Source organism: Dromiciops gliroides, chromosome 4 (assembly GCF_019393635.1).
Source record: "Dromiciops gliroides isolate mDroGli1 chromosome 4, mDroGli1.pri, whole genome shotgun sequence".
Lineage (NCBI taxonomy): Eukaryota > Metazoa > Chordata > Mammalia > Microbiotheria > Microbiotheriidae > Dromiciops > Dromiciops gliroides.
Window position 1 is genome coordinate 281,057,617 of NC_057864.1, and position 132,558 is coordinate 281,190,174.

A 132,558-nucleotide genomic window follows, 5' to 3' on the forward strand; every position below is an offset into this window, starting at 1 on the left:
TATGATTTAAATCTAGACTAGTAGAAGGTAATATTAAGGTGTCAAGACAAAAAATGTTAGGTTGGGAGTGATGGTGTGCTGGATAGAGATGGTTTACATGGGATTGTGAGAGATTATTAAATTTTTCATATGAGAATTTACACTTTGAAAATCAGAAAACACTACAAATCAGGACTTGATATATTGCTTTGTTGGGTGTCTAGAATTAAGAAAGTGGTGGAGAAAATAATGCAGATTAAACTTAAAACTGTGCCCCACCTACATATTTCTTTAGAGAGATGATTATTCAACATTTATCAGCACACCACTATTTGGGAGTTACCTATCCAGTTAAGTCCCAGTTTTGTCTGCCAATATCTGTTGTGTTACCATGAAGAAATCATTTGCATTCTATGAGGGCCAAAAGGAAGAAAGGAAGGAAGGAAAGAAGGAAGGAAGGAAGGAAGGAAGGAAGGAAGGAAGGAAGGAAGGAAGGAAGGAAGGAAGGAAGGAAGGAAGGAAGGGAGGGAGGGAGGGAGGGAGGGAGGGAGGGAGGGAGGGAGGGAGGAAGGAAGGGAGGAAGGAAGGAAGGAAGGAAGGAAGGAAGGAAGGAAGGAAGGAAGGAAGGAAGGAAGGAAGGAAGGAAGGAAGGAAGGAAGGAAGGAAGGAAGGAAGGAAGGAAGGAAGGAAGGAAGGGAGGGAGGGAGGAAGGGAGGAAGGAAGGGAGGAAGGGAGGGAGGGAGGGAGGAAGGGAGGAAGGAAGGGAGGAAGGAAGGAAGGAAGGAAGGACGGCCGGAGGAACGAAGGAACGAAGGAAGGAAGGCCGGAAGGAAGGAAGGAAGGAAGGAAGGAAGGAAGGAAGGAAGGAAGGAAGGAAGGAAGGAAGGAAGGAAGGAAGGAAGGAAGGAAGGAAGGGAGGAAGGAAGGAAGGAAGGGAGGGAGGGAGGAAGGAAGGAAGGAAGGAAGGGAGGGAGGGAGGGAGGGAGGGAGGGAGGAAGGAAGGAAGGAAGGAAGGGAGGGAGGGAGGGAGGGAGGAAGGGAGAAAGAAAGGAAGGAAGGAAGGGAGAAAGGACTTATTAACCACCTACTAAGCACCAGATATTGTGCTATTCAGTTCAGTCATGTCTGAATCTTCATGACCCTATTTGGTATTTTCCTGGTAAAGATGCTTTGACAGCAGCTTGCTGCCCCCATGATGATCTTTAAAGTTCCTTTAAACTCTAAAGTGAGGAATGAAGGAACACTAAAGAAAAGCACATTATTTCAATAGAATTTTGTCCAGAAACTCATTTTCTCATCTCCTTTATAATCTATTCCTGATATTCACATCCATAACTTAAGGCATTGCCAAACATTCCTTTCATTCCAATTGTCCCATCGCTATTCTTTCTGATTCTCGCTATCTTGACCCACACCTACCACTCTGCTCTCTAGACACTTTCATACTCCAGCCTCCACCTCTGATTGTACTCCAGCTTCCACTGTGGAACCTTGGGATCCTGATTTCTGAGAGTTCTTGTGTGTTTAATGGTAGCCATCTCTAGGGCAAGGATGGGAGAAGAGGTGGGAAAAGGGAGAAAAAAAATTTACTTCATAACTTTGTTGTAGGTTTGAAGGGAATAACAAGTTGCAAATGGCAAATTTGCAGTTTCATGTGCAATCATCTTTTTTATTGTACCGTTATAGAAATTCTTGTTTTGTTCCATGAATTGAGAATATTTTTTTAAATGAAGGTCCGCCCAGACCAAATGCATTATTCCCTGACCAATGCATGTCATGCCACCACATTTTCCCTCTCCTCTTTCAACCTCTAGCTCTGGGAACAGTTATCAAACCAGCCCTACCTTTCCTAGAAAGGACATAACAATAAATTGACATGTAGTTCCATTCACTAGTCCTATGACATCCTTCATCAATATATTCCCCCCCTGGCCATCACTATCCTACAGGTGTCATGTTTGCTTATTAGAATGTAAGCTTCTTTAGGACAGGGACAGTCAGTCGTGCTTTTTTTTTTTTTTTTAATCTGTATCTACAGCACTCAGCACTGTGGCTGCCACTTAATAAATGGCTTTAATTCATTCAATCCTATCCTCACCTGATGCTGACAGATTTCTCCTTTTAGCTATCCATCCTCTTAATATTGAATTACCCAACTTTGCCTTTGCTCCATACTCCATCATAAATCGCTAACCTCATCTAAAAAAATAAAACCCAGCAGCAAATTCTAATCTCTTTATCATTAGTGAAGAGGAAAAAAGTATTTTTTCAGCAACACTGTACTGTGCTGAGATGCTGGGATGTATACAATACCTAATGACAACACATTGTCCAAGGACGATTCCGGGAAGGGAAGTTTGACTCTTTTAAGTCACATAACTCCATTTTTTTCTCCTTTTGAAGAACCTATAATGCTTAGTCATGAGCTACTCAATAGTTAGATTTAGTTGAAACTAAAGGTGACAAGAAGGAATATATTTGTTTGACCAGCATGGCATACTTTACTAGCTTTCATGACTGTTCAAAGTTTCCCTAATGTCATTTACAATAGTGGCAATATTGCTTTGGAAATGAAGGAAGATGTTTGATGGACCACATGTTAAAATAGATGATTTACTGTGCAATTCATAAGTGCTAAAGGGGGAATCTTATTGTAGATCTCCATTGATTTAGGATACAGAACAGTAAAGCTTACCATGTAATTCTGTCATAAAACTCTATTGATTTACTGTACAATATTCAGAAGCTTATAGGGGTAGCCTGGTTCCAAAGGTTTGTCATGCCCGGGTGGGAGTGGGGATAAGCTCCCACTCTCTATAAAATGCTCCAATAGCATGTGTCTCAAATAGCCTCTGACAACTGAAGCCCAACTCCAGGCCTTCTTGGGGTGAAACTGTTTCCACTAACAGGAGAAGGGGCAAAGGCGAGTCACTGGCGCCTTAAAACCAGTCACTTCAGGCAGGTGGGGCTTGTGAGCCTTGGCAGGCAACTCACCTAGGGGAAGGAAACCCTGATTTTAAACCTCCGCTGCCTTGTGGCTGTACCCATATATGGGAAAGGCTTTGGGAGTTAAATGCAAGGAAAAATCAGGAGTCGAGTCACTTAGGCAGTTGGATGTTGGACATCACATCTCTCTGGCAACTCCTGCGGCGGCACTGGTGCCAAACTGTATTGGCTCTGCCTCTCCTTTGGATCCACCAATGTCATTGAGAGGGAAAACCTCTGCTGCGTGGGCAACAGCTTGTTTCCATATTGATCAGCCCAGGCTAGCTGGGCTGGAGAGGACACTCCAGCTACTCCTCATGGTGTAGATACAACACGGGATGCAGCAGTTACCGGCTATAAGTCACTCAGGAGCTATGGCTCCCATATCGGACTGCACAGCCACACCGTGGCCTGTGGCTCTTCAAGGCACTGATCCATGGTCATCCGCAACTGGTGGAGGCCTACTACTACTACTACTATGAAGGTAGCCTGATTGTGAGATTCTTATTCACTGTGTAATGCCATGAAGCCAACTGTGTAACTTTATAGTGAGATAGTCTGACTTAGTGGAGAACCCAGAGGATTTCATTGTGTCATTGCATGGAGCAATGCTTTAATTTACTACAAAGTACTCAGCAGAGAGTCTACTGCGGTCCAAGACTGGACTTTAACAAGCCATAGATGAGGGGCAGCTGGGTGGCACAGTGGATAGAGCACCGGCCCTGGAGTCAGGAGTACCTGAGTTCAAATCCGGCCTCAGATACTTAACACTTACTAGCTGTGTGACCCTGGGCAAGTCCCTTAACCCCAATTGCCTCACTAAAAAAACAAAACAAAAAAAACAAACCATAGATGATAACAAGCATATTTCTTGCTACCTGGAAGCCATGACAAAAAAAAACCTCAAGATGACACACCAATTGGGCTTAAGCCTCATTAGTTACTAATCCTTTTCATAACAAGGAAATGAAGAAGAGAGGTCATCTCTTCAAAAAGAATTAATATTTGAATCCAACTTCTAGAAAATTCAAGAACTTTGGCTGTTATTGAATTTTCCTAATCTTGAGATGCACTTCATGTAACTTGGAGAGGCAGGGTCTAGACTTGTGACTTCAACTAACTAGAGGATTCCCCATGTGAAAATTCCCTCCACTGATTGAGATCAGCAACTCATTCAATTACATTTAATACACATTAATCTAGAACTTCAACTCTAAGGGCGACATCTCTTGAATTGCCTAAGCCCATTCAAGCCTCAGCTCAAATGCCAACTTATACATGAAGAGTTTACAGATCTCCAAATTATTGGCATTTTCTTCTGAAGTTACTTTGGTATCTACCATGTTTATATTTTGTACTTATTTATCCATGAACATATTATTCCCCACTTCCAGTGGAATGGAATCTCCTTGAGAACTATTTGCATTTTTAGCATCCTCTGGGCTTGTCAGAGTTCCAGGCTTATAGTTTAAAAGATGTTTATTGAACTGAATTGAAGAGACTTTCTTGGAAGACTTTCCTGAGAGGCTAATTCATGTGTCCTTTATCACTCTATAATGTGGGTCAGACACAGGACTTGAACCCAGATCTTCTTAACTCCAAGGCCAGCCCTGTAACCACTATGTCATATTGCCTCTCAGATATAGATGTAGGTGTACATCCAATTTGTTGCCAAAGCCTGTCACTTTTACCTTCATAAAATCTCTCATATACCTCCCTTCTCTTCTCTGACTCTGGACACACTGGTCCAGGCTTTCATCACTTCATACAAATATACCTATTCTATATGATTGTTAACATTACAATAGGTTTTATTTTTTTATTTTAAAAAGTCCATTGCTCCTAATTCATTTTGTGTTACAATTTGAGACCTACTCAGGTATTATATTTTTTAAAAAGTTGTAATTTGGTACTGGCTAAGAAAAATTTGGACTGGCTAAGAAATAGAGTGGTGTGGGGCAGCTAGGTGGTGCAGTGGATAAAGCACTGGCCCTGCATTCAGGAGGACTTGAGTTCAAATCCGGCCTCAGACACTTGACACTTACTAGCTGTGTAACCCTGGGCAAGTCACTTAACCCTCATTGTCCCCCCCAAAAAAAGAAAAAAAATAGTGTGGTGGATCAATGGAATAGGTTAGGCACAGGAGACACAGTATTAAATTATTACAGTAATATACTGTTTGATAAACCCAAAGACTCCAGCTTCTGGGATAGGAACTCAATATTTGACAAAAACTGCTGGGAAAGGGGGCAGCTAGGAGGGGCAGTGGATAAAGTACTGGCCTTGGATTCAGGAAGACCTGAGTTCAAATCCAGTCTCAGACACTTGACACTTACTAGCTGTGTGACCCTGGATGAGTCACTTAACCCTCATTGCCCCACAAAACAACAACAACAACAACAACAACCCTGCTGGGAAAACTGAAAGATAGTATGGCAGAAACTAGGCACAGACCAACATCTTACACCTTATACTAAAATAAAGTCAAAATGGGTACATGATTTAGACGATACCATATATAAATTAGGAGAGGAAGGAAGAGTCTACCTTTCAGATCTTTGGAAAAGAGAACAGTTTATGACCAAACAAGAGATAGAGAATATTATGAAATGCAAAATGAATGATTTTGATTACATTAAATTTAAAAGTTTTTGTACAAACTGAAGCAATGCAGCCAAAATTAGAAGGAGGCAGAAATCTGGGAAACAATTTTTATAGCCAGTATTTCTGATAAAGGCGTCATTTCTAAAATATATAGGGAACTAAATAAAATTTATAAAACTGCAAGTCATTCCCCAATTTAGAAATGGTCAAAGGATATGAACAAGTGTTTTCAGATGAAGAAATCAAAGCTATCTACTGCCATATGAAAAAAATGCTCTAAATCACTATTGATTAGAGAAAGGCAAATTAAAACAATTCTGAGGTACCACCTGACACCTATCAGATTGGCTAATATGACAAAAAAGGAAAATAATAAATGTTGGAGAAGCTATGGAAAAATTGGAACACTAATGCATTGTTGGTGAAGCTGTGAACTGATCCAACCATTCTGGAAAGCAATTTGGAACTATACCCAAAGGGCTATAAAACTGTACATAACCTTTGACCCAGCAATACCACTATTAGGTCTTTTCCCCAAAGAGATCATAAAAAAGTGTAAAGGACCCACATGTACAAAATATTTATAGTTGCTGTTTTGTGGGTGTTAAGGTATTGGAAATTGAAGGGATGCCCATCAAATGGGGAATGGCTGAACAAGTTGTGGTATATAAATGTAATGGAATATTATTGTGCTCTAAGAAACAATGAGCAGGCGAATTTCAGAGTAACCTCGAAGGACTTATATAAACTGATGCTGAGTGAGATGAACAGAACCAGGAGAACATTGTACACAGTATCAACAACATTGTTTGTTGATCAACTGTGATAGACTTGACTCTACTCAGCAATGCAATGCTCCAAGATTGTTCCAAAGGTCTCATGATGGAAAATGCTCTCCAAATCCAGAAAAAAGAACTGTGGAATCTAGATGTAGATTAAACCATACTGTTTCAATTTATCTCTACATGTAACTAGAAAATAATAAAATACTTTTATGATAAAAAAAGTTATATGAAAAAGTTTTACCTGAGCACAATGTGAGCTCAGGTAGCTCTGCTACTGACTACATGGGTGATTTGGGGCAAGGCCCTTAATCTCTCTGGGATTCAGTTTCCTTGTTTGTAATATAATGTTTGGGTTGACCTAAGTGACCCATAAGGTCTCTTTCATCTCTGAATGATCCTAACTTTCATGAAGATCTTAAAATCTGAAGAATGTATAGAAGAAATTATCAAATGTTTGAAGTAATTAAGTTTCCTTGACTCAAATATATATTAAAAACTTTTTATTAACTTAAAATATTTCCTTTAAAATTAATTATCACTGTCCCTCAGTGGAAAAAGAATTATGATAGAAAGGATTAAATAATGAACTGAAAGCAGCTCTTGAGAATAAACATACTTTTTTGTTGAAACCTGAAAATGAACCATTCTCAGTAGAAATCTATGTCAAACATCTTCATCTCTTCTTGCACATACTAGACTTTTGTCTTTTAAGCCAACATTCAAATTTGTCTCCACTTTACATTCCTTTTTCTCATCATAGAAAAAGGTTGGTTTAATTTTTTAATAATAAATTGAATTAACCAGCTGACATTTAAGTCACTTGTGATTGTCTTAAGTTGTCCTCCCCTGAAAAGATCATTTGAGCTGTACAAGTTGGTACAAAAAAATAAATTAATTAAAAAGCATTTATTGAGCATTTACTGTATGCCAAGCACTGGGCTAAGTACTGGAATGAGAAATACAAGAGCAAGAAAGTCACTGCTGTCAAGAAGAAACAACATAAAAGGCAGGGTAGGTCTACAGGAAGGATAGAAAGGACGGGTTTTAGGATGCAGCAGCAAAGTGGATGGTAAGGCCCTGAAATCCTTAGTCTTTAAAAGTAAAAACCTATATTATGTGACAGCTTCATCCAGCAGTATGGCTTTTAAATTTATGTATTTGGGGCTTATAGTAAAAATAAAAAATAATAATAATAAACATTTTTTATATAATTGTAAGTACTTTACATTGATTTGATTTTATCAAATATGCCTACTATGAAGATGTGTAGGAAATTTGGTTCAAACTCTTGGCCCTCTATCTTTTCCCTCAAGTCAGTAGAGGAAAAACAAGTACTCCATTTGGTTTCTGAAACAAGTGGCTCTTAAAAAGTCACTCATGGGGGCAGCTAGGTAGTGCTATGGATAAAGCACTGGCCCTGAATTCAGGAAGACCTGAGTTCAAATCCAGCCTCATACACTTGACACTTACTAGCTGTGTGGACCCTGGGCAAGTCACTTAAACCCTCATTGCCCCACCCCACCCCCCAAAACGTCACTCATGCTCATAAAAGTGTGTAAGATAGCATGGTAGAATTAACACCAGACTTAGCTCCAAAAGACATGAATTCAAATCCTGGCTCTAATACTTTATAACAATCTGATCATGAATAAGATGCATGAGCTCTCCCAGATTCAGATTCAATTTCAACACCAAATGATGTTATTATTAGCTTTAACCCCTTGATGGGGTTGTTAAGCTTTCTCCAGTAGTTAGTGTTTACCCCCAACAAATTGCTTTGTCAATATTTTGTATTTATATGTGTATTGTTTCTTCCTCATTAGAATATAAATTCCTGAGAAAAGAACAATTTTAATTTTTTGTTGACCTGGCAGTTGGTATATATTAGGTGTTTAATAAATGTTTATTGAATAAATGAGTGGATTACATGAGGATTAAGTACAGGTCATCTAACTGTAAAGGCATTATAAAATTATACATTTTATGATAATCATTCATTCATTTATTCATTCATTTTAATCTCTACTATAGCACCATCTCCTTTTTTTTTTTGGCAGGTCAATGGGGGTTAAGTGACTTTTCCAGGGTCACACAGCTAGTAAGTGTCAAGTGTCTGAGGCCAGATTTGAACTCAAGTACTCCTGAATCCAGGACCGGTGCTTTATCCACTATGCCACTTAGCCATCCCCACCCTCTTCTTATCAAAAGGCTTGGGAATGGGAGAAAGGATTTAAATGTCAGAATACTTCTTACTAGTCCCTAAGAATATGTCACAATAGCCCTGGTGGTTGGCGGAAAGGGTTCTTTCTAACATTTAAAGGTCTGTCTTGGAAGTTGAAGAGATTTTCTAAATTTAGGAACAGCTTTTCTTCCCTTGCACAGCTTAATTTAACCAATGTGAATCACTAAGAGCCAAGGAACCAGAAGTTGAAAAGTAGCATAGGAAGAAGACATATCTCCTAATCTTTACCCAGCTGCCAAGGTCAGCAATACAAAAATCTAGAAAAGCCTGGGAAGGCTTTATCTTTAAAAGGCTTTTTGTCCAGATGGTACATAGTTGGAACATTTTTATTTAAAAGATGAAAAATTAAGCTTGCTACTTCTTAAAGCCACCTCCTCCATCATGTAAGACACTTGACGTAATTCTAAATGTTCCAAGAATATGTAGCTCCAGTGGCATGGGGAAAGTCCTCTTAAAAATGGGGAAACCAAGTGACTTGTTCTATTTTAAATTTTCAAGAAGTTCAAACTGGTAAATGGTCATGAAGACACCTGTTCTAGTACTTTCCAGCCTATTCCACTATGTCTTCTCTACTTATACAATCATATTCAGCTCCTCCAGAGTAGTTTCCTCTTAGAATGTAACCCCTTTAGGGCAAGGATGCTTGATTGCATGTATTTGTATTGTAAGAATTTATGATGTGGGGGCGGGTTAATTGATCAAATTGATCATGAGGCATCTCAAAGACTCAGTGACTCAGTTTCCCAAGTTTATTGAAAGACTGTTGACCACAGGGAAAGCACCATGGAGACAGGTGTCTCAATAGGGGGAAGAAGAATAGTTATATTTATAGTGAGAAAAAGTAGGTTATATCCTCATTATCATAATCTCCTCCTTGTGAAGGTTCATGGGAGGTCTTATCCTAATTTGGACTTCCTGGGGTCCTAAGACAACCTCCAAGATGGGTATCTTTTTTCCTTGGAGGTGTGTTTTGGGGGTTACATGTCATAAGGTGAACTTAAGGACACATTAGGCCTTCTCTGAGCATGTTCCTAAGACTTGTTTAAACTTATCAAACCCAGAGGTTCTCTGTGTTTATGATATCTCTTTACTTAAGATCTGGTTTCTAGTGTCCTGTCATCTAGGAATATTAATGGCTATTAATGGGTAATGGTCCCTAGTTACTGTCTCTGTTGATAGTAAGGGTTGATAGGGACTCAAACCTTCTTGGTTACTATAACACAAACCTTAGTTTCTCTGTTAATTCTTTTAGGTACTATTGATAGCTACTATTGATAGGTTATCTATTAACCCCTTTTAGCCTCCTCCATCACTTAATAACATGTCTAGTATATAGTTAGCACTCAATAAATGTTTTCATCTATTGCCTATTATCTATCATTGAACTACTATCTATTGATCTACTTCTAACATTAGGTGATAGAATTTAGTAGTGTTTTCTAATGGTGGGTTCTCAGTAAATATTGGCTAACAGTCATCTGTCTCTCATCATAATGAAGCAGCAATTAACAGAGGATTGCCCCAATTTGCTTTAAAATCAGCATTATTTGTGAGAAATCCAATTTGAGTTACCATTTTAAAATACATTGACAGGTTGTATCTTTTTCCATCTATATACTAAAATCATAGGATCATAGATGGATTTCAAGCTAGAAGGTCATCTAGTCCAGCCCCTTTAATTTGTAGGAAAAAAAGCCAGCCCAGAGAGATTAAATGACTTGCTTAGGGTCATTCAGGATGTGGCCTTTTAAACTTTGAGAGACATAATTTCTCAGTGATTTAATCATTTATTAATAATGCCAGCATTTTAAATAAAAAATCAGTGACACTCTCAAATGACAAAGACTATCATGGATCCTGGTGACAGGCTGACAGTTTATATGCCCTTGGAAGAGGGATGTTGCCTGAGGGTGGCAATCAAGTCGATTGACTAACAATGAGAGAATGAATACATATTACAATGTGGGCCTGGACCTGTTCTAATGACCTTGGATTATGCCATTTATTTCTAAATTATCCCACTCCAATTTGGCCAATCTATTCAAAGAATTTCTCCCTACCCAAACCTTAGTACAGAACTATGGAATCACCGAGTGGGGGTCCTGAACAAGATTGTTAAAAAAAGAAAAAACTTGATCTGGTTTCAATACCAGCAATGTCCTCCGGAGACTGAACTTTGAATGAGGACTTTAGAAAAAGGGGGGTGGGGGGGAAGGAGATTCTGGATTTCTCCAAATCATTGGTATTAATAATTATGTCTCTCAGGTATGTGTAAAAGAATTAAGATTTCAACCCAGGTTCTCTATCTGAAAATGTTCATTCCACAATACCTTGCTTTCTCTTTTAATCATTTAGCTATTACAGCTTGCATTATATTTCCTCTGTTTATATAACAATAAGAATAATCATATATATAGCAAGAATAAGAATGATAACACATCTTAAGTCATATTCTAGGATATAGTATTGACTTACTTATAATGTGGATATAAAGCCTAGAACAAAATGTCTTCAAATTTTTCTTTAACTTAAAAGGAAGTTACTATGTAGATTATATTTTAAATGTAAATTAAATCAATTCATGATCATTATATATTATCTTACAATAAAGCAAAATGCATCCCTCCCCCAAAAAATATCACCCATGAAATTATGTAGGCATTCAATGAAAGCACCAGCCATGTTTTGATCATATGTGTTTAGGTCTTTATTGAATTTCTGAATCGAAATTGATTCATTCTAACTCTAAAATTTTTACAACTAATAACTTTAATCCTTCAGTGGTCCCATACATTTCATCAGAATAAGTATTTTGATATGGATCAGAGCCTATTCTATACCTTCCTATTCTTTGTGATTCTTGATCATAACTTTCCACAAATTTTCCATAAAGGATCTATTCAAATCATTGGCATCCTGCCTCCAGAACTTAGGGACAGCATCTTGTAGGGACTTAATAAATATCTCTTTATTCAATTGAGTCAGATAATATATTCCTGACCTAGCACTCAGGTTATCCAATTGTTATTCCTTATCCTTGCAGGAAAAAAAATTGTCCTACCTCCTTCATACTCATATATTTTATTCCCTTGACTTTTTTCACCTCTTTTCTTATGTAAATCAATACTAGCAATATATTTCACTCTACTTATAACTATTATGTATCTTTCCATTATGTTTTGGATTTTATGATAATATTTTTAGTCTTCTGAGATGATGGAGTTCTATAATTCATATCCATATATTATAATCAGGAGAATATATAAATATGGGCTTTGGTGGCAGGGCTTGGTATCATTAAAAGTGCTATTCAAGGGTCTAAGTGCCATTTGGTCTGCTCTTCTTACTCTTCAGTTCTGGTCCCATTTCACCATCCTTCTACAGTACCTATTCAAGGCATATGTGCTAATATATTAGCTCAAAGGGCTGCTGATCTATGCACCTGCCATAATCAGAGAAAAGCATATTCTTTATCCATTTAAAAGCTTTTATTTTATTAAGCAAATTTCATTTGAGTGACTGTGAATCTCATTGATAATGACCTGTAGAATTCCAGATCTTAATGAAGCTAAAACATTTTCACTTACATACCATATACCTTCTGGGAAAACTCCCTACCTATAGGAAATCTTTCTTTCATTTGATGTCTGTATAGAACATTAACCAATGACACTTAAAAACACCTTTGGTGACTACATGTCAGTCAGTCAGTCAATAAACGTTTATTAAGTCCCTACTATCATTGGCACTATCATGCTGCCAAGCACTATGTGAAGCACTGCAGATACAAATACAAAAAGAAAGATAGTCCTGTAGTTGTGGAGCTTACAATCTAATTGGTGGAACAAGACACACAAAAGGGAAGCTGAAATGGGTAGGGGGACAGTACCCAGAAGGGGAGCATGGGAAGAATCCAAAGAACCATTGAAGTCCCAGGGCCTCTTCCTTAAATGGAGGTTTTGGAGATCATAGCTCAACCCTCTATTCAGAGGGGGAAAGAGGGTATTCATTGGGTATTCGTACAAAGACTGATTGGATCTTGCAAAATGATATTTCTCAATGATAAGGTTACTGAGGGCATGTAGAAAGACCAAAAGAAGTCCAAAAGAATTGAATTTGGGGGAAATGATAACATATCATTTATACCTTTCTATGATAATCAGATTTTTCTATAAGTCATATCTATCCCTGGTTACATTCATCAAGCAATCTTATGTGGTCTTCATGTACACATAAAGCAACATTTTGTTGGAACTTCTAAGCCCGTGTTTTTCTCTCAGCTATTCAACTAGCATTTATTAAGCTATTTATGGGAAAGGCTCCGGGAGTTAACCCCGAGGAAAAATCAGAAATCAGGAGTCGGAGTCCCTTAGACAGTTGGATGTTGGACATCGCATCCTTCTGGCAACTCCTGTGGCAGCACTGGTGCCAAACTGTATTGGCTCTGCCTCTCCTTTGGATCCACCAATGTCGCGGAGAGGGAAAACCTCTGCTGCATGGGCAACAGCTTGTTTTTCATATTGATCAGCCCAGGCCAGAGTCCTAGAGAGGACACTCCAGCCACTCCTCATGGGGTAGATACAACACAGGATGAGGCAGTTACCGGTTATAAGTCACTCAGGAGCTTCAGCTCCTGTATTGGACTGTACAGGCACACTTTGGCCTGTGGTTCTTCAAGGTGCTGATCCATGGTCATTTGTGACTGGTGGAGGCCTACTACTTACTATGTGCTGGGCACTATGGGAAGTGCTGGGAATCCTGGCTATAATAGGAGCTACCAGAGTTTATTAAAGGGGGTGGAGTGACATGGTCAGACAATGTAGGAATACCAATTTGCTAGTTGAATGGAGGGTGGACTGCAGTGGGGAAGACAAAACAGGTAAGCCCACTAGAAAGCTATTAGAATAGCTTAGTAGTCCAGGCATGAGGTGATGGAGCTCTGCACCTGTGTCAGATCAGAGATGGGGGCTTATGTGAGAGATGTTACAAAGACTAAAAATAAAAGGACTTGACAACTAATGGGAGTTGTAAGCCTTTTGGGGGGAGAGTGGGGTTGGAGTCAAACCCATCTCTTCTATTATCAATAAACAAAGAATGCAACAGGACATTGTTTTTCCAACATCTCAGCGCTTCTCAGTTAATTGAGCCATAGTGAAAATGTGGTCTGCTATTTTAAAAAATCATCTAGAAAAGATTGCCTCTTTCCATTCTTATGGTTTTTTGTTTGTTTGTTTTTAAATGTTTATCAAGGATAGCCTCAATGAATGCATAGACCTTTTCTCATAAATTTTATAAAATGAAAGGAAAGGTGTATGAGTTGTCAATTATTAATGTATTCTAGATCTCCTTCTTTTGCACTTATATTCTCCATTATCTTTTCCATCTTGAAAGTGAATCCCTGTGTGCCTTTAAAATTGATACATCTCTAGTACAGATTTCCTAAAAAGATATTTATTTTATAAGGTCCCAAAATTGTTCTCCAGGTTCTATTTTCTTGAGGACTATTTCTACTTCTTCATAATGTTTAGGTAGTAGATTTCAAACTCAGTTTTTTATGACAATTCTGTGTTGCTTAATCATTTAAGGAATAGATCTATTTCATGATAACAGGGATATATTTCATGTGGTTGAATTAAAAATGAACACTAGTACACAAGAAGTCCCTGTTTTTGTACTACAATGCATTCTTAGAAGCTTTATCATAACCAGCTGGTTATGATAAAGCTGGACTGAATGAGAACTATTGAATCTTGAATCAACCTACTTGAAAAAAGAAGGATGAAGGAGGCACCTTCTCCACTTATCTTCTCCAGGTCTGGCTTCCCAGTCCCTATCTGATGTGTTTTACTACTCACATGATTTAGATAAGATGGAAGTTACCAACTCTATTCCTTCCAGGGAGATCACCAGGCCTTACCACCTGCCTTATTTTTGTAAACTAAGGACCCTTTAACCTTGCCATCCATCCCTAGTACATTTGGGATTTGTGGGCCTTGTTACCTGCTCTGAAGGTGAACTTCCTTTTATGTTTTGTCAACCTCATTTAGGGCATGAGATCCTTGAGAGTGGGGTTTCTCTCTTTTTTTCTATTTGCAGCAAAGTGCTTATATAGGAAGCAATTAAGATACGGTGTTCCATTCAATCGACATATTTGGCCAATAGTAGTAGAAATTAGTCAATGAGTGTAATGAAGTTTTAGTGTACACCAGCCAGGACCAAATGAGCAAAAAAGTCAATGTAAACGGTATGTTTGCATGTGCATATATATATGTATGTGTATACATATGTATGTATGTATGCATGTGTATATGTATATGTATTTGCTACTTACACCTTGGGCCAGGATGGGGAGATGTCCAGAACTCTGACTTCATAGACATAGGAACTCTTAAGTAAGGAAAATTCTCTCTACCAATGCAGATTGCAACTTTTCTTAAAATTCAAGTATCTGAGAAATGCTGAGGCATTCAGATTAAGTGACTTGCCCTGGATCACTTAACCAGCATGTGTCACAGATCTGACTTGTATCTAGATCTTCCTAACTTGGAGGCTAGCTCTCTATCTACTACACCATACTGCCTCATACAGAGCAGGTAATTAATAAAATGCTTGGTGAAATGTGGAATATGCAAAACAATATGAATCAAAACAACCCTGAAATCTCACCTCACACTCTGCAAATTAGCAAAGATGACAAAACACAGGAATAGTCGGTGTTTTAGAGCTGGCAGAAAGATGGGCACAATCATGCATTAATGCTAGCATTATGAATTGATCCAATCATCCCAAAAAGCAATTTGGAATTATGTGAAGAATGTGAATAAAATATTCGTATGCATTGATCCAGAAATTCCAGTATGCCCTTGAGGAGGTCAATTGGTGTGGGGGAGGGAAGAAAGGCTTCATATACACAAAAATATTTATAGCATCCTTTTTGTGCTGGCAAAGAACTGGAAACAAAGACATGCTCATTGAATGGAGAAGGGCTAAACAAATCATCTTGCACATAGTGTAATATTACTCAGTTGTAAACAAAATGAATAAAAGAAACAAAGGGAGACATATGAGCCAACACAAAGTAAAGCAAATAGAATAAGGAAACTAATACATACAATGACTACAACAATGTAATGAAAAGAAAAACAACAAAAAATTCAAAAATATTGCAAAATCATAATTATCAATCTTACCTCCTTCTTTGCAAAGGTAGGGGTAATAGGCATAGAACATTGCATATAAGACTTTTTTAATATATTAATTTTGCCAAACATTTTTCTCCTTAAAAAAAAGTTTTTATTAGAAGATACAACTCTCAAAGGTAGAAGGAGGATACAATGGGAAATGACCATATAAAAAGAAATTTTTAAATTCTTTTAAAAAAATAAATGCAAAAGTAGAAATCAAGGTTTAATATATTTATATCCACATACCAAAAGAGCTTACAGTTTATTTATCATGATTTTTAAAAATACTGGATCTTTTATTTCCTTGGTTTAAGGAATGTTCAGTAAAGAAACTCCTTCTATTAAGTAGAGCTGTTTATAATTGTCTGGGAATAGTGAGAGGTTAAGTAACTTGCCTCAGAGTCACACAGACAAAATGTGTGGGAAGCAGGATTTGAACCCAGGTCTTCCTCATTGAGCCACCTTTCATTTCTTTGTGCACGATGGAAGTGTTATTCTTTTAATAGACAATATTTGAAAATTTTTAAAATGGGGTAAAAATTTCATCTTCACTACTCAAAGTCTTTCTCACTGCTTATATTGGTCATCATAACCTCTTCTGTAAGTGTAATTGTCTTACTGATATATGTAAGCTTTTTAAAATTGGTCATCTTATATCTAGTTGCTATTTAAATATATAATCACATAAAACAAAAGCAGTTTTTAAAAAATGTATGGACTTAATGATTCATTAAAATTTGTTCATTTATCTTACTGGGACTTAATGGGGTTTTTTTCTTCATTTAAGAGAAATGAGTGAAATGTGAAGGGTGAGGAAAAGGCTCCTAAAAAAGTCTCCAAAGATTGATAACATCTACACTATTCTTGTCACTGTAAGAGAAATATTAAATGTCACATACAGGGCACTGAGACAGATTCTGTATTAAGCAAGTTAAACAAACAGTCCCCTGTTGCTCTGCAGCATAGAATCAAGATATAGAAAGTATATGAGAGATCTAATCCACCTTCTCCACACCCCTTATTTTTCAGGAAGAAAATGAGACTTAGGTGAATTGCGCAAGGTCACAGAGGCAATAAGCAGCAGAGCAAGCCAGTACTCAAACCTAGAGCCTCTCACTCCATCCATATCCAGAACCCTTTCAACCACACAACTTGCCTCTCTGGTCCCCAAATCTTTTTGTGAACAGGTACTGATAAATTCCCCCAGAAACTTTGCACTGCAGAGGGTAGTTGGATAGTTAAGTCCTTGACCAGGAATAGGAATGTTCTAGTAATCTCAGGCTACTGCCCATTCTCCTCACATGCTGTTTAGTTGCTGAAGGGAATTAGTAAACCATCATAAAACAAGTTGGATCATTCTTGGCCCATTTGAAGGAGATCAGGGACATTGGTTTCTACAGCTCATGAAGAGACAAAGCAGAAGTGCTATATGTTATCTAAGTTTTTAAATACATGTGTTTTAACTTGGCCTACCCTCTGTCATCAGAGTCACTCAGTCTTTCTCCAGCTGTTTTTGCTCTTGGTACATCATAATTTTTTTGCCATAAGAAAACCTGGCACAATGAATATTGCAAATTCACAAACTACCAGAGACATGGGAAATGAACCCATGTATATGTGATTTCAAGTGTAAAATTCCATATAGTTCCCAAATTACTTAGTGAAGTCCTGTCTAGCGAATACCTTTGAGAACTCACTGGCATAATAAAATGAACTGGGTATATGGTCTATTATGGTCAAAACTGGAAATCAATTTCTATAGAACAAATAATATTTCATTCCATGGACAGTTTAAATATGTTATTCATAATTAAATCATTCCTATGGGACCTCAAAACAAAAAGGAATGCTACACTAGCTTTTGATCACCCTTTCTCACAGATTATTCAATAATAAACTTTTCTTTTGGGCCCCATGTGCTTCAGACTGAGTTATTTAAGATTCATTGCAGTAATCCAAAATTCAGAAAATCTGGATAATTTCAGATTACCTCATGAGTAATATTTCTAGTATTCCATATTTCCCAAGGATCTCGAATATCTCCTTTTAAAAATTAGTGGCATTCTTTCCTTCCAAAGCTATTCTCCTTCCCAAACTATTACATTGAGTTTTTCTTAAGTATTTGTTATCCTAAATCACAAGGGAAGCAAGTGATAATATATTCCTGTTTTGACTGGTTTCTATTACCTGCTGCCAAAATTTTGTGAGATTGGGTTGGTTGGGATTGGGGGAAGGGAGGAGGCTATTATTTGGTCCTTTTTAAGAATGATTGTCCTCAGAATAAGTAACTGAGGCTTCGCCAAGATATTAGCAAAAGTTCCTTTTTAATGGTACACTGCTGCCCTCTAGCTTGCTTTGGAAATAGTGTCTACCTCTGTTCTGAGGCATTTAATAGCCACCACTTAAAATAAGAGATGAAACAAAAACCATAATTTATCAATGAAACATTTATCGTTATCTCCTCTATAAGATTCAATTTTGTGTGGTTAATTAGTTACGGGGCTGCTTTTCCTTCCTTAAGAGAGAAATAGATTACGGATTATGATAACTTCACTTATAAAAGTGCCCTCTGAAATTCAGTCAATGTCACTTTCTTTCTATGAAGAAGCTTTTTCTGAACGTCTGTGGTTAGCATCCCATTTTCTGTCAGGTGTTTAGATAAGGTACCAATTTTGCTCTCTCTTACTTTAACCCCTTATCCATATCAGCCAGCTGGGAATTTCAAAAATCAGTGTGTTGCCCTAATGTTACTCATGAAACAAGCAGACAAAGGAAATATTAAATCTTTCCTACCATCATGAATGCTAGCATCTCTCTTCTAAGAATATTTCTGAAACCTCAAAAAAGTAATCTACAAATTCCTTTGTATTGTCCATTCCCCATTCCCCATGCCTGAAATACACACACACACACACACACACACACACACACACACACACACACACACACACTTTACCTCTACCTCATAGAGATGCACCCTCTCTTTCCTTTAAGATGCCACTAAGGCACCATCTTTTTGATTCCCCTCAAGAGCTGGTGCCCTCTCTCTCAAGCTACCTCATATTGAATTACTTCATGTGTATATATGTATATTTATTGACTTAATATTTTAATTTTGATACTGTATGTTTCCTATATATACTTCTTGTCTCCCCCATTATTATGTAACTCTTTGAGGAGCTTTCTTGAGGCAGCTAGGTGGCGTAGTTAGGAATATATGAGTTCAAATTCAGCCTGAGACAATAGGGATGTGATCCTGGTCATTTAACCTCTGTCTACCTCAGTTTCCTCAGCTGTTAAATAGGGGTCATAATACCACCTGCTTCCTCAGATTGCTTTGTGGATCAATGGAGAGAGTATTTATAAAAAGCTTAGCATAGTCCTGGTACATAGTAAGTACTTAATAAATAAATATTTGTTCTTTCCCTCCCCCCTCCTTATATGTAGCAATTATTTCATCCTTTATCCTTGTTTCCACAGCACCTAACAGAGTGCTGAGCATATAATAGTAGCTTAATAAATCCTCATTGATTGATTGATTAAAATGCACCATTAGAAAGCTCCTTAAGATATAAGATATAACCATCCATCAGAGTTTTCCATATTCCCTAAGACATTTAAAACTCATTTAAATTGGAAACTTCTGTTTTAAAATTACTTTATTTTTATTCCAAAGGACCCATGATGAAAAATGCCATCCACGTCCGGAGAGCGATGAGATGAACTCTGAGTTGCAGATTGAAGCATACTTTTTTCACTTTCTTTGTTTCTTGCTTTCTGGTTTGTTTTTGCAACATAGCTAATTTGGAAATAGGTTTTTCAAAACTTCACATGGTATAACTGATATCATATTGCTTGCCTTCTCAATAGGTGGAGGGGGAGGGCGGAGGAAAATTTGGAAACCAAAAAGGTTTTTTCATGAAATGTTAAAAATAAATAAATGAATGAATGAATAAAGAAAAAAAAAGATTCCTTATGTTTGAGGGAAGAAATAAAGAGTGTTCCTACCTCTTTATATTTTGCAAGAAGAATCAGCTTGCTTGAACATTATTGGAATATGAAAACACTATTCACTAACTTAGTAAATGTGTATCAAAGACTACAAGATCAGAAATGAAGGCAAAGATAAGTAAATAACCTGCCCAAGATCACAGAGGCCACATTTCTGGAAATGCCTATGGATTAATTCCTCCTTAAGAAAAAAACATTAAATATTTAAATATATACAATATTCAGATATATCTTTCAGAAATCCAATTTCCATAGTACCAGGCATTTATGTATTGCTTTAAAGTTTGCAGAGAGCTTCACCTATATTATCTCATTCAAACTCCACAACAATCCCATGGTATAGGTCTACAGATATTTTCATTCCAATTTTGCAGAGGAAACTGATGCTCAGAGATGTGTTAACGCTCCTAAATGTCAGAATGGATGTACATCCAGGTCTTCCTAACTTCAATGTCAGCACTCTCTCTATAATACCACTTCCTGTTAGCCCCAATATTTTGACTGGAACCATAACAAAGCCATGAAACAGAGAAATTGAAGTCCACAAGGATGAGTAGAAAGACACTTGAACAAGCCCTGGTGTGCCTTTTCAGTCCATGGTTTGTACCTAGAGGCCTGGAATAGGTTTTGTGAAAGAGATGTAAGGCTTTAATGTAACTGGTGTCATGATTTGCAGTGTTGTGCTGTGGTGATGTGTAACATAGGGATGCATTGCACAGTTAAACAGGAAACTACCTAAAAATGGTTATGTTGATCCTCCCCATATACTTTCAAACTTAATAGAATCAAAACATTAGCACTAGAATACTAGTCCAACACCCTCATTTCACAGGTGACAAAATCAAGATTCCTTAATGCTGTAGTTTGATATGCCAAGGGTGACCTTACAGATTTAAAATTTGAAAACTTAAAGTCAAGCTTAAGCTATTGGTATGTTTTGCAACCAAGAACTTTCAGAATATAAAGATAAATTCTGTCTATAGGACTTGCCTGTGCAGTTCCGGATGATTTTAGTTTGAACCTAATTTGTACGAAAGAGTTCCATAAGCCAAAAAAATTATATATTATTAATATGCCATAAATTAGCTAGCAATTCTTAAGGGCTTGTTATTGCTAAGATTTTTTGAGATGACTACTGATTCTTTTTAATTTTAGAGAAAACTTTAAATATTTTAAATTATATTAAAATATCATAATACCATGTTTGATAACATCCCATTAGCATACTGTTGACATTACAGTGAAATTATTGTTGTTGATATTCAAATATATCTTTAATATTTCCTCTTTCATAAATGTTTACAGAGCTTTGTGGTCAGCTCCTAATGCTTAGATAATAGTAATTAATTGACATATATTTATCAGTATATTGCCTTAAAAATTTTATTTAAAGTTTAATTTACAAATTAAATATTACTTTCATATTTCTTAGTCATACATAAAATCCCCCAATCTCACATATCTTTGACTTTTTTAAATATTTTCAGTCACAATTTTTATCCCAGCTCTGTAATTTACAAGAAGTGTGATCTTGGACAAGTCATTTAACTTTTCTTTGTTTCAATTTTCTCATCTGTAAACCAACCATACTAGATGGCTGCTGAGTTCCTTCCAGCTGAAATTCTAACATAAATATCAGTATCTGGACTCCTGCTTCACAAGTTTCTTTAAAATGCTCAAATGAGATAAATGCATGCAAGCATTTTACAAACAATGAAGTAGGATTAAAAATCAATTTTTATTTGAAAAGGCATTTTGAAGATCCTCCCAAAATCCCGAGGATTTTTCTTACTATTTCTCCTTTAACTTTCTAACTAAACTTTTCTTATTTCTATTATTACCTTCACTTTTGTATAGAACAAGACTGTTATAGACTCACACTGTTTTTGTTATTCCCCAGTCTTCCCAGTAAAAGCCAATCCAAGACTGCTTCTTTGTTTTCTCCTATTAGAATTTTGCCTATCCCATGTCCTATTCCCTTTGCCTTCTAAGGTCACATCTGAGAAATAAATCTATGCAAATGACTCGATATTCTTACTTCTCCCAAATAACACATTTGTTTTTTGACAGGGGTTTTCTGGAGACACAGTGCCTTCAATTTGGAGACTGGCTCTAACTCTGGGGATTTCTGGCTCTGTGGCATGTTGTTTTGGGAAGATGTTTGGGGGCAACATCATTTTTTATAATGATTCTCTTTGTAATACTAATGTTGAATTATATCTCCACCATGTGCATACACATCTTGTATAAATAGAAACACAATTTCCAACTTTTAATAGGCAACCCAAAAGGAAAATGTATTTCCCTCACTTAATAATTCCACACTACATTGTAAACATCTTTGTAAGTCAGTTTCATCAAACAAGTGACTCAAGAGATGTCAGGGGGTGGGCTGTGCTACTGATAAGTGCAGACTTCAAAGTGTGCTTTCAATTGTATTCATATTAAAGTGCTTAAATCTTCATTTCATTCAAATCATCATTTCAAACTTGGCTGTTATTATATAGCAGTTTCAGACACAGTCAAATGAGATTTGGTATAATAAATATGTCTTTGAAAATAGACACCCCTTACTGTGGTACTAATGTTTTAGTTCCTGTTTCAAGTCATCATACTTTTTTAATTTACACATAGTATATATACTCATTTAATAAGCAACTCTAAATTCAGTAATCACATTTCCCCTTAAGCTTGATTAGAACAATTAGAGGAAAGCAAAATAAGAAAGCAATTTCCGAAAAGAGATTCATAAAGATTTATTTTTCCAGCCATAAAACAGTCCTCCAAATAGTTCTCAAAAACCAGCAGCTCGCGAAAATCACCCACAGCAATTAAAATATGCATAGGCCTAGTCTAGACAAGTCACTAGCTGTGGCACCTTGGGTAAGTCACTTTATTTCTCTAGCACTCTTGCCATATCTGTTAAATGTCAGGGTTGGACCAGTTGACTTTTTTGTTTGTTTGTTTGTTTGTTTTTAGTGAGGCAATTTGGGTTAAGTGTATGCCCAGGGCTCACACAGCTAGTAAGTGTTAAGTGTCTGAGGCCGGATTTGAACTCAGGTACTCCTGACTCCAGGGCCGGTGCTTTCTCCACTGTCGCCACCTAGCTGCCCCGGACCAGTTGACTTTTAAGGTGTCTTTATTGTTCTCTGGCTAATGGCTATCTACTCAGCTTTTCCAGAGTTGACACTGAAATTGTTGGCCAAATTAGTAGGGGAAATATCTGAGGTCCCTCCTAACCCCATAAAAATATCTCAAGTGCTAAAAACAAGTATAGTCACCCTCATATACCTGATATCAGATTTCAGGTTACTGGAATCTACTAATGCACAATAGCCAATGTTTACTCTTTTCATTTCTCTTTTACCAAACCTTCTTCTGACCGATGTGCTTGGGAGGTTGGGAGTTGGTGCCACTCCATTAGGATATCTAGGGAAGGGATTTTTCAGCATTTCTGGGTGGGATTGGAGCCAGAGTAGAATGAAACAGGTCCTTAATGACGAAGCATACTATCAGCCTTCAGAGAAAGAACTGATACTGTCTGAATACAGACTAAAGCATGACATTTTTCCCTCCCTCCCTCCCTTCCTTCCTTCCTTCCTTCTTTTCTTTCTTTCTGTCTTTCTTATTCAAATCTTCTCAGACAAAATGACTCATATGGAAATGTTTTACATGATTGTCACGTAGAAACTATATTGGATTGTTTACTGTCTCAGGGAGGAAGGAGGAAAAGCAAAAAGGGATAGAATTTGGAATTCAAAAAATTTTTTTAAAGTTTATAAATTATTGTAACATGTAATTGGGGAAAAAATAAAATAGTATATAAAAAAGAAACAGTTCTTTCATGACACAGGCATGTCTGATATGAGTGACATACATGTTATATGATGGGGAATATTGCCAATTTGGACAATAATAGTAAAGACTCATATTTCTGAGTGCTTTAAAATTTGCAAGTACTTTCCCTACAACAAAGTTATATGGTTAAGAAATGAAAAGATTATCATTTCCATTTTACAAATGAGAAAGCTGAGGCTCAAAGGGAAGAAGTGACCCAGGGACCATTGCTCCTACAGCTGGTGAGTGTTTGGAGAGTTGTAAAGACTTTTATTACAAGTGTTCATTGGAATCCTGTTGAATCAGAAGGAACAAAGCAACTATTTTCTGCCTGAGAAAGTAGTTGTGAAATCTTGAAACCTCTTTTACTTATTTCATCCAACCATCTATCTACTATCTCATCATCTATCTATCTATCCATCTATCTACCTACCTATCTATCTATTAAATTTAGACCTCCAATGCAAAATCTGGTGAAATTAAAAATTGTATCTGATATCAATTCCTCTTTCTTAGCCACTTCTACTATGACATGGAAAAGAGGTTGCTATGTCTCAGCTTTGGCTTGTAACAAGTGGCCCATTAGCAAAAGGATGGGTGTGGTCCTGCAAGAACAGAAAACACATGCATCATTTCTCAGATGCCAATAGAACAGGTTTTTATTTCTCACTAGCAATGCAGGCACTGACAATGAACTGTTACAACTACAGGGTGAGCAGAAAATGAAAATACGGTTTTAGCATAATATGAACATGATATACACAATGTGTTCTGTATTGTTCTCAGTCTGTGTCCATTTATAAAGAAATACACAAGCTCTCTGGTTTTTAGTTTCTTCATCTGTCAGTCGAGGGTTTGACTAGTTTCATCCATTCATTCAGCAGATATTCTTTAAGGGCTGACTATGGACAAAGCACTGGGGATATGAAGTAAAAAATATTATACAGACACACTCCCTTTCCTTGTGGAGCTTGGAGTATAATAAGTCCTTAATAAATGCTTTTTCATTCATTCACCTACCACAAGTAGAGGCAACCTTCCTCATTTGGCCTTCCTCCTTTACCTTCTCTCTTTGCTCTCAGCTGGCCCAGAACAAAATCTTAGGGAAGACCCACTACAAACAGGTGTATCCAGCTCCCTTGACTTCTCACCTCGCCACCTCCCCCAAGGATGCCCAGATATAGTCACTAAATCTATGCCTTCCCATGAAATATAAAATAACCAAGCATTACCATCTGCCTTGTTGCTATATCCTCCAAGCCCAGGTACTGTCATCTGACCTAGTGACTAGCAAAGGACCCTCTGGGCCTTGTCATTGGCCCTACTGATGCATCATTATGACATCAGGCCTCTCCAGCTAGCCTACAACTTCACTTGGTCTTTGGTGTTATTTCCTCAAAGTGTGAGTTCCATGAAAATAAAGGCGGTATCACAATTCCTTTTTGTATCCTCAGTGCTTAGCCAGTGTTTGGCACATAGTAAGAATTTAACAATGCTTTTCATTCATTTCATTATTCATTCCTTCACTGATATCTCCATTCCCCTCAAAGAAGCTTACCCTAATCTCTAAATTATCTTCCACTTTTAAAGATCTGTAATTCTATGAATTAAAAATGTATTCTGCTTCAAAGAGCAAGTGATAAACACGAGATATTTTTTCTCTTGATTCATTGTATTTTAAAATTTTGAAAGTATATGATATTCCAATATAGCTACTACTTGGTAAAATTGGTGGTCCAAAATATCAGGCTCTTCTCGATTTACCTGAACCTTCTGATTCCCATTTCCCTCTCTTCCTCTATACCAAGCAATTTATGTATGCATGTATGTGTGTGTATATATATATGTGTGTGTGTGTGCATGCGTGCGTATGTATATATAGTATATATATGTGTGTATGTATGAATATGTGTAAGTGTATACATAAATACTCATATATCTGTGTATATGTAACATATAACTTTTATATATATAAAATATGATATATTTATGCACTAATTTTTACTTTCCTGTGCATTGTTTATTGAATGTTCTTGTTTTCTCACGTACATGTATACTGTAGACCTTTAAAAGGTCAAGCTATGTATGCCTCTCAGTTAAGTATTTAGTACAGAGTTCAATACACAGGGAACAATCAATAAGTGTTTTTGCCTTTCTGCCAGCACAAGGAAAGTATGCAAACTTATCTCCTAGAATTTAATCCTCTTCCCTTTAACTTTATCTTGTATTTTCAGTATGTGTCTTATTAAAGTAGGGTTTTTTTGCTTCTTTCCTAACCAAACATACCATTCATTTCAGTCTATAAAGTCAAATAATACCATATTTAAGAAGTTACTGATCAGAGAATTATAGACTCCTAGAGCTGAGAGGAACATCAGAGGTCATCTTGTCCAGGTTCTCTCTGATGTGTTAATCCTTTCTACAACACACCTATAGCAACCATAGGTGGGAGAATTTAAAAATATTTGGATGGGGGGGGGCTATTGGTCACCCATTTTGAGCATTGATTTGTAAGAGATTATAGGATGTTATGATCATAGATTTAGAAGTTGAAGAGACTCTCCCTCCCTCATTTTACAGATGAGAAAACTTGCACCCAGGGAGCTTTAGTACCTTATCCAGAGTCCCACAAGGCCTTTTCTGGTCTCTATCCCTTACCTATACTACAAACATTAGTGTTCTCTCCCTCCTGTAATGACCTTATATAACAGTTTTTACTTATTTGCCCACATATTGTACCCTCAAAAGACACCCCCTCCCATTAGGACCTATATTCTTTGAAGATACTGTTTTTGCCTCTGATTACTCCAGACCTAGCATAGGACCCTATAAATATTAGTTGCTTTTAATAAACATTTGCTGAATTGAATTAACAATTCTTCAAGTATTTAAGCAATCATAATGTATTTGGAAGAGGGGAGAAGTTCATTGTCTTCTAAATAAAATACTCTAGGAATTTATTTCTTTCTGACTCAGTTTCTTCATTTTCCAACTCATATTGCTTCATAGCAACAAAGTAATGGATAAAGGTGTCTCCCAGAGCCTCCCTCAAACATTTATCTTCTCCAAGTGCCACTAAAGCATCTTCCAATTTTAGAGGGATTTCTGAAGGCTTCATTTGAACAAGGTTTTCACTGTCATCTGGACCATCCAAGAAACTATTCCCACTTTGGATTCCATCCAAACCAGCAGCAATGGTAGCAGCAAGTACAAGATAAGGGTTTGCTGTGGCTGAACCCAGTTTGTTTTCTATTTGTGTGCCTTTCTCACCATGACACTTGATATTATAAGAACAGCTATTATCATTATACCCCCATGTTGGGGCCACAGATTCCTTTGGCTCTTTACAATCCATAGAATAGCGCTTTCTGCAGCTGACAGCAGGTGCCATTAGGCAGCTGAGAGCAGCAGAGTGCTTTAAGAGCCCTGCTAACCACTTTTTCCCGATGTCTGTGAGCTGCTGTACCCTAAAACCAGTGGAAAACAAGTTTTTTCTCCCACTGGTGTCCCACAGACTGTGAGCCAGAATTCCCGAATTATAAAATCCTGTTTCAGTGAAAAAGCTGGCTAGATAATTATGTTTCTTTGCCACTTCTTTGCTACCTGTCCTGAAGGTGAAGGCATTATCTGCTGAAGTAATGCCAAATTCTGGCCAAAAAGTCACTTCCATCTGACCAGGCCCAATGGAAGAAGAGAAGCTCTCGATATTGACGCCCATGTGATACATTCCATCAACAAGCTCCTGAATGAAGAGCTGATCATGACTGCTTAGCAGCATTCCCATGGGAAAGGATATTGTCTTTGAATCTATAACTTCAGCAACACCATAAATGCAGAATTCATAGGTGAAGGCAGAGTACAGAGAAAAACCACTGTCCCGCAGGTGGTTCAGCTGTCGTTTGGCAATGTGCCTGGGAGAGGTCAATAGAGGGTTCCCCGTTATGGTAAAGGGATCGCATATCACTCTCGCTGTTCTCTCAGTCCACGGTAGAGGTCTAAAGGTTGATAACTCAGGGATCAGGATGATGTCACTATTAAAACTGGCTACACTTAGATGATCCACTTCACTGTCTTTAGGATTCATGGTCAGTTCAAGATAACCTCTGGGCATGGAAATACCATGGATTGCTTTTTCCTAAATAAGAAGGAATGTTATGGAGCAGTTGGAATTAGAAACTTGAAAGCTTGAACAAGAAAAAGTTATGAAAGAAATTTGCTAATGTAATACAAAAGCTAACAGAATTGATCATTACTGCATTCTTCAAAGAGCTAATAGAATTTTTTAAATCTATTACCATGGTTTACACACACATACACACACACACACACACACACACACACACACACACACACACACAAACAAACAAGGGTAAAATGGGTCTTTATGGGAATATGTTATAACACTCAGGCCTTAATCCTTATCCTGGTTCATCTGAATGTTATGAAAGCAATTCTAGAATCAAGAGAACTGGGGTCTAGTCCTGGATCCACCTGTGACCTTGTACAAGTTGGTTCATCTCTCTGAGCATTGGTTTGTTCATCCCTAGAATGATAAAGTTCGATCAGGTAGCCTTGAGGCCTCTTCCAGCTCTGTATCTATGTTCTTATGATTTCTGTCTTTACAAAATCATTGGGATTTGTTTTTTGCATTGACCTCACGTAAATAAGATTTATTTTAAATAATCAATAACATGTCTAGTTAGGAACTATTTCACTTGTCCTTAAGGGCTGGAAAGAAGATTTCAAACTATGAATATTTTACAAGTGCCTTTTAATGGCATGCATGATTTTGTTTATTTTATCTCTCAACATCACAACCAGACTGAAAAAACATTGACATATCCATTGGATTTGAATTACCGCTGATGTTTCACAAAATTTGGTTAGGGTTGATTACCTATTTGTAACTATATCTACATAGATTTTTATCTATGGACTGTCATATATGAAATACTTTTATTGCTCTGTTAGCACCTTTATACTTAGCCCACCTTTGACTCAGCACTTTGTGCAAGTATAGGCTAATTGTACAACAGGGATAAGAATTGGACCTGTGATTTCATAGAAATAATACCTCTTAGATCTTTCTCATTAGTAGCCTTATGCCATCAGTCTAAGTCAGGCTACATTCTTACCCTATATAACTTATTTTATTTTATTTTTTGGTGAGGCAATTGGTTGCCTGGGGTCACACAGCTAGTAAGTGTCAAGTGTCTGAGGCCAGATTTGAACTCAGGTCCTCCTGAATCCAGGGTTGGTGCTCTATCCACTGTACCACCTAGCTGCCCCTATATAACTTATTTAAAAAAAAAAACACAGGAGTTCTCTATTTAAATAAAAGGATAGCTTATGTGTAGGTACTTATTTTTATCAAAGCAGATCATATATAATCACTTTAAATCTTGGTTTTGTTGTTGTTATTGTTCAGTCATTTCAGTCATATCTGACTGCCCAGGACCCCATTTGGGGTTTTCCTGGCCATTTTCTTCTCCAATTCATTTTATAAATTAGGAAACTGAGGCAAACAGGGTTAAGTGACTTGCCCAGGGTAGCAAAGATAGTAAATGCCTGAGGTCAGATTTGAACTGAGGAAGATGAGTCTTTCTGACTCCAGACCTAGTACTATATCTACTGTGTCACCAAATCTTAATATTATTCATGAAATGCTGTGGTTCCCTCCCCTCCCCCCAAAAAAAATCATCCTGCGGCTAACCTTTTGGCAATATACCTCTTCAAACTCAGTGACGCTGGTTCTCAGACAAGAGATTATGCAAAGGTCACAAAACCTTTCTAATTGAGTAGGACCTGCCAGAGCTTATCTTTCACTTCAGCTATAAACAGGGGTTTGATGGAACCAGCTTGTACCAGCTCCAGTAGATGATTTTTAAATTTTCATCTCAGAAGTCAGCAGATACAATAAATGAGGAGTTGATTTATTATGCTGTTTACTGTCTAAATTTAAGAAAGTGATGGAGAAAATATTAATAGTGCAGATTAAATTTAACAGTATATCATGTGAACATTATTTTCAGAGAGGTGGTTGTTAAACATTTACAAACACACCCCTGGAAACACACAGCTATAAGATACTGGGGTAAAGGGGGACAGTTAGGTGGCACAGTAGATAAAGCACAGGCCATGGATTCAGGAGAACCTGAGTTCAAATTTGACCTCAGACACTTGACACTAGCTGTGTGACCCTGGGCAAGTCACTTAACCTAGATAGCCACACCAAAAAAAGGGGGGAAAAGATACTAAGGTGAGGATCATGGTATCAGAGGAGCATAGGTTTAGAGCTGGAAAGTACCTTAGAGATAATCTAGTTCAAACCCTTTAATTTACAAATGAGAAAAGTGAGAACAAAAGAGGGCAAGTGACTTGCTTCAAGGATCACACAAGTATTAAGTGGCAGAACTGGATCTGAATTCTGGTCCTATAACAACACTTCATGCCTTTTCTTTTGCACTAGGTTTTGTTGAAGACTCTTTATCAATAATTAACAGTAACTTTATTATAATCTGTTTTCAATTAGCCCCTTTATCAGACCCTTTATACAAATAACAATTATACATTATAGTGATAAGAAAAAAAGACTAATTTGAACTTCAGAAATATTTAAATCTTATACTTACTCAGATATTACTGTACAATATAATTGAGGGGAGGAAAGGAGGAAGAGGGTTTGCTTTGTTGTCTGATTGACATTGGTACTTCTCCAGCAAAATCAAAAGGACATGGCAGAAATCATATTCCAACTTGATCTCAACACCATTTCTGGGTGAGGGAGAGATCTACAAATATTTGTGTCTTACTATCTAATGTCTCCAGATATGTTTAAAGTCATCCAAAAACTAATATATTTTCTAATTATAATTAATAGCTATGGTATACTTTTATTTATTATTATTTATAATATACTTTTATTTTTATTTCTTTATAATATTTATAATAATATATTATAATTAATTATAGTATTGATTTATTATTTATTTGTTATATTTATTATATTTGTTTTTATTATTTATAATATACTTATTTTTCAAAAAACTGATCTCATCATTCTTATTTCTTTTGATACTCATTCATGGGTCGCCTTTTGTAATTTACTCACATCAAATAAAATATAATCTTCATGATTGTGGTGAGCTAGGAAACATAATTCTGTAGAGAGAAATGATTCAAGGCAAAAGAACTAAAATTCCCATCTTAATTTATGTTGTACTTCTGCCAGGCTGAAGAAGAGGCATTCTAAATTGAAGGGATATATTTAGAACCTGGGAAACGTTTGTGAGCTTGGGGAAAGGCTGAGGAGAGAAATTGAGTGAATGCTTGAATTCAAGCTTGAATTGCTTTAGAGATTCCAAGAAATAGATATAAGCATGATTTACCTACTAATGGTCATAGAATTGCATCAAATTATAACCTTAATATAAAACTTACTGGAAAAAAGCGAGCGGGAATGCTCTTGGACCTGGATACTCCATGAAGGTCTGTTGCTTCAAATCGGACAAAATGTATATTGTCTCTGGCCATCTCCTGTTTAATGTGCTCCACTCTGGAGAACAAGGGAAGTGGTATGTGAAATCTAGGGTTGTTAGTATCATGATCCTTGGTACCACCTATTAAAAGAGAGAGAGAGAGAGAGAGAGAGAGAGAGAGAGAGAGAGAGAGAGAGAGAAATAGTGATAAAAGATTTTGTCTGTGAACAACTTTATTGTGAAGAATGACAGACCTGAGAGCAACATAAATGTAGTCATTAGGACCATTATGTTTTCAGATACCCTGAAGATAGTTATTGAGTGTGGATTCATTATTTCATTTGCCTATAATCAGAGGCCTTCCTTCTTGCCCCCACAGCCCCATACATCTTCCCAACTGTGCCATCTCAGAGCAGCCTAAGAGGTTTTTTTATCACTTTTGCCAAGTTGGGAGTTAACACTATTTGCATAAGTGTATACCATTACCATATGTAGGTGCTTACACAAATGCCCTTGTTTATGTAAATGAGAATAAATTTACATAAATACACAACCTTGACACTTTTCATGTCTCTATTATGATGAATATCTTTTAAAAGATTTTGTTTCCTTCAAAGCCTTAGAAGAGCATGCTAAAAGTTCCTAAGTACTTATTAGTGGAGTTAGATTGGTTTCTACACATATGACAACAAAAGTACTTTAAATAGGAAAAAGATTTCAAGAAGGAAGAGTATTTATTTATTGGATAATACTCAACACTACCAAAAAAAACCCCAAAAACCTCAGAAGAAGGAAATGAATGGCAAATTTAAAGCAGTTAAGGCTGAATTCTTAAGATAAGAGAGAAATACAGCTCCAGGCAAAAGCATCTAGTCACAATATCAGAGAATTCAATTACTTAAAGGTCTGACTCACTTTCTTCAACCCCAGCCCAGTCTATATACCAGGCACAGCCAGTGCAATCAACCTCACCATCTTTTTTTCTCAGATTCCTTGCCCTTGATGGGTCCCTGTTCAGTTCCTTCATAGCAGTGATTCAATTTGAACACCTTCCTATCCCATAAGAAGCAGAAAATATTGATTCTACATAGCCCAATGAAGGAAGGTGAATGTAACCTAGGGAGTGGAGACTAAAGGCATGGTTATTCAAAGCTGACCAGAGGAAGGAGCTTCCATATTCAAGGTAAAGTGGCCTAGAAACCTACCTTTGATTCATTCCTTACCCTTATCTCTTTGGTAGGGAACTAAATACCACCACCACCATCCCCCATCCCCCACCCCCACCCCATCCTTTAAGTCTATAAGACTAAGGAAGGACATAGCTTTGGATATCTGTAAAGAGAAAAATTAGGGGGCAGCTAGGTGGTGCAGTGGATAAAGCACTGGCCCTGGATTCAGGAGGACCTGAGTTCAAATTTTACCTCAGACACTTGACACTTGACAGTTACTAGGTGTGTGACCTGGAGCAAGTCACTTAACCCCCATTGCCCCTTGCAAGAGAGAGAGAGAGAGAGAGAGAGAGAGAGAGAGAGAGAGAGAGAGAGAGAGAGAGAGAGAGAGAGATTGAGGGAAAGGGATCAAAAATTGAAGAGGAATTCAAGAAACAAGATGCTGAGTATAAGAAAAAGACTATAAATTAAAATCCCAAAAGAAAAAAAAAGGCCAAATATAAGCTTAGTATTCAAGCAAATAAACAGTAAGGGTTTTGGGGTTTTTTTTTAAGTAGAAGATGAGTAAAAATTCAAAACAAACTTCAGCACATTGAAAAAGTATAGTACCATGATGGAAAATGAACCAAAAATCCCCCAATGAAAAGAGAAATTCATGAAATTCCAGAATAGTTCAGAAAAGAAATAATACTTTTAAAAGATATTAAGATAGATATTAGAGCAGTAATCTGAAGTCTCAAAATGGAATTAATGAATATAAACAACAAAGTAAGTAATTTATAACACATAATTGCAAAGGTCTCCTAAGTACCAAAGACTCTAAAAAAAGAATTGCATATTTGGATATTGAAAATATTGAAATAGAAGGAAAATCAGCACAAGAGAAGCAAAAGACAGAATTATTAAAAAAATTCTTGTCAGCCAAAACAATTGACCATGAAGATAGAATGCATAGAACTAAAAGAGAAAAACATGATAAATTTTAAAATGTGAATATCATACTATGGCAAATAATACAAGAAAACGACCTAGACCTTTTTAATACAGATGACAAAGTATTAATGAATTGAATCCACAAATTGCTACCAAAGAAAAGCCTCATGGTTGAAACTCCAAGGTATGGAATGATTAAATTTCAAAACTAAAATTTCAAAATAGCAAATTTTTCAAGATCTTAGCCTATAAAGGAATTTCGATTCAAATAGCCCAGGATAACTCCATAACCACAAGAAATTGGAACAAAGAATTCAAAAGAATATTACAAAAAGTAAAGGACCTCAAGATGCATCCACAAAATAGAAAATCCTTAAAATAAAATATTTTTTAAATTTAAAAAAATTGAGTATATCCTGCAAAGTTGAACCTAACAAATCTGAAAAAAATGGACCTTTGAAAAAAGAAAGCCATTTGAGTCAATCATTTGAAAATAAAAAACAAACAAAAAGAACAACAATAAAAAATGAAGATGAGTTTAGCATTTGACTTACAAAACCAAAAGAGACAGAGAAAGAAAGAATCAGAGAGATGATGAGAAAGACAAAGACATATTACAATGTCAATATCCTTTGACCCAGAAATCCTGCTGCTATATCTCTACCCCAAGGACACCAAAGGAAATGTATTCATTGAAGTACTTTTCATGGTAGCAAAAACCTGGAAATAAAGTAGGTGCCCACCTAATTAATGTAATGGGATTTTATCATGATAAGAAACAACAGGCATGAGGAATTTAGAGAAACAAAGTAAGACCATTTACTACCTGAATGACCTTTGGCAAGTTATTTAACCTCTCTATGCCTCAGTTTCCTCATCTATAAAATAAAGAAGTTGAACTAGATGACTCCTATGTTCCCTTCCAGCTTTTAATCTATGATCCTATGGCTTGCAAAAATTAGTGGAGTGAAGTAAACAGAACTAAGAAAATTATATACATGATGATTCCATTACCATTCAGTCATTTTCAGTTGTGTCTGACACTTCATGGCCTCATTTGAGGTTTTCAAGGAAAAGATATTGGAATGGTTTGCCATTTCCTTCTCCAGTTCATTTTACAGATGAAGAAACTAAGGCAAGCAGGGTTAAGTGACTTACCCAGGGTCATACTGCTAGTAAGTATCTAAGGCTGGATTTGAACCAAGGAAGATGAGTCTTCCTGACTTCAGGCCCAGCATTTTATCCATTGTGTCACTTAGTCGACTACAATAAAACAAAACTGAATTCTGTGTGATTAAAATGACCAATCTAGGTCCTGGAAAAGAGATGAGGAAATGAACTTCCCACTTCAATTTTAAAAGTAGGGAATTATGAGTATGAAATTTTGTATTACTTGTCAAATATAGTCATTGTGTTGGCTTTTTTTTTGTGGGGCAATGAGGGTTAAGTGACTTGCCCAGGGTCATACAGCTAGTGTCACGTGTCTGAGGCCGGATTTGAATTCAGGTTCTCCTGAATCCAGGGCCAGTACTTTATCCACTACACCACCTAGCTGCCCCAAGTCTTCTCTTTTCTAAGACAAACATCTCTATTTCCTTCAACTGATCCTTTTGTGGCATAATCTGTGAATGATTATCTTGGTTGGCTTCCTCTAGGTCTATAGGGCTAATCTTATCCAACCACTGATTTTGAAGATAGGAAAACAAAGCCACAATGTTAATATATTGTCCATGAGTCATTAGCTACTAATGTTACAGCCAAATTTACCAGTCCAATAACTCTTTAAAATATATAACATACATTTCTTTGATGCTTCAATGTCTTTATTTTGATATAGAGTGATACTATTAATATTGTAGTCTCTCTAGATATGTAACTGTAACCTGTCCATACCTTCTCAACATGGGTGACTCTTGTCCATGGCCTTTTACAAATCCACCACAGGTGTTCTACCACATTCTGAGTCTTTTCCTCTAGATCTCTTGACATTACCTGAGTACCAATGGTAACATTAAAATTGTCCTTTTTCTTACTACATGAACTGTCTATGCCCTTTTTCCAGTCATACATTTCTTCAATGGTGGAAAGTGAAGGGAACAAGTATTTATTAAGTACCTACTATGTGTCAGGTACTGTACTACCAAACGGTTACAAATATTATCTCCTTTTTTTCCTCACAGTAAACCTGAGACACAAGTGCTATTATTTATCCCCATTTTTTGGTTTGATGAAACTAAGGCAGGCAGAAGTTAAATAACTTGCCCAGGATTATTTGTTGTCGTTGAATTGCGTTCAGTCATATCCTACTCTCTATAACCCCATTTGGGATTTCTTGGCAAAGACACTGGAGTGGTTTTCCATTTCCTTCTCTAGCTCTTTTTATAGATGAGGAACTGAGGCAAACAAGGTAAATTGAACTGCCCATGGCCACATTGCTAGTAAATGTCTGGCAGATTTTAATTCAGATGCTCCTGACCCCAGGGCCAGTGCTCTATTCACTGCACTACCTAGCTGCCAAGAATCATGAATATAGTATCTGAGGGAGGATTTGAACCTCTGTTTATTCTGACTCCTAGCCCAACACTCTAGCCACTGTTCTGCTAGCTAATGGTATATTTACATTTCTTTGTACATGCAATTCATGATTTGTAATGTCCTATAATAGGCAAACTATTTATGCCCATTATTCATTCAATATAGTAAGCACTGATTAAAAAGTCATGATGCAGGTTCTAGGATCTACAGACAAAAACAAAATAGTGTTTGCTCTTGTGGAGCTCTATCCTCCTGGAAAGATAAAATGTGTAACAAGATAAGAAAAGTGCATAGAAAATAATTTCAAAAGGAAGAGAATCCCCTGTAACTGTGGGTTGAGGGGGGGGTACAAATCAAGAAAGTCTTATTTAAGAGGATAGAGCTAAGTTCGCTTTGAAGGAAACTAGGGACAAAAGAAAAACATCACGTATGAAGAGCTAGTTGGCCAGTATGGCTAGCTATAGAGACCAGGGAGGCAATAATGTGTAACTACAGTTATCTCTTCCACATCACATCTTCCCCTTCACAACTTTCCACATTTATGATTCGATATATCATGGGTCGATATAAGAAATTAAATGCAAATTTAAAGCGCAAGTTTGCAAAAAACCACAGACACACACAAAGGCCAACAGACAACACAGAAAAGGTTTAGAAACTCAGAAATGTATAAAATACATGTATAGTATTATATAATATCAACATATTTTATCTTTTAATGACATAATAATTCATACTAATAATTCAGAAGGGAAGGCCAAAAAAAATTTGCACAGATTTCCAGATCATGGAGGTACTGTGCCCCTAACCCCGTGATGTAGAAGGGATAACTATTGGCAAAGTAGGAAGGGGCCAAATTTTGAAAGGTAGTAAATGTCAATTAATAGGAGTCTGTACTTGATTCTTGAATCAGTAGGATTGAATGTAGTTTATTATTGTCAAACCTATGCTTCAGAAAAATCATTTTGTTAGCTATGTAGAGGATGAATTAACAAGGGAGATTTGAAGATAGAATAAATAGGAAGTCCATTGCAATCATTTAGGCAAGAGGTGATAAGTGGCCTGACCTAAGGTGGTGTCTAGTAGAAGTTTAAAGAGGGTAAATATCTGAGAGATGTTCAGGAGATAGAAATTACAAGATTAGATTTATTGAGCTTTGGAAAGTGGGTAACCAGGGTGATTGAATAATGGTACTGTCTTCACCATAAATAGAAAAGTTCAGAGAAGGGTAACATGGGAGTGAGTTAGAAACTGAGTTCTGTTGGGGGTATGTTGAATTAGATATGCCTATAGAACATTCAGTTTGAAATGTCTAAAACTTGATTCATGATATAGGATTGGAGCTTAGAGAGCAAGTATGACTGGATATATAGATTTGGGAGGCAATCTTATAGAGAAGATAATTAAACTCATAGAAGTAAGTGAGATTACCAAGTGACATTGTAGAGGAAAAGAAAATGATAAGAAAGCCCAGGATAGTGCCTTCAGGTACACTCAAAGTTATTGGGCTTAACATGGATGATGAACCAATGAAAAGAAGGATCAGGTAAGCAGAAGGAAATCTAAGAGAGAACATATCATGAAACCCAAGGAGTGATAAATCTCTAGGAGAGTATGGTCAACAACATCAAATGATGCAGAGAGGTAAGAAAGTTGAATCCTGAGAAGAGATCAATAGATTTGGCAACTAAGAGAGCATTGAGAACTTTGGAGAGAGTAGTTTTGATTGGGTAATAAGGTTTGGAAGTCACATTTAATGAGTGTTAAGAAGATGACAGAAGAGAAAATAGACACTAAGCATAAACGGTCTCAAGAGTTAGTCTGAGAAAGGAGAATTATAGTCAGCCGGGGAGGGTGAGATCTAGAGTTTTTATGGATCAGGGAGTCTTGGACATATTTGTAGGAAGCTAGGAATGGAGCCAGTAGATAGGGAGAGATGAAAAATGAGAGGGGGGCAATGGAGGGAAGGAGAGAAAAAGGGATAGAAAGGATGATAGGAGGGGCAATCTATTGAAAAAATATAGGAGGAGAATAGTATCAATTATTCCTGACATCCATAAAACAGTTTTAATGTTTAAATTTCATTTTCAGATAATCATATTCCAAAATATCTTAAACTGTATTAAGCTGTATTTTGTCTTTTTTTTTTCACAAAAGAGGAATAAAGGCATGATGTTACCACAAGCGGTCAGACTTCTATTAGAGATCTGACAATTAGCATAGAGTATACAGTGTATACTATAAAATATAGGCTGTAGTCTAATGTCTAGCCAATGTTCTTTCAGATACACGAATGGGTAATTTTTTTGTCATATATGCAATACAAAGGTAGAAACAGAACAACTTTATTACTTAGAGCCTAGAATCAATGTATTATAAGATAGGTCATCACATAAGAACTAATAAATTCTTGTTGACTGACTGACTGACTGACTGACTGGTGGAACTGGTCATGGTAGAGGTAGAGGGAGGGGCATCAACAAAATAATGGAGACCATATACAGCATACAGGGATTATGATCAGAGTCAGTATGGTGTTATGCTAGTAGGTAATGAATTTAAAGTTATGAAGGCAAATTACTTAATATCAATATGTCCTCAATTTCCTTATCTATAAAATGAAGGCATTGGACTTGGACATTAAGGTCTCTTACAGCTGGAAATCTATGATCCTATGAAGCCATGTAGTCTACAACGGAGAGGGAATACTCACATGATTGAAATCACAGATCTTTGAAGTCAAATATCTCCTAAACTATTAATTTTCTCAAGATGAACACTGTGTAAGATAGTTATCTTATATATGCAAGATCACAGATACGTTTGTATTATGAGCTACCACTGATAGAGTACATCTTGTACTGTGTGCAGTGCCTTGTCTAACTAACAAGTAAGAATCACTGTTAGATGGTCAGAATTATATTCTTAAACAAATAAGTTAGTGCTCTGATCTGAAGCTTTTTCATCAAATATAAGAACCCTAGCCAATCTATTTTCATTTTATAGCATCAATGATTGGGCTGCATTCCTTGTTTTAAATTTCCTTTGTTTCAAATAAATCATACCTGTTTAGTAACAATTAAGTCCCTTTGGTCAACACTTCCCAAATGTGACATGATGAATAGCATGAAGGTAATTGCAAGCTTTGTGGTTCATTTGTTTTCTTACAGTGTCTGTTCATATTCGAGTTCTTGCATTCCAACCACCTCACAGGACTAATAAATTAAATCAATGTGCCTTCATGGGAGTAGTTTTACTGCTGGAAATGTTTAAGGGGAAGAAAAGGAAAATATAAAAAAAAAATCACAAAGCTTTATAGCAACTGGAAGACCTCAGAGACATGTTGCCTTTGTTCAGTTAAAATGAGGAAATATTCAGTATAGTGAACAAGACGTGACTTGCTTGCAAATGGCTATTTGGGGCACAGGTGGTTGGACTTCATAAGCACCTGCTGCCACAAAAGAAGAACAAGTATAGTTTTGAGAATACAACTTGTGTAACATACCCTGTTATCAAACATACCAATGTTGGTTGGAATCACAGAATATAGACCTAGAGAGGACCTTGGAAATCAACTAGGCCAACCATCTCATTTTGGCTGTCAGAAAAACTGGATGTAACATGATACTTGATATGACAAAGGTCCTACAACTGCTTCAGTAACAGAACCAAGTTCAGAATTCAGGTTCTTGACTTTCTAGAGTAGTCTTTGCACTATAACCATTACCCTCTCCAAATTAGGAAACATTATTTTAACAAAGACCCTGAAAAGCATACCAAAAATGAAAAATCCTATATTCTTACCAATATGACTGGTGTTGGGGTCAAATTCAAGATCTGTTTACTCCCAGTTGTCCTTGGGGGTGTTGTGTTTGATTCCAGTGGGCTGCTCTTCTTGGGCACCAGTTTGCTGTTCCTCATATTCCACAGAAATAGGTCTTAGGATTGGCTTCTTTGTGCATTCCTGTTATGTCTTTATGTACATGCCTTAGCTTTGGGTCTTCTCTATGGTGAGGGCAAAAATGTCTTGAACATTTGCCATTGTTTTGACTTGTCATTGTTTGCTTGAAAGGTGTGGGCAGGAATACTTGCGAAGATAGTGTGTGCCTGGGCTTGCTTCCATTTTCTATTAGATTAATGCCTAGTGAATGCTCTGGCGGGAGAGTTTCAAGCTCTTGCAGACCTGATCTGGGCATTCCAAGGCACAAGTAGATGCTTGTTTTACACCTTTATCATGGTTCCCAAATGCTCAGTTGTTAGCTCTGTCTCTGGTCTCTGAGAAGCATCTTCATTGTCAGTTCTGACTCCCTCAGGTTTATCCTCTCTCATTGCTGCTCCTATTAGTCCATCTTTATCTCCTTTGAGACTAGTCTCCATCTGCTTTAGTTGATTGTTTTCATGTATTTCTTTGACAACTCTAGGTTTTGCCATTTTTGGACTTGCTACTTGGGAATAATTTTTATTTCTTTCTTCTTCTGGGTTCCTGCTGTTCAGGAGAAATACAAGCTGTTTTTTGAAGAGGTGGACTAACTCGATTCTGTAAATGACCACATGCTATTGGGAGATCATGGTGATCTAAGATACCTTCTGAGAAAGATATATCCATTGCTCCTAATTCTGATGAGGAAGTGAACTTTTCACTAACTTTATTTTCTTTTCCTCTTATTTTTGCTATCCAGCTGCCATCAGCTTCTCCTCTTCGCCTCTTGCTGAGTCCTATAATCAACAAAGTCAACACATTGCATGGAAACAGATATAGATGCAGGAAGATGGTAGAGATTTGAAAAGTCAGATTCTAAAATAGTTATTTACTTTTCTTCATAAATAATCAGTCCAATATCAGGGTGTTTATATAAGCATGTCCCTTCCCCGCCCCCACTTCTTTATATCTCCATCATTTAATACAATGTCTGGTTTACAATAATACTCCATAAGCGTTTACCTAACTACTATTCTTTTCTTTTTCCATGGAGATTGAAAAAAATGGTATTATGAAAATTAAGCCTATCTGTTATCTGTACTTCACACTATAGCATTTTTTATATAATTCATATTTAAACCTTCCACTAAGGTTATACTCTGCTGCCTCATTGTATTGCAAAAATGATTCTGCATCCTAATGAAGCTTGAGATAGTGAGTAAGCTCTAGCTGGCCATAATGGGCTGAAAAGGCTTTGAATATGAATCAATTAACCAGACCTACATCTGTCCGCTGAATCACCAGCTAAAATAGGTTCTGGGATGCATCAATTGTTGTCAGGAGCATTTCTAGCTACTAAGTTGTAGTCAGACTATAATGTGATCTGGAAAAATGAAGACCTACACTGACAAAATCACAGATCTATGAAGCCTTATAAACTATATCTAAATCATACCACCAAACATTAGTGTGGCTACAATAGCCTTGAAATGACAATTAGATGGCATCTATAGTCCCTTCAACATACAATCTCCGATCCCTTGGCATGCCAAGGTTGATTATGACATATAAATTAACTGTTAGCTTTCGGTTTATTTAGACTGTTGAAAAAAAAGTTTAAGAATGATTATAAAATGATGTTCTGATATCAAGAATAACACAGTTTTAGAGTTGGAAGGGTATGATTGCAATCTTCTTCGACCCATATCACAACAAAAATCCCCACATTCCTACACGTGGTCATTCAACCTCTCTTAGTTAAAATTTCCAAAGAGGAAGACTACCACCTCTTAAGGCACCCTATTCCACCTATGGATAGCTCTAATTTTAGAAGGTCTTCCTGACATCAAGCCCAATTTACTTCTTAAATTAATTGTTCCTGGTTTTGTCATCTGGGCCAAATAGATAAAGTCTTGTTCTTGTTCTACAGGACTGTCCTTTAAATACTTGAGGACAGCTATCATATCATTTTAAAGTCTTGTCTCAGCAAAACATCTACCATCTAATCAACTATTCCTGTATTATATCCAAAAATATGGTTCTTAAATGTTTTAGACCTGGCCTGTGATTTCACTGGTAAGAGACTTCCTAATGAAAAAATTCACTCTGCCCATGAAAAACAGGACCTGCTCTGCAACTTATAGTCTTAGAAAAGTCACCAGGGCCATGGAGAGATTGTGGACTTTTGTTTGACGACAGAGTCACACATCCAGCATGTGACAGAAGCAGGGTTTGAAGTGGCTCCAAGGTTGGCTCTTCTATCCTATATGCAACACTGCCTCTCATAGCATGCTTTCAAAAAAAATTAGAAAATGAGAATAATTAAAATATCACACATTTAAGTAGCACTTTAAAATTTGCAAACTACTTTACACAAATGCTCAGAACTCTCCAAAGTAAATGCTATCAAGAATAGACACTACTGGGGCAGCTGGGTGGCGCAGTGGATAGACACTACCTTCTTCCAATCTGACAGAGAAGCTATGACTTACAGAGTTTGAATGACTTGACTAATGTTACACAACTAATAAGAAATTGAGATAAAATTCAAACCCAGGTCTTCCTAACCTCAGTTCCAGCACTCTACCCACTACATAACACTACTTCTAACACAGTGGGTTTACACATGGGGACGGAAGGGGAGGTACTTGCTTCTTACTTCCTTGTTAACACATCTCTCTACTTGCCTTCCCCTCTTTGAAATAACTCCTAGTCTTCTGAAAGAGTATATGATAATTGTAAGATTGGTTGGGGATTGGATCTGTGATTTTAATTGCATAGGGAATCACTTTGTACTTGAAAAATCCCTATGCTCTTTGAGTTTTCCTTAACATTTGCATTAATCGATATGTATTAAAATCCTTTGACTGATTTGTGTTATCATATACTTTAAACTTAATATAATGAAATTTTATTTTGGTTACATTGGTCCAATATTCACTTAACAACATTTAAATTTTCTACTTGTTTCCTTCCTATGGTCATCATACATTAGACCTCATCTATTACTCCAAGATCCAAAGCATTAAAATTCCCCTTTCTGAACAAACCTCTAAGTTTATGCTGTTCAACTTCTCTCATACCTCTTTTGTCCCTTATGGTTTTTAGTTCTTTCCTTGTTTTCCCCAATCCTTTATCCATTTTCTGGCATTATTTGTATTCCTCACTAGATCTGACCTATGGTTATATCAAGAACATCTATAGAACATACACAAGGGTCTTCAAGCATTTATAAGTTTCAGAGAGACAAGAGCAGGCTTTATTGCTTTGATCTCCCTTTGGAAACTCCATTCCTGCACAATCCTGCATGATCAGTCCTTACTATGTAGGATACCCACCTGCCACAGAAGTTTCACACAGTGGATCCTGCTGGTACACAGGCAGTTTCAAACAGCAAAGATAGGATAGCTGGGGGTATAGAAAATGGAAAGCAGGAAGTAAAATTGGACATGGAAGCAGTGAGGCATTTCCTAGATGGTAATCTCACTCTTGGCTCTACTAATAATCTGTTACTACCTTGCTCCCAGCCATGCAGCCTCTACTTGCTTTTCAGGTAACTGATGTTCACAGGATGTTTCCAAGGTAATTGAGCTTCAGCACTTTCAATATAGCAACTCCCAGATTAAGAGGTAAGTAACTATGGAAAAGCAGTTCATGGACATCAATCTAACAACCCTGCTGTTAATAAATTGTGGAAAGCAGAGAAAAGAGAACATGAGAACTACCAACAGGAAGATAGAGAGAGGTGATCAAGAGTAGGAGGATAATATTATCTACTCTGCCACACTGATAGTAAGGAGAGGTTGTCCAAGGGATCTACTCACAGCAGCTAACTCACACTGTTGTTAAGTGTTTGAGGCTAGATTTAAATTCAGTCTTCCTGGGGTCAGCTAGGTGGTGCAGTGGATAGAGCACCAGCCCTGGATTCAGGAGGACCTGAGTTCAAATCTGGCCTCAGACATTTGACACTTACTGCCTGTATGACCTTGGGCAAGTAACCCCCACTGCCCCACCAAAAAATAAATAAATAAAAAATAAATTCAGTCTTCCTAACTCCAGGGCCCAGCAGTCTATTCTCTGCACCACCTAGCTGCCTCAAGTGATGAGAACACGTGCTGCTTGATTTAACCCTTTCTTGTTTACCTTTACTTTTATTTTGTCTTACTATGATATTGCATGCTTCATTCTGGCTGGTTGGGAGAGATTCAGAGGAACGTGGAGATGTGCAAGCAATGGATATAGCCAAGAATGTTTCCCAGGAACTTATGTTTGGGTTAGGGTGCTACAATTAATCACATAAATAATGAATGCCTTCTTCATACAACTCAATATTCTATCCTGTGAAGATCATTTCAATATTATTGTGTTATTAAGTATGTAGTTATGCCTCTTTGCTTTTATATTGCCTAAATAATACTTGTGGGGTAATCTGTGGTGGAGAATCTTTCAAGTATGGGCAGCTAGGTGGTACAGTGGATAGAGTACCAGGGCTGGAGTCAGGAAGACTTGAATTGAAATCCAGACTGCCACTGGCTATGTGACCTTGGGCAAATCACTTAACCTCTGCTTCAGTTTCCTCAATTCTAATAATGAGAACAAATAATAGCACCTACTTCCTGGGATTGTTGTGAGGATCAAATGAGATAATAATTTTAGAGTACTTAGCACAGTACTTGGCACATAGTAAGCACTATGTAAATGTTAGCTATTATTATTTATTATTATTATTATTATTAAGTATAGTTATAGCTTTTAAGTTCCTTTTTCTCATTCTAATATTCTGGTCTTGGTTTTCTCAATAACTTTTGGTGGTGAGATCATATATTTAGAATGAAGTCAACAGAGTAGGATTGAATAGGATGGATAGGTTTTTAAGGAGCTATATATGGACTATGAAAGGGAGTCAACTCAAGAGAGTCAGCTGAATATAGAAAGTTTGCTAGACAACAATGATTATATATATTAACAATAAAGTGAGTCCTGCAACAGACTTGACTGGCTAAGGGCAGAAGATGTCATACTTATTTACCAGACTGTTGCAGAACTCCATTGACCACGGCTTAACTATTAAGCAAGACCAAAACTGGACATCTTGCTCTGCTTCCTGAACACATTTAGCTCTCCCTTGTTCATCTTGTTTTAGAGATCAATATAAAATCAACAATATCTTTGAAATTATGAAGAGGGTAACAATCAAATGCCCTTTGGCTCTACCATTATTTGGTAGGCTATAGACTGCCTAGGTCAAAACTCCCTTCTGTTATCATCACTCCTTGTACACTTATATCTCTCCATGTCAGCTCCATCCCCTCTGTTTCTCTGTTTCCACTCTTCTCAACTATTCATTATATCTTTCTACAAACTCTACACCTTAGACCTCTTCCTTCCCCTTCAAAATTACCTTGCATATATTTTGTTTATATTTCTATCACATGTTGTCTCCATCACTTCATAATGCAATACCTTAAAAATTAATGCTGCAATTAATTGGGAGAAGGCAAGTATATTACTTTTTCCTTTCCTTTGGTTTCATCTTTGTTTCCCTAGCACAACAACTGGCTATAATAGGTAAATATTAAGGTAAATTCTTGTGAATTGCCTACTGGTTCTTAAACTGAGATTGATAAGGTGAGATAGCATATGTTTTATACTGAAACCAGTCATTAGAGCTTCATAACATTCTCCAACAGCCAAGGAGGGGGAAGTTGAATGACGGAAAACAGTTGTATTCATCTCAGGCTGGAAATTGTAAAGAAGGGGACAGTTTAAGATCAGTCAAGGAAAAGAATTCTAGGCTATTCACAAAATATTACAGAACATGACCAGTGATGGGGTTCTGGGCTGGCTAGGTAAGTAAATCAAGCCATAATGGGATAATAGCCTGATAGATAGGGAGGAACAAAGAACAAAAAGATAGAGGAGGAAAGAACAATAGTTAAGAGGAGGAAAGGGTAGGAGTGATATAGGTGAAAAGGTGGAAGCCTGTGTGCTTGTCAAAGAGGGAACTATCACAGTTTCAGATCTGAAAGGCAGGTTAAATAAAATATCTGAACTTAATTAAAGTGATGCCATAGAATATCTTAAAATTCAGTGGTAAGATGGTTGGTTCTCATTTCTTGTGACAATCAGTTCTACCCCAGAGACACAGTCAGCTCTTTAAAACAGTTTTTCCATTGGTTTCATTAGATGATTCCTTTGTTTCGCACTAAAAGAGTTTTCAAAGAAAGAATTCCTCAATAAATTTTCACAATTCATGATTTTTTTCTAATTACAGCTTTTCTTTTGAAATCTATTTATACTGCTTGCATGCATGTGCCTTCCTTATCCTTATCTCATTTGCTCTATCAAATTAAATATAAATGGCTTCCACTAAAGGAATTCTCCCAAGCATAAAATTTGAACTTAGCTTTGACTGATTTAATTTTCTATAGTATAGTGGGTAGTGTTATTTAGATCCTAAATATCACTGATTTTATTCATTTTGATGCTCATTTTCTCTAATAGCTGTGTTTTTAAGAACAAGGAAAAAAAAAGACCAATCATTTCCTTGACCTCTTGAAAAAATATTACAAGAGATCAAGGCTACAGCCACAGCTGGGATTGTTATATTAATTTCCCCAAGCTTCCTTGGTATTATTAATGATGTTGGCGCCTGAGCAAGAGAGTAAACCAAAAAGTCATATCAATTCTAACCTGTAATGGAAATTCTGGGAGAAAATGGGATCAACATTTACCAAATTTGGAAGAACAAATCAATAAGGAAAGAAATATGATTTTGAATTTCTTTAAAGGGCACTGCACAAAGAAAAGGGGAAAAACCAAAGTGATATCAAGACATTCATTGAATAGCTGTTCAAAAGAACAATTCATAGCAAAAATGTTACCCTTTAGAAACTCCCCCACAGATATTTCTGATATAAAAATGAATTCCTTTAAAACTGATTATAGAAACATACTTCCCTCTTCTCAGTAGAGAGGTGGGGGATTCCAGTTGTAGAATATGGTATACAATGACAGAGATATATCAGTTGATTTTCTTTAACTGTTTTTTCTTTTTAACAAGGAAGACTTCAACTTGTAGGAGGGAGGAAGGGGAGCAACCTTTAATGTAAAATTATTATGGCATAAATACAAAAGGCAAGAATAAAACTTTTTAATAAACCTTAATTCTGGAATAATTTGGAAAACAGAAATTATCTTGTAACATCTATTTCATGTTGTGTATTCTTATGTGTTCCTGACAAGTGATTTTTTTTTATGCTTTTTTTTTTTGGTGGGGCCATTGGTGTTTAAGTGACTTGCCTAGGGTCACGACAGCTAGTAAGTGTTAAGTGTTTTGAGGCCGGATTTGAACCCAGTCCTCCTTACTCAGGACTGGGTGCTCTATCATTGCACCACTTAGCTGCCCACAAGTGAATTTTGATGCTCCTTTTCTTATCCTCAGAGGCACAAGCAACAACGAGAATAGCAATGATGTAGACCCCCGCATCTCTGCAAAATAGAGGCAAAGGGGCATCTAGGTGGTGCAGTGGATAAAGCACTGGCCTGGATTCAGGAGGACCTGAGTTCAAATCCGGCCTCAGCACTTGACATTAGCTGTGTGACCCTGGCAAGTCACTTAACCCTCATTGCCCTGCAAAAAAAAAAAGTAGAGGCAAGGAAGGCACAGTGATAGCCCCTTGCTCACTATAATCTGGAACTGAGAGGACCCCTCCACAGCACTACCAGTATAAATAAACCCAGTGGGTCATTGTCAGGCTTCTCATGGTCCTGGAAGGTTGTCCAATAACAGCCCAAAGCCATTTAAGCAGTAGAAGTTCCTTTAAAAGGACTTTTAGGACATTTCCATCAAGAGGTATGATAGTGAGAGGATATCTACCAGAATCCCTGCCATATAAGCAAAACTATGTGTTGTGTATTTTATTTAAAAGGCATTAAAGCTATTTATTCAAGATCCAATTGATTCAAGAGACTATGAAGTCTGGGTCACTGATAGAACCTCCTTGAGTTTCCTAAGTACAAAAGGGTCAGGATATGAGAAGCTCCTTCCAGCGACTCTGACAAACAGATGAGCAGACATGGACCAACACTGGCACTGGGAAACTACACTCAACTGAATGAACACTGCATCTTCACTGAATATCCATCTCCTTCTTTAGTTGTCAGCCTCCCTTTTTTAACTTTTAGTAGGACTACATCTCTCATTTTGTTCCAATCTTAAATCCAAAGTATTAAGCTAATCTCAGTAAGTCCTGGCCTATTATACGTATGTATAGTTTTGTTTGCTTCTGTCATCCTATGATTTCACTGGCATAAGAAACTCGTAATCATAGAATTTGGGAATTGAAATGATCTCATCAGCTACCTAATCTAACCCATACATGAAAGGAATCCCCACTATAACATAGCTGACAAGTATTCATTCAACCTATGCTTGAAGACCTCCAAAGAGAAGTAATTCATGTCCTCTCAAGATAGCAGACTGTGAAAAAGTCTATGCCCTGCCTGCCACATCAAATCTAAATGTTCTCTTTTGCAACTTCTGCTGCTTCTGGATCTGTCCTCTGGTAAAATTAAGGCTGCAATCAGGTAAACAGGGGGGAAAATCCTAAAAGCAGTGTATTTATAATGTCCATTCTTGGAACCCAAAGAAAACATGAAAAAAATATACCTCCCTTCTTTTTTCTTTTGCAGAGCCAAGGAATATGGGTATGGAACATAGCATTTATCGTAAGACTGTGTTGATTGTCAGCTGTCTCTGAAGAAACTACCTCAACTGATGCATGCAACCTTCTCTACAACATACCATTTTAGAGTGCTACCTGAACACTGAGACATTAAATGACTTGCCTAGGGTCACACAGCCAGTATGTGTCAGAGGTAGAACTTAATCCTCATTCTTCCTGATTTCCTCACTCTAGCCTCTACAGCATACTGCCTACTCATAAATTATTAATACAGAACAAATGAAATTATCTTCCATCTCATCCTCACTGCCAGTGTGTGCATTGTTTCAAATGCCTGGAAAATTCTGAAATATTGTGCCATTGATAAATCAATATGATAAATATCAATATCAATATGATAAAACTCCTGTGCAGAGCTACCATTTAATTAATCATCAAGTAAGGTATTGAGATGGGATTTGAATCTCCTGACTCTAGGCCCAGAATTCTAGCTACTATACCACTTAGCTAAAATCCAGTGGCCAGATTTTATAAAAACTAGTTTACAAAGCAAGATTATCCAGATAAAAAGTAGATATGAGTAGGTAGACGGCAAGAAAAATAAGACTATAATATCATTATATATAATTTATAGATTATATGTTATATCATATTAATATGTCACATATAATTAAAACTTAGCATGGGAAATTACATAACGACTAATTTCTTAACATTATAATGTGAAAGCAAAGATGTACAGCTACTACCCAAGCAGACATGATAGAATTTGGGCACTCTATATCTTATTTCTGAAAGAGTAGAGGACTTTAGTTAAGGACCCACAATCTAAATTTATATCACTGATATAGATTTTAAATTTGTCCCCATTAATCTTCCACAGTTAGATCTATTAGAGGATCTTTGAGTGGAAAAAGGTGATACTTTGGAGTTCTACAGACCTAGACAGACTATATAAAAGACATTATTGAATATTTAGAGTAAAGGATCATTGCTTTTGTGGAATTACTTCAATTTTACAAGACAGTGATTTTAAGGTGAACTATAGCTTGCCAACCAAGCTTAAAAACAACATAAAACAAAATAGTTAAATGAAAATCACTTTACCCATTATTTTAGTACAGACATTCTATATCTATGCAACATCAAATATACTTGTTTTCAACATCTGATTCAAGGTATTGATGATGTTCCCAACCAATACTGAAACATAGAGCATCATATTCAGTAACGATGAAATTATTTTTAATGACTTTAACTTATGTTTGTCATTTTCAATTACTCAGGCACTATACATTTTGTTCAAACGTTTTCTAATTTCCATAAAGCTTAATAGTCAATATCATATTTAATTTTAAACACTTCAAAAAGTCTGCATAGTGACTTGTAATTCTTGATAGAAAAAGTAATACTTAGCTACAAAATCATTTCTATAGACTTTATGTCCAATAAATTATTGGAAATAAATGGTATTACTTTGGAAAAAAAGTATTGCTTTGAAGAGATAGGTCAAATGATAAAAATTAAATCTAGGACTGGAAGAGACTTTAGTCAAACTCCTTTATTTTACAGATGAGAAAACTAAGGTTCAAAAAGGATAAGTGGGAAATTTGGCTAAAATTGCATGAGAAGTAAGCAGCAGAGACAGAATTTGAACCCAGGTCCTCCGATTCCCTCCAAAGTCAGTGTTCTTTCTATTAAGTCATCCTACCTTTTGAATATTATTATATGAAAAAGCAAATTAAAATACAAGTGCTATCTAATTTCCTTGAAACTGTAGTCAACTTTTGTCCTTGCTAACAACTGAACTTTTATATAAAGATCAGTTCAGTTTAATTCAACTCACATTTATTAATGTTAGCAGTTGGTCAATAAATATGCTATTAGTAAATCACCACTATGTCCCAGCCCCTATGCTAGACACTTAGAATACAAAGAAGAAAATGAAATAGTACCTGTCCTCAAGAAGCTTATATTCTATTGGGGTTGGAGAAAGAAGGCAGACAATATATACATATGTAAACATACAAAACAAGTTGACAGGAAAGCATACTAGTAATTGTAGAGGTAAGAGTCAAGAAAGATTTCATGCAGACAGTGGTATTTTATTTTGTTTTTGTTTTTGTTTTTTAGTGAGGCAATTGGGGTTAAGTGACTTGCCCAGGGTCACACAGCTAGTAAGTGTTAAGTGTCTGAGGCCGGATTTGAACTCAGGTACTCCTGACTCCAGGGCCGGTGCTCTATCCACTGCGCCATCTAGCTGCCCCTTTTTGTTTTTGTTTTTGTTTTTGTTTTTCGACAGTGGTATTTTAAATAGGTTCTGAAAGAAACAAGGAATTCTAGAATGTTGTGGAGAGAGGAGGGAGTAGATTCCAGGCATAGGGGACAGCCAATACAAGGGTTTGGGGGTCTTCATGTTTTCTTCCAAATATATAAGCCACCTCTGAGATTTACTGTCTTCCATCAAAAATACAAATGGCAAAAGATTAGAGGACAATCTATAACTTTGTTGGGCAGGGAAGAAGGAATGGAGAAGAAGAAAGCTAAAATAGCTCTACTGTCAACAGTATGTTTAAGGCAGTACTTGCTAATCTGTAGCATAAAATTTTACCATTGTTCTTTATCCAGTTTGTTGTTCTTTCTATTAGTTCACTGGAGTACTCATCAAAATTTATTTCAGTTCCTATGTAGTCCCACATCAAGAAGAAGACTGATGGAAAATAAACATAGCCTTGAATTCTGAGGTATCCCCATGATAAAGATGAATAGGGTTCCCAGAGTTGGGCTTGCTACATCTCCTACTCAGGGTTTATGGAGTGATTCTCTAATTTCATAATTTCAAGTCCTCACTAGTATGCTTTCCCCAAAGATTATCAATTGAGAATCATTTAGTTAGTCAATCTTAAATAGCTTTTAGAAAGAAGTATTCATTGAGGTGTTACTATAAGAACAATTGGAATAAAATCCCCCCCCAAAAAAATCTACAACACACAGAGTTCAAGGTAAATTGAGCTCATTTCATGTGGCATGGGCCAACTAGGTGGCACAGTGGATAGAGCACCAGTCCTAAAGTTGGGAAGATCTGAGTTCAAATGTTACTCTTGACACTTCACTAGCCGAATGACCATGGGCAAGTCACTTGATCCTGATTGCCTTAAAAAAAAGAAAAAGAAAAAAGTTTTGTGTGTCTAATGAGGAACTCACAGCTCCTGGTTACTAGAAGTCCTTTTCTCCTATCCCTGGGTTTGCTCTAGAAGTTTCCCTTTTACATGGACAACCTATATTTATCTCTTCTTTCTTCCCAATGTACACAGTGCTGATATAGGGATGCAGCTAGGACACTGATGGGAAGATGAGCAATCCAAAATCTTCAAGATCAAAGTGGGGAGGAAGAAGCAAGAGGGAAAAAGGGTCAAGGTTAAAATCAAGGCTTCTCCTTCCCCAAGTGGTTCCTTCCCAGAGGGTTCAGATAGAAAGCCATTATTAATCAAATTTCTCAAATCAATCCCTTTCCAATTTGCATAATAATTTATAAATATTCCCTGGGGCATCTGAATCTAAGTTTTCAGGGCCTATCTGAACAGCTATAACAATTCAAACACCTTTTAGCATTTAATCTAAGGTTTATAGATTGATTGATACATGCTTTCACTTAGTTAAGGTATCAAGGCTAAAATAGGATGGGGTGGTTTTGAGCCACACTTTTATATAGTTTTACCAGTGGGAAGGAGAGCTTAAAATATCATGCAAGGTTGAAGGAAGGCAAATAAACCCAGGAAGTTTCGAACTGTATTGTTGGTAGAACCAGCAGCAATCAGACTACACATAACTAGATGGAATTACGTATAATAATGAGCAGTTGGAGCCTTATCTACCTCACTGGCAGTTAAGTGGCACAGTATAGAGTACTGGGCCTAAAGTCAGGAAGACTCATCTTCCTAAGTTCAAATCTAGCCTCAGACATATACTAGCTGTGTGACTCTGGGCAAATCACTTCACACTTTTTGTCTCAGTTTCCTCATCAGTAAAATGAACTTAAGCAGGAAATGGCAAACCACTCCAGTATCCTTGCCGAAAAACAAAACAAAACAAAACAAAAAAAACAAACGTTAAATGGGGTCACAGAGAGTTGGTCATGACTAAAAAATGATCAAACACACTAACTCACTGACCCATTTAAGGAATGACTTGCCTAGATAGACTTTACTACCAAATTATCGTCCTGCCCACTTTTTCCCCTCCACTATTTGTTGAACTGGCATTGCTTAAGCAAGATGTAAAGAGAATAAGAAACTCCTTAAGTTATTTACTTTCTGTGTTCTTGTAATAATTTTTTTCCAAATAAAGATAAGTTGATTTTTATTGCATTGAAGAGCACTTTCATTCTCTAATTCTATATCTATCTCTGTCTCTCAGTTTCTGTTTCTGTATTGTCTGTTTGTCTCCATCTCTTGTCTCTCTCTGTCTTACCTCTCTGTCTCTGCATATTTTTCTGTATCTCTGTCTCTGCCTCTCTCTGTCTCTGGATATCTTTCTCCATGTCTTATGTCTCTATCTCTGTCTCTGTCACTCTGTCTCTCTGCCTGTCTCTGTCTGTCCCTCTGTTTCTTTCTTTTTCTTGCTGCCACAACAGAAAAGGAGGCATCACCTGGACCTCATTAATGTAAGATGCTAAAAAATAATTTGACATCTTACCCCACAAATTGATGATTTGACATATTTGTCTCCTTTTTATGTTTTTTTTAAACTTCCTTCTCTTGTTTACCCAATGTCTAGCACAATATCTGGCACACAGATGTTTAATAAATATTTGTTGGCCAATTAATTGATCAAGTTGTCAAGTCCTGTTGTTTCTACCTTGTTCACTGCCATCAACTAGGTGCAGGTCCTCATCACCTCCTATCTGAACTATTAGGTCTCATTTCTTCCTTCCATTTAATCACCTAATTAATTGATTCTGTAAAGCAAAGATCTGACTGTCACACACTCCCATTCAATAAACTCCAGTAGCTCCCTATTACCTCCATAAGTAAATATACAATTTTCTGTTTGACTTTTAAAGCCAACTACTGGAGACTACTGGACTGTACAACCCACTGGTCTGTTCAGTATGGCATTCCTTCTTGATCATTTTGTTTGGTTATACATTTATAAAAATCTCAGGTCTAGACAAAAAAAAGTACTTTTTGTCTATATAAGCTGCCCGCTTCCTACCCTTCTAGTCTTCTTATGCCTTACTCCCCTCTATGTACTTCACAATACAGTGACACCAGCCTTCTTACTGTCCTTCATACAAGCCATTCCATCTCCCAAACTGGGCATTTTCACTGGCTGGCTGTCATTCCTGGAATGCTCTCTCCTCATCTCTGCATCCTAGGTTTCACGGTTGACTTTAAGTTTCAGATAAAGTCATACTTTCTATAAGAAGCCTTTCTCAGTTCTCTTTAATCTTGGTGCCTTTTTTGTGAGATGGTATCCCAATTTATTTGTGTGTGTGTGTGTGTGTGTATGTATATTTGTAATTGTTTATACATAGTTGTTTGCATGTCGTGCCCACCACCACCACCACCATTAGAGAGTGAATTCTTTGAAAGAAAGGACTGGGGTTTTGTTCGGTTTTTGTTTTGTTTCCTGCTTTTCTTTTATCGTCAGGGTTTAGCGCAGTGCCTGGCACATAGTAGGTACTTAACAAATGCTAGTCAACTTACTGACTGATTGATTGACAACTACAGCTTTTTGGTGTTACATTATGTTGCCAAATCTGCCCTCCCCCAATCACCCTTTGGGAATCTTGCCAAATAGACTGTTCTACCCACCAGTCTTGTTCAACATGGAATTTCTTCTTGATCATCTTGTTTGGTTATACATTTATAAAAATCTCAGGTCTGGATCCAAAAAAATGTACTTTATGTCTACATGAGTTAATGTTTCTGTCTTGGTTTCTTGACCTGTCAAGGGCCTAGAATGTTTCTTCTTGTTTAACGTGCACTGTAGGGCACCTAGCATAATTCTCTATGTGGTTCAGCACATGAAAAATAGATTTTGAAGATGATTATATAGCATCACTTTCCTCTATTTCATAGTCTCTGATACCTTTAGGGTCTACTTAGGGGAATCCGAATGTGTCTTTCCATCTTTTTTTTCTGGGCGCCAGTCTGAAGAAGTTGACTGAAAACATTGCTTTATGACATCGTTTTTGATTAAAGACTCAGCAGCATATCCTTAGGGGAAGCTATTAAATCCAAGATTAATAAGTGTTCATTTTTAGCTGAAGACTCAGCCAAAGAAATTGTTAGAGTTGGGAAAGTCATTGTTCTGTTTTTCTCATCCAAACGACCTTCCCCCTTGTATGAGCAAACCCTTTTTTATCCTGAATTTTCTCTGCAGTTAACCCCTGCTGCCAGTCCAACTCTTTATGACTCCGTTTGGAGTTTTCTTGGCAGAGATACAGTAGAGATTTGACATTTCCTTCTCCAGCTCCTTTTACAGATGAGGAAACTGAGGCAGACACGTTAAGTGACTTTACCCACGTTCACACAGATAGTAAGTGTCTGAGGCTAGATTTGAACTCAGGAAGATGAATCTTCCTGACTCCAGGCCCAATGCTATAGTGCTCCACCTGACTGGTAAAAACTATGTTGTACACTTTCCCTCCAGTTATACATCATCCTTCTCCCTTCCTCTTATTGTCATCGGATATATAGCTTTACAGAGGAATTATATGTCAAGAGTAACGTGAGGGGGGATAAAAGAATAGTGAAAACTACTCTATCATGGTTCTTTTTTGATATATACTAGATGATTTTCCATTCATAGATACTAAATATGGAAGCAAATAGAGTCTCTGTTTACAAAGGAAAGCCTAGATCTTGTGTTATTAGTGTCACGTTTGTTCCTAGCCTTTGGGTTTTCCTAGCCTTCTGAGATGCTAGAGAAGCAGAATTGCATAGAGAACAAAAAGTCAGCCTTGGAACCATGAAAATCCACATTCAGATCCTGCCTCTACCATCTATTGACTGTGGTACTCTAGGCAAGTCACTTAATCCCTTAAAGATTTAGGCAAGTCTATAAGAATATAAACATTATGCAAGATTCTGACCTGCAGTTGTAGAGGGAATTTCTTCATCCACTGACTCTCCTACCAAAGAGATCCCCGATCCAGTACCTAAGTGAAACTCTAGGTGAAATGCAGGGTCATACAAAGCAAGTGACCAGTGTAGGTTTAGATGTATTCTGAATGCTTTGGGCACCCTACATGTGATTGGTTTAAATTATAGATGAAGGTTGAAATGGAGAGTGTAGAAAATAGTTTTAATGTCTAGGAACAAATGGAGCATAACTCTGGGGGAAAGTAAGCAATTCAAAATCAAATCCCACTACTTTCTAAAAAAATATCATGATCAACTTTGCTTTTCTCAACTATAATGGTAAGAGCTAACATTCATATAAATGGATTAATATTTTTTTAAAAGTACTTCACCTATATGATCTTTACCATTATCCTTCCTGTAAGGTAGGCCCTATACATGGTATCATCCTCAGTTTACAAATTGGGAACTGGAATTCAAAGAGGTTCAGTAACTTATTAATACTCATAAAGATTGTAAGTGTCAGAGATGGGATTTGAGTTGTTGCTGTTCATTCATTTTCAGTCATGTCCAACTCTTCATGATGCCAACAACAGCTAATAAGTGTCAGAGATGAGATTTTAAGCCATGTCCAAGTACAATGCTTCTTCAATTGTACCATGTTGCCTCTTCTGACTCTCAGTTGCTGCTCTCCACAGATATGTCTCTGTCTCTACTACCTATGTAATGAGTTGTTTCATTTCTCTGAGACTCAGTTTCTCCATCTACAAAATGAAGGAGTTGAATTAAATAACCTAGCACTGGCTCTGGAATTAAGAGAACCTGAATTCACACTATATCTCTGCTAATTATAAAGTTTGTGACCTTAGGTAAACAACTTAACCTCTCTGGTCCTCAGTCTCCACATTTTTTAAATGGGGACATTTGGACTAGATGACCTCCAAGGCCCCTTTCACCTCTCAATCTACAATCCTATAAGTTTCTTCTTCCTTATTTTCTCCCTTTTCATAATTATGACCATGGTTCAGTAGTATTGTCATGGTCAATAGACTTGATTGGATAAGCCAGTAGTGCTGTTAATATGTCCATATATTCTATTTCTGGAGAAAAACAAAGTAACTCCCCTGAATTTCCAACAGCTATAATGCCTGTACAAATACACCTGCTGGCACTGTAGCCTGTACTTTGGACTCAAGGGGGATCGTTAGTGATGTCAATGTATAAGCTGAACATGGATGCCATATGAACTCTTCAGAAAGAAAACATGGACCAGATTAACCACACCTGGTCAATTCAGGGATTTAATAGGGTGTAGGGTACATTTGCAGCTGTCACTGTTTAGAGGACAATAGCTGACTCACCAAGTACCCAAAGAGCCATGACAATGTTACCCATGTCAAACTGAATGGAAGTACATTACGAACAAAGAACAGAAAGAGTTATTTCTCAATAGAAAGATTTTTTAAAAACTAGAAGCATAAAGGTAACTTCAAGGGTTTATACTATAGATGTAGCAATGTTTATTTAACTCCATAATATTAGTTTACCTATAACAATAATATTTAATAAATAAGCAAACAAATAAATGGGTGCATAAATAAATAATTTAATCATTTAATAACATTTATATAGCACCTACTATGTGTCAAGTGCTATGCTAAGCACTTTATTTCATTTGGTCCTTACAACAACCCTGAGAGGTAGGTGCTATTGTTACCCTTGTTTTAATAATTAAGGAAACTAAGACAAAGCTTAAATGGTTTTCCCAAGATCACAGCTAGCAAATGTCTGAAGTTGGATTTGAAAGTGGGTCTTCTTGACTTCAGGCCCAGTACTCTATTCACTGTGCCATCTAGCTGCCTATAAAAAAAATAAATTATTTTATTTCTGATTTCAGCAGTAAGGTAAGTCCTAACAAGATTTAAATCATAAGACAACAGGCCTAGAGGTTGAGGGGGCCTCAGAAGCCACTGAGTCTAACTTTCTTCTTATACAGATGAGGTATCTGAAGGCCAGAGAGGTTGACTGATCTTTCCAGCATCACACAGCTAGTACTTTAGACCATCTTTAAACCCAAGTCTTCCTGACTCCAAGTCCAGTGTCCCATCTACTACTGCTTATCAACTTCTCTATAATTTATCATTTTAATTCAACCAAAGTCAGCATGTGTGAAGCACCTATTATGTATCAGGCACTGAGAATACAAAGGCAAAAATGAAAACAGCTCCTGCCCTCAAGAAATCTGCTTTCAAAGAGGAAACAAAACATCTAACACAAAGTAACTGGTTTGTGGGGAAATGCCAAAAACTTGGAGGAGGAAATCAATTTAATCTGCTTGTAGAATGTAGCCCTTGAGCTGAGCTTTGAATGAAACTACAGATTCTTAAAGACAGTGGAGCAGAAAAACAATGTCCAATAATGACAGTTAACATTTTTACAGGGTGAACCAACTCATGATGTTTTAATAATTTTGAAAATTATTTTTCTTTATTTTATATTTTTATATTTATGTATTTGCTTTATTTTAATTATTTTATATGCCATCTACAAGATATTATTTTTAACATGTAATGTAAATGTATCCTATATATGTTACATAGCATGTTATGGTATTATAAATTAAAAACAAAAATAAATGAGTTATTAAATATTGAAATTTCTTCGTGACTTTTGACCCACCCTATACAGAGCTTACTATGTATCAGGCACTATGCTGAGTGCTTTATAATTATTATATCATTTGATCCTTACAAGAAACCTGAGAGATAGGTGTTATTGTTATCCCCATTTTATAAATGAGGTAATTGAAGCCAAGAAAGAGTGACTTGCCCAGCTAGAAAATACCTGAGACTGAATTTGAACTCGTCTTCCTGACTTCAAATGTAACACTCTATCCCCACCAGCAGGAGTGGGAAAAGGCCCCTGCAAAGGTTTGGAAGCAAGAGATGGACTGCCATGAAGGGGAAACCATTTTAGTGAATTTCCCTAGTTACAGAGAAGATATTTGGATAGGGAAACATGGCTAGAACGTGCCAAAGGAAGTTTCTCACCTCCAGTGGCCACTTTCTATCAGCTATGCTATCTCTCACAGGCCCAGACCTACAATAAATACAAATCTTTGACAAAAACAGAGACTGAAAAATGTAATAATTCCCACCCTTACTTCCACCACCACCACTCCCCCAAAAAAATTATACAAAGTTTTCTTTCTATTTTCTTTTTTAATCTCAAGGCTATTTTTCTATAATTCAATAAAATTATTATTTAAAGTTTGACATCATTAAACCTCATTTCCTGAAAAGTTGTTTGTTTTTTATATTAAGGAAAAGCAGTGTTGTGCTGTGAAAAGAGTACATTGGCTTTAGAGTCAGAGGAACTGAGTTTAAATCTCAACTTAGCCCCTTATTATTCATATTACCTTGGACAACTGATTTGACCTCTCTAGGCCTTAATTTCCTTATCTTTCAAGCGATGGGGTTGAATTAGATAGCCTCTGAGGTCTCTTTCAGCTCTAGATCCCTGGACCTATGAATATTGTTTTGTTTTGTTTTGTTTTTTTAATGTCCGAGCTTTCATAATGTAAGCGGAGAGAATGTTCACAAACTTTCCCAATGGGGACACACAAGGAATAGGATGGTTCTGCTTGTATTCATACTGGCAATCAAATACCATGTTGACTCAGAATACCAAAAAGACCATTCTCAGTCTTGTAGTAAATAGCATCATTAATAATTAACATCTTACCTTCTACAGAGGCTCCCCTTCATCATTCATCTCAGCACATTCTGTTTTAAGTCAGCCTGAGAAATCACAAAGGCTGTGGTCAAATGAGCACAATATTTATATATACCCAGACAACAAAGATTGTTAGGGAATTCAATGGTGGTTCTCACCAGAAGGTCCTGGCAGGTAATAAAAGATAAATCCCACACTGATGTGTCATGTCCACAGCACAGTGTGCTAGAAAAATTCTAGAAGAGTACAATGGCAAATACTCATTTCTGCCTGGCTGCCTGCAAACAAAGAGCTCAGAAAGACTAAAACTGGGTTGATTGACTTCCCCCTACCCAACCCACCCCCAACACAAAGAGGTAGACTTTTTTGTTTATTTCTTTCATAATAAACACTCTTATTGTGGAATAAAATATATTGTTAGCCTCCCAGAAACTGAAACCTTTATTAGACAATCACATTATCCAAACTCAGACAAAATCTCAAAAGGGCACATATAATACCAGGGCCCATTTAGAACTAAATGACCTACTTTTTTCATAGATCCACCCTTTGGTGAAGGGAGGGGAGTTTCAGATATTTCCCCAGTAATTTTTTTGGCACTTGATTCAATATTTCCCATTTTTCCCATACCATCTCTACAAATATGTTTAACTGCTTTTATTCCTGCAAAATAAGCATCTGAAACAAATATGTGAAAAATCAGTATTTGTTTTTTTTTAATTTAAGTACAATGGAATACTTTATACATACAAATACATATGGATAATGACTGCACCTGTGATTTCAGTGGCTTAAGTAAGTCCCTGGATGAGGAAATGCCCTCTGCCAATGCAAGGTAGCACTTTCTCTGTAGTCTTAAAAGTACTGTGTAGCACTGTGAAGGTAAGCAAATATACATATGGGTGTGTATGTGTATGTATTTGTGTATACACACACATACATATATACATATGGTGGGGTATACACATATACATATGTAATATTGCACATATCCTTGTATGTAGGTATGTATATTGTTTTTAGAAACTGTACATAACAATTCAGAGTTTCTTATATACAATACACTTGTTTGTTGAAATGATTGTTGCTGTTTGTTAAGTTCATAATAAAAATGAGAAAAAAGAAAAATAATTGAAAAACATGTGCAATGGAATTTTAAAAGCAAAAGGGATATTCATAGTTCAGTTGTTTCAGTAGTGTTCAATTCTTCATGATCTCATTGGGGTTTTCATGGCAAAGATACTGGAGTTGTTTGCATTTCCTTCTCTAATTCATTTTACAGATGAAGAAACTGAGACAAATAGGGTTAAGTGACTTCCCCGGGTTCAAACAGCTAATAAGTGTCTGAGGCTGGATTTGAACTCATGTTTTCCTGACTCTAGGCTTGGTGCTATATCCACTGCATGACCTAGAAGGGATATTGAGGTCATCTAGTCAAACTTCCCACCCAATTCAAGAATTCATTTTAAAACATCTTTAACAGAAGGCCATCCAAATTCTGTTTGAAACCATTAAGTGACAAGTAGGTAGCTCAATGCTTTACAAGGCCATCTGTTCCATTGTTTGACAATTCAAACTATGAGAACATTCTTCTTTGTATTGAGTTAAAATCTGCCTTTCTGTCATTCCCAACTATTTGTTATAATTCTTCTCTCTGGAACTCCACGTAGAAAGTCTAGTCCCTCTTCCAAAAGACAACCCTTCCAATATTTGGAGGCTGCTAGCATGTGCCCAAGTCTTTTCTTCTGTAGGATAAACATCCCTCAGGTCCGTCCACTTTCAACTACTCAGTCAGTGCCCGGTCAGCACTTAGAGACACTGAAACATGCATGGCAACCAAGCCCAGAGGTCAAAGACTGATGGAATAACATTCACTTCACTCATTGTCACTCTGCTTTCCTTCTCCTCATACACACACCCACATACATATTACCACCACTATGATGTATTTCCTAGTCTCCTGTTGGTTTTTGTCTTGGAATTCTGGGTTCTCCCAGGGATGTCATGGTAAAAAAGAACATTATTCTTAATTGACACCTGAATTTTATTCCTGGTTGCAACATTTATTAGCTGTGTAAACCAAAGCAAGTCATCTAATATCTGTGTCTTGGTTTTCTAATTTGCATAATGGAGAAGACAAGATTTGCATTATTAAGTATATAAAAATAAAGCCACTCTGTAAGTTACTATGGAACTATGAATTAATAATATTTCTAAACTATGTCCTTTCTTATACTACTTGGTTCTGTTGGTTTCATTCCTGGCCTATTTCTATCCATAACTAAGCTTAACATCAAAGAGGATATGAAGATATAGCTCTCTCTTATTTGGTGAGTAGTTTGCTGCCTGAATTCCAGCCATCCTCTTCATCTACCCCACATTGAACATGGTCCCTCAGTCTTCCAGCTCTGACAGGTGAGCTTTTGCCTTGCCCTGCTAGGAGCCAGGCCTTTGAATCTGGTCATCTCCACACAATGCCACCAAACCTAGACTCCCTCCTTCCAGCTTTCCTTTATGTGTTCTATTTTCCCATTAGAATGTAAGTACTGGGAGCAGCTAGGTGGCACAGTGGATAAAGCACCGGCCCTGGATTCAGGAGTACCTGAGTTCAAATCTGGCCTCAGACACTTGACACTTACTAGCTGTGTGACCCTGGGCAAGTCACTTAACCCCCATTGACCCAGAAAAAAAGAATGTAAGTACTCAGAGGGCAGAACTTATCTTGCTTACTCGTATTTGTATTTCCAATGGTCAACATAATGTCTGGCACATTGTAAGCACTTAATACTTTATTTGTCTTTGTCTCACATTCTTTGTTAGTAAGCAGGACTTCTTCCCTTGTTTTGCATCATGGATCCCTTGCCAGTATGGTGAAGGCTACAGACCCCTTAAATGTATAAAGTAAAATCCATAGGATTACAAATAAAACCAATTATTTTGAAGTCGTTTTAAAACAAGTTCATGGACTACAGGTTAAGAACTTCTGTATTATATAAGCAATAACTCACTGATGAGGATTTCAGATAAAAGGAGATGATATTTTGACAGGTTCCAGATATGTTTTAAAACTAGTTGTCGATCTTTCCCAAAAATGGTTCAGACATACAGTGTGGATTATATTCATCCTTGTAAATATTGTATTTTTCTTGACTTTCTCTTTCTTAATGAGAGAAATGGATTTTGTTATCTGGACAAATAAAAAGAAGGTCTGCACTGCCTGAGAACAAATAGTCTCTCAAGTAATTTTGAATAGAATGCTTCTGATGATTTGATTATAAAATGCCCTCTACTAGAGTCGATCAATATAGCTCCTGAGACAGAATGACTAGTTCCTTTCTATTTTTCAAAGAACTACTAATACATATGACTAGACATCTTTACCTATAAGTTGCTTTTTGATTTATTCTACTTTGATTTCCTCAGGTAAAAATATAGTCCTTTGCTCAGTTTTTTCATCATGCAAACATGTTATGGCTTAATGACTGTTTTCAGATGGTAATCTCTATTACCTGTTCCCAAAATCTAATTTGCTAGGAATTATTTTAGAGATATCCACTGAAGGTTACTTCATAAGCCAAATGCTGGGGGAAGGTAGGTGGTGCAGGGGCAGCTAGGTGGCACAGTAGATAGAGCACAGGCCCTGGAGTCAGGAGGACCTGAGTTCAAATCCATCTCACACACTTGACACTTACTAGCTGTGTGGCTTTGGGCAAGTCACTTAACCCCAATTGCTTCACCAAAAAAAAAAAAAAAGCCAAATGCCATTTCAACATTTCCACCACACAGCTTCCTAAAATACTTGGTAAAAAGTAGATATGAACTGATTACTGTATTTTCACATATCAATGAATCTCATATATCAATGAATGTCACCAAAAAAAGTCAAATCAGAAGAAAATCTGGAAACAATGATCAATTTTTTTTTTTTTTGCTGGGCAGTGAGGGTTAAGTGACTTGCCCAGGATCACACAGCTAGTAAGTGTCAAGTGTCTGAGGCCGAATTTGAACTCAGGTCCTCCTGAATCCAAGGCCGGTGCTTTATCCACTGTCCCCCCTAGCTAACCTATAATCAAAACTTTCTAAAGTTGATTATGAAAAAAATTTGTTACACTTTCTAAAAGGAAGTAAATCCCACTATGTGTTGTGACTATACTGGAAGATAGTTCCTTGCATACATTTACATGTTCTATTTTCACACATCAAACTTTGAAACTTTTAGCTCCAGACTCCCATGGTGCCTACTGCTGTTCTGCTTGGTGAGTGCTTGACTGGCATCACTATGGCTAGTCTGGCTTTAGTCAATATGCATTACACCCTTCTTCCATCAGCTTTCAAGTTCTGGAACCATAATCAAATGAGTAATGTCTGGGAAAAGTATGCTAATTTACTCCTCTATGCCCCATTCACCAATTCTGTGATTCCCAAGACAAACTATCGCTCCTTGGAAAAAGCAAAAACAAAAACAAAAAACCTCCCTTCTATGTCTTGTCTCTGCAAATTAAAATATAAGTTCTTTGAGTCCTTGAATTTGTATTTGAATCCACAGAGCCAAGCACAGTGCTTGGAACATAGTGTTTAATAAATGTTTATTTATTAACTCATTCAAATATGTAGATTTATAACCAAAAGACTTCTGGCTGCATTTTTAAGCTTGAAAATTGTGTTTTTCAATTAAATATATTAGGAACTTAACATTGAACACCATACAACTGAATTTGCTTAGTGCCTATTTATGTTTAAATTAATTAATTTTAATTCAAAAGTATCTTGGCATAGTCATTAGCTCTAAGTCCTAATAGGACATTTTTGTCTTATTTGTATTCATTCTCTTTCCTTCATATGATAATAGTTCATGTATATTCCATTCTTCTCATTCTTTTTTTTTTCACACTGTCATTTCATAAAGATCTTTCCTACTTTTTTTATAAGTCCAAATAGGTGATTCTTAATTGCATTATAGTGTAAAGGCAGGGTTGATTGACCTATCCCAGTAATCCTATCAAGCAAGATCACTAAGGATTGAACCAATTGGAATTAGGTGTATACAAAAGCAAGGCACCTTTCTAGTGGGACAGCAGACTGCAAAAAACTTCAGATATGTCAGAACACTTGGATATGCCCTGTGGAGCTTATATCATTTACAGGGCAGGAAGGAAAATTTTGTACCAGCTGTTCTTATTATATAGTTATTGTTGTTTGTCCTTCCATTTCTCCAAGAGGACCATGATATCAGGAGGTGATGTCACGACTTACAGTGAATTGGATTTAAGTGAAGGAGGGCTGTGCAAGGTCACCAACCTTACTCTCTCCTCCAGAGTCATCTTAGTCCAGTGACAAGATATACATCAGGAAAACTGGGGATGGCCTGAAAGTTTAAGGCAATTGGGGTTAAGTGACTTTCCCAGGGTCACATAGCTAGTGTCTGAGGTGAGTTTTAAACTCAGGTCTTCCTGACTCCAGGGCCAGTGCTTTATTCATTGTTCCACCCCTTTCTAAAAGCTAATTAAGTCTATATAACTAAATAAAAGCTGAAAGCCATGAAAGATAAGCAAACTTGTGGAGGCCTATGAGCTATAGGATTAAAAAAGGATATTTCCTTCCCTCCCCCTTATGGCTATCCCTAGAACCCAAAGAGGAAGATTAGTAGCTTTGCTGCTTGGAGTTGATCTGTCCACAGGAGAGTACTCCCAAGAACATGTATTACAATAGTATTCCATTATATTAATATATAAAATTGACTTAATAATACTTCTATTGTTGGGCATTTAAGTTGCTTCCAGTTTTTTGTAATTTCATGTAATGTTGCTATAAAAATATTTGAACAAATCCCTCCTTTTTTGTTTTGTTTTTGAATATTCTACCTTGATATATTTCCAACAATGGAATTTTGGGGAATTATTATATTAGATGGCTAGATGGCAGAGTAGATAGGAGTCAGGAAGACCTAAGTTCAAATTCCACATCAGACACTTACTATGTGACCTTGGGCAAGTCACTTAACCTCTGTTTCCATCAGGTCCCTCATCTATAAAATGGGGATAATAATAGCACCTAATAATAGTATGAGTCTTTTTTTGTGTGGGGCAATGAGGGTTAAGTGACTTGCCCAGGGTCACACAGCTAGTAAGTGTCAAGTGTCTGAGGCCAAAATTGAACTCAGGTCCTCCTGAATCCAGGGCCAATACTTTATCCACTGCACCACCTAGCTGCCAATTAGTGTGAGTCTTTGAAAGCAATGCAACCAGGCTAGATTATTCCTGCTTATGTGGGAGGCAGGGAGGGAGCTCAATCAGACTTTATAAGGTCCTTACTATGCAAGTATTCTTGAAGATTTTGAAGAATCAATTGACCTTAAATTATTGAAAAGGCTACTCTGAGTGCTAATCTTCCAGAGTACATAAACCTATTTCTCTCATTATTGGTCTACAAATCAACTCAGCATTTATATATGTGTGTGTGTGTGTGTGTGTATGTATATGTATGTATATATGTATATATGTATACATACATATAGAAAGAGAAAGTGAGAGAGATGTAGAGATAGCTATAGATAGATATGCATACATATATACACACATATGCATACATAATTACACATAAAGCATATACATATATCTCATATACATATATCTCATATATGCCCATATTGTGTATCTACATGTGTGTATACCTATATACATGTGTGTATCTATACATACATATTATATATATTTCTGTACATGTATATTGTATGTATATATATGTGTGTGTGTGTGTGTGTGTGTGTGTGTGTATCTATCTATGTATAAACTTCAGTGACTTTAGTGTAGGCATCTGTAGTCTAAGGAGAAACATATGATGAACTAGTTCTTATAATGAGCCTAAAAATAAAATGCAATGATATTGGAAGGTAGTGGTTATTTCAAGATGGAGAGTCTTCTTAACATAAAAGTTAATAAATATCTGAAGAATGACCTACACAAAAGATACTGTTATCTTGGTTTGGTGGGGTTTTTGTAGAAGTTATAGGGGGAAAAAATAACCTACTGAATTTTTAGCCTGCAAATTTATGAGGCCATAAGAGGCAGTGCTTCAAAGAAAACAAAACAAAAAGCAAAAAGGATTACAACAAACCATACTTAACACAAAAATTTCTGCTATTTAGGAAGAGAATTTCCCAAAATGGTGGTCGCACTGAAGTTTTAGTAGCCAATAAGTATAGTAAAAACAATGACAATAAAAATGACAATGGCAATAACACTGCCTGTATCAAACATGGCCTCATTTCTACAGTTAGAAATTCAAACAATGAGGGAGGTCACCATAATCAAAATAAGGCACTGGTTGATGAAAAAAAGGCAAAAAGGCTACTTAGGACTTGCTGAAAAAAAAAACTCACTTATGCAAACAGAAGCATCACAATATAATAGAGTTTTAAAATCCTTTGGTCAAGGGTGGATATAGAAGTGAGAGGCAGGGAAGACAATGGCCTTACTGGTCACACAAAAGCCAGCCCTGAAAACATGAAACATGATTATTAAAGAACCACGAGTTCTGCCTTAAAGCCATCCTCTAAGCTGTGGGCAGTGGGTATTTGAGCAGAACAACATTAATATTACCCCTACCATGTGAGCTTGGTAAAAAGGAACAGCTGCAGATTTCTGAGCAGGAAAGCAACAAATGTTTTTGGGAAAATGTGTTTAGCATTTGGATCAATATTCTACAGACCTGTGTAATATCCCTAAAACAGGCTATCATCATGAAGGCAAAGTTCTTCACAATGAAAAGAGGATAAATGGAGCAACATTCTAGCAACATGGTAACAAAATCATGGCATCTTCATTTTGGAAGGGACCTTGAGTCATTGTCTCTCATCTCTAAAATTCTGTCTACTCTAAATAAATGCTGCACACGTTTGGTGCATTTTAAAGTCATCATTCTCCTAAACCCCCATTCCCACCATCATCCCCACCCTACCCCACACACAAGGCTTGGCATTATTCATTTTCTGTGCTCTTTTAAATGCTATTATACTCTGCTGCTCAAGATGGTGGTGTAGAAGGAAATGGTGTAGATTCATTCTCCCCTACCAATAAGCAACCTAATTGCCACACAACTCACCCCTCCCTTCCTTTAACAAGCACTAGATCTGATCTTGATACTTTGAGGTATGGAAGGGAAAGGCTTGAAAGATGAAAGTGAAAGTGTAAAATTTTGGAACACAGAAAAAAAAATTAATACACACACAAATCCTTAGCTCTGGAGATTGGGGTTGTTTTTTGATTTGTTTTATTTTTTTGGAGTGGGGGGAAGTGTAGTTTTAGCTGATTGTGAAAGAAAAAGACCACAATAATAAGGGAATATTACCTTATTAAATGTGATGTTTAAAATCTAACATATGATCACCTCACCTGCCCCCCCTCCCCCGTGGGGGGGGGGAGAAAATTAGCTATGGTTTACTTATAAATTCAGCAACAGTTTGGGCTTTTAAGCATTCATTAAAGTATATTAGGGGTTAGCAAAGAGAGAGAAAGCCACCTACACCTAGCTATCCATGCTTCCAGAGAACACGTAAAGTTCTTAAAGTTAGGAGATCCATCTACCCTTCCTCCTTCAGCCACCACCAGCTTGTTCCTGAATGAAAGAGAATGATCCTCAAATCCTTCTCCCAGAAGCTTCCTGTGGAACAGGAAGCAACTTCTGGATGCCAGGCAGCTTCTGGAAGCCTACATGCTTTCTTTTCAAGGGGGTGTTGCCCTGGTTCTCACAATGTCTTTCTCATCTGGGGGTGGCACCCTGATTCTCACACTAATTACCTAAATAACAAGGTAAATTAAGAAGCCCTTCCCTCTGTCCCCCTAAGAAAAGACCTCAACTAGGCCCATTGTACCAGATGAGATTACTACTTAGATTTATCCATGGATTAAAGAAAAGACTCCACATTAAGGCAAATGGGGGGGGGGGGGGCGGTAGGGTAAAGGATTCTCAGTGTCCCAGAGGAAGAAATGGTCACAGGATAAAAGAAGGGGCTCTAACTTTATCTGAGTCCCAGAGAAATGGGGAGTTTATGGAATGGAGAGACCCATGGGATAATGGAAAGGGCCTAGGAGCAAAGGAAAGTGACTCAACTTGGTATGATCCCTGGAGAAAAGGAGACCTAGGAATCAATGACTAAACAAATCATAGAGAGGCTTGCAGAATATAAAGAGCACAAAAATTATTACATAGTACATGCCCTTTGACCCAGTTATACTGCTGTTGGCCTATATCCCAAAGAATTCAAAGAAAATGGAAAAGATACTATACATTAAAAACATTTCATAGCAGCTCTTTTTGTAGTAGAAAAACTGAAAGCAAAGTTGGTGCTTATAAATTGAGGAATGGCTAGATAAATTTTGAATATGATAGAATCCAATTGTGCTATAGAAAATAAGGGAAAAGATTTCAAAGAGAGTCATGGAAAGATTTGTATGAACTGATGAAGAGTGAGATGAGCAGAACAGAAGAACAATTTATACTCTAAAATCAATATTGTAAAAATTAACTATTCTTTTTTTTTTCTTTTTTCTGGGCAATGAGGTTAAGTGACTTGCCCAGAGTCACACAGCTAGTAAGCGTCAAGTGTCTGAGGTTGGATTTGAACTCAGGTCCTCCTGAATCCAGGGCCAGTGCTTTATCCACTGTGCCACCTAGCTGCCCCAAAAATTAACTATTCTTAAAGAGCTCTGATGTATTAAATGATCAACCATAATTCCAAAGGCCTGACAAAGATGAATACTGCCTATTTTGTGGCAAAGAGATGATGGAATAATATTCCAAATAAGAAAAGAGTTTTTGGACATGACTGATATGAAAAATATTTATATGATATAGGGATTCTGAATGTCTTTCCATGGATGGGAGAAGGGGAAAGGAGAAAAAAAGAATGCTTAATAATTGAAAACAATTAAATAATAATTTAAAAAGGAAAGTATTCTGCTGTGGCATTCATCTAGTATAGTATTTATAAACCACAACAAATAACTTTGAAAAATCTATATATGTACTTGTTTTTTTTAGTGAGGCAATTGGGATTAAGTGACTTGCCCAAGGTCACACAGCTAGTAAGTGTTATGTGTCTGAGGCCTGATTTGAACTCAAGTACTCCTGATTCCAGGGTCAGTGCTCTATCTGCTGCACCACCTAGCTGCACCTTTTATGTACTTTTAATTTTATCAAATATAACTTTTCTAGCTTGACGAAATTTCTAAGAAATGTTATCATTTCTATATATTTTTTAAAAAATACATTTGTCTGGTTGTTCAGTTATAGCAAAAGATATTACAGAAGTGAGAGAGATTTGCCTGGATACTATAGAGGTGAGGATAGAGGCCATAGGAGGCCAAGATGTAGAAAGGACAATGTGGTTCCAAAGCCCCTCCAGACCTTTTCAACTCAAGTTATATGTGTATCTGTCCTATCTACCTAGGAAATCTAAGCCTCTAGCTCAAATCTACTAGCATTTGAGAGGTATCATGTTTTAGTATCGAGAACCCTAGAAGAGTTGTCTTGAGATATATACTAGCCTAGGCTTTGGCCTTTACCATCTATGTCCCCCAACTGACAAATTCCTGGAAGAAATTGCCTTCATCTACTTATTATACTCCCTCACTGCCCACTTGCACTAAACTACCTACAATCTATCTTCTCCCAATACTGCTAAAAGTGCTTTATTAAAGATCACTAGTAACCATCTAATTGGCAAATCCAATAGCAATTTTTTGGGGGGGGGTTGGTTTGTTTTATTTTGAAGCCCAGTGTTTCCATTCTCTGCAGAATTGGCACTATCCCCTTCTGAATATATTCTCAATTGGTCAAAGTGATAGCTATTTTTTTCTTGCTCTCAATCATTACTCCTCTCTAACCTTTTGAGTTAGATACTTCTCTTCCTTAACCCCTTAAAAGTCAATATTCTTCCAAGGGCTTGTCCTATGCCTTCTATATTCTTTCACCTCGTAATCTCACTAACTTTCATTGCTTCAGCTCCTATCTTTACAAGATAGCCCTAAATCCATATCTCTAACCTTGGCTTCTCTTGTATTGTCTAGACATGTTTCCAAATGCCTTTAAGACATCTACTAACTGTTCTAGTAGTACCTGAAATTCAGTATGTCCAAAATTGAGTTTATCTTTTCTTTTAAATCTGCTTCTTTTTCTGACTGCAGTATTTCTGTTGGTTGCATCTTTGTTCATTCAATTTCCCATGCTCTTCTCCCTCTTCCTAACCTTACCAAATGATTGGTTCTAATTCCACAGTGTCTCTCGCATATGCCCCCCCCATTAGAAGATCCACTGCCACTGCCATTCTTTCAATGGCTGTATACAAAAAATATCCATTTCTCAATTTGTACCCTGAATCCATCACTTCTCTGTTATTAATAGAATGTTTAATCATCAGTTCTCTGGAATCGTGAATGATCAGTTTATTGATCATAGTCATCATAGCTTTCAAAGTTCATTGTCTTTTTGGCCGTGTTGTCATTACATAAATTGTTCTGGTTCTATTCATTTCATTCATCAGTTTAAAAAAGTGTTCAAAGTTGTTCTTTTTTATAATATTAATATTATAGCATAGGTTGTTATCCTGGTTCTGTTTACCTCACTCTGCATTAGTAAATATAAGTATTATCATGTCTCTTTGAAAGCATCTATAATCTTATTTCTTATAGTACAATAAAACTCCATTACATTCGTATACAGCAACTTATTTAGACATTCCTCAAATGGTGGCATATCATTAGTTTCTAGTTTTTTACCACCACAAAAAGAGCTTCTAGAAATATTTTTGTACATATAAGACCTTTTCCTCTTTCCTTGAACTCTTTGGGATATAGGCCTGGCAGTGAAATAGTTGAATCAAAAAAGACACAGTTTAGTAACTTTCAGTATAATTCCAAATTGCTTTCCAGATTGCTTCACCCTTTCACAGGTCTACCAACCATGCATCAAAATGTCTTCTTTCCCACAATCCCTCCAACATTTATCATTTTCCCTTGTCATCTTTGCCACTCTGATGCATGTAAGGTAGGATCTCAGAATTGCTTTAATTTGCATTTCTCTAATCATTAGTGAATTGGGACATATTTTTTCATAAGGCTCTAAAGTCAGGCATGAGCTGCATGTTAGGCCATTTTCAAAAATTTATTTATTTGATTGTTTTTTTGTTTGCCTATTTTTGCCACTGGCATTTTCTTAAATACAACCTAAATGGGGGGGGCGGGGAGGGGGGCTAGATATACTTCTGCCAAAATAACAGAGCCTATGAAGTAGATAAATAAACACCAAAGATCATGCAAAAACATTGAGTTCACATTTTGGGGTGAAGGGGAGTCCCCTGGGACTCCAATGGGGACTGCATGTACTGGACTGTATCAGGGGTTGTGGACCAAGGAAACCTGAATTAAACTGAGTCTCTGGTCTGCCTCTGGGCCCCTAAGCTGCCTCCCAAGCCCCAAGGAATTCTTAGGGACATTGCTGATTAACAGTCTTGGGGATAAGGGCAGCCAATGGGGAGGCTGCCTCATTAGTAGATTTCATAGACTATGGCTTTCTTATTCCCCAAGCTGGTGACAATGAACTGGTTGTCCACAGAGATGTCATAGCTCAAGAATAATGAGCATTCTTTTGAGTAGAAGATACTGTCTCCATAGGCATAGAGCAGGTTTCTTTTTAAGTGCTCACAATCATCTCCCATAGGAGGTGAACTTGAGGGTGAGGAAGCAGCTCTCAGACAGATATAGCTTGTCTGAGCTGCTGACATAGAAGATCTCTACAGTAATGTTCTCCATGCCCACCACCATCCAGTCAGTTGCCTGTGGGGCAGTTGTCCAAGTCTATGTGAGAGCTAGGGTCATGTTGTAGGAGCTCTCACTTTTCATGGAGGTCCCAGCAGTGAACAGTGTTGTCCAGGTTCCCATTCTACAGCTGTGCCCCCTCATTAGAGATGCACATGCAGTTGGCCCCATCTGTGTGGTACTGGAACTACCTGACCATGGCTTGCTTCTCCAGGTCCAAAATAACAATGTTGCTCTCACTGAAGCAGGAAAAGCAGACCTTGGCATCAGGACTGATGGCCAGGGCTTAAAAGGCAGATGCCAAGGATGTGAGCTCAGCTTTGATGCAGAAGGTGATGGCTGCCAGGTCCTAAATGGACAAGTTGCTGGCTTCCCCACACACAATCAGGCCCCACCCATCTGGCAGCAATTTGCAGAAACAAATGTAGTTATCTCAGGTCATGGAGTCAAGCTGTGCAGGGGAGTCTTAGTGTCTGGCTGGGCTATGTCCCACACCTTCACACAGCCTTTGCCCTCCATGCTGAATGGTGTTGCTGATGCTTACAGCACAGATGACTTTGCCATGGGCCATGATGTGCAGCTGTCAGGCATGCATAGGGATGCCAGTGCCCAGGAGGGCATCTGATGGGAAGGGCATTGGCTGCATTGGCCCATTAGCCGACACCTGGAATGAGTAAGTCAGTTTCCCTGAGGATCCACTGGAAAGATTAGTTGGGGAATGGCTCAAACTCTTATAAATTTGAATGAGTTCCTCATGTTTTGGAAATGAGGCTTCTATCAGAGAAACTTGCTGCAAAGATTCCCCCCCACCCCAGTTAATTGTTTCCCTTTTCATCTTAGCAATATTGGATTTGTTCATGCAAAACCTTTTAAACTTTGTGTAATCAAAATTATCCATTTTATTTTCTATGATCCTCTCTATCCCTTGTTTGGCCATGAACTATTCTCTTGTTCATAGAAAGTTCTGATGGATATTTTTTTACATATTTCTCTAATTTGTCTATCATGTGACATCTTATATCTAGATCTCATACTCATCTGGAGCTTATGTTAGTATAAAGTGTAACATGTCAGTTGAAATCTCATTTCTTCAATATATCTGTCCAATTTTCCAGAAGTTTTTGCCAAATGATAACTCCTTGTCCCAGTAGTTTGGGTGTTTCTAATTATTGAATACCAGGGTACCAGACACATTTGCTTCTGTGGGTTTTGTACTTAGTCTATTTTATTGATTTCAATCTCTCTATTTTTTTTTTGGTGAGGCAATTGGGGTTAAGTGACTTGCCCAGGGTCACACAGCTAGTAGGTGTTAAGTATCTGAGGCTGGATTTGAACTCAGGTCCTCCTGAATCCAGGGCTGGTGCTCTATCCACTGTGCCACCTAGCTGCCCCATCAATCTCTCTATTTTTTAACCAGTACCAAACTGTTTTAATAATTACTGCTCTGAAGTACACTTTGAGTTTTGGCACTGGCAGGATCCCTTTGTTCCCATCTCTTTTAATTATTTCTATTGAGAATTGACTTTTCTTTATTTCCATATGAATTTTACTTTTTTTCATTCTAAAAATAATCCTTTGGTAAAGCAAAAGAAAAGAAAATGATGTAATAACAAGAAGAAACAAAATTATCACTTTTTGTAGATGATATGATGGTATACTTATAGAACTCTAAATAGTCAAATAAAAATTAATTGAAATAATAATTTTAGCAACCTTGCAGGATATAAAATAAATCTACACAAATCATTGGGATTTCTAGAAAATGTTAATAAAACCCAGTAGGAAGAGATAAAAAGAGAAATTACATTTAAAATAATTATAGAATGCAAATACTTTGGGGGTCTATCTTCCAATATACATACAAAGATTATATAAATACAACTAGAAACTGTGTACAAAAATAAAGACAGACCTAAATAATTTGGAAAATATTAATTGTTCATGGGTAGGATGAGGCAATACAATAAAAATAACAATGGTATCTAAATTAATTTACTTATTCCATTGTTTTCAATGCATGGTGGTCTATTTCTGCTCATGCATTTCCTGGATCATTTATTTTATCTATTTCTTAAATGCAAGTCATTATTAGCAATATGGTGCACTCATTGTACATTCACTGTGTTTCTTCTTTGTCCTTTGGCCTGGCCTCAATTGTAATTCTCCAGAGATTATAGAGTTCCATGATTCATTCATAGCCATAGAGTATTACCAGAAGAATATTAATATAAAAAGATCAGTCTGTTGTCAGAGAATAGCTTGTAATCATTGAATATGCTATATAATTTCCCTAATACAACCCAGCCTACTCCATTCCTTATATTCCTACCTCATGGGTTTATTGTAAGGAAATTGCTTTATGAATCTTGAAGTGTGCTACAAATATCAACTAATATTATTAAATCCTAATATATTAGAAACATGAATCCCCTACTAAATTCTCACTTTAATGCCTCATTGGTCAATTCAAGAATACTGGGTTCTCAAAGGCTATACTTGTGAAGCCCAAGATCTTTTAGGCTTTACCAAGATAGAAAAGCTTCATGTGGAGACCCTGTGATATATTCAGTGTTTCTCATTTGAGGACCAGCCAAGTTTAGATAGGTTATCCCCCAAAGATTGGCTACAGAATGTTGATTTTTTTTGGTCATATAAATTCATGGAAACCATAAATTACTAGGATAATGAGTAATGATAATCTTCCATGATAAAGGAAGTCCCTATGCCAATAAAATCAATGGACCTTTTGAAAAAATATCATCCTTTTCTTGAACTTTGAGATAAATAAGTTGAGGACAAGTAAAATGAGCTAAAATAAATTGGATCTGGGATATATAACTTAAATTTAATATCAGGGAGCAAAACCATGTTAATTCTATGTATATTTTAAGGTACTATCAAAGACAGGATATTGAACTCTAAAAACTAGTTTCATGTGTTAATTTTTAGATGTTATTCTTATAGTAAAAGTTATAAGAATAAGCAAGTTGGGAAGGAAATTTTCAGGAGAAAGATGAGTTCACTTGTGGACTTGAATAGTTTTGAGTGATGTCAGGAAACGCAAGGTGAAATGTCTTATCATTAGTAATAGTTCTGGGAGTCGAGAGAGAGTTAGGATTAAAGACAGATTTGGGAATAAAGATATGATAACTTAAAATTAGAAACGAGATCAGGAAGGACAAGCAGAACAAGAGCAGTAAGGAGGAGAAGAAAGAGGGAAAGAGGAGAGGAAGAAGGAGGAGGAGGCAGAAGAGGAAGAGGAGAAAAGATTGTGTCTTGAATAATTCTCAGTATCTCAGTAAGGGGGTGAATATAGGCTTAAGTATGAACAGAATTGAAAGTTAATTAAAATAGTGCTCAAAAAAGAAATTATACCTAATCAAGTAAATTAGAAGTCACATTAAACATATGGTAAAAAAAATTATCATCAAAGAGATAAGATAGTAAAGAAGTACAGATGAACTCTATCCTAAAAACAGAAAATGTACCAGAGAGTCCTGACTAGGAAAGTCAAGAAAAAAATCATAAGGAATAATTTTTTCCAGCTCAGGTCATCACAGAGAGAAGAGACAGACTGAGAAATCTGTGGATGTTGGAGACATGGTTTATCCAGGAACTATCCAGGAATGTTCCACAAGGAACATTCCAAAACTAAACAAAAACATAGCTATTCACCAGAGTAAGAAAAGTTCCCAGACAAACACAGAGATGTGACCTTATGAAGAGTACAGGTCCAGGTGTCAACTGGCTAGTTTGGGATCAGAGATTTAGAGCTAACTGCAAAGGGGACCTGTGACTATGTATGGCATTTCAAATTAAGAAGCAGGCACTCACCATAGACTATGCTAAAAGGAACAAGTTCAGAAGCAAGCAGCAGCTGTTTGACTCAGACACCAAAAGTTAAATAAGATGGATGTCTCAGTTTTAGCCTATAGCCCAGTCTAAAACCTACAGAAGAATAAAGCAGGAAACCTAGACCAAAAGAGAAGCAGTAGTTCTGTCATTCTGAACCAGCAGTTTTCCAACTAACTGATAGTGAATGAATTCAGCAGCATTCTAGTAAGACTACAACCAGAGCCAAGTTTATAAATGTGTTGTTTGGATACAAAACCAGGTCAAGATCTTGCAAAGTTCAGACAAGGAAGACAGTAATCAGAGTTTGCCCTGGATCAGACTTTTGGAGCAGATAACACAAACCCAAAAGAAGACAATGAACCCAAAAGAAGACAATGACTTCAAAATATCTACAAGCAAAGCCTCAAAAAAAAAAGCACAGTTTGGGCGGAAGTTCAACCAGAATTCTAGGAAGAGAAAAAGCATGATTTTTTTAAAAAGGGAGGGGTTGAAAATATTTTTATAAATGAAATGAAAGTGCTATAAGGAAAAATGGAACAGAATTAGCAGCTTGGCACAAAAGATATAAAACCTTACCCAGGAAAAAAAATTCCCTGAAAATTAGAATGAACTAAATGGAAGCGAATGAATCTAGGAAACAACATGAAATATTAAAGTCAAAAGACTGCAGAAAAGAAAATGTGAAGTATCTCATAGCAAAAAAAAAAAAAAAACAAAACCACTGATCCCTCCACCCCCCCCAAAAAAAAAAAGATTGAGGGAAGATATTTTAAGAATCATTGGCCTACCAGAAAGTCATGAACAAAAAGGAGTCTAGGTATTAAATTTCAAGAAATTACAAAAGAAACTGTCCAAATCTCTTAGAACCAGAGGGCAAAGTAAAAAATAGAATGCGCCATTAACCTACTGAAAGAAACCACAAAATGAAAACTCACAGGAATATTATAACCAAAATCCAGTACTTGAAACTCAATGAAAAATTATTGTAAGCAGAAAGAAAGAATTCAAGTCCAAAGAAATCAGGATGATACAAAATTTAACAGCCTCTACTACAAAAGAACAGTGAGCTTGGCACATGATATTCCAGAAGGCAAAAATTGAGGTTTACAGCCAAGATAATTTAGCATAAAAACTCTTTAATGAAATAGAGGGCTTCTGGGGGCAGCTAGGTGACACAGTGGATAAAGCACCAGCCCTGGATTCAGGAGTACCTGAGTTCAAATCCGGCCTCAGACACTTGACACTTACTAGCTGTGTGACCCTGGGCAAGTCACTTAACCCCCATTGCCCTACAAAAAAAAAAGAAAAGAAAAGAAAAAAAAGAAATAAAGGGCTTCCAAGTATTCTGATGAAAAGACCAGTACTGTGTAGAATCTTTCAATACAAACACAGGAGTCAAAAGAAGTATAAAAAGGTAAACGTGGAAAAAACAATTATAAACTGAACAAAGATAAATCATTTACATTTTAATGTGAGGAGATGAAACATCTGCACCTTTGGATGGAAAGACCAATACATAGCATAACCAAATTATTTTACAGATGATATAACTGAAGAATAGGGAAGTTAAGTAACTGTCCATGGTCACATAGCCTATACCACCAGCAAGACTTGAAAGCATGTCTTTCTAACCCCAAAACCAGACATCTATCCATTATATCACATTGCTTCAGTTGTGACTCTCTTTAAAATTCCAGTGTTTCTAGAGATAATCACATTTGCATTGTAAGATTAATTGTATCACTCTGAGGCTTTACTATATATAAAAACTACACTTTGTCATATGATATACATGACTATGACTAACAGGATTGCATAATGGAGGAAGGAAAGGATTTGGAGTCAGGAAAACCTGAGTTCAACTTCTATCTCTGATATTTGTTGTATAATCATGGACAGATCATTCAATACCCCAACACCGCTCCAAAACTCTAAATTACAGATGAGTTTCTGACTTGAATCAGTGGAGAATATTTCCACATAGCAATTCTTCATATCATTGAGATCACGTGTGGAACATGAACTAGACAGATACTTAGATTGATGTTGTTTTTGTTTGTCCTTTATTCTTATCACAAATTTGTGTGTCATCTTTCACAGGGTCCATGCTAATCTTTTCTGTATCATTCCAATTTTAGTATATGTGCTGCCAAAGTGAGCATATTTTTCCTTTATTCTCAAAGAGGACCATGACATCAGGAGGTAATGTCATGACTTGCACTGAATTGGATTTAAGTGAGGAAGGGCTATTCAAGATCACCAATCTCACTCTCTCCTCCAGACTCATCTGAGTCCAGTGACAAGACACATATCAGGACATTTTAAAGCTATTGGGGTTAACCTGACTTGCCTAGGGTCATACAACTAGTAAATGTCTGAGGTGAGATTTGAACTCAGATTCTCCCAACTTCTGTGCCAGTGTTCTATCAACTGCACCACCTATCTGCCCTAGATACTTAGATAGTTATAGTTCAGACCTCCACATACCCATATGTATGGATATATCTTTATATATCTAGATATATTGAGAGAGAGACAGAGAAAGACAGAGAGAAAAATAAACCTAGAGAGAGGGGGTGAGAGAAAGGGGGAGAGAGACAGAGAGAGAAAGAGAGGGGCAGCTAGGTGGCACAGTGGATAAAGCACCAATCCCTGGATTCAGGAGGACCTGAGTTCAAATCCAGCCTCAGACATGAGACACTTACTAGCTGTGTGACCCTGGGCAAGTCATTTTTTTTTAAGTGAGGCAATTGGGGTTAAGTGACTTGCCCAGGGTCACACAGCTAGTAAGTGTCAAGTGTCTGAGGCCGGATTTGAACTCAGGTCCTCCTGACTCCAGGGCCGGCGCTTTATCCACTGCGTCATCTAGCTGCTGGGCAAGTCATTTAACCCTCATTGCCCCATAAAAAAGAAAGAAAGAAAAAGAAGAGACAGAGAGAGAAACCTAAACTAGAATACTGCTTTTTCCCATATATGACATTCTATCTCCCACCTTTATACCATTACCTTTATACAGGCTGTGAAATGCATTCCCTCCTTACTTTCATCTCTTATAATCCCTAGTTCAAATGCCATCTCCTGCACAAAGCTTTTTGTGATTTCCCCAGTTCAATTACTTTGTACAATTATTGCATGTGTGGATGTATTTGTGTATTTCTATTAACTTATCTATATATTCCCACTACTACCCAGTACAATGGAAGCTTCTCAAGGGCAGAGATGATTTCATTGTTATTTTTGTATCTTTAATGCCTAGAATGGTCCTTGTACTTATTAGGTGCCTAATAAATGTTTGTTGAATATATTCAATGTATAGAATGAATTATATATATTCATTCTCCTTACTCATTCAATATATATATTTATATATTCTCATACATACATATACATACAGATATATACATTATATATTTACATACACATATGTGTATATACATTTATGCACATATTTTATATGTATATGCACATACATATATCCATAAATTATAGAGACTTTTCTAAGAATGATAATAGTAAAATAGGGCCCTTATATTCTGAAATTTATCTTTCAAGTATAAATTCAATTTCAACTCAACAAAAATACCAGAACCAATTCTCCCTCCACCCCCACCCCAAACCCCATTAAAAGGCATAGGAAAGAAAGTAGGGGGAAAGGGAAACTATAAATTCGCAATAGGTTTCTGTGTGGATTTTTATGTTAGCAAACATTTGTTGAGTATTTAATCTGTACACTCTATTGGACAATGTATTATTATATGTGGCCATTGAGTCAAGAAGGAGACAAAAACTTCTCAGTATTATCCTATGGAGACAACATGTGGAAAACTATTCAGAATTGAGTGCCAAAAATATATAGACCAATTGGAAGGATCCAAAGAAGAATGACAAAAAACATTTAGAGGAACCAAGGGATACATTTTATAGGCATGGATTATAGAAACTAAAATTTGACTAAGTACCAACAAGGGAAAACAGTATTTTGTTTATACTACCCAAATGTTTTCTAATGAATTATTTAACATAATTGGAGGAGCCAAGGAAGAAAATTAAGGAAAGGAAAAGCTGTTCTGAAAGCATTGAGAGAAAGAGTAGTAATTTTGTCCCTTGTCCAATTTACAACCCTACTAACAAAACCGAGGGATTCATGAAGTATCTGTTATTTTGCATTCCTTAGATGTTGACAATATGAAAGACAGAATAGTGAAATGGAAAGAGCAATGCCTCTCAAGTCAAAAGACCTTGGTTTAAATTCTACCTCTGCCATTTACTTCCTGAGGGATTTTGGACAAGTCATAATCTCACTGAGTCTCAGTTTCCTTATCTGTAAAATGAGGGTATTAAACTAGAGCCTCTGAGGGGCGGCTAGGTGGTGCAGTGGATAAAACACCGGCCCTGGATTCAGGAGTACCTGAGTTCAAATCCGGCCTCAGACACTTACTAGCTGTGTGACCCTGGGCAAGTCACTTAACCCCCATTGCCCCACAAAAATAAATAAATAAATAAATAAACTAGAGCCTCTGAAATCCCTTCCAGCTCATCATTTCTGATGTTATAACTGTAAAATACAAAGTATATTAAGGTGACATTCCTTTTGCTCCTGAATAGAAATGCTAAGTTGTCAGGATAGGTAAATACATAGTTTGTAGAAGAAGGGCAAAGCATATTATTACAAGAATAACATGACAATTGAAAGAAAAGAAACCCCTCCTCATAAATTGAAACTTAAAATTCACAAAAGACTTTTAAAATGTCTACATTTTAATTGCCTACTCTCTACCCTCAAAGGATTTTTCTTTTAACCATTGTCATAATATTTCCCCTTCATTTCCTAACCATGAAAAGCAGACAGGAAATTAACTACATAAAGTCTCTCTTTCTTATCATATAACATCTATATACTGAAATCATTCTACGCTTTCAGGATGAGCTAACTGCACCAACCCTTTACTGAGCAGGGAGGTTCCAAAAAGGAGAGCTTGGTGTAATAGAGGAATCACTGAATTAGAGTCAGGAAGACCTGGACTTGAATCCTGACACACTTAATAGTCATGTCAGATTAAGTAAACTAGCATTTATTAAGCAGCTACTATGAGCCAAGCAGTATGCTAAACACTGGTGACACAAAGCAAGGCAAAAGACAATCCCTACCCTCTAGGAGCTCACAGTCTAATATGGGAAACAACATGCAAACAGCTATTTATAAACAAGATATATACCAGATAAAATGGAGATAATTGCAGAGGGAAGGCCTTAGAATTAAGGGGAACCAAGAAAGGCTTCTTTTAGAAGGTGAGATTTTAGCTGATACTTGAAAGAAGCATAGAAGCCAAGAGGTAGAAATGAAGAAGCAGAGAATTCCATGCAGAAAACATCCAGTGAAAATAAACACGCTGGATACCTTATGATGCTAAGCAAGTAACTTAATATCTCTCGACCTCAGTTTTCTCATGTATAAAAAAATTAGGGAGCCTGAATTCAGTGGCCTCTAAGGTCCTTTCTAGCTCTATGATCGTATGATTCAAAAAAAAAAAGGCTTCCAAACAAACAAGTCAAAAACCTCTTGACAAAGTTTTTCCTTTGTTCTGATTTCATTGAATTCAAGTCAGAAAGAGCAAGTAAACCATGTAAGGTTTCTTTCATTATTTCATTTTGTGCTAACTGTGAGAATATTATTAGAGAGCATGGGTCCCAGCATCTGGAAGTTACCTCACAATTCATGGACTGCCTTCAAGTCATGTCAATCAATGGACTTAAATGCTACCAGCCAATTAGCTTGGAGCTGTGTGTGGGGACCGCCCCTCTTCCTGTCTGGCAGGGAGCTTCCACTCGAGGAGACTCAGGATCAGGCTCTTTCATTCAGGAACAAGCTCATGGTGGCAGAAGAAGCAGACCAGGGTAGACAGGTTTCCTATATTTCTGAATTTCACATGTTCTCTCTTTACTCTTTAATAAATGCTTAATGCCCAAAGACTGGTGCTAAAACTTCTAATTTAAGGCAACCGCAGATTTAGTTTAACTCGTCACATAACCAAGTCTCAGTCATTGCAAACCCTGGTGACTAGGAATGCCTGAGCAAGCAAATTCATGGGAATAGAATAGGCAACTAAGGAGTTTCCCCAACAACAGGAATCTGGGAATTCCAAACAGGAATTCCAGGTAGGCAAATGGACAATGTGAAGAAGTAATGGGGAGCCAACATGGTGGAAGAAGAGCCAAGATGGCAGAGAAAAGGCAGTGAGCTCTCGAACTCATGAGACGATCACTCCAAAAAACATCAAAATAATGCCATAGGACAATGCCTGGAGCAGCAAAACCCACAGAAGAATCTGCTGAAATCATCTTCTAACCAAGAACAGCTTGGAAGGTTAGAAGGAGGGAGCTGCTGTACTGATACAAGAGTGGAGCCGAACTCCACAGTCACCCTAACACAGATCCAGTCCCAGGAAGGCCTCACCAGAGAAGGAGACCCCCAAAGCCTCTGAATTAGCTGAAGCACCAGTGTCATCTGGAACTAAGCTCACAGTCTAGTGAGAGGGCTGAGCTCTTGGCAGGGGGAACACTACAGGGGTCTATGCTGATGCTGAGGCAGAACTTGGGTTTTTTACCCCTGCTGGGAACCAGGAGGTAGGCTTGAGTAGCAGGGGCCCAGGTGGGGGAGGGGCACAGGTTCATCAGAGCTGACAACCACAACACACAAAGCTGGTTGATTAGCAAGTTGGTCCGGGGTCATCTACAGACCAGGGAACAGGCCGGGTGAGTGAAGAACCTGATCCTCCTTAAATCATAACACCTGGGACTTCTGAAGCTTGGGATACTGCAGCCTAGAAACAGTGCCCCACTTTAAGGAGCTAAAAGCTAAGTAAGAGAAAGGCAAGATGAGCAGACAGAGAAAGGTGAGGACAATAGAAAGTTTCTTTAGTGACAAGGAAGATCAAGGTGCACCCTCAGAGGAAGATGTCAACATCAGGGCCCCTATATCTAAAGCTTCCAAGAAAAGTATGAATTAGTCTCAGGCCATAGAAGCACTCAAAAAGGACTTTGAAGTTAGAGAGGTAGAGGGGAAAAAATGGAAAGAGAAATGAGGGTGATGCAGGAAAGACATGAGAAAAAAGTCAACATCTTGAAAAGCCAAATGGAAAAGCACTCTGATGAAAATAATTGCCTAAGAATTAGGATTGAACAAATGGAAGCCAGTGACTTTATGAGAAACCAAGACACAATAAAACAAATCCAAATGAATAAAAAAATAGAAGGCAATGTGAAATATCTTCTGGGAAAAACTGCTGACCTGGAAAATAGTTCCAGGAGAAATAATTTGAAAATTATTGGTCTACCTGAAAACCATGATCTATGAAAGAACTTAGACATCATCTTCTAAGTTATTCTCCGGGGAAATTGCCCTGAAATTCTAGAAGAAGAAGCTAAAATAGAAATTAAAAGCATCCACTGATCACCTCCAGAAAGAGATCCCAAAAGAAAACTCCTAGGAATATTATAGCCAAATTCCAGAGCCCTCAGGTAAAGGAGAAAATATTGCAAGTTGCCAAAAAGAAAGAATTCAAGTACTGTGGAGCCCCAGTCAGGATAGCACAAGATCAAGCAGCTTCTACATTAAAGGACTGGAGGGCATGGAATATGATATTCAAGAGGGCAAAGGGATTGGAATTACAACCAAGAATCACATATCCAGCAAAATTGATCATAATCTTTCAGAGTAAAAAATGGGACTTCAGTGGAAAAAAGGACTTTCAGATATTTGTGATGAAAAGACCTTAACTGAATGGCAAATTTAACTTTCAAATACAAGACCCTAGAGAGCTATAAAAAATTGGAGTTGGAGGACATACCTCGGGTTGTGCAGTGGGTGACTGTCTTGGGTCTGAGGACGGGTTTGGGCTGGGATCCCCCTGGGTCCAGGGTGGATGCTTTGTCCACTGTGTCACCTAGCTGCCCCATGATGACATCTTTAGGGTCAAATTGAGGGGTGAGGGGAATGCACTGGGAGAGGGGGAAGGCCAGAGGTGAAATACTACATGAAAGAAACAGGAAAAGGCTTATGGAGTGGGGGAAGAGATGGAAGAGGAGCAGGGCAGTAAATGAATTTTACACTCATCAGAAAAGGCTCACGGACTTTAAACTCATCAGAGTTGCCTCAAGGAGGAACTAACACACACACACACACACACACACACACACACAGAGGCATACGTACCCAATTGGGTGGAGTAATCTATTTAATCTGGGAAGTAAACGAGCCTCACACTCATCAAAATTGGCTCAAAGACCTCAATCGCATTAGAAATGGCTCAAGGAGGGAATAACATACACACTCAGTTGGATGGAGTAATCTATCTAATCCTGCAGGAAAATAGGAGGGGAAGGGGATAAAGAGAGAGGGGCAAAAGAAGGAAGGGCAGATTAGGGGAGGGGACAGACAGAAGCAAATCCCTTTTGAAGAGTAATAGGATGAAAGAAGATGGATAATAGAATAAATATCATGGGGAAGGGAATAGGATAGAAGGGAAACAGTTAACAATAACAATCATGAAAAAGAGAAAAGGGGGGAAATTTGTACAAAAAATATTTATAGAAACTCTTTGTAGTGGCTAAGAATTGAGAATCAAGGGAATGTCCATCAACTGAGGAAAGATGGAAGAAGCTGTGGTATATGATTGTAGTGGAATGGTATTTTGCTATAGGCAATGACAAACAGGATGATCCCAGAAAAACCTGGAAAGACTGATGAACTGATGTATAGTGAACTGAGCAGACCTGGGAGGACATTGTGCATAGTAACAGCAGTATTATTCACTGAGCAGTTGTGAATGACTTAACTACTCTCAGCAATGCAATCATCCAAGACAACCCAAAGGGACTAATGTCGAAGCTTGTGGATTGTACATATATAACCTGGTTGTGGTCTTGTGGAGGGGGGAGGAAAGGGAGTGAGGGAGAGAGAAAAATTTGGAACTCTAAATCTTATGAAAATGAATGTTGAAAACTACCCTTACATGTAACTGAAAAAAAAATGTTTTTGCAGTTTAAAAATAAAATAAAATAAATAAAAGCTCCTTGAGGACAAAAAAAAAGAAATAATGGGGGTTTCTAGGCAGGAATATCACAATATCACAATGGGAAATGAGGGTCAGAAAGTTGGGAAGCAAAATAGGACTCTCAGTACTAAAGAAACTGGATCAACAGACAAGAAAGCAGAAGGAAGAAAATAAGCATTTATTAAGCACTTACCATGTGCCAGGTAAGTGCCAGATATGTATACATTAAACAGAAAGAAGGCCTTGAAGTAGCTTGAAGTCTAATGAGGAAGACAACCTAAAAGGAAAATGAGAAAATGGGGTGGGGGGAAATGAAGATACTCAGCTCCAGAGCATTATTTTGAAGTCCCAAGAAAGTCAGGAACAGGGCTAAATTGGGAATGAAGTCAGACAAGCCTGGGCCTCTTTAGGAGGCTTTAGGAGCCAGTGGGAGAAGTGAGGCAGGCAGAGGGATATTCAGATGAGACAGCAATAAAAGAATAATTCCAAAGTCCAGAAAAAGTCAGGAACAGGTCAGAATGGTGATGAAATTAACAAGATATGAATCCACTTAGTAAAATGGGGGTACAAATTAGGGGGTTAGTCATTTAGAACAAAACAATAATTCAGTTCCCAAAATCTGGTACAAAGTTGAAGAGAGAGATCAATGCCAAGCCTAAAGAGAAACTGAGCCACTGAATTATATTGGTCTAGGGCTCCTTAAATTGTACCTAATTAAAGGCAGGATAAGTTCTGAAATCTGGGGGCAGCTAGGTGGCCCAGTGGATAAAGCACCAGCCCTGGATCCAGAAGGACCTGAGTTTAAATCTGGCCTCAGACACTTGACACTTGCTAGCTGTGTGACCCTGGGCAAGTCACTTAACCCACATTGCCCCGCAAAAAACAAAAAACAAAATACAAAAACAATACAGAAGCCACAGTTCTAAAATCTAAGCTAGTGCTCAAGGGTTCCAGTTTTGAAGATGGGAAGGATATCAGAGCAGGGAGCTATGTATATACCATTCCTTTCTCAGGTATACAGATGACAATTAAAGCAACCTCTCTTCTATTTAATCAGTATGAGTCAATGTCATTGAATCTTATCAAGGTTTTAATAGCCTTAAAAGTGGCCTGGATGACAAAAAGGAAGAGATAGTACCATAGAATACATGAAGTTATTTTTCATTTTTTGGCACAATTACTCTCCACCCTGTTATGGGGGAAATTGGTGGGGGGTTTGGGGTAGGGGTTCTTAGGAATTCCTATTTAAATAATTACACCCTTTTGCACACAAATCCAATTAGAGTAAAATAATATTTCTTTTAGGCACTAGAGAAAGGAAACCAAGAGAAAAGTTCTTGGACTGTTTCTCATGAGGAGAAGATATGGCACAGAGGTGTGATTCTCTGAGATACCTATCTACCCAAGCCGGAGACAGGCAGATACTTTTATAGAGGACCTATGGTGGTCCAATGGAGTGATCATCTGACTGTGAAAAGTTCCCTTATTGGGGGACGACCATCCCCCCACTTGTGGTGGCTGCGGGAAGTTGGGTGAGAGGCATCTCTGATCTCCAAGCCATCTCTGACATGCCACAAAGGCAGCAGCCACACCTAATCATCTCTCTGAGGGGTGGGGGAGACTGGAATGAAGGGTGGCGGTCCTGGAGCTAACTCAGTCCAGATCTGGTGCCTTTTATCTCTTTAGGTGTGTCTGTCCTTTGGTTTAGTTTCTCAAGGAGAAAGTTCCTTGATTTCCCCCAGAAAACTTCTGAAGTACCCCAGGCCCATAACAACCCTATGGATGACTGTGGATGACTGGCCCTACACAAAATCATGAAGCATGTAAAATTTGTCTGTAGAGACCCACATTCCCCTATTCTGTGTCCTTTTGTCCCACTATTAGTTCTTCAAATGTCAAGTGCTTCCAGGTACTTCCATTCTTTTAAGGTAATCAAAACTTATTTAACAATGTATTATTTCTTTTTTTTTTAAATTAAACAGAACTCCAAAGGCAGAAGCTAAACCTCAAAAAAGAATGAAATTCTACCTATAATTGTTACGACAATCAGGAAGGTATGGCAGCTTAGCTGTGGGGACAGGAAAGGAAGAGCTAAAGTCAATAGCCCTAACAAACATTCCAGCCTCTCTCCCACGATGTGCTTGCCGATCAGCACCACACAACCACAAATAGCAGACAGAAGGCTGAAATCATAGCTCATATTCTATAGGTTAACCTAATCTAGACAACTATAGAGCTGACAATCTTTGAAAGAGACAAAAAAATAATAAGTAGGGCCCCTCCTTATGTTGAAGTAATGCAATTCTAGGCTCTATTACTTCTGAACGACTTTCTCTGTGTGTCTATTTTGCCTTCTTTTGTTCATAAACCCCTAAGAAGTCTTGTGTGTCAGATCACATTACCATACTATCTAAAGTCTTGGAAACCAAAACACCAAAGAGTTTGGTGATGGTGATGGTGATGAATACAAGCCATGTTGGGGGCAGATTGGTACTTTACAATACTTCTCTTAATGTGCCTGTACCAGCATTTTAGGACCACCACCCCCACCCCATACTCAGAGGTCAGGGTGCCTGACAACCTGAGGGACCCATTTTATGGATAAGGAAACTGAGGCAAAGAAAGGTTAAGTGACTTGCCCAAGGTCACATGGCTAGATAAGTCTCTGGAGTCAAATTTGAACTCAGGTTTTCCTGAGTCCAGGCCAGTGGACAAATGTACCACCTGGCTACTCTCCGGAAGGGCTCCAAGTTCCCAGAACTCAGAAGATTATGATAAATTAGTTGTCATTTATTATGGAGGATAATCTTAGAACCCAATCACTGCTTTTGATATTATTTCTATAGAACAATGTGTTTCATGTTCTAAGCAGCATGCTTGAAAACAAATTTTTGAAACAAAAGCAAATACAATATTGTACCCAGAGTACCCTCACACATATGGGACCCCCAGAAAAACTGCACCAAATTAAAGGTACTCTGAGTCTTGGACTCACTTGAAACACCATAGTCCTTGAATATTCACTGGTATGCAGACTTTTACTAGTCAGCCAGAGGATGCAATTAATTCAAAGCAAAGAAATGTAATGAAATCACTTACTAAGATAAATTGTTGTTTGTTGTTCAGTTGTATCTAACTCTTTCATTACCCCATTTGGGGTTTTCTTGGCTAAGATCCTAGAGTGGTTTGCCATTTCCTTCTTCTCCAGCTCATGTTACAGATGAGGAACTGAGGTAAATATGGTTAAGTGACTTGCCTAGGGTCATACAGCTAGGAAGTATCTTAGGCCAGAATTGAACTCAGGAAGATGAGTCTTCCTGATTCCAGGTCTGGCACTCCATCCACTGCACCACCTAGCTTCCCTAAGTAAGATAAATAGCAATATTTATCTGGATCATTATCTATCGACTCTATCAGCTCCTATCTACTAGGGGATACCAGAGGGTGGAGTAATAATTTCCTCCCAAAGTTTTTCTTTATAGTGAGTTCAGAACTTTCTTTCCATCAGAGATTCTGCTTGCAATCTTATCAACATCCAGATTGACTCAGTTTTTGAAATTCCATACTTTCTCAAGTCCCTCTGTTGCTTCTTAAACTGAATGTGGGAGTCATGAAAAATTTGACAACAGAAAAAGGTTATGTATACCTATTTTATATACCTATATATCTGAGGCCATGTAAAAATTTCTCAGGTGAAAGGGGTCTTGAGTGGAAAAAGTTTAAAAAGCCCTGGGCTACAGGGTGAAGTCCTTCCAAAACTTACCTTTACTGTCTGCTCAAAAGTTTCCAGTAAACTGTCCAATTTTCATCAGAGGTTTTGCTTGGTAACTGTAACGATTGGAATGACGCCACCTGCTGGAGACTTACTGTAGAAGAGTTCCGCCCATGAAGCGAAGGTCTTTGAGGGCAAGACTAGGAGTCTTTTCTTTGGCGTCAGGAAGTGACTCAGGCTAGTGGGAGGAGGAAGGAAGAGACTGGCGCTCAGTCTTGCTCTCTTTCCTGAGGACACTGGTGGAGAGTGGAGCTAGAAATGCGCTCTCCCTTTAATAGATAGAAATCTAGGCCTTTCTCTCTCTCTTTATCAAATTCTTATTCTCCTTAATAAATGCTTAAAAGTCTAACTCTTGCTAAAGCTTATAATTTATTGGTGACCACTCATTAGATATTTTAGACAGTTTAGCTAGAATTTTAGCCCTTAACATTTCTATGCCTAGAACATCATGCCCTCCATTTTTTGCCCAAGCAGTACCTACCCCCCGCCCCCTCCCCCCCCTTCAACTTCCTTTTCAGTGCTGTAGTTCCCCACTTGATTATAAACTTCTTGAGGGCAGGGACTGTCTTTCTTTTGTTTATTTGTATCTGCAGTGCTAAGCACAGTGCCTGGCTCACAGTAATGCTTAATAAATGTTTATTGATTTTTTTTTTATTATTTAGGGTACAATGGCTAGAAAATCTCTCTCTGAAAAGAGCAGGCTAACAACTTGATTCGAGAGAGTAAAGACCACTCATTCAGTCTCCAAACTCTCCCACCATGCTCTATTTCATCATTCACCCTGGCTTTTCAGCTACCTTTTTATGTGTTGTCAAGGACTGTCTTTCTTTTTAATTGTGTATATCCCCAGCTTGCTTGTTTTTGTATCCCCAGGGACTTAGCACAGTGCCTTATACATGGTAAACACCTACTAAATGCTTACTGACTTGACTGTTGACTTAGTCATTCCAGAAGCTATGAACTAGAAGCATACCCAACTAAGAGGACTAACAAAGCGAGTAGAATTCCTCCATGCTAAAATATTTTTTTAATCCCATTGTCTGGTTATGAATCCAATTCTTTGTCTGATACAACTATTTAACTTTCTATTAAAAATTCCCAAGATTCTCCCCTGCTTAGAATGAAAATTAATTTGAGTCTGAACAAAAGTTAAGACAAAGAAGCAGGGTCATGGTCCTGCAGTCACCTGGTTCAGATTCCTGCCTTTGTTATATACAATGGCCAACAGCAAACCTCCAAGTCTGATTCACCTCACATTCTTATTTGAAAAGAAAAGAAAGAATATCCTTTAGAGGAATGCCAGGTTATTCTTATGCAGCTGCATAGTGAACTCAAGCAAATAACTAACCCCCTAAAGATTTAGGGTTCTTAATATCAATTTAATTGAATTCAGGAAATATTTATTAAGGGGCTATTCTACATAAGGTACTCTAAGAAAAAAGAAAAATGACAGTTTGCTTCAAAGACCTTGTATTCATTACCTCATTTTAGTATACTATTGTATACTCTCAAATATCTTTGACCTCTCTCTAGATTTTCATTGAAATGGGTATCAAAGTAATAATAGTGTCATATGATATGGAATAGTCACTCATCAATGTATCACAATATGTCATCTCTTGGTACCTATTGACACTACATTCTAGATTCATTTGATCACTCTCACCTGCCCTCACATTTGCAGACCTAGGTGCCCAGAGATGGACCATCACCAGATGGTTACCCCCAAACTCTGTCAGATTGTTTGGGTTAACCCTTGAAAGAAAATACAGTTTCCCTTCTCAGCACTGTCTCTTGATGCATTTTCTATCTATATACCAGCTACTCACAATGTAATATACCTAAACAATGGGAGATATTTCTAGAAATAGCCACTTATAGCAATGACAATTTCAGGTCTTAAGTATAACCATTTTCTTAACAAAACAAAAGAAATAGTAATATCACAGTTACTAATATACTGAAGTTAATGCATAAACATATCAAAATACACATAAAAACCTAGAATACATTCTCCCCCCAGTCCACTCAATATCTATAATAAAGAATGGGCACAGGGTTTACAGAAACCCATTTGGAGAGTATATATGGGAGTTAAACCTATGTGATTGAAGAAACTCACAGTGCTGGACTACAGACTTTGAAGTCACTAGTCCATTCAGAAACCTGTCTGCAGCACACAAAACTGCTCCTCTCTGCTCACCATTTAACTGTTGGTCCTCACCACTCTTCAACTGGGCAAATTCTCTTCTCTTCTCTACTTAATCATAACATTTACAAGCCCTTTTAATTTAGGATGTCTTAAAAAATGTTACTTCTTAAGGGGAATAGCAGTACTCTGAATTAAGCCTTTATTAAATTGTTGTTCAGTCATTTCAGTTGTGTCTGACTCTTTGTGACCCTATTTGGGATTTTCTTGGCAAAGATACTGTAGTGGTTTGCCATTTCTTTCTCTAACTCATTTTACAGATGAAGAAACTGAGACAAACAAGGTTAAATGACTTGCCCAGGACTCTACCCACTGTACCACCTAGCTGCCTCTTTATTTAATTATTTAAATTGAATATTTATTAAGCATCTACTATGTGCCAAGCACTGTACTAAGCTAGAGAAATGAAAAACTCATAAAATTATCTCTGGACCCTATGAACCAGAGCAGTGTCTGGGTGTGGCACTGTCCAATAAGAATATGCTCCCAGCAATATAACTCCACTATATGCCATGCCAACAAATCTTACCAACATACCAGTATACAAAGCAGCTGCAAAACTCCTCTGCTTTTCCTTCTCAAGCCAAAGGTGGCAGTAGAAAGAAACAATAACTGCCACTAAAACTTTTCACCAAAGAAGTAAATTTTCTCTCATATTGGTCAAGAACCATTTATCTGAAGCCTTCTGACAGCAACCATATCTCTGACAAGTCAGCTTTATAGTCCTCTCCCTCTTCGATTCTTCCCCTCATGTTCTTCTCTCAGGTTGTTCTACTTGTTTCCCACCTACTTCAGTGCACTAAACTGAGAGCCTCCTGACTCTCAGTGATTTAAATTCAATTAAAAAATGATAATTCCCAAATACTCCTTATAAAAATGATAGCCTTTTGAAATTATTCTTAAGTTTCCCTCCAAATGTTTATGATTTCTCAATTTTTGGTTTTACCGTTTTTTATCATAAAGCAGTGCTTTGCAAATGAATTAGATACCATGATTCTCTACAATTCAAAAGGCTTGGACATGGTACACCCATTCCTTTAGCACTCTTTAAGCTGTGGGGGGGGGGAGGGGTTGTACTTATATTTCTCTGGATTTTAATAAAGAAAAATTCATTGAGAGGGGGAGGTTAGTTATTTGCCTGAATATACTATGCAGTTGTATAAGAATAATATAATATTTCTCTAAAATATAGTTTTTCTTTTCTTTCCAAATTAAATGTAAGATGAATGAAAGATTACATGTTACTATCCACTTATACATAATAAAAGCATGAATATGTACCACAGGAGTGGAGGACAATGACCTCATTTCCTTAGATTTTGTTCTGGTTAAAAGCTGGAGAGGATCTTGGGAATTCCTAACCCTAAACTAAATAGTTGTCTCAAACAAAAGATTGTAATTCAGAACTAGACTGAACTTTAATCTTAGCCTGTAGACAATCTTCTGGATTTTATTAGGCGGTCCGTGGTTGAGTATGGTAGCCAATTCAAGAGTCAAGTCAATAAGCATTTATTAAGTGCTTATTTTGGGTAGATGTTGTTTGTTGTTATTATTGTTGTTGCTGCTGCTGTTGTCATTTTTGTTGTTTGTTGTTGTTGTTGTTGTTGTTGTTGGAGGAGGAGGAGGAAGAGGACCAAAGAGGTCAGGTTGGTGATGTCTTGACTTGCAAGAGAATTGGATTTATTTTTTTTTAATTTTATTTTTTTAGTGAGGCAATTGGGGTTAAGTGACTTGCCCAGGGTCACACAGCTAGTAAGTGTCAAGTGTCTGAGGCCGGATTTGAACTCAGGTACTCCTGACTCCAGGGCCGGTGCTCTATCCACTGCGCCACCTAGCTGCCCCCAAGAGAATTGGATTTAAGTGAGGCAGGGCTGTGCAAATTCACCAGCCTCAGGCTCTCCTTTCATCATTCAGAGTCCAGTGGCAAGACAAAGGTCAGAAAGATTGGCATGGCCCCCAATGCAGTGGGAGACCTTGGACTTTTTTCAGGTTAGACATGTAAGTTAAGCATCATAGTGTATCATTCAGTTGATATTTTATACCATAGTTCATTTTCTACTCAAATCAAAACTGAAAGCTATGGTTATACAGCTAGGTGGTACAGTAGATAGAGCACTGTACATGGCGTCAGGAAGACCTAAGTTCAAATTTGACTTTAGGAACTAGCTCTGGGATGTGGAATCCCAGAAAAGTCATTAACCTCTGTTTGCCTCATTTTCCTTATGTAAAATGGGGATAATGATAGTACCTACCTCCAAGGGTTATTGTAAGGATCAAATGTGATGATGATGTAAAAGCACTTAGCACTGTGCCTAATATATAGCAAACATTATATAAATTACAACTGCTGTTGTTTAGTTATTTCAGTAATGTCTGATTCTTTATGACTCCATTGGAACTTTTCTTGGCAAAGATACTGGAGTGGTCCTTTCCTTCTCCAGCTCATTTTACTGATGAAGAAACTGAGGCAAACAGGGTTAAATTAATTGTCCAGGGTCACACAGCTAGGAAGTGTCTTAAACCAGATTTCAAATCAAGTCTTCCTGGCTCCAGGCTCAGAGTTCTACTCATTGCACCACCTAGCTGCCCAGCTATTATTATTACAAGTTTTAAATAAAACTGTTCTTTTTTAAGATATCAAAATAATCATCTGTAACAATGATAATATCATATATTTTTAAAGTTAAAATAAATCCTTTCCTTAACACAAAAATATTTTTTCTTTCTCTTTCAGCTCTAAACTTCTTTGTTCATCCCAAAGAGACACTTATTAAGGATGCCTTCTTCCAGGTATGTCTTAAGTCCTTCTATTTGCCTCTTTTGTCTTAACTATTTCTGTTTCTTACATTTAAGACCTAACAGATAGACAGTACTACTAGGAAAGAAAGATACTATCAAAGGTTATGTGACATGTGATTCGTAAACTAAAATTAAATAATCAATGTCAACTGCTTTAAGAAAAGAAGGATTTGGGGCAGCTAGGTGGCGCAGTGGATAAAGCACCGGCCCTGGATTCAGGAGGACCTGAGTTCAAATCTGACCTCAGATACTTGACACTTACTAGCTGTGTGACCCTGGGCAAGTCACTTAACCCCCATTGCCCCGCAAAAAAAATAAATAAATAAATAAATAAAAGAAAAGAAAAGAAGGATTCGCCCAATAAATCAAAAGGCAGTCTCATTAATTAATCAATATCTGGACATGTAAAAGCTAAATCTATCAATAATGACTGATCAAGTTCCTAGGCTCTGGCTAAATAAACAGTGATTCATTAAAAATGGAAAAATTTCCTTTGTCACACATGATGACTCACACTGTGGAACCTGTTAGGTAAGATATGGCCTGTATTAGCTATGCAAAGTGAGGAAGGCCTTTCCTAATACTGAAGCCAGATTAATGGGATGAATGGAGAGATAAAATAAAGAGATTAAATCTGGCGTCCTGATAGGTTAAAAATCTCTAAATGAAGAAACAAGAAGTTTCCACTGCCAGAAAGAAAACATTTATGTGCAAGCCTGACAACAGCTAACCAGGACTAAAGAAAAAAAATGTCTTAAGGGCCAGGCTTTAGAAGAAAGGGAAGGAAGCAAGAACTTATTAGGCACCTATTTTATGCGAAGCACTGTGCTAAGCGATTTACAAATATTTTCTCATTTGAGAAAAGAGACAATGCCTTTGAGAAACAACACTATATCTGCTGCTAAAGAGGTTCTAGACAAGCTAATCCAAAAAATGAAGAATGTAACTATTTAGTTGATTAACATTGAAATGGAGACCTTGTAGGCTCTTGCCTTCTACCAGGTTATCAGTTTGGGATTGATTTTTAGTTATTGTGTCATTGAAATTTAGTCCTTTGGGAGTGTTTGAAAAGATCTAAACCCTAGAAAACCAAATATTACATGTAATACTTAAGTAATAACATGCTTTTTTAAAACTGTTACCAAGTCAACCTATGCATCTAAGAGAGGTAAATTAAATATTCATTAAATAAAAACTTACCAAAGGGTGTCAAGGTGAATAGTTGGATAATACTTTAATTAATTGTGAGACAATACCCATTATGCTGCCAAAATCTCAAAGAAATATGTCTAGTTGCATGGGTACATAGATATGAAGCTAGGAGATCCTGGGGTCATTGGGCACCCAGCTTCTTGAACTGTGGGTTTTAACTTCATATGGGGTCAAGTAACTGAATGTGGAGGTCAAGAAAAATTTGACAATAGTAAAAGGTTATGTATACCTGTTTTATATACCTATATACCCAGGGTCATGTAAAAATTTCTTGGGTGAAAAGGGGTCACAAGTGGAAAAAGTTTAAGAAACCCTGGTTTAGCCCCATGACATCATTTTACATATAAGGAAACTGGGGCCAACAAGGGTTCAGTGAAATATCCAAGGTTACACAGGTAGAAAGTTCTAAACAGGAACTAAGTTCTCCCACTGTAAAACTTAGACAATAAACTAGGTTCTCTTAACCAAAAATCCAGTGTTCTCTCCAGTGTATAACTCTGTCATTTTGCCATTAATAGACTATAGAAACAAGAAGAAAAGTCTACCATATTTTCTGAAGAACATAGATTTTTTTTTGGACAGTTTCCTATGTATTAGCCCAGGTAAAAAAACATAGAATTTCTAACATGTTCTTATTTGTGATCTTTTTCCCTATGTAGTCCTTAAAAATACTATTGTTGGGGCAACTAGGTGGCTCAGTGGATAAAACACCAGCCCTGGATTCAGGAGGACTTGAGTTCAAATCCGGGTTCAGACACTTGACACTTACTAGCTCTGTGACCCTGGGCAAGTCACATAACCCTCATTGCCCTGCAAAAGAAAAAAAAATATATATATATACATATATATACATATATATATACATATATATATATACATATATATACATATATATATATATATAGTTGAATGACCCAACGGACCATGTGGTCTATTGGGTTGTCTTAACAAAGATATTAGAATGGTTTGCCACTTTCTTCTCCAGTGAATTAAGGCAAACAAAGGTTAAGTGATTTGCCCAGAGTCACAGCTAGTGTCTGAGGCTGGATTTGAACTCAGGTCTTCCTGAAGATTAAATTGCAAATTACTTATAAGATACAGAGGTAAAAGGTTTTTTGAGGTAACATAAAAAGTTGCCACTTGCATTGTTAACTACAAATATATTTCTTATGAAAATTGTTGTTGCCTTTTAAAAATCTTTTCCTTCATATCTTCTAGAGTTAAAAACAAATAGCCACGATAATTCATACATCCTTGACTGTTTTGAATTAGGATAAAATCTGAACTTTGATTAGACATCAAATATATAACTTCTAAGTTTACACTTGGATTTTTAAAATATTGGTAAATGTTAAGGAAAAATTAAGCTTATGGAATGAATCAAGATCTTCTAATATGTTATTCAGTAGGAAAACATTTTTTTTGTTGTGAGCTGCGTATAGTGAGCACAGTAGGAAAGTGAATTGCTTTTCATAATGAAAAATCATTGACAAAAGTATTACATCAAATTCTTTTCACTAGTATGTTTCTCAGCTAACAGTAGATGGCAACATCTTCACAGACTTATTTTTGTGTTGCTTTATTTGAACTTTGCTATTGCTCGCAAGTATCAGTAAAAACCACAAGTTAATAGCTTGGGAAACAGAATATTCAAATTTTTCAATTGAGGATAAATAAATGGTTCTGTCTAAGATGATGGGCATTGCTTTTTAGATCTCAGCTTAAAAGTCAGCCATGTATATGTCTTAGGTTCCTTAAAGCCTAGCTTCCTAAACTATGGGTTACAATTCCATATGAGGTCATGTAACTGAATGTGGGGGTCATGAAAAATTTGGCAACAGTAAAAGATTATGTATACCTATTTTATATGCATCTATGATCTATCTATTATATATTAAAGTGCATATGAATTATATTATATATAGCATACTGTACTATATATTATATAGTACATATACTATATGTTGCACTATAATATATTACATAGTGCATTCTATATAATATATAATTGATAGATAGATGGAACAAACTAGAATATAAGAACTAGGTTTTGGCTCTTAGAACCACAGAAATGTTAGGCTGACAGGGAAATCAGATATCAGCTACTCCAACCACATCATTTTCTACAAATAAGGCTTCATGGAAATGAACTGACTAGCCTATGGTCCCAAAGGAATTTAATTAGAGGAAAAGATAGGACTCGATTCCAAGTGTCTTTGACTACCAGTTGAGACCTAAGAACAATGGAAGAAAGAAATTTTTTAAAAGTCTAAATATCTTGTAAAACAATGGCACCCTGTTTTGCCAAGGGGAACAGGAGTTAGCTATGGAAAAGGGAGCAGAAAGACACTAGAAATACATTTTTTCTCTTTTTTACATGTACATTTTATATGCCTCAGTTGTACTACAGATAACTATAGTTAGGACTTGTCAGTTTGTTTATTCTCCTGGCTCTAATATTTCATTTCCTGGAATGACTAGCAGGGGCTCACAGTCATCTGAGAGATAAAACGGTACCACAGAAGTGATTAGATTTACTAATACTTTTTATAGATGGAAACTTATAAGAGATTCTGAAAATTGGTCAAAGTGCTGCTATTAGGGTATATAGGTGGCACAGTGGATAGAGTGCTAGGCCTTAAGTCAGGAAGACTGATCTTGGTGAGCTCAAATCTGGCCTCAGAAACTTACTGGCTATGTGACCCTGGCCAAATTACTTAATCCTGTTTGCCTCAGTTTCCTCATCTGTATAATGAGCTGGAGAAGGAAATGGCAAACCACTCCAGTATCTTTGCAAAGAAAACACCCAATGGGGTCACAGAGAGTCACTCACAACTGAAACGACTGAACAACAAGATTCTATCAAGGCCTCCTCTTTTAAGACAGAAGACATCAGCAGTATGAAGCAAGGAGACTGAGCAACCACACAGGAAACCAACAACCTCTTGTTTTTGTAGCAGAACTAAGAATCAAGGGAAATGTGTACATGTATATGACTATCTAATCATAGAGTTCAGAGCTAATATATATTTATCATATCTGAATTTAGAGACGTCAGCCATTTAGAAAGAGATAGATAGACATATAGATAATACATACATACATACATACATATATACATATACCCCCCTCTCTTATCTTCCTCCTCCAATACCCACCTTAATAATAATTGGTTTTTGTAATAGTATATAGAGAGTGTCCCAAAATACTTAGTGGAGTTTTAAGCTTTAGTAGCTTAAAACAGTTTTAAGCTTTAATAGCTTAAAATTCCACTCAGACTTTTTGGACACCTTTTATTTGGTAAAGCAATATAAGATTCAATTTTACCATTATCAAACCTGGAATTTTTCTGATAGCCCAGTTGTATGTGTTTGGATTTAAAAGAACAAAGCAGCAAATAAAAATCTAGCTATGGGTTTGCGAAGGATTAAATTTGTTTGGTTGAAGGTGAAAAAAGATTCTGCTGGACTAGTGCACCTTTGGAATGTGAGTGTAGCCATTACAATTCAACTATTACCTTTCTCCAACCAGGCATGACCTACTTTCTAGTTACCATCCTCAGCTCTATAGAGAGATTTCTCTGCACAACTGTCAAGGGGGAACAATGGAGAAGGTATAGTGACCTAACTACTAAACCCCTCTACCAATCACTTTGATTTTTAGAGCCTAAGAGAAAAGACTTAGGTCCACATCTGCCCCATTTGGGGAGGTTTATAAAAATCAAAAATCAATATCAATAAAATTCTCTCTCATTTAGCTCTGGAGCCCCCAGTCATAAAGATTTATCTTTCTTCTGACAATTGCAAAAAGATAAAAGTTCTTATTCTTGGTCTCTTTCATTTTCATCCATACATCAAGCCAGACACTGCTCCTGTAATGCACTTTATTGTGTCTTATTATAACCTATCATAGAAGTTAGTATTTTCCCTCATGGCTATACTTCTGACTCTCCAAACTTTGCCACCATGATTTAGTTGCCTTCTCTCCAGGGACTACCTTCATCATGGGGTCTCCTCACCCTGAGAATCCCTCCATCATACCAACTTTCTTCTCCCATTGGTGATTTCCTCCTGGAGGGCTTCCATTTGTGGCACAGGCTCAGGCTAGCCACTTCATTCTTATCCAGGCTGTGTTTCAGACTCTCTAGACTGAGACACCATGCCCCCAAAGAGCTACTCTCTGTGCTCCCTTGCTTTTTTTTGTGAGGCAACTGTGGTTAAGTGACTTGCCCAGGGTCACACAGCTAGTAAGTGTTAATTGTCTAAGGTCGGATTTGAACTCAGGTCCTCCTGAATCCAGGGCCGGTACTCTATCCACTGCACCATCTAGCTGCCCCAACTCCCTTGCTTTTTAAATTTCTTTTTTCTCTCATTAGAATATAAGATACTTGAGGGCAGGGATCATCTTTCTTTTTGCTTGTTTTTGTATACCCAATGCTTAGCTCAGTATCTATCACAAAAAATAAGCCCTTAAAAATTGCCTTTTGGGGCAGCTAGGTGGCACAGTGGATAAAGCACTGGCCCTGGATTCAGGAGGACCTGAGTTCAAATCCAACCTCAGACACTTGACTCTTGCTAGCTATGTGACCCTGGGCAAGTCACTTAACCCTCATGGCTCCCCCCCTCCCCCCCAAAAAAGTGCCTTTTGCCTACCAGTCTACCAATCTTTTTATTTGTTTGTTTAAACAGAAGTTATGATAACATGAGTAGTATAGAACTACCAATTAATGAGTAAACTCCCTCCCAAGACAAATATGCACCTGCTTCACAACTTAGTCTTAGAGATTTGCCTGGAAGCACCAAGAAGTTGAATGACTTGCCCAAGCTCATATAGTCAGTATATGGCAGAACCTAGGCTTCAACCTAAATTTTCTAGACTCCAAGATTAGCTCACTAACTACTATGTTACTGTTATCTCTCATGTGGTCCTAACCCTTTAATCTACAGATAAGAAAACTGAAGCTCAGAGAGGTTTAAGAGAGGAACCCAAGACCAAACAATCAGTAAATAATAGAGTTGGGTCTGAAATCTGTAAGACATTCTGACTGTACATACAGTGCTTTCTCCTATGCCACACCAACTATAAATATGTCATTTCCTCTTTGTATTAAAAATTATATGAGGTCAGAAGCTGTTGGTGCTTTGCATAGAGTAAGTAATTAAGAAATGCCATCCCACCCTATCCCCACCTCTCTGAGATAGGTAGTGCAGTGGATAGATAGATTGTTGGACTTGGTATCACAAAGACTTGAATTCAAATCTGGCCTTAGATATTCACTAGCTGTGTGACACTGGGCAAGTAACTTAACCTCTATTTCATTTTCCTCAACTGCAGAGTGGGATTAATAATAACACCTATCTCCCAGAGTTGTTGTGAACATCAAATGAAATATTTGTAAAATGTTTAATACTTTGCAAGAATATAGTAAGTGTTTAATAAACTCTTGTTTACTTCCTTTCCCATGGATTTACTTATGATTATTTTTGAGACGGGTTCTCCATATCTTACTCTAGCAAGAAATGCAGTAGCCATTCCTACACCTAACACCAATTATCACAGAAGCCGTGGCCTACTCTTTTTCTGAGTTGAGCCAGCCCTCCCCTTAGGCAGCCTGGGGAACCCCATTTGAAGGTGGTGCCAGACAGTGCAAGTACTCAGTTTTAGCTCCACTGAAGCTCAGAATTTTTGAGTTCAAAGGATCCACTAACCTCTACTTCCCCCAAAAACAGGGATTAGAGGTATGTGCCACCCTGCCTAACCTACATTCATTTTTATAGTGATTAAATTTAATAGACATTTATTAAGTAGCTACTATGTGCCAGGCACTGTGCTTAGGGCTAAGCATACAAAAAGAGGCAAAAGATAGTCCCTACCCTTAAGGAGCTCACAATCTAATACTAACACAACTAAAGACCTAAGAGCATAAATGGAGAAATGAGAGAATAGCATCTCGTCTGGCATGGGTGGGGTGGGGGGGGGGCGGATATTTTTGTATAATTCTAGAAATTTCCCCATTCAAACTTTTCAGCGATTTCTATTGCCAGCAAAAGTTCAAATTCCTGTGAAACTTATTTAAAACCCTCTATAATCTGTAATGCCACACTCCCAACAAAACACCAACTAAATAAAGTATGGAGGCACAGTGGGTAGAGTACCATACCCAGCATCAGGAAGACTCCTCTTCATGAGTTCAAATCTGGTATCAGACACTAGACCTGTGACTCTGACCAAGTCATTTAGCCCTGTTTGCCTCAGTTTCTTTGTCTGTAAAATAAGCTAGAGAAGGAAATAGCAAACCACTCTAATATCTTTGCCAAGAAAAACCCCAATGGGGTCACAAAGTTGGACACAACTGAAACAAAATTGCTTAATAAATCTTCATTTCTGTGTACAAAAAGCAAGAACCCATAACTTAACTAATCCTGGCAAGAGGAAATAATAATCATCTCTGAATAAACACATAGTACTCAGTCCAATCCATATTTACTCTACCAAGCAGTAAAGTGAAGGGGAAAATTGGATTTAGGTCATTCTCCCTGGAATCAAATCGAAATGTCTTCTGCTGGAATTTAAGTTCATTTCTTCATATCTTTTGCTTGCAGGAATTTTTTTAGAAACTACTGCTTATCCATATGAGGTACTCAAACATCATTATTAAGTATCCCCTTTATCCTTTGCCATAGGAGACTAATGCTGAGGATTCCTAGACTTTTTCATCAGCATGCTAGAGTTGTCTGTCCCTGGTACAAGAACAGATGATGGCAGTGTCTGCATTGGGATCTGAAGACAAATTTATGCAATGAGGAAAGGCAGAGAAAGGCAATATAAGAAGCCTAGCAAAAAAGGCTAAACCATACCCAAGCAGCAAATCTTAAGTATTCCACAAAAGAGCTTCCAGTTAGCCCTTTTCCAAATGAATTCTCAAAGCTAAAGCCCATTTTCAGGTGAACTCTAAATGTATTGGTAGAAAATGATGCCACAGACTTATTTTGGAAGGGAGAGGATATTTTGTATCAACTATTCCACTGCAGTAAATATTCCTTTAGAGAAATGGCAAACCACTCTAGTATCTTTGCCAATAAAACCCCAAATGGGGTCATGAAGCATCAGGCATGTTTGAAATGACTGATTATTACTTACTGGAATTAATTAAATATGGCTAACTAATTAATATCAACTGATAATCACAAGGAAAAGCACACTAATTCTTTGAGTTAAAACATTTGGAAAACACCCTAGCCCCTCAGATTTAACCCTTGTTGCCTTTGAGAGGGACATAGGGATATGACCCTCCACTGAGATGGAAAGTGCCCCCCCTTCGGCCTAGTGATCTGATCTCAAAGTCTTAAAGCCCCTTAGAGCCCCCTATTTCTCTCTCTCTCTCTCTGTTTTTTCTCTAGAGAGAGACAATAATGGGAAGCTACTATCCCTCTTTCTAAATATAGGCATATCAACTTAAAAATTGCTTCATAGGGTCTGCACCGAGATATTATGTAGATATGATAGATTGTTGCTGAAACAGGAAACTTTGCAAAATAACCTACGGCTGAACCCCTGAGGATGGGGCACTCTGACCCAGGAGAGAGACTTATCACTGAACAGCCCAGGAGAGAGAGTCTTATTGCTGAACATCCCAGGAGAAAGATTTATTGCTGAACATATAGTATTAATCCAATTACCACATTTTGCTCAAATTAGATGTCTGTAAAGAGTATAAAAACTGCTTGGTTTCCTAACCTCGGTGTGTCACACCTCCTGGTTGTCCCAGTGAGTGTGGTACACCTTTCTTTCGAAAGAAATAAAATCAGTGCTTTGGCCTCCTTTCTCCTCGAGTCTCTATTACAGGGGTCAGTGGGTGTACTTCCCATCCCACTCACCTTGATCTGGGGATCTAGGGTTCTAGTATTATTGAGGGTTAGTAGAATATCACCAGACCATGCATCACATTTAAAATCTCACTCAAGATGTAGACAACAGGAACCATATATAACTAATGGGAACTGTTTACTTTCCTTACTTGATTACAGTTGTCTGGGGGAGAATAGTGGGTTGAAAGGTAACACAAAAACAAAAGAGTTCCTGCAAAAAAAAAAAAGAAATAAAATAAAAAGCAAGAACACATTGTAGCAGTTATGTCTGGTTGCCTTCAGTGTATAGGTGATTACCAGAATCAAAGATCACAGACAGAAATAATTCAAATGGAGTTAAAACATCTCTATTCGTTCCCCTTTAGTGTCTAGTGTTACTAATGGAAGCAAGCAAAGAAGGATGGAGATCATGCTCTAGGGTCCTCTTTCTTTCTTCCCTCCTTCCAGCCCATAACCTTTCTTGTAGGTATAGTCGCTTCCTTTCCCACTACCTTATACATGAACTGTCAGGTGGGAAAGATCCCCTGGCCCACAATCTCAGCTATGATACTTTGAGCACCAACTGCTGGCTTCCATCAGATTGCTACTCACATCCACCTCACAACACTGTTTGAGCTAAATGGAATGGTCTCAATTGGTTCCACTTGCTTTCTTAGGGAAAGGAAATAGGACCTTGATCTGGGTAAAAGGTAGTTGGTCTACAAATCACTCTATCAGGACATTTCCAGAAGGGATCAATGCATCCAAATTGGTATCAGTTCCATGTTGACTGGTTGGGTCTGAAGAAACTACAGACCACTAGGTGGTCTTTACAGTCATAAAGGGATTACCATTGTTATTAGAGTATGGACTTTGAGCATCCACTCCATCACTCAATAATCCCCAATTATTGGGCATTATTGAATGAGGGTGGTATAGGACCTAGTAGACCCATCAAATATCCTGATTTGGAGCCCATTGTTGAGTCTGGGCTATGGTAAAGTTCTGTTGTCACTGGAAGTATAATCAGGATCACCAAGATGAAGGCAAATGTTCTTTTCAAGAGGGTTGCCATTACCATCCATTTAATAGACTAAAATGCTCCCATTACAATTGAGGCAGACATTTGGGTGCCCCCAAAAAACTAGGATTTGGGCCAAAGCAACTAAGAATTCTCTTGCCTTTCACATGTGGGAACATTGGTACTGCAGTTACTTGGGCTATAGTGTCTAGAAGATAAAAAAAAATGTATATTTCTCCCACTTGGTCATTGGCTAGCCAATGGGACATATGGTCTGGGTCCTCCCAGAAGAGAAGTTAGACAATGAACTATGCCCCACTACTTAATCTTGCTTGACTAATTTGAGTGGGGTGAAGAATGAAGATACAGGGTATGTCTTCTTCTCTGATGGAGGAAGGCAGGAACAGCAGGGTAAGGGGCCAGAAGTTTCAGTCTAGAAGAGAGCTAACCTTCCAAGGTAGTTCGTTCTCCTCCAAGGTATTCAAGGATCTCTTCATCAGTATTTTTAGCCTTTTTTTCTAGTTTACATTTTCCCATTGCTCACACTTTGAAACTTCCTCTGATTGCATTTTCCCTTGGGGCTGAACTTCAAAGCCATTTCCGCCTCTTCCTTCATGTGGCAGCTCAAATTTTACTGGCATGAGTTTACCCTAAATGACTTCTAGAGTGGCATTGCCTAAGACTTAACTTGTTGCCAGTACTGATTTTATTCTTCTTCATTAGCAACAATGATCATTATTTCTATGCACCCCAAAAATGCCCTAGATCAGTGAGATTTTGGGAGAAAGAAGAGGAGGAAGAAGAAGAAGGAGGAAGAGGAGGAGAAAGAAGAAGAACAACAAGAAGAACAAGACAACAGAAGTAATTGGTCTTTTCATTGATATCATAGTATAACCAAATCAGTATCCCTGTCCAAAATGAATAGTGATTTTCCTTCAATACCTAAACACATCATTCATAGTAGAATGAAAATGGAGGCCATGAATTACTGCTTCTCTGACTTTCATAGTCATTTATTCTTAAATATAACTATCTTGCCATGTGAGGCCATCTGCAGAGATTTTATAAGAATTAAGCCCCACAAATAATTATGAGATACATTTAAAATATTCATTATTAACAGAGAGGTAGCCAAAAGACTTTTCAGTAAGGTCCAGTTTCCATAAATAGTTCATTATAGGTAAGGTAATATTTGTGTGAAAATTATATTTTAGCAAGAGAGGATCATAACATAGATGTCTTTGCATAGACAATTACAAAGATGACAATAATTCTTGGGATTAATAATTCTCTATGTGTCTCTCTGTCTCTGTCTCTCTATATATGTCTGTCTTTTTCACTCTGTCTCTGTCTCTCTGTGTCTCTTTCTGTCTCTGTCTCTGTCTCTGTGTGTCTCTGTGTCTCTATCTCTGTCTCTCTGTGTCTGTCTCTCTCTGTGTGTCTGTGTGTCTGTCTGTCTGTCTGTCTGTCTGTCTCTCTCTCTCTCTCTCGTCATGTTACTGGTTGTTTTCATATTTTCTCTCCCATTATAATGTGAGTTCCTTTAGGTTATGGACTGTTTTCCCTTTTATTGGTATATCCAGTGCTGGTGTCTGGCATTTAATAAGTGCTTAATAAATACTTATTGATTGACTAAATGGCATTCTGACACAGTTACTTTTAAAATGTCAAATAAGTGCTGCTAAAGTTACATTAAAATATTTCTGGGTTTAGGGGGGCAGCTAGGTGGTACAGTGGATAAAGCACCGGCCCTGGATTCAGTAGTACCTGAGTTCAAACCCGGCCCCAGACACTTGACACTTACTAGCTATGTGACCCTGAGCAAGTTGCTTAACCCCCAATTGCCCTGCAAATAATAATAATAATAATAATAAATTCTGGGTTTGTAAGAAGGGATATGTTAAATTTTAATTTATATTCTATTTTCTTAGAGTTGGAAAACTTAAAACACAAATGTCAAGATGAATTTAGATTATATATCTATATACACATAGATATATATTTAGCATAAAATACCATAAAGTGTCTAAAACAGTCCATACAGTTCATTGTAATCAATCTCCAAGATCAACAGAGATTAGTCATAATGACTTTTTAAAAAAGATTTATTGATATCTTTTGGCTTTGCATTACAAACATTTACAGATTACTGCTACTTCAAGAGAGGTCTCTTGTAACAAGGTAAAACATTTAAGTAAAACTAATAATACAGTGACCTCATTTGAAAGTATGTGCAACATGCCATATCTGTAACAACCCTCTCTGCCAAAATCTCTATTTTTTTAATTAGTAAAAATCTCTTTTCTGTTCCTCCTACCATTCACCCTAGCAGAAAAATAAATAAATAAATTTCTTGTAACATATATTTGTATTCAAGCAAAACAAATTCCCTCACTGGCTGTACACCAAAATATCTATATCTCATTCTATACTCTAAATCTATCTTATGTTTTGCAATGGATAGCATGTTTCATTATCAATTTCTCTGAAATCATGAATGATCATTGCTTTATGTTTCTTGCAGCTTTCAAAATCATTTTAAAATGTTATTATTTTAAAAGTTGTTCTACTCGTTCTTCTCATTTCATTTTTCATTGGCTTATAAAAGTCCATAAAATGGTTTAAAATGGTTTGTTTTTATATATAATATTGCTGTTACAGTAAAGAAAGACTTTCCCAACCCCTCCTAATTTTAGTGCCTTCCCTCTCTTATTTCTTATTTATCTTGTATTTAGTTTTGTAAATATTTGTTTGCACATTGTCTCCCTCAACAGATTTTAAAATCCTTAAAGGCAGGGACTATCTATTTCCTCTTTTTGTATTCACAGCACTTTGCACAGTGCCTGGCACATAGTAACTGCTTAGTAAATGTTTATTGATATGCTAATATAAACTGTTGTCCTGACTTTACTCTTCATCAGTTTATAACTTTCCATATTTTTAAATCACCTTTTTCCTCATTTCTTTTTCTTTTTTTTCTTTTTTTTTCTTTTTTTTCTTTTTTTTTTTTTTTTTTTTGGTGAGGCAATTGGGGTTAAGTGACTTGCCCAGGGTCACACAGCTAGTAAGTGTTAAGTGTCCGAGGCCAGATTTGAACTCAGGTCCTCCTGAATCTAAGGCCAGTACTCTATCCACTGCACCACCTAGCTGACCCTTTCCTCATTTCTTACAACAAACTTCATCAGTCATTAAGACCTTCTTGTACAGAGGATATAGACTGCCTTAAAATACATTTTTGTATTGTTTTGATTATATATCAGCAAAATCTTGACCACATATGTGTAGCCTATATAGATTCTGGCCTTACTCACCCAACCCAAATAGACACTAGCAAGGCATGTCCCTAAACTGAGGGTGGTTACTGCTTTCCCTCAGGATTCTAGGAGTATCCTGAGAGCCCATGAGTTTCTTCTAATACTATCAATTCAAGCCTCTATTCTGGTGCATTCTGTCCAGTATTAATCATCAATTACAGTTACTACCTTTCCATTGATTAGGCTGAATTATAATATAATTGATTGCTTGTTACTTCATTCTCAGACTATAAGGTAGGGATAAAAATTAATGCCTTAATATTAATTTGACCAATTAACATCAATTGAGCTTTACAAAGGTAAATTTACGAAGAAGATATAGCAAGTATATAAATATAACCACATTATCCCAAACTAGTGCCACACTCCTCTCTACCACTTCAGTTCCTGAGGAGGGTGTGAATAACTGATGGACAAAGTCACTCTCCTGCTTGCAGAAAATAGCATCTCAGCTGCCTAGATTGATTTACTGATAGGTTGGATCCTCAAGATTGCTCTTTAAAGCTGCACAGATGCCTTACCCAGATTAGCTGCTGGTAAATTCTGGTATGGACTTAACTTCCTCGACCTCTGGCAGCTCACTTTTCCCACCTTTTGAAGCTCACAAGGTCATAGCTGCCTCCAAAACTTTTATACTTAAAAAGCAGAAAGAATAAATATAATGAGGTAAAGAAGAGAGATTTTATATATTCATAATTGTGTGAGGAGACTAAGTCACTGATACTGGAGTTAGTTCTTTCCCCAACTGAAGGTGTTGTCATTGTTGTTTGTCCTTCGTTCTTTTTTTTTTTTTTTTGCAGGGCAATGGGGGTTAAGTGACTTGCCCAGGGTCACACAGCTAGTAAGTGTCAAGTGTCTGAGGCTAGATTTGAACTCAGGTACTCCTGAATCCAGGGCCAGTGCTTTTAACCACTGCGCCATCTAGCTGCCCCCTATCCTTCGTTCTTAAAGAGTTCCCATGACATCATGGGGTGATATCTTGAATGAGCATGAATTGGATTTAAGTGAAACAGATTTGTAGGCCTCACTTTCTCTTCCAGAGTCATCAAAGTCCAGTGGCAAGACAAAAATTAGGATGACTGGCAATGGACCAGAATGACCTTAGTATCTTCAGTGTCTGAATAAGTGCTAAGAGCTTCATAGTGCCTGCTTTAGCCACCTTTGTGGCCATGAGAACAAATTGTTCTCATCTGTCCATTATGCTGAGTGAAGACTTCATATGCTTGGAGTAGACTTTCCCCTAATTCACCAACAAGTTTGAGGCCTATCAGTTTCCCTCCACCTGGTTCAGCTTGTCTGGCAAGATGGTTTTACTGAGATATGGCTGCTGTGCATGCTATAGATTCTTGGTGAGAATTGGGTATGAGGTGGACACTGAAGAAGGAAGATCACCCTGAAAAGATTTCAGAAAGCCCTCATACCAGAACTATGAATACCCCATACACCCCAACACAACCTCTAACCCAAAGCCCATTGGTACGAGACCCTCTCCTTATTAGAGAGATGGGTATAAAGGTCTTGCTTCTACATGAGAGGCAGAACAGAGTTGGCAAGAGGCAAGAAACAAAACATGAGAGTTTCAGTTCTTAGCCAATTCTCATTTAAGGACTCTTCAAGCTTCAAAGCTGCAAATGAGGAGCTATTTTGGACACTTATGGCTTCCAGCTTTAAGAGAGAAGATTGAAGAAGTCTACCATACCTCAGGTTGCTGAAGGAAAAGACTCTGGGAAGAAAAAGAGGAGCAGGCAATCTCCATCATGTCCCTATTCTCAGTTTGCTACTCTAATAGATTCAGGGGAATTTCCTCTTTTGGGATTTAACTGAGTGACCTCACTCCCAATAGTAGAGTTCTTTCATTCTGTAATCTGGTATTTATTTTATGTATCCCTTCTCTGATTTCCATTTTGCTAAGGTTTGGATAAATGGGTTTCTTTGCTATTCTCTATGTTTGTTCATTGTGGAAATTGGTATTTATATGGGGAAAGGTCAAACTGTTAATATAAAGTTTGGAATCCTTCTTTTCTCCCAAAAAAATAACAAAGCAATCAGAAATAAGGTGGAAATCAATCATATCTCCCAAATGAACAATCTTTAAGGAAGAAGAAATACTTCTAGCCCAATAGAAGACAATAGAGTAATGGCCTCCAGACCTAACTTCCTGCTTCCCCTCCTGCAATGAACAAGTCTCCCTTGGAGAAGGGTGAGGGGAGAAGAGGCCTAGACATAGTTATTTTGCATCTTTCTGAGACACACAATGACAGACCCTGACATTGCTGGGCCCCTCTACATATGTGGGACCTACTCTCACTCCTTACGTGGGCTTATGGCAATCATTGCTTCAATCACAACCATGGATAATGGTGCAAGCTGACTTGCTTATAATATTGTTATTTAGTTCCATGAAACAACATTAATATAGACAGGTAGGTAGGTAAATAGGGAGGGAAGGAGGGAAGATTAGTTCCTTGGTTGATTAAGTAGAAATTATTTTGAAAGTCAAGGAAATTCTAGGGGGAAAAGGGAGATTGACATTTTAATTAAAAGAAGAGGCTGATGAAAAGTATTTCAAAGCATTGGCTTAGTGGGTTTGGGTAATATACGTTGAAGATGTAGGAGGCAGGGCAGCTTGGTGGCCCAATGGATAAAGCACTGGCCCTGGATTCAGCAGGACCTGAGTTCAAATCCAGCCCCAGATACTTGACACTTACTAGCTGTGTGACCCTGGGCAAGTCACTTAACCCTCATTGCCCTGGAAAAAAAAAAAGAAGAAGATGAAGGAGGCAATCTCTTGTTTCTTTTCTCCACCATTTAACACCAAATACTTCTAAATGGAAGATTGTATGGTAAGTCTGCAGCCATAACAGAGAAAAATGAAACCTAGCTCAGAATCATATCTCGAACTCAATTTATCCAAAGTTTTGAAGTGTAATCAGATGATTCTTTATCTCATAACAAGATATAGGAGCATGGCTACTGAAATGGAATGCCATAATCTTCTAATCATAAGATCTTTGGGGATCTTTGATTTCGATCCAGAATAGTTGAGATTCAGGAAAAAAGAAGGAACTCAGAGGCTGAAACTCCTAGTGCTATTTTATGTAATGGAGAAACCTCAGTTACCCCTATGGACTGTAGCATTCCTAACAGTTTGCCTCAATTCTCAGTCTTGCTTTAGATGTTTTAGTTGTTCAAAAGACAAGATATTATTTCCTGCTTCTGTTTCCAAATCTGTTCTTTAGAATCTTTCATCATTATTGTTGAGGAGTCTAAGAAGGAAAAATAAAGAGACAACTTTAGCAGAGTTGCAGGATATAAAATAAACCCACAAAAATCATCAACATTTCTACATATTACCAACAAAGTCCAGCAACAGCAGATAGAAAGAGAAATTCCACTTAAAATAACTAGACAATATAAAATATTTAGGAGTCTACCTGCCAAGGCAAACCCAGGAACTATATGAGCAGACGTATAAAACACTTTTCACACAAATAAAGTCAGATCTAAACAATTGGAGAAATATTAATTACTCATGGGTAGACTGAGCCAATATAATAAAAAACAGTCCTACCTAAGTTAATTTATTTTGTGCTGTGCCAATCAAACTATCAAAAATATTTTATAGATCTAGAAAAAATAATAACAAAATGCATCTAGAAGAACAAAAGCTCAAGAATTATCAAGGGAATCAATGAAAAAAAATGAAAAAGTAGGTGGTCTAGCAGTACCAGATCTCAAACTCTATTATAAAGCAATAATTATCAAAATAATCTTGTACTGGCTAAGAAATAGAGAAGTGGATAATTTATTATACATAATAAATTATACTATAGTAAATTACTGTAGTAATCTAGTACATGATAAACCCAAAGATCCAAGCTTTTGGAACAAAAAGTGCTGGGAAACCTGGAAAACAGTATGGCAGAAATAGGTATAGACCAACATCTCACAATGTATACTAAAATAACGTCAAAATAGATCCATGATTTACACATAAAGGGTGATACCATAAGCAAATTAAGAGAGTTTGGAATAGTTTATCTTTCAGATTTATGGACAGAGGAAGAATTTAGAACTAAAGAAGATATAAAGAAAAATATAAATTAGATAATTTTGACTATATAAAATTTAAAAGTTTATGCACAAACAAACTAATGTAACCAAGATTATAATAAGGAAAGCAGGAAACTGGAAAAGAACTTTTGAAACAAGAATCTTTGATAAAGGCCTCATTTCTCAAATATATAAAGAATTGAGTCAAATTTATAAAAATATAAGTCATTCTCTAATTGATAAATGGTCAAGGGATATGAACAGGCAGTTTTCAGACAAAGAAATCAAAGCTATCTATAATCATATGAAAAAATGCTCTAGAGCACAATTGATCGGAGAAATGCAAATTAAAACAAATCTGGGGTATCACCTCACACCTATTAGAGTGGCAAAAATAACAAAAAAGGAAAATATTGGCTGTTGGAGGGGGTGTGGGAAAACTGAGATGCAAATCCACTGTTGGTGAGTTGTGAACTGGTTCAACCATGCTGGAGAACAATTTGGAACCAATCCCAAAAGGCTATAGAACTGTGCATACCCTTTGATCCATCAATACCACTGCTAGGCTTATATTCCAAAGACGTCCCCAAAAAGAGAAAAAGACTTATTTTACAAAAATATTTATAGCAGCTCTTTTTTGTGGTGGCTATGAATTGGAAAACAAAGGAATGCCCATCAATTGGGGAAACTGTGGCATATGATAGTGATGGAATATTATTGTGCTATAAGAAATGACAAGCAGGATGATTTCAGAAAGGCCTGGAAAGATTTGTATGAACTGATGTATAGTGAAGTGAGCAGAACCAGGAGAACATCGTGCACAGTGAGAACAATATTGTTTGATGAAGAACTGTGAATGACTCAACTATTCTCAGCAATACAATGATCCAAGACAATCCTAAAGTACTAATTAAGCATACTATCCACCTCCAAAGAAATAAATAATATTGATAGAACACAGACTGAAGCATGCTATTTTTCACTTTCATTTTTTTATTTTATTCAACTTTTCTTATACATAATGACTAATATGGTAAATGTTTTACATAATTGAACATGTATAACCTATATCTGGTTGCTTACTGCCTCTGGGTAGGGGGAGAGGAGGGAGGGAAGGAGGGATAAAATTCAGAACTCAAAACTTTAAATAAAAATGTTTGTTATTTTAAAAAAGAAAAGAAATGGCCATGGATCTATGAGACATCTTGACCTGGAGGGTTCTGACCTAAAGGAGTTCAGTTCTCTGCATAGGTGATGATTAGGTATACAACCATTTAGCTTCTTGGGAATTTGGGTCGGGATCATAAGGATCCTACAAGGATCATAAGGATCTATTCAGGGATAGCAAATATGAGGAAGAATGGGCTCTGGACTCTGAACTAAATATATGACAACTTTTAACTCTCCAAAGACAGTCCCTAAATAGTAAAGTATATTGTATAAGTACAGTAGATAGAATAGCATTCATTCAGGGGTTTTGTTGATTTCATGTATTTTTGTGAATCAATAATCAAGGAGAGAAGACTAAGCAGAGGTCATTATAACAAACATGAAAATTCATTTCCTTCAAATTTTCCTAAAACAATCCCATATCACTCTGCTCACTCTTTAACTCTATAACTTCTCAATATGGGTATACATTCAGTTTATAGCTTTTGCTTATTTACATTCCCATTTGTAATTATGCAATAATTGTTTAATGTTGAATAATTACATGTGAAGCATTTAGGTGGTATAGTGGATAGAGCACAGCATCTAGAAAACCTGAGTTGTGTGACCCTAGCAAATTGATTAATGTATCTGCCTCAGTATCTTCATCAGTAAAATGAGGATAAAAAGAGCACCCATCTCCCAGAGTTATTATGAGGATAAAATGGTATTTTATTTATAAAGTGATTTGCCAACCTTAAAGCACTATATAAATGCTATTATTATTGTTAATGTATTTTCTCTCTCCAGATACCTTGTGAGCCCCTCAAGAGCAATGATGTAGCAGAAAGAGTAATGGATTTTGGAATTAAGGGGCCCTGGGTTCAAACAGTTTTGTTGGCTATTGTTTATGTGATCTTAGGCAAGCCACTTAACATTTTGGGGCCTCAGTTTCCTCATCTTCATTTATATAATGAGGGAGTTTTACCAGGCAAGTTATAAGGTCTCTTCCAATTCTAAACATAGGACCCTATGACTATATATTCTGATTCCTTTGTACCCATGAGGACCTGCTACTAAGAAAGAGTGAAGAACAATGAAACACTTTCCTTCAAGATTTCTGGGGGGCTAGAAAGTAAGCCACCCATTCAAATGACAAATAACAGAGAAAGTTATCTGAGGTTTAAGAACTATTTCATATTCCCTGCAGCCTCACTGCTCTTAATCAATAGCTTTTTTTATTATTATTTGGACAAAATGTTTAAAGTGTACAATCTCTTGAGAAGAACAAACCCTTTGGCTACTAATGTTGACACCTAAAAAAATCACCAGTCTCAAATTCAATATTCTGCACCATAATTCCCTTATAGATTTAAGCAAGTGGTAATGGAACATACAGTGAATTTTGAAGCTGCAGAAAATATCTATCTGCTGTTTTTCTCTCTAATTTGTTTCCTAATTATCTGATAGCCTGACACATTAGCTCCGAAGAATTTTAAACATCAGAAAAAGAGTCAGTGGAGAAGGGAAAAGTATTTTATTTTATTAGTCTCTTAGTTCTCCTAGTAAATAGTCTCAACTACTTTCATTATTTGGATAACCTGAGGGACCTTAAAAGATCTATGGTTGGAGCAGAACTAAGGAAGAAGGAACAAATTTTCCTAAAAGCAAGTTTTAACATAATCAATTCTTTCATCTCCAAAACCTAGTGATATGAATGTTTTTTCCATCCTCAAAATCTGAGTGTTTTATGTACATTTCTCTTCTGCACTGACAACATTCTTCTCAATATTATAGTTGTATATGTGTGTATATGTGTGTGCGTATACATAAAGAGACACGCCTCCTTATTATCCAACTAAAGTGCAAATTCCCTTAAGACGGAGATAATAATAACTGACATTTATACATTGCTTTAACGTTTCCAAAGCTCTGTGTGTATACAGACACACACATGCACATACATACATGTACATATATACTCATGTATCACATGTATATGTATATTTACACGCAGGCTTATATAGTGCTTCTAAAAGCACTATATAACTGGTATATATAGCACATATATGTATATATATATATATATATATATATATATATATATATATATCTTATTTCTTAGCTCTTGTTCTCTCCCTTCTCCCTCTTTCATGCTCTCTCTCTCTTCTCTCTTCTCTTTCTCTTCGCTTCCACTCCTCCCCTCTCAATTTGCACCTTACTACAATCCTATAAGGTAGATACTACAAGGATTTTGACTATCATTTGACATTGCTTTATTTTTCTCCTGAGCTCCAAATCTGAATCATTAAATGCCTAATGATCATTTCCAACCAGAAGTCCCAGCTACACATGTCTAAAATAGAACTCATTATATCTATCTGTACCCTTCTGAAGTTCCCTATTACTGTTAAAGACAATACCATTCCTCCAGTTACTCATGTTCGAAACTTTGGTGTCATCCTCAACATCTCACCCTATATATCCAGTGACCAAATATTTCTATTTCCACACCTGTTATATATGTTCTCTTCACTCTGCTCATGCAACCACCACGCTAGTTCAGGCCCTCATCAGCTCTTGCCTGGAATATTGTATCAATCTCCTAATTTATCTCCCTACCTACCTCAAGTCTCTCTCCATCCCAATTCATCCTTTAGGAAGCCACAAAAATTATCTTCCTAAAATTTATGTCTCACCATGTTATCCTGCTGGTCAATAAATTTCAATGGCTCCCTATTATTCCTAGGATCAAATATAAGTTCCTTTGAAGGACATTTAAAATTCTTCACAACATAGGTCTTTCCTATCTTTCTAGTATTTTTATACATTATTATTTTCCACTCACTTTATTGTCTAGCCATCCTAGGCTACTTTCTATTCCTCATATACAATATTCTATCTCTTGTCTTCACAAGAGGAAACTGAGGCAAACAAAGGATAAGTGGCATGCTCAGGATCACACAGCTAGTAAGTGTCCCCTATACGTAGATTGTGTTCTCCCTCCTTACTTCCATTTTTTAGAATTTTTGGGTTCCTTCAGTACTTATCTCTACTTTCTACAATAGGACTTTCCTGGTCTTCTTGTTTCTTGTAGTTTATTTCTTCATAGGTTACCTATTGCCTATTTTTCAGATATGCATTTTTGTACATAAATGTAAGTTACTTGAAGGCAGGAACTGTTTTGGCTTTTTTCTTTGTAGCCCCAGTATTCACTACAGGACATGATATTGCTTAATAAATATTTGTTAATTCACTGCTTGAGAAAATTAAGGCTCAGTGAGTTCAAATTACTTGCTTATTATCACACAATGAATATTAGACAAAGGATTTGAACACATGATTTTCTAACTCCAAGCCACATTACCTTGGGGTTTTATGTATCTCCTTCAATAACTGACAGTGATATGCATATAGTAGGTGTTTAATAAATGTTGAAAGAATAATATCCAAAACATTTATTTGTAAAACATCCACTCATACTGGAAGCATTCATTATTCTTTTCCTTCTATTCATTCATGGTGCAATGAATAGAACATCAGGCCTGGAGTTAGGAAAACCTGAGTTCAAATGTTCAGACACTTAATAACTGTGTGATCCTTATCTTCTGTTTGCCTGAGTTTCTATATCTGTAAAATGGGGATAAGAATAGTACCTGCCTCCCAAGGTTGTTGCAAGCATCAAATGATAATAATTGTAAATTGCTTAGCAGAGTGCCTAGAACATAGTAAGCACTATATGCATTTTAGTTATTATTATTATTTTTACCATCATCATCATCATCAATATTATTTCTCTCTTAAAAAATCTACTACTTCATAGGTATGTCTTTGTTGACATATGGTCAAAAATTGTTTCCTGGATATTTCCCTATTGAAGAAGAGTGGGGGCAGCTAGGTGGCGCAGTGGATAGAGCACCGGCCCTGGAGTCAGGAGTACCTGAGTTCAAATCTGGCCTCAGACACTTAACACTTACTAGCTGTGTGACCCTGGGCAAGTCACTTAACCCCAATTGCCTCACTAAAAACAAAAACAAAGAAGAATAGTGTCTTTAGTTTGAGCCATGCCAGGATCTTTTCCTCTTCATCCTAGTGATACTGCATTTTGTTGCAAAGAATATTTAGAGAGGAAAAAAAGGGAGACAGAAATTAGGCTGAGTCCCTTTAAAGTATTCTAGTTGTGAGGAGAATTTTTATCTTATTTAAGAAAATAAACATTCCTACTAGGGAATAATCTGGCTTTATTCAGCTGGCATTAAACATTCACTACTTGGCATTCAGCAAGGGACTGAATTTCTTAAGCAGCAGCAGCAGTATTTTAAAGTAGATTCTTACAACTTCTTTCCATAAATTACTGTAGGCTTCCATGGAGAGTAGACTTCCAGAAGGTTATGGGTTTCAGTGAGGTCAACATCATAAGGCAATTGAGCAGGGTTCGGCAACCTATATTTGTCAAAGATGGCATATGGCCTGATTTTATGTGTAATGTTAATCAGTCACTGCCACCATTCTCTGCCCTTAGATAGTTGTGGGAGTTAATTTGTTAATGCTCTGGAAGGCTATCAGCTACCAAAACCAATCAATGAAAGTCAGTATGGCACCAGTATAAGGCACTGAAGGGCCAATAATAATAATACTCTCCATCCCAATTGTCATCAGCAACCAACCCTCATTGAGATCCTCCTCTGTTCAAGGCACCAAATGAAGCACTAGGGCTACAAAAGAAGTTTGTGAGACTTTCTTTGAAAATGCCCCTCCCTCCCTCGTTTTGTGGGGGCAAGAGAGGATAGGTGTATGTAACACTGCATGTACTATTCAAATGATTCAAGGCTCAGTGGGCTCAATTGGCATGACTAGTTTTGCTTAACTGCTTTCCTCACCCCCTCTCTTTTTTAATCCTTCGCTATAAGTAATATGCCCACTGAGTAGGGAAGGAATAAAAAATAATACTTATAGAGTGTTTTGTGAGCCATAAAATATATTTTTGCTTTTTTAAAAGTAAGTGTATTTTGGGGCAGCGAGGTGGCACAGTGGATAGAACACCCGCCCTGGATTCAGGAGGACCTGAGTTCAAATCCGGCCTCAGACACTTAACACTTAGTAGCTGTGTGACCCTGGGCAAGTCACTTAACCACAACTGCCTCAAAAAAATGTATTTTATTTTAAATTTAAAGAATAATATCTTTTTAACTGCAAGTTCCAAGATTCTAACATGATAGATTTGTATTGACTTTTAATTTTTCTTTTGGCCATACCTCTCCACTCTGGTACCTCTTCCTTTGATCCAATATTGATGTCTTAGGCTAACCTCTGACTGCCTGATGCTTTACACAACTCTGTCTTCTCACTAGTCAGTCAACCAAGGATTTATTAAGTCCTCACCACCCAGTCTTATAAAGCTTCCTCTCTTTTCTCATCCCACTCAGAGGGGAGTGCTTATTACTATCACAAATGATGGTCAACTCTGCACTCTTTTTAGGTGGCAAGGGATTGAACTGACTCACAGGGGATCAGATATGCAGATGTTAGGAAAGATCTGTAGGACACATTCATTGCCACATAGATTCCTTCTCAGAAGTACCCTCTAAAGTGCCTGGCTCTGGTGCCAGTCAGGCCCCAACTACAGATCAGAAATAAACATTCAGGGCAACACAGATACAAGCCCCTGATTTTGGGGGCAGCTAGGTGGCACAGTGGATAAAGCACTGGCCCTGGATTCAGGAAGACCTGAATTCAAATCCGACCTCAGACACTTGACACGTACTAGCTGTGTGACTCTGGGCAAGTCACTTTACCCTCATTGCCCTGCAAAAAAACAAAGAAAACAAAACAAAACAAAAAATCAAGCCCTTGATTTTCAGAAGTCCCGATCACACAACGCAGATGTGGAGAGAAATGGGAAGTAGCCACAGACAAGCCATGAACATTTCCTTGGAGCCTATAATGGATACTTCTGGCTGTTCACTTCCACAGTAACACGCTAAAAGACAAACCAGTACACTAGTACTCCAAGAACATGGCTTAAATACCTACTCGTCCCCAATCCAGGTGCCTATAGAGCCTCTAAAATTCATCTCTAATGTATTATCCAAGCTATGTTCTTTCACCCTCTGACTATAATACTGTCTGCCATTAATGCAATTCTGTCAATGATCTCAACTGTTACTAAGGCCTGGTGGAGCCAAGAAAATAATCATTAACCCATTAAGTTAGGTATGTACCTGACAGGGCTGTCTGAACAGATAAATACTGAAGAGCCTGTGGGAAAACAGGCACATTGACACACTGTTGGTGGACCTACAAATGGATACAACCATTCTGGATAGCAATTTGTAAATATACACAAAAAATTACTTAACAGTGCATGCCCTTTCACTCAGCTAAATTACTGCTAGGTCTATACTCAAAAGAAATCAAAGAGGGGGAAAATTACAGCAACTCTTTTTGTGTTAGCAAAAACTAGACACTAAGAGGGTGTCCAAAAATTGAGGAATGTCTGAATAAGTTATGGTCTATAATTGTGATGGATGTAATATTGTGCTTTAAGAAATGAGGAAATAGATGATTTCAAAGAGGCAGAGAAAAGCTTATATTAACTGATGCAGAGTGAAATGACCAGAATCAGAAGAACAATTTATGTTATAATAATCAATGTTATAAAAGTTAATAATTTTAAGAACTTTTTAAACTGATGGAGAATGAAATGAACCAAACTGGAAGAACAAATGGTACATTAACAATACTGTAAAGATAAACAACTTTGAAAGTTGTAAAAACTATGATGAATAAAACAACCATTCATGGTGCCAAAGAACCAACAAACATACTATCAATTATGGAAAGGTGATGGATTTTGAGTGTGGGATGAGACATGTTTTGTTTTCTTTTGTTTTCTTGCATATAACCAATGAGAGCATTTACTTTACTTGTTACAAGAAATTTGTTTTTCTATAATAGGGTGGGTGGTGAAAGGAAGAGAAAATGGATTTCTGACATTTAAAAAAAATAGGGTGGTGAGGAATGCTACAGATATGAATGTTGCATATATTTTTAGATAAGGTCACTATATTATTAATTTTATTTAACTGCTTTATTTTGTCACAGGAGACCTCTCACAAAGAGGGAGTAATCTGATAATACAATGTCAAAACAATATATTAATAAATTTTTTTCAAACGTAGAAAACAGATTTATTCTTAATTGGTAAAATTTCATCTACTGGGACAAACTGAAGCATTTCAAGTAATGTGGGGGAGATCTAAGATTGTCAGGGGAAGTAGAAGAGGGAACCCTGTTGGAAGGGCTTGAATGAGTGCTTTGTCACCTTATTCTACGGCCCCTCTCCCAAAGAAGTCAGACTAATTTGGCAACCTAATTTTTCAAAGATTGACAATGTGAACCTGGAATCAAAAAGACCTTGCTTGGCTCAAATCCTGCCTGGTGAACCTGTCAAATCACCAGGAAATCATTTAACCCCCCCTTGGTTTCAATTTCTTCTTCTACTGTATAATGAGAATGTTGGATTTAATATCATCTAAGATCCTTTCCAGCTCTAAATCGATGATTCTATGAACCTCCAGAAAAGAACGCCAAAGAGTAAAAAGTTATGAAATAAGTTTTAGACTTAAGAATATGACCAATGTACGATTTGATAAATGAAATAAAAGATAGTAAAATAAAAGATAGGCTCTCCAATACGTCAGTAAAAGTAATATACTTTTAATTTTCGATTGTACATGAAGCAAAATTTTTCACTATGATAATAAAATCAAAACAAAGTTATTGGCTAGGGTCTAGCCCTCCATTATATCTTGTAGTGACATCTATAATTTCAAGAAGAGAAAAATTAGGGTATGAGATTTTCTTTAATATCTATAATTTTATATTATACATGTTTTAAGAGGGAGCATGGTATATTTGATAAACAACTAGACTCAGAGGCAAAAGGCCATGTTAAAAATCTTGCCTCTGACTGTGTTACCTTGAGCAAGTCAATTAACTTCTCAGTGTTCCAGGTCATAAATTATGTTAATATGTAGTTTTCTAAGTCAATATGTTGCACAGAGAGATTCCTATGTATGATTTAGTGGTCCCCACTTTTATTTGAGTTTGACACCACTGCTTTAGGCAACTAAGTAGCAGAAAAGGTGCCACTTGCATTGGTAAAGGGATTTTCCTGCCTATACTAATGAAATTATAGGTCCAGTTCCTAATTCTCTACATATTTCACAGAGCATTTATTCATTTATCCTTACATATAATTCTTTCTGTGAAGTTGTTGTAATAGCCACAACATAAATTAATGAAAAATATTTAGTGTTGTTGTATTTTGAAAGATTTAATAGATATATTTTTATAGTTCAATATAATGTTAAGCCTCTGAAAAGTCTTACTGTAGAGATGAAGGAAAGAAAGAAACAACATTTATTAAGGATTTACTATACACTAGGTGCTTACTTTGTGCCATAACCCTATATTTTCAAAGGTTTTGCCAAAGAGTGCAAACTATGGCTCTTTTGATCATGCTGGGAAGACTTTGAAAATAATCATTGTGATACCCTGTCTGCTACGCAAGAACCAGCCTCAATAATTAACATCATAGATTTAGAGCTAGAAGGGCCTTTACAACTTACCTAGTACAAACCTTATATTTTTCAGGGAATGGGATTTAAAAGAAAAAGCCTAAAATGCTTGGGCAATTTGCCAAAGACTATACTGTTAGTAAGTGTCAGAGCCAGGACTCAAACATATGCTGACCATAGATCCAACATCCTTTCCAATGTACTACTTTGTCTCAACAGAGAGTCTTAGCACCAGAATGCTAGAAACTAGGTAATAAATTCATCACTCATGGTGATCACTGAAAGAAAAGATATAAAATGACCAATCATCTGAAATGATGGCAGTAGTGTGATGGTTATGTGAGCTGAGAGAGCAAGTGATCACACAATTTTTAGACCATCTAAATAAAATAATAAATTACTATAAATGTGAATCTTTGTCCAACAATAAACAACTTGATATGCTACTTGAGGAACTGAATAGTGTCAATATTAGCATTCTCATGACAAATAAGATGTTGTTGTTTGTCCTTCATTCTCGAAGAGGACCTTGACATCCAGAGGTGATGTCATGACTTGCACTGAATTGGATTTAAGTGAGGGAGGGCTGTGCAAGATCAGCATCCTCACTCTCTCCTACAGAGCCATCTGGGTCCACTGGCAAGATAGATATCAGGATGACTAGAGATGGCCCCAGATGTTTTGAGGCAAGCATGCCCAGGGTCACAAACATAGTAAGTGTCTCACAAATAAGATATAGAGAATACAAAACCCGATTTTTATTTTAGTATATTTTTATTTATTTTATTAAATATTTCCCAATTACACTTAAAATTTGTTTAACATTGATTTTTTAAAAGATTCAATTCCAAACTCTCTCCCTCCTTCTCTGGCACCTTCCTTTAGAAGGTAAGCAGTATATTGATTATATATGTGAAGTTAAGCAAAATATATTTTCATATTAGCCATGTTGCAAAAGAAAATAGACAAAAAAGAACATAACAAAAGAAAGTGAATAAAGTATACTTCAATATATACTCAGAATTTATTATTTCTCTCTCTGAAGGTGAATACCATTTTTCATCATGAATCCTTTGAAATTATCTTGGATTATTGTCTTGATCAGGTAGTAAGTCTTTCATAGTTGATATCATTGCAATATTGTTGTTACTCTGTGCGATGTTTTCCTGGTTCTGCTCAATTTACTTTGAGTCAATTTATATAAGATTTTCCAAGTTTTTCTTAAACCATCCTGCTCTTCATTTCTTTTTTTTTTCTTTTTTTTTTTTTTTTGGTGAGGCAATTGGGGTTAAGTGCCCAGGGTCACACAGCTAGTAAGTGTTAAGTGTCTGAGGCCAGATTTGAACTCAGCTACTCCTGACTCCAGGGCCAGTGCTCTATCCACTGCACCACCTAGATGCCCCTGCTCTTCATTTCTTATAACACAATAGTATTCTATCACAATCATATACCACAACTTGTTCAGCCATTCCCTAATTAATGGATATCCTCTCGGTTACTGCTATAAATATCTTCATACAAATACATCCTTTTCCCTTTTCTTTAATCTTTTTGGGATGCAGACCTAGTGGTGGTATTACTGAAGACAATATTATGTTTATTGTATATTGATTACAAGAAAATACCTGGCGGGCAGCTAGGTGGCACAATGGATAAAGCACTGGCCCTGGATTCAGGAGTACCTGAGTTCAAATCTGGCCTCAGACACTTGATACTTACTAGCTGTGTGACCCTGGGCAAGTCACTTAACCCCCATTGCCCTGCAAAAAAAAAAAAGAAAAGAAAAAGAAAATACCTGATTCAGTACACCAAAATGTATCCTTAAACCTTTCAGATATTTTCTATGCAAATCATAAGATTATAAAAGATTTAATATATGAAAACACTAAAATAACTTTGTTCAATGAGCCTTTGATTATCAGCATCAAGTGAGAAAAAACAAAGAAATTTATGTTTTCCAAAGCTATTTGCCATTCTCAGATAATGTCTTCTAAAACATCCTAGTGAAAAAGAGATTTTTCTATAGATGGAGAGAACTGATGAGGCTCTTAGATGTTCATACTGCACATGAAATTGTGCCCATTGCATCAAGTACTGTAGGACCTATTCATTGAAAGCTATGACATCACAAAAGAAACCAGGCTAGCTAGAAATCCACACAGGAAAAATAAAGTGATGTAGAATGAACTTTGCACAAATTATGATTCAGTTGGATAAGAAATCCAGTAAGTTTGTCCTTCAATAGGCATTTCTGTACAGTTTTGATCTTCTTGCCAAGCAGAGAGGCAAAGCAGCAAAGGAAACACAGCTTAGAATAAAATATCATTTACAAAACATTATGGAGGGGGATGATAGAAAATAATGAATAGTAGCATCACAAAAAACAGTGAAAATCAATGAAAAGGAAAAGAAGCCTACAGAAAACTTACCATGATGGCTAATTAGCTGGACCCAGAATTAAATAGAAGTGGACTAGATTACACTTGGGAAATTGCACATCTCTTTTAATGATCCTTGGCTTCTGCCTTTAAAAAAAAACTTTTCTTTTTTTGTATACCATTATTGGCTCAGTGACTCTGTGTAGGCTTGAATTAGAGAATTCCACAATCTCAGAAGAATTGAAGTTGGAGGTTGCTCAAATAACAATAAAAAACAGAGACACATAAGTTGGCTACAGTGTATTATCAATAATAATTTTCATGAGATAAGTGGAAAAAAAGATATTATCAAGGACATGTATGATTCAAAAAGAAGATGCACCAATCACATAGCAAAATGAGAAATAACAGATGGAATGCCAGAAAGATACACTGACATCTGTAAATTATTAAAAGACCCAGTGGAAGGCCCCCAGTGTATCTGACAGATACACCATAGGGGATTTATGGAAGGATATGGACAAGAATCACACAATATTTGAAAGCATGCATGAGCTCCAATTTACACCATAGAAGGAGGGGCCCCAATAATGAGCTCATTCCTCATTCTTCTCCAGGCTGAACTCCAGACATTCTCTACTGTGTCTCAGAGCCAGGCTACACTTCTGACAACTCCACAGGATTTTGTCTTCCATTCCATAAAGACTTCTTCACTCTGGAAGCCCATTCTGCCCCTAGACTACTTCTCATATGGCTGCACTCCTCACCCATCTTCATAGGACTTTGGTAATGGTTACATTCACATAGACTTCCTTTTCAGTTCCTTTTTAGGTATCATCTCCCCATTAGAATACAAGGACCTGAAGGAAAGGCAGTAAGCTCTCAGAACTCACAACACAATCACTAAAAAAAAACCCAAATAATGCCATAGGAAAATTCCTGAATCAGCAAAATGCACAAAAGAACAGGCTGAGATCATTTTCCAGCCAAAGACAGCTTGGAAGGTTGGCAGGAGGGGGCTGCTATGCCAGGGCAAGAGTGGAGCCCAACTCCACAGTCAGACTGACACAGATACAGTCCCAGGCAGGCCAAACCAGGGAAAGGGACCCCAAAAGCCTCTGAATCAGCTGCAGCACCAGTGTCATCTGGAACTAAGCTCATGGGTCTGGTGAGAGGACTGAGTGGTTTGCCAGGGGGAGATTACAGGGGTCTCTGCTGGTGCTGAGGCAGAACTTGGGTGTTTCACACCTGCTGGGAACCAGGAAGTAGGCTTGAGTGGTTGTGGCCCAGGTGGGGAAGGGGTGCAGGCTCATCTGAGCTAACAACCACAGCACACAAAGTTTTGCTTTCTGGTTAATTAGCAAGCTGTCCTGGGAACAGGCCAGGTGACTGAAGAAACTGCCCCTCCTTAAATCATACCACCTGGGATCCCCCTGAAGCTTGGGACAGTGCAGCCTGGAAACAGTGCCCCAATTTAAGGAGTTAAAAGTCAAGTAAAAGACAGGCAAGATGAGCAGAAAAAAGTGAGGACCATAGAAAGTTTCTTTAGTGACAAGGAAGACCAAGGTGCACCCTCAGAAGAGGATAGCAATGTCAGGACTCCTATATCCAAAGCTTACAAGAAAAATGTGAATTGGTATCAGGCCTTAGAGGCACTCAAAAAGTACTTTGAAGACAAAGTAAGAGAGGAAGAGGAAAAAATGGAAAGAGAAATGAGAGTGATGCAGGAGGGTCATGAAAAAAACTCAACAGCCTGAAAAAACAAATTGGCCAAATGGAAAAGGAGGCACAAAAGCTCTCTGAAGAAAATAATTGCTTAAAAATTAGTATTGAGGGGCAACTAGGTGGTGCAGTGGATAGAGCACTGGCCCTGGAGTCAGGAGGACCTGAGTTCAATTCCGGCCTCAAACACTTAACACTTACTAACCGTGTGACCCTGGGCAAGTCACTTAACCCCAATTGCCTCACTAAAAAAAAAAAAAATTAGTATTGAGCAAATAGAAGCTAATGACATTATGAGAAATCAAGATACAATAAAACAAATCCAAATAAATAAAAAATAGAGGGCAATGTGAAATATCTCTTTAGAATACAAGCACCTGCAGGACAGAGATAGTCTTACTTCCTGTTTGTATTTGTATCTCCAATACTTAGTGCAGTGCCTGGCATATAGTAAGTATTAAACACTTAGGTGCTTAATATATGCTTATTGACTGACTGAGTTGGTGTATCCATCTAGGTGAGCAAATTTTAGTAATCTGTTTTAGAGAACATTGATAATGATAGGGTCAGGGCAGCTAGATGGCGCAGTGGATAAAGCACCGGCCCTGGATTCAGGAGGACCTGAGTTCAAACTCAGCCTCAGACACTTGACACTTACTAGCTGTGTGACCCTGGGCAAGTCACTTAACCCTCATTGCTCTGCCAAATATAAAAAATAAAATAAATAAATAAAAAAGATAATGATAGGATCTACAATATTGTTGTAAAGGAAAATAGACTAGGTGACCTTAGCTATATATTTTTTTATTTATGAAACTGACATAGATTACTACAGTGTATAATATTTGTTTTGATATTTAATCATGTGTTATTTTGTTTTATTTTTAACCGTCATTAATATATACTGTCCCCATAAAATACAATAATTAATTCTTTCTTTCAATAACCATTTATACATGCCTATTGTAACGATTGGAATGACGCCACCTGCTGGATACTTACTGTAGAAGAGTTCTGCCCATGAAGCGAAGGTCTTTGAGGGCAAGACCAGGAGTCTTTTCTTTGGCGGGAGGAAGTGACGCAGACTAGTGGGAGGAGGAAGGAAGAGACTGGCGCTGACTCTGGGGCTCTTTCCTTTGGACTCTGGTGGAGAGCGGAGCTAGAAATGTGCTCTCCCTTTAATAGATAGGAATCTAGGCCTTTCTCTCTCTCTTTACCAAATTCTTGTTTTCCTTAATAAATGCTTAAAAGCCTAACTCTTGCTAAAGTTTATAATTTATTGGCGACCACTCATTAGATATTTTAGACAGTTTAGCTAGAATTTTAGCCCTTAACACTATTAAGGTCAAAGCACTATATAATGATACCGACCCAAGATGCATTTTCAACTGGTTCATACCTTAGATGTTCTTCTTCATCTCTATCTCCTGGCTTCCTGATTTCTTTTAAATCCAATATAAATTCTCACCTTCTCCAAGAAGCCTTTATTGATCTCCCTTTATACTAATGTCTTCCAAGATTATTTCTAATTTATCTGACTATATCTTATTTATACATAGGTCTTTGCAAACTGTCTCTCCATCATTAGACTGTGAGTTCTTTGACAGCAGGGACTATCTTTTGCCTTTCTTTGTTTCCCCAGAGCCTAGCACGGTGCCTGGCACATAGTGGGCTCTTAATAAATGTTTATTGACTTGATTTGACTGAGAGATTTGTCAGTGTTGTACAGAAAAGTACTAGATTTGAATTAGAAAACGATTCAATCCTGACTCTGATGCTTCCTACCCATATGGCCTCTTTGTGCCTCAGTTCCCTCATCTATAAAAATTACAGGGTTGAACTAGGTGATTTTCCCTCTAAGTCTTTGGGGGAAATGAAGATGAATCAATAAGGAGACAGAAGAATAGGTAGAGAAAAAAATGACACTTCTGCTATAGAGCACTATCCCAATTCCAAGTCCAAACCCCTCTTCAGGCTCAAGTCCCAGGTCCCCTGAAGTCTTCAGGCTTCCCTACTAGGTTGCAACATCAGGCCTGGAATCCTGGCCCCAAGATCACTTTGGTTCCAATTCCATATTAGTAGGGATTACCACTGGCATCTGAAACTGAGGACAACCAAAACAAAACAGAGATATCAGACCCAATTTTCAGAGCCTGAGGAAAAAAGGGAGTGGGGGAGGAGGAAACACCCACCCAGCCCAGGTTTAGTTCAAGGAACCAGCACTATGGGTAAACTGTATTTGTCATCTTCTGGACTCAGCTGGAAAGAGTGCCCAAGAACAAGAGCAACTACCCCAGTCTGGCAGTTTTAAAATACATAGCCTGTTCCAGAAACAGCCAATGAAAGGAGGCTGCTCCCACTCACTCTGGTAAGGGATAAAGGAAACTGGGAAGCAAAATGACTCCATGCTGGTTGATCTGGGCATATCTCAAGACTTTTGTTTCATATGTATGCTTTCTCTTTAAATAGAATATAAGGGGCAGCTAGGAGGCATGGTGGATAAAGCACCGGCCCTGGAGTCAGGAGGACCTGAATTCAAATCCAGCCTCAGACACTTAACACTTACTGGCTGTGTGACCCTGGGCAAGTCACTTAACCCCAATTGCCTCTCTCTCTCTCTCTCTCTCTCTCTCTCTCTCTCTCTCTCTCTCTCTCTCTCTCTCTCTCTCTCTTACACACACACACACACACACACACACACACACACACAATAGAATATAAGCTTCCTGAGGTCAAATATTGTTTCCTTTTTGTCTTTGTAACCCCAGTACCTTCATAGTGCTTGACACATAGAAAGTATTTAATCAATATATATTGACTTGCTGTTGAGGTCATCCCTAGGTCAAATCTACAAAATCAGGGTATTGAACTAAATGTCCTTCTAAGGTATATTCCATCTCTAAATCTATGATCCTATAACTAAATGACTTTTGAAGTCAATTGAAGCTCCAGATTTTTGATCCTATGACAAAATGATTGATTGACTGAATTCTAGCATAAATAGTTTAAATTCAGATTTCTGCCTTCATTTTCCAGCCTTGGTAGTGGTGTTATAGAAAATGAATCTATTTTTGTTACACTGAAAGCTGGCCCAAAAGATAAAACTGTGCTTCGCTATCATGTCAAAATTAATTTTTTTCTTTTTTCTTTTTTCCTTCCATCCTTCATTCCTTCTTTACTTTCTTCTTTGCTTTCTTTTTTCTTTCTTTCTTTCCCTTTCCCTTTCTTTCTCCTAAACTAAATTGCTGATCTTTCTGAAATTCCCCTTTTGGCTACCACCTGTTTTGACATTTATCTGAGTATGTGTGGGTGTATATTTGTATATAGGTGGAGATTCCTGGACTGACATGTTGCTTCATACTTTATGTAAATTTGATTCTTTTGGGGAACATTATAGTAACATAGGGTTTGATATCATTTTCCAAAAGGAGGAGAGGAAACATTTTTCTCCAGAAAAAGGCTCATTAATCTCTTTTGACTATCCTCACCTGGTTGTGATATGCTGACTCATGATTTAAAATGTGTGTTGTTGTTTTTCCTCATGCATATCTATTATGTAATTGTTTAATGAAAATAATGTAGTGACAAAATCAGCTGGAGTTTCTGAATTGGAATTAACCTGCCTCTTAATGAAAGATGAGTGATTAAAGGTAAAATGTAAGATTACCTGCATATCCTTTGGTATCAGTCAGTCAGCAAGCTCCTTGAGAGTGTCTCCACTACTTAACACAGGGCCTGGCACATAGTAGGCACTTAGTAAATGCTTGTAAACTATTAAGCATTTGTAATAATAGCCAGCATATAGATATAGACATATATATACACTTATATAAATATGTGTATATAATGCTTTTAAGGTTGGAAAACTGTATTTATGTTGTCTCATTTGATCCTCACAACAACCCCCAGAAAGTTATTTATAACTCTATGTGACCACTGATATAGATGAAAGAGCACAGGAGTCAAAGCCCACTGGCCTTAGAATAAAGAAAGATGTTTTTCAAATTCTCTGATACCTGCTAGCATTTTGAACTTGGGGAAGTGATTCAAAATTCAACGTCCTCTTCTATAAAATGGAAATAATAGTACTTCATTGGATAATCATGACTATCCCATATGCACTATATAATAATATAGGTGAACACTTAAAGACTTTTTAGCAGTTTGCTAACTCTGGTATAATTCTGAGAGACTTGGAAATACCTTCCTGCTGAAAAATACCTCCTCCTCTGGCCTTAGATTTAACCAGTTCGTTCTTTTGAGTACATTTTTTTCTTTGTTTTGCTGATTTCAAGAGTCACCTAATTGAGAGGTTTTGCACTCAATTGAGATGGAGTATGTAAGAAAGAAAATAAGCTCAAAATCTGAAAAGACCTGGGTTTGAATCCTGCCTGTGACTTCACTAACTTCATGATCATAGGCAAATCACTTAAATTCTGTGGATTTTAGTTTTCTTATCTGTAAAATGGGGTAAAAATACTGGGGGTTTGTTGTTGAATCATTGCAGTTGTGTCTGATTCTGTAACTCCATTTGCGGTTTTCCTGGCAAAGATAGTTTAACATTTTCTTCTCTAGCTAGTTTTACAGATGAGGAAACTGAGGCAAACAGGGTTAAGTGACTTGCTCAGGGTCACACAGCTAGTAAGTATATGAGGCTGGATTTGAACTTATGAGAATGAGTCTTCCTGATTCCAAAACTAGTGCTCAATCTACTCTGCCAATAATACTGCCAATAATACTGATAGCCCCTACCTACAAAGGTGACTGTGAGGGTACATCAGGATAAAGTTTTCAATGTGCTTTATAAATCTTAAGGCCTCTACATGGTGTCCCAAAGGTCTTAGTGCAGTTTTAAGCCGCTAAAGCTATCTAAAGTTTAAAACTACCCTAAGACTTTGGGGATTCCCTGTATAAAAGGTAGCCATGGCAGATATGAAATGGAGGGTCATACATGCATCAGGAAGATGAGTTTAAGAGTTTCTTCTGACACACACTGGCTATTAGATAATGAGTAGTGGCCCAGTTACTCTTTATGAGTGTATGTTACAGATAAGAGGCCAACTTGCAAAAGTAAAAGGTATTTCCACTCTGAGAGTTCCTTACAATGATGAAACACACAAACCTACACAAACCATCATCTCTAGCAAGATTGAGTCACTCAATATTCCCTGAACATGTATCCCCATATTTCCTTTCTCTATTCATCACCTTCCCTACTTTCCCCAACCCCATCTTGAATGCTATTCTTCCTTCTCTATTCCTATCTAAACTTGTCCTTAAAAATTTACTTCAGGGGGGCAGCTAGATGGCGCAGTGGATAGAGCACTGGCCCTGAATTCAGGAGTACCTGAGTTCAAGTCCGGCCTCAGACATTTAACACTTACTAGCTGTGTGACCCTGGGCAAGTCACTTAACCCCAATTGCCTTACTAAAAACAAAAAAACAACAACAAAAAAAAATTTACTTCAGGGCAGCTAGGTGGCGCAGTAGATAGAGCACCAGCCCTGGATTCAGAAGGACCTGAGTTCAAATATGACTTCAGACACTTAACACTTACTAGCTGTGTAACCCCGGGCAAGTCACTTAACCCCAATTGCCTCCCCCCCCCAAAAAAAAAACACACACACACAAAAAGTTTACTTCACATCCCATCCCTACTAGGAAGTTCTCCTTGACTACCCAGCACTTCTCTACATCAATTCATTTTATATTGACCAGTTTTCAGGATCCAAGCATGTTCAAAAAAGCCTCCAAGCAATTTCAAACCTACTTATTTCTCCCTCCTACTAATAATAGAGCTTCTCATCATGATGCTGTGAAGGTTTTCACTGGAGACAAAAATAGTGATCTTACAATAGCACAGGGACCTCTCAGAAAGAACCCAAATGGCCAGTATCAGATGTTAAGAGCCCAAAGTTAAAAGAATTTATTAAAGGAATGGGTTTGGTCTCTCTGTATTTCCCAACACACATCCTTGCCAGAAAGCTGTGTCTCATGCTGTTTTGTGTGTATATATATTTAGCATATACCTTTTAACAGATGCTGGGTTGTATTTGTAATCCCATTTAGAGTTTTCTAGGAATAGGTAGGTGTCTAACTCTGAGATTCTAGGTTTCTATAGCTCTTCAAAATCTATTCTGAGTACATACTTTACATATCTTCTAAATGTATACCTGAATGTGTCTATGGGTGGGCTTTCCTTATTTATGCATAGAAGGGTTCTATTCTTTTAGGTCAAATAAAATATAATTTTATCCTTAATAGCATAAAAAGAACTGGTTGTGCAAGTGGTTAGAGTACTGGGGCTAGAGTCAGGAAGATTCAAATACCTAAGTTCAAAAATCTGGCCTTCAACACTAGTTGTGTTACTCTAGACAAGTCATTTAACCCTGTTTGCCTCAGTTTCCTCCACTGTAAAATGAGCTAGAGAAGGAAATGTCAACCACTCCAGTATCTTTGCCAAGAAAAGTCCAAACGGGGTCATGAAGAGTTGAACACAACTGAAACAATTCAACAACAACAAAGAACAAGCTGATGTAGGAAGATATCTGCTTTGAATATATTCCAAATTTGATGTAAATAAATCTTTGATGCTATCTCACTATCTCATAAATCTGGATATAATTGTTTAGTCATGAGCCCAAAGAGGATCTTAGCACTGGATAATTTCTTTAGGTTTTTTCAGTGATTATGATTCATCACTCACTCTGCTCTGATTAAACAGCAAAGCATCCAATGATTCTTGTTGCTTCAAGTGACTAAACTATTCCTAGTATTATATAATGTGCTTTGTATAATGAGGGAGGGATGTTGAGACAAACTTTATTATGGAACAAATATCTATTATCAGTGTAATAGGTACTTTGTGGTTTTGTTAAAAGTGATATTTTTTTATTTTTATCCACCTACATTCTTAGGGAGAGGAAATGTAACACAATGGAAAGGTCAGTCTTGGAATCAGATTCAGGTTCAAGTCCTTCTTCTGATACATACTTTATTGTGTGACCCAGGGGCAGCTAGGTAGCATAGTAGATAGAGCACTGGCCCTGGAGTCAGGAGGACCTGAGGTCAAATCTTACTACAGACACTTACCAGTTGTATGACCCTAGGCAAGTCACTCAATCCCAATTGCCTTAAAGCATCTAGGGCCTGAGATATATGTGTGTGTGTGTGTGTGTGTGTTTGTGTGTGTGTGTGTATGTATGTATGTATATACACACACATACACATATGTGTATATATGTATGTGTATATACACACACATACATACATATATATGCATATATATATCTTGCCACTAGACCCAGATGGCTCTGGAGGAGAGATCATGATATCAGCCAGACGTCATGGTCCTCTTTGAGAATGGACAAACAACGTGTGACCCTGTAACAATAACAACAACTAAGATTTATATGTCTCTTTAAGGTTTGCAAAGTGCTTTATATACATTGTCTCATTTGATTTGATCTTCACGACAACCCTTTAAAGTAGGTGCTACTTTATCAAATAATAAAGTCAGTCAGATAGGAACCATTTATAACTTTTTACTGTGTTCCAGGCAATGTGCTAAGCACTGGTAATACAAATAAAAACAGAAAGTCCCTGCCCT

At 37.2% G+C, this 132,558-nt stretch overlaps 1 protein-coding gene, 1 non-coding gene and 1 pseudogene across 2 annotated transcripts; all 3 read right to left on the minus strand.

The window, feature by feature from the left end:
• Positions 1-26,562: 26,562 nt before the first annotated feature.
• LGSN (lengsin, lens protein with glutamine synthetase domain) lies at positions 26,563-41,625 on the minus strand. The gene is given in 8 exon segments (XM_044003427.1): positions 26,563-27,762; positions 31,068-31,246; positions 39,547-39,700; positions 39,702-39,943; positions 39,946-39,988; positions 39,991-40,215; positions 40,217-40,458; positions 41,523-41,625. Coding segments are annotated over 8 exon segments (2,388 nt in total).
• A 30,087-nt stretch (positions 41,626-71,712) lies between these two features.
• Positions 71,713-104,288, minus strand: LOC122755029 (annotated as a pseudogene).
• LOC122727021 lies at positions 77,895-78,000 on the minus strand. Its single transcript, XR_006353001.1, has one exon. It is a non-coding gene; the product is annotated as a U6 spliceosomal RNA (small nuclear RNA).
• Positions 104,289-132,558: the final 28,270 nt, after the last annotated feature.